General features: G+C 35.1%; 7 protein-coding genes across 12 annotated transcripts; 5 read left to right on the top strand and 2 right to left on the bottom strand.

The window, feature by feature from the left end:
• Positions 1-7,964: 7,964 nt before the first annotated feature.
• On the top strand, positions 7,965-16,594 carry LOC111044687 (egl nine homolog 1). The gene is made up of 3 exons (XM_039426634.1): positions 7,965-9,091; positions 12,439-12,558; positions 16,384-16,594. Exons 1-3 carry the CDS (start codon positions 8,249-8,251, stop codon positions 16,525-16,527), a joined length of 1,107 nt encoding a protein of 368 aa, XP_039282568.1. The 5' UTR covers positions 7,965-8,248; the 3' UTR covers positions 16,528-16,594.
• Positions 16,595-27,590: 10,996 nt separating this feature from the next.
• LOC111044679 (thymidylate kinase) lies at positions 27,591-37,959 on the top strand. Of its 2 annotated transcripts, none has more exons than XM_022329891.2 (6): positions 27,591-27,725; positions 30,547-30,685; positions 32,234-32,342; positions 33,583-33,673; positions 34,836-35,027; positions 37,199-37,959. In XM_022329891.2, exons 2-6 carry the CDS (start codon positions 30,565-30,567, stop codon positions 37,304-37,306), a joined length of 621 nt encoding a protein of 206 aa, XP_022185583.2. In that variant the 5' UTR covers positions 27,591-27,725; positions 30,547-30,564; the 3' UTR covers positions 37,307-37,959. The 2 variants fall into 2 exon arrangements, with proteins under 2 accessions (XP_022185583.2, XP_039282567.1); XM_039426633.1 differs by lacking the exon at positions 27,591-27,725 and adding an exon at positions 27,784-27,918.
• Positions 37,960-40,111: 2,152 nt separating this feature from the next.
• Positions 40,112-68,203, top strand: LOC111044688 (major facilitator superfamily domain-containing protein 6-like). The gene is made up of 10 exons (XM_039426632.1): positions 40,112-40,480; positions 44,125-44,210; positions 48,245-48,519; positions 50,867-51,128; positions 53,659-53,849; positions 55,360-55,496; positions 58,394-58,509; positions 62,575-62,820; positions 65,727-65,891; positions 67,732-68,203. The coding sequence occupies exons 2-10, from the start codon at positions 44,153-44,155 to the stop codon at positions 67,791-67,793; spliced, it is 1,512 nt and encodes a 503-aa protein (XP_039282566.1). The 5' UTR covers positions 40,112-40,480; positions 44,125-44,152; the 3' UTR covers positions 67,794-68,203.
• A 7,801-nt stretch (positions 68,204-76,004) lies between these two features.
• LOC111063907 (proteasome subunit beta type-4) lies at positions 76,005-77,156 on the top strand. The gene has a single exon (XM_022351580.2). The coding sequence runs from the start codon at positions 76,317-76,319 to the stop codon at positions 77,061-77,063; it is 747 nt and encodes a 248-aa protein (XP_022207272.2). The 5' UTR covers positions 76,005-76,316; the 3' UTR covers positions 77,064-77,156.
• Positions 77,157-80,452: 3,296 nt separating this feature from the next.
• On the bottom strand, positions 80,453-83,751 carry LOC111044689 (testis-specific serine/threonine-protein kinase 3). The gene is made up of 2 exons (XM_022329900.2): positions 83,627-83,751; positions 80,453-82,580 (listed from the first exon to the last, which is right to left on the bottom strand). Exon 2 carries the CDS (start codon positions 81,697-81,699, stop codon positions 80,581-80,583), a length of 1,119 nt encoding a protein of 372 aa, XP_022185592.2. The 5' UTR covers positions 81,700-82,580; positions 83,627-83,751; the 3' UTR covers positions 80,453-80,580.
• Positions 83,752-89,057: 5,306 nt separating this feature from the next.
• On the bottom strand, positions 89,058-135,490 carry LOC111044690 (poly(U)-binding-splicing factor half pint). Of its 4 annotated transcripts, XM_039426629.1 has the most exons (15): positions 135,238-135,485; positions 126,161-126,458; positions 122,695-122,798; positions 120,619-120,684; positions 119,269-119,426; positions 116,926-116,972; positions 112,876-113,079; positions 111,399-111,539; positions 108,061-108,259; positions 104,039-104,168; positions 100,322-100,489; positions 96,697-96,974; positions 93,942-94,027; positions 92,131-92,237; positions 89,145-89,633 (listed from the first exon to the last, which is right to left on the bottom strand). In XM_039426629.1, the coding sequence occupies exons 4-15, from the start codon at positions 120,623-120,625 to the stop codon at positions 89,524-89,526; spliced, it is 1,635 nt and encodes a 544-aa protein (XP_039282563.1). In that variant the 5' UTR covers positions 120,626-120,684; positions 122,695-122,798; positions 126,161-126,458; positions 135,238-135,485; the 3' UTR covers positions 89,145-89,523. The 4 variants fall into 4 exon arrangements, with proteins under 4 accessions (XP_039282562.1, XP_039282563.1, XP_039282561.1 ...); XM_039426628.1 differs by lacking the exon at positions 122,695-122,798 and having other exon boundaries at positions 89,058-89,633; positions 104,039-104,150; positions 135,238-135,490; XM_039426627.1 differs by lacking the exon at positions 122,695-122,798 and having other exon boundaries at positions 135,238-135,490.
• On the top strand, positions 129,258-136,733 carry LOC111044691 (60S ribosomal protein L23). 2 transcript variants are annotated; one of them, XM_039426626.1, is made up of 2 exons: positions 129,258-129,461; positions 136,117-136,733. In XM_039426626.1, exon 2 carries the CDS (start codon positions 136,216-136,218, stop codon positions 136,636-136,638), a length of 423 nt encoding a protein of 140 aa, XP_039282560.1. In that variant the 5' UTR covers positions 129,258-129,461; positions 136,117-136,215; the 3' UTR covers positions 136,639-136,733. The 2 variants fall into 2 exon arrangements, 1 of the variants encoding a protein (XP_039282560.1); XR_005571148.1 differs by lacking the exon at positions 129,258-129,461 and adding an exon at positions 129,505-134,087 and having other exon boundaries at positions 136,117-136,249.
• Positions 136,734-143,689: the final 6,956 nt, after the last annotated feature.

Genomic DNA, 143,689 nt, shown 5'->3' with positions numbered 1-143,689 from the left:
GGTTTTGCACTAGCGGCGGATGAGTCGGCGAGGCAGGAAGCTCTCCAATTAGCTGATTGGGTTGGCGTTCAGGAATCAGCAGTATGCATATATACTGTTTGTGCAAGTGCACGCATGGTCATGCAGGAAGCTCTCCGATAGGCTGATTATCAGCTGATTGGGTTGGTGTTCAGGAATCAGCTGATAATCAGCCAATGGGAGAGCTTCCTGCCCTGCCGACACGTCAGCTGATTCCCGTACGCCAACAAACCAATCAGCTGTTAATCAGCCAATCGCAGAGCTTCCTGCCCTGCTGGCTCGTCCGCCACCAGTGGACTCTTCATGTGGCTTTGGCCTTATTGTATTGACTTTTAAGAGGTTGCTATTCATATGATCTCTAGATTTCTGCATGGATATGCAAATGTGATATGTGTTAACGGAATAAAAAATGTTCTACAGTGAACGTTGAATTGCAAATCAATAGTAAGTAATATTGAGTCTCAGTGTTGCTGGCAACAAGCGAGCTCTACGAGTACTTCACTTATCTAATACAATGGATCATTGATACAGTATATTCCCCTTTATAGTACATTTTTTTTGAAATCCATTGAAACGTCCTTATACAGTGGAACCTCGTTAAAGCATACCCCGATTTAGTACAGACATCGTAATAGCTCATTTTTTGAGCGGTCCCTTGAGATGTACTTTATCAAGTTATTCCAATCTGGTCCAAAATGTGGGTTTCAAAATTTTTAGGGACACATCAAAACCTTCCAGCAGCAAAACAAATTCATAGCCAGTCAAAAATGATATAAGAAAATTGAAGCTGACCAATCTTAAACTCAAAAAGTACAAAAATTCAGTGTTTCACGTTATGAAGTCTGTGGAAATTATATGAAGACATTGTTACATTTCCTCTTCCATAGACTAGTAGTTCTCTTAGTAGACTAGATAGCTATGATTATAGTACCCCGGTAAATTTGATCTGATATTAGTTGTTGATTCCTGTTAGTATAATGACAAATTCAATCTAAGAATGATATTTTATTCGTCAAGAATTTTTTTTTCATAAGGAATTTGGCAATGGACAGGAGTTGGAAGAGGATAGAGATATCTGCTTTGTCGAGTGACAGATGAAAGTAGGAAACCAATTTTAATCAAGTGTTGATGACTTTATAACATGAATCTTACTATACAGTATAACATCGATGAAGTCCATCTCAAGAGACAGCTCAAAAAATGTACTTTAGAGGCCTATGCTAAATTAGGAGTTTTACTTTATTGAGGTTCTACTGTATAGGGATGTTCCAAGGGACTGTAAAAAAGCACTATAACGGGGTGTACTATATAGAGGTTCAACTCTAGTAGCTAGTTGTAGGGCCTGATGAGAGATGGTCCAAGTGTGACGGAGTCCTGTTTTGTCTTTGCTATGGTAGTCGCCCTCTGGTCTCAACAGAGTGTGAACTCCTACAAGCTCTTTCATCCTCTCACACAAAGAAGGAGCACAATAGAGGACAAGTTTACTAACACCACGAGGAAACTCGAGGCCCTCTTCTGAATACATTATTTTGTGTCTTACCTCAAAGAGTTATCTATTTGAACGAATAGACGTGTTTGACTGCTGGGTCAAACACAAGGATCCTATATGTCCTATATATTAACCTTGGGTCAAACACACCCCAACACTAGTGTGGTTCACTTGATAAAATCAATAAAAATAATAGGACGGCATAGTTGCCACTTCTCTTTTTCACTACATTCTAGAATAGATAACTGTGATTCAAGTTATTCCGGTGTATTTGATATAATATTGATTTTTGATTCTTATTTTATTATTATTATTATTATTAATTTGTCTAGTGAAACTGTATAATTTGAGCATAGCTCTAACAGTGTATGACACGTCAATTAATAATTAAACTACATCTAGTTTTCCCAGTCCTGAGATCACAGCAATTTCAAAAAAGAACGTAATACTTATTAATTATGATAAATTCTATCTAAAATATATATTCTATTCCTTGAGGAAATATATATTTCATGATCCATCAATAAATTTTTATAATAAATTGAGGTTAAATGCTCTGGTACGGTAGTCTATTAAATTTTTCCATAGCCAACAAACGATTCGGTAACGGTGCGGGGCTAGAAAAGGATGGAGCTATCTGCTTTGTCTGATGACATAAAAGGATAGCAAAACAATGTCAATCAGTTGCTGATTTCATAACGTGAATCTCACTATATTAAATAGTCTATTTTGAATTTTGGGTCTGATTTGATTATAAAAAGTTCGTGGGAAATTTGCACTGATTTTTTCTGAGGGTGAAGTCCAAGTTTGAGAGGCTTCTGCATGGTTAATAGAAGGACCATAATGAGTGGACCTACAGCTAAATTATGTAATCTCCTAACTACCGGGAAAATAATTTATTAAATAAAAATAATGCTATTAAGTGGAGTTGGCTCAATTCACTTAGTTACCTGTCCAATGGCAGTAGAAAGCATATAATGGTTAATAGAAGGACAATAATGAGTGGTCCCACAGCTATATTATGTAATCTCCTAACTACCGGGAAGATAATTTATTAAATAAAAATTATGCTATTAAGTGAAGTTGGATCAATTCACTTAGTTACCTGTCCAATGGCAGTAGAAAGCATATTATAAATCTTTGAAATCTTTGGGAGAAGAGCAGTTTCTGGCTGAGCTTCTGATCTCTCTTAGTCATAGCTGCATGATTTTTTATTATATTAATAAATACATATTGAATGAGTAACTTTTATAGCTATTATATTAATCTATAAAGATAACATCGCAACCATAGAGCCAACCGCTTCCCTAAAATACGTTGAGGGTCTCCTTACCAACCAGAGTGTAGACTAATTGAAATTATTCATAACAACAATTGTAGAATCAATACTAATATCATCAAACGACGTGGGTCTCCAATCAATGCTGCACAGATTAGCCCCACTTTTTAATGAATTTTAAAATTATTATTATTAAACGACAATCCAAATAAAATTCTGTAATTCACCCCGAAGACTTCTGATACTGTAAATATTAGCAACAAGGTAAACAGCTAGATTGCTGTTTAATCTAGCTGTTGTCAGTAGCAGAAGTCTTCGGGGGGAATTACAGCATTTAATTTGGATTTTCGTTTAATAATAATAATTAATTCATTAGCATTTGAATAATTGCAATATCTCATTGATTTCCATCTGTAGAATTTAAAAATATTATGCCATTATCACCTTATTCACCTTGTGGAATGAAATAAATAAATTACCGCTGTCTCGCTGTTGACTAGTTGATGCTGGATATGCTGTGTCATCTTGACTTGGCCGCTTGTCCTCTAGTCCTGAAGGAACTCCTCAACAGAGTACAGGGGCTTGGATGGACCCTCGCCCATTCTTCTCCTGAAGTCAGTGTCTCCCAATCTGTTCATCTCTTCTGGCAAAAGGTTAAAAATTTTCAGTGCCAACACTGGTAACCAGCCCTGGGTCCTGGATCTGGATTGATTGTGTCAGAAAGTGGACCTGACTTGGTCCTTGTCGTAGAGTTGACATATAAACTATGTCAATAATATGCACTTATTTACGTTTGTAAACTTAGTCAAACATATACAAATATAGAACATTTAAGAATAGTAATTTTTCAACTTTTTCAAGATGGCCTTGCCTGTAGGCATCACATTAATTATCACTCTATGTTAGCTGATGTTTTTAGTGTCCTCAAAGTATTCCTCCACTGAATAGAATGGAGACTATTAACCAGTTCTTGATTTTTGTTCTGAAGCTCCTGTCGTCCAAGTTCTTCACACTGTCTGGTAAGGCGTTGTAAATCCTCAGGGCTAGTATTGGAAAACAATCCTTCTTCTTACTCAACCTGCAGAAAGGGATGTCTATTTTCGCTTTTCCTCTGGTGTTTTGAATACAGCCTGAATCTTGGGATGTTCAAGTTATCCGCTATCATTGTATGATATTGATGGGCAGCATTTCTTTGCTCATACTTCTCTGTATTTCCCTTTACATGTGCCAGTGAATCCAATACATACAAGCAGAGATAAGAGACGATCCACACACCTGTTTGAGATCTTAAAAGGACCATCAAAAATGACCAATTCAATCTCTCATCTAGATTGTCGTGTAGAAACATGTATTAATAATGTTGTTGACCTAAATAGAATATTCTGCGATGATACTACTGGAATTTCATCCGATTGAGGTGAACACCAACTCAATGTGTGAGATTACGTTATTTGAGGTCACTCCTGGTTTCCAGGAGAAGTTAGAAACTTCTTTACTGATTACTAACTTCTCTATGATACTAGATAGTTTATAACATGTTCAAAGCTGAGAACAGTGGTATCCAGTGATTAATCTTTCCTCGCAGATGACTATATTCTTACAGCCTTTTTTTACAGCTGCTATATTTTCTTAGTCTCGGCTGCATGGCTCCATAGTAGAAGTCCATAGCTTATGTGGCTATGGTACAGTGAGTGGTAGACTGTTTTCTGCTAGGAAAGATGACCATTGTTTCTTATTTGAGTGTTTATGTGTTGGTAGACAGAAGAAATGAGTGATCACTTGCATTCGAATCATTGGTCGCGTTCGCATGAACTAAATGTATCTATACTTCGAGTAGTCCTCAGTGCTTTACCTAGAATTTTTTTCAAATTTGAAGTGTCACCTTATCTGTCATGAACATCTTTAGAGCATGTACCTGGTTGATGCAAACATCATGTAATTTGGTACATTATAACTTTTACAGTGACTGTAATTATTTCTGAAAAAATATTTGCTTACATATAAATTGTTACCGTATGGGCACGTTAAATAGTCGGAACTGGCTAAAATATGAGAGTTGTGAGGTCCATTGGAGGCTAGAATTATATATTGAGGTGGGTGGGGCCTTCCCGCAAGGTGTGGTAATTACCAGCATCAAAAATTTACAAATTTACTTTTTATTTAAATGTATAGGTTGGGCATAATCTGGTTCCTACATTATGGAGAAATATTACATCTTCAAACAAACCAATGTACAAATTAGGCACTAATAACCTTCGGGTTTGGTAAGACCCTTAATTGTTTGAATTGAGAATTTAAAAATGTTATTTGATTTGAATAAAAGTTACAATCCCCCCCCCATTACCTATAAGTAAAATCATTCAAGCCTTGTTTATCCACTAGTAATTGTCTCATATAATTAATGTACATTTAGGTCTTCTAAGAAACTCTTATTCAATAAAATGCATTATTAAAAAAACAATAATTTTAGATATTGTAAGACCCTTCATTGATCATTCAAGTTTCAAAATGTATTAATATATCCTTCTAAGGCCGGTTACAGAGCTCAACCGACCGTCAGTGCGTATGTACCATCCTGACCGTACGCATCGATGAATCAGTTTTACCAATACCTACTACTACATCTACTACTAGAAGTAATAGTAGGTATTGGTTTTACACATACTATATGACCATACGCATATGCATAAGTTTTTCTGACTTACAAAATGGACGCCTTTACAGATTGTTTAATTGCAGCTTATTATTTTCGTAATCGAAAGATTAAAAGACGTAGATATCAAGTTCACCCGATGGTCGCCCAAAGAATTATTATTATTTTTCAAAGGGGAATTTAGTACCATTATATATACATCATTGCTTGGGGTGAAGATACATTTTTCAACTACCTCAGAATCTCCATCAGAAGTTTTGATGAGTTATTTCGAGCTTGTATCACCATTTGGAATACTTGCAGTCACTTTAAGCTACGGATCAAATAAATGTAGATAATATAATAATAATATATGATTTTTTCAATAAAAAATTTAGAAATGCATAGAAAAATTCTGAATTCAAATATGACAGAATTAATTGAATTCATTCATTATGCTATTCAATTCAATATCAGCTGATTGTCGGGCAGAGGCAAAGACCTTAAAGAGATATAGACCCACAATGCCTTTGCCTTCCCAATGATAACTCTTACTTGACATCGACCGATGGTATTCGTACGCTGTATAAAACGCATGGTCCTGACCGTGCGCGTGCGTGCCGTCAGTCCTGCTCTGTACGGATACATGGAATCTCTATGGAAAAGACAAGCGCGACTGACGTACGCACTGACGGTCGGTCGAGCTCTGTAACCGGCCTAAGATTCATTTTTTTATGATAAACCATATTTCTAGGACTCTACAACTGATTCTATACAACTATATAAATTAATATAATAGTAGTAGTGAAAGAAAGAAAAAGTAGATCAACTCGATTAGTGGAGAGAATAAATGTAATAAATTCAAATTTACCCTTGAGGAGAGACTACATGAAATTCATAAAACATTCAATAATAATAATTATTATTTCATTAGCATTTGAATAATTGCATTATCTCAGTAATTTCCATCTGTAAACATTCAACTATCTTGCTGGAAATGCAGAGTCCTGCAAACTCGTCAAATACTATTTCCATTTTCAATACCTTCGCACTAAAAATGAATCACTTACTTGTTACTTGTCTTGTCTTCTCCGCAGTCTGGTGACCGCGGAATCGTCAGATATCTTCCCTTCGATGGGGTTTCGCGTCAGTCTTGGTCCCCAGTTCGTCCTGTATAGTGACTAGGTATGCCCCTGCACATATTCAGTTGTGGTGTATAGTGAGGTCCACGTTATAATGACAGTATTTGATCAACTTTGGTTTTGCTATCCTTGTCTATCATTCGACAAACCCGGTGGTACTATCCTTTTCTAGGTCCACAACGATGCCAAGTATGCTTTTGACAGTGTATAAATATAATTAAATTATGCAGAGAATCGGCATCGCTATTTTTCTATCTTTATTCACTGTCATTATAATGTGGACTTCACTATAGTACGGTCTCTCTTATCAGACAGCGCTTGAGTGCCTTGGCAAAGAGAGTGTCATCCTCAATAGTCTTCAGTGTATCCGGCAGTTTGTTGTAGAAGAAGATTCCTGCATAAGATAGAGAGTTTTTAAATTTAGTGAGACGGTGCATTGGAAGGTCCTATGTCCTTGTGACTATGTCTGTCACCTCTCAGTGTAGGTTTTGTCTTCTTTGCTAAGATTGTTGTCTCCAGAATGTGGAAATCACTGTGAGTAGTTTGTGTTGAACAGCAACTTACAGTCTTCCATTGTGCTCACTTTTAGTATTGTTCACAGCGTTTTTTTTTTGTGAATCATGAAAAAGTATATCCTCTTATATTACTGCTCCACAATTTCTCTTATGTCTACTTTTTAAATGAAGTTCCTTCTCTTTTATTCCCATAAACTTGGAGCATTCATTTTATTTTGCTTCATTTTTTTATTTGTGTCAGCTTTTTATCTCTCTATCTTGTTAACTTATCAATTCCTCTAAACTACTATAATTCTCATGACCATGCATTAGAAATTGGGGGAAGACAGTACTTTCTGAATTTTTCATAACAGCATAAAATTTCATCTGTGAACATACTTTGAATAATAAGTACTGGGATGCAAAACAAAGCTTGAGAATTGGAAATTGATTCTAAAAATTTAAATAGGTTCTGAACCCAATCTGGGAAAATTCATCAATGTGATAACGTACACATTTTGTTTTAAAAATAGGTGTTTTGAAGGGTTCTAAGCATCCAAGGTCCTTTATTGTTGTCTCAATAATATATATTTCAAAGTTAGAGATCACAAGTCAATTATAATGAAATTTTTTCGATTTTGTATCACGGCGCTCTGAAAGTCACTGCTTCACTTCTAAAACAATTTGTATTTCCCGGCTTAAGATGACGTACGGTCTAGTTTCTTCTTTCTCCGCCAGGTGCTAGAATCGTTTATCGATTTCTCAAACTGTGAGCTGATATATAAATTATAATAATTGAAATATTTCAATTAGAAGTTGTTATTTTTAAATCCCTATGTATATTTTATTGAAATTTTCATATAAAATTTATTTTCCAACTATATTTTATAACAAGGTCGTTTCCTGTTCTTGAGGTGACAAAACTTTGAGGTTATCTTTTCTAATCAAAGATGTACTTTGATGTTTTCAATTAGTATGTTTACGGTTTTAATAGCAACTATAATAGAAATCTACGTGACATTTGGAACATACTAGAAGTGTTGCATAATATTTTAGTATTTGGTGGCATACGTCCTGCATTTTCACAAAATTAGGTTGGCTGTGAGTTGAGTAGATTAATGTCTGCGGCCTTGCAGTTCCTTGTAGGCTAGCAAGCAATTCAGTAAATGGCATAGCTAATGTTTTTGCGTAAAAATGGACAATAGTGCAGTTTGTGAATGGTGTAGAAAACGTGAGAATCTCCTACGCTGTTCAAGATGTCGAAGTGTCCATTATTGTTCCAAGGACCATCAGTGTCAGGACTGGGAAAATCATAAAAGGTTATGTCGAAAACTGTCTAAGAATAAACCTAACGAAAATAGTAAAGGTGGCAGTATAGATATTGCAAATCAAAAATCATCGTTAAAAACGGATAATCAGAATGTATCTAAGGGAACAGGTAGTAAACGTTCAAACAAAAAGTCCCAACCAGACCGAACGACTAGTCCGATCACTTTTGAAGGCAGTTCTGAGAATGACATCAAGAATGCTTGTGTTGAAACCTTGAATCCATCGCTAGATTTTGGAGAAATGCCATCTAGCTCAAAAACAACAGATTCTGACACGTTACTAAAGTCTGAGTGGAAGGATTTCTCTGAAATTAGGTTAGACAACGGTGTTCCTTTTCAACATAGTTATGACAGTGTACAGCAGAACACGATTGATAAGGTGTACAAGCATGTGGTGAAAGATATGGACACATATGGTGTATGTGTCGTGGACGGGTTCTTGGGTGCCGAAAGAGGTTCGGCCGTGTTAGACGAAGTGTTGGACATGTATCGCAAAGGGCTGTTTAGGGACGGGCAATTAGTTAGCAATAGGGTGAATGCTGATTTGAAAACGATTAGAGGCGATCAAATCATGTGGGTCGACGGCAAAGAGGCGGCCTGCAAGAACATTGGCATTCTGATTGGTATTTTGGATGCAATTGTGATGAAGGCCAATCGGCTAGCCGATAATGGGAAAATGGGCGAGTTTAATATCAATGGACGAACTAAGGTTGGTTGCAATTCATTTGTTAGATTACCTTACTTTTGTTTACATAAATTTACTTTGGTCTAATTTTAGGTTAGTTTTTTGTTGATGTTCAACTTTCATATTATTGAGGTTAGTTTACTGTTTTTAGTTAGGCTTATTTCATTCATTATTATTGCTCAAATATGGGCCCTACTAGGCAAAAATTCAACATTTTTGCCGCAAAGTTTCTTAATCTTGAATACACAGGAGATAATCCTTATAAATCATGTTGACTCCTGCAGCCTCAGGACTTCTGCGAAGACAGATAAAGTAAAAAGTAGAGTAAGTAAAAAGTAAAAATAGTATTTATGTTGATGTTGGCGTATAGCTAGTTGTCGATTCTATGATTTTAAGGTTAGGTTATAACATACGGGGAACAGAGTGTCAGTCAGTGAAACGTTTAAATTTTTTATTAAGTGCCTAATTTTATATGATGATTATCTTTTATTATTCATTGGTCAAAAGTACCTAATCCCTTTTGTTCATACTACCTACACGTTTCGAAGTTGTGTCGAACAGAAGGCCTTCTATTGAAAATATGCTAAATGCTGGAAAGCCGAGTAGCTCGTAAAGTCGGTCGTGTTTATTCCGTCAAATCATAATACAAAGCAAAAACGAGAAGGAAAATTCAGCTCGTATTGTCGCAAAGTTTATCCTGGCCTCACTCGTCTCACTCGTCTATTCTGTATGATCCTTAGGGCCAAGCCATACGAAGCGTTTTTCAAGCGGCGTTTTTTAGACTAGGCAGGGCAAGAAGCTCTCTGATTTGGTTCTCTCCGATTATCAGCTGATTCGCTAGCCCCAACCTAATCAGCTGATAATTAGTCAATTGGAGAGCTTCCTGCCCTGCCGAATCTAAAAAGGCTTCTTAAGGCTCGGCTTTCAGGGCTCAACTAAGAGTCCTGAGGGCGTCTTAGACGCGCTGATTCTTTTCTCCGTTTCGGATGGGTTAAACTTCAGGTAAATTCTCTTATGGGATAAGCTATACGACCGTAATAAACCACTACCTCCGTAAACAAGGCCATAGTGCATTCTGGTGACATCAGCACAGGTAGGGCTCCTACACCAATGAAAATTTGTTGATTTCAGCTGATCTATAACAGCTAGTGTTTTTATTGGTATAGTAGCCCTACCTGTGCTGACGTTACCATCAACCACCTGTCATGCACTATGGCTTTGTTTACGGAGGTAGTGAATAAACGCTTCCCAAATGAGATAATGCATTCTAAAGACGCGCGAAGTGAATTCAGAGTGCGTCTAAGATGCCCATATAATTTATTTATTGATATTAAATACATTACATGAAAAAATACAACTCGAAGAAGTTTACAGCTAAACGCCAAAACAAACCTCATTTACATCAAAAGTTTGACAAAAATGTTTTATAAATAATATTGAGAACTTGATATTAGAAAGCAAAACAAAACTAGACAAAGAAAACAGAAAAAAGATGTTTAGAGTTGCTGTAATTGTGGTCTTATACTGCTTAATAAACCTATAATCTTGTTTGTAGAGTTTAATAACTTTCTCCTGTATTAGAAAACCCATTGTCATGAAGTAGCCTAGTTTTTAAATATAACAATATTAGTTTTAAAATTTTTCCAAAAAAATGAAAGCACTAGATCATTAGTCTTAATTTGTTTACAAGAAATTACGGAAGTTTACATTACTGATACGACCAATTTGTTTGCATGCCGGAAGTATTATCTAGATAATCATTTAAAGTCCAATAGAAATTCTCCTCTGTTGAGTAAAACCTTATTGACAAAACTGGCGGAAGAAACAACGGAACATTGAAGCGATAGATGAAATTCTCTGATTTCATAATGTTGTAAACAGTGACTGACTGATGAGTTATTGTATTGATAAAGCTGCAATATATCAATAATATTAAATAGTTGAGCTCTTCAGTTTGTTTTTATTGTTAGATGATGTCAACTTTTCTTTTGCTTTTTCTTATTATTGTTGTTATTCTCATTGAGAAATTAAATATCAACTCAATAATCATATCAGAGACTGATAGTAACTTCTCCGCTCTGGTGTAGAGATTGGGTCCGTGGTCGCGTTGATAAGCTATCGATGGAGAGTCAAGATACATGCGCCGAATACTCTCTTTGTAATGAAACTAAGATAATGTGATTCACAGTTCTCAGTATAATTGATGATATTATTTGTTTGTTTTTATCTGTAATCTCTGTCGAATTTCCTTTTCTAATAAGCTATCCACTTCAACTACTGTCTATATCTATAGTGAGTCCACGTTCTTATATGGCAGTGTTTGATTAGCAATACTATTGCTATCCTTGTCTATCTGCGCCTAATACTCTCTTTGTAACGAAACTTAGATCCTGTGATTCACAGTTATCAGTATAATATTGATAATATTATTTGTTTGTTTTTTTTTGTCTGTAGTCTCTGACGAATTTCCTTTTCCACTTCAAATACTGTCTATATCTATAGTGTGATCCACGTTATAATGGCAGTGTTTGATTAGCAATGGTATTGCTATCCTTGTCTATCATTCAACAAAGCGGATAGTGATCTCTCTTTCTCGCTTTGCTCTGTTGCCAGAACGTCTTTTAACAATGTAGAATTAATAATAAATTAACAAAATAATTCATTTTAATCATGAAAATTCATTATGAAATTATTGAAAAATATAATTTCTTGCTTAATGAAATATAATTGATTATTTTAAACGAGAATGAACCGTTAATATTACATCAATAAACTTGTATCAGCTACCGTCTATAGATTGCATTGACAAGAGAGAGGATCGGCAACGTTTTTCTCCTATCTTTCTCCACTGCCATTATAACGTGGACCTCACTATAAGTATAGAGAAACAATAGTAGTAGTAGATATCCCATGGTATAGGGCGTTTATGTCGCAACTTTTACTGTTATCTCAAGCCAATAGTCCACGTAGTTCTTTCCCGTGAAGCTTTATGACGCTGGTAGTCTCTCATATTGTGCCGTTCATACACTCTTACCCGGTTAAAACAGTAAAAATCGACAGTAATCGGCTTGAGATAACAGTAAAACTTACGACATAAACGCCCTTTACCATGGGATATTTACTTACGTTATTGTTTCTCTATGCTATAAGTTACATATATTCTACTACAATAATTTTTTCTGCTTCCTTCCCTATTGCAATTTTTACTGTATCACTTGTGCTCAATACCTTTACAAATTGTTCTAATTCCTTGCTTTATCTTCACTTTATCAGTGAAACTATGACACAATTTCAACCTCATGAATTGTAATATATTTTCATCCGTTTATCACACTTTATCTCCAATTTTAAAAATAAAAATTGTGTTTCAGGCAATGGTGGCATGTTACCCTGGCGATGGCTCACATTATGTGAAACACGTGGACAATCCAAACAAAGATGGCCGCTGCATTACAGCCATCTATTACCTAAACAGAGACTGGGATGTCGAGGTAAGACAAATAATGAAAGCATATATTCCAAAAGCTCAGTACTATCTATTGGATAATACTGGGTAAAGTTGCATCAAAATAATGAAATGAATAATATTTCCAAAGTTTAGTATTGTCGGATTATATTGTTCAAAGTGGAACCAAGCAAGAGAAAATTTGATCCAGAATCTAAGCTTTTTCTCTCCAATGAATTTCTGCTCTGCTGATGCTGAACAGAAGAATAATAATACCATTGCCTCAAATTGTATTTTTTCTTTAGGGTTACTTTTGAATATAAATTTATAGTGAGGTCCACGTTATAATGGCAGTGGAGAAAGATAGCAGAACAACGTTGCCGATCCTCTGTCTTGTCAATTCCTTCTATAGACGGTAGCTGATACAGGCTTATTGATTTAATATTAACTGATCATTCTCATTTTAAATAAATCAATTACATTTTATCAAGTAAGAAATTATATTTTTCAATAATTTCATAATGAATTTTCATGATTAAAATGAAATATTTTGTTAATTTATTATTAATTACTCTACATTGTTAAAAGACGTTCTGGCAACAGAGCAAAGCGAGAAAGAGATAGCGCTATCCGCTTTGTTGAATAATAGACAAGGATAGCAATACATTTGCTAATCAAAAACTGCCATTATAACGTGGACCTCACTATAGGGAACCCTTTCTAAAAATTCAGTTATCAAGTCTTGATTATGGTATCATTATAACCGAAACATGTTGTGACTAAATAGTTTTTAGAAAGGGTACTTAGATTTCCATTTTTATTTATACCATTGCCTCTTTTGGGAGTTTTCACACCTTGACAGATTCCAAATGTGTGGATACTATCATAAGAAATAATGGTATTCTCATTTTGCTAATATTTATTAGTCTATTATTAATCCATATGAATTCATATGTTCCGGATTCATGTAACATTATGTTGTCCTATTGTTTGAGAAAAAGCTTGCCCTTCAATTATAATACGTGAAGAGTGAAGTGTCTATAGTTCATCTTTGTCTGTGTCACAAATTAAAAACTTCATATTTTTTCAGCATAAGTACAAAAATTGAATCAATTACAAAATCAAATTATGTGTGAAGAAACATCTCGTGTGCGGGTTGGATTTTCTAATATCGAATCGTAATGAACTGTCAATGAAAAAAATTAGGAAAATTTTATTTGAAAACTTGGAAGAAAAAGAGAGATAGACATACTGCACCAGTGAGTTATAGGTGGAGAAAAAGGGAGATAGATATACTGCACCATTGAGTTATAGGTGGAGAAAAAGAGAGATAGATATACTGCACTATTGAGTTGTAGATGGAAGAGAGAGAATGTTGAACTTGATTTTATTGAAAAATGTGTTGATCTTGATTTTCTCTCCTATTCAACTATTGTGAGATCATGTTATGAAATCAGTGAAAATCATAGGACGGCATAGTTGCTCATTTTCTTTCTCCACCGCCTTCTATATTAGATAGCTGTCAAGTAGTACAACCAGCTATGCTTCTACAGCTGTGCTTCTAGAATTAAGTTTGTTTTTCTGTTCTTTTTCAAAATTATCTCTTTAATATATTAATCTTCTCTATTCAAGTGATAATAATGTGAAATATCTGTTCTATTTTTTGTTTTGAAGCATCTAAATTTGAAAATTTACTTTGTGAACATATTAGTGGTCTGAAAATTTTGTGAAGTGAAGAGCTACAAGACTTAACCTATTTCGGACAATGTGTAACCATATCTAAATTGGGGAGAGGAATAGCACAAGGTTACCTTATTTTTCCTCTCCCTATCATTTTTATGATGTATACTTATTATATCAATCAATAAAGAATAAAGAATAAAGTAGTAGAACTAGTATAGTATAGTAGATCAAGTAATCCCTAGTTTATTCTTGTTAATAATGAACAATTATACTTGTAATAATATTGCATTCACCAAGAAAATATATCGTTTTATGATTCAATAATTAATTTTCATAATTGAGATTGCGAATAAGTATCCTGTTTGTATTGTAATGGGGTAATTATTATTGGTAATTGGGGTATATTAGGTATGGTATTGAGCTGGTAATTTAGGGTTGTAAGAATGATCAACTAATTCAAAGTTGACTTGATAAAATTAGCTAGACAATATGGTAATGAGCTGGTATTATAATAACAATTTATAATGGGGAAATCGCTTGGCTTGCGAGAGGTTAAATTGATCTAACTCTATAACTCATGAGTAAAGGAACTATAATTTAAAAGAATAATAGATAATAATTATATTGAAGATAATATAAAACAGATAATATATTGGAGAACTAAATAATCGATTTAATTTAATTGAAAACTCAAAGTTAAAGTGGAAACTAAAATAAAATATTAATAATACCTTTTAAATAAACAATAGAATAATAATTACAGGATTTACCTTCAATAAAAAAACCTATGAATAATATATATCAATAAAATTGATGATATAAGTAACTTACTGAACCAGAAAAATGGTGTCTCGGAACAGAGGGGTAGAGCCGAGCCCGATTATCTGCTGTAGATAGTTTCAGGTCCCGTCCTCGTAACCGACTGCCAAGAGGCATACATTTTCAGTCCAATTTTACTTGTCATGAATTTTCACCGTCATCGACACTTTTAATTTTTAAACAATGGATGCTCTCGGATTGTAAAAATTCATGTCAAATAATCGGCTACATTACAGTATTTTTCATAGCCTATAAACGATTTAGCAACGATGCGGGGTTGGAAAAGGATTGTACTATAGTGAGGTCCACATTGAAACGGCAGTGGAGAAAGAAAGAAGAACAACGTTGCCGATCCTCGTGTCTTGTCAATGCCTTCTATGGAGGGTAACTGATACCGGTTTATTTATGTAATATTAACTGTTCATTCTCGTTTAAAATAATCAATTATATTTTATCAATCAAGAAATTATAATTTTCCTACAGTTACGTTGAAAAGTGGCCATTGCTGCACTGATTACAGAACGCAAAGAATCACTTTTCCGCTCTAGTGCGGGAAAAATTTTTCTGCACTCCAGATTTGCAACATGGCAACGCAAAATAGTTAGTAAGTTATATGGATCACCAGTGCAGCAAAATCAAAATGAAGTTGGTAACAGTGACTGCTGTGGCTGCTATAGTGAGCAGACGTGCAACGAAGCACAACGAGCAAATTATGACATTATATATTATAACCAAGGACAACATTTTTATTCAATTTGACAATAAATTAAGGTTTTTATCAATAATTAAATTACACAGAAAAACATTTGATGGATTCCAGGCAATTTTACCCATAATTACCCACTTCTCATATTCAATCTGTTGAATCTTGACAATTCCCCGGTCAATTGACTGTGGCGAAGAACTGAAACTGAACTGAACTGAACTGAAATGGTAACTGTATTAAAAACTTAATGTGAAATACGTGTGCAAAGTTTCGCCTACGGCTCGGGCGTAAACGTTTCTTTCGGTGCAGCAAACTGTCACTTTGCGCACTAGTTGCACAAATAACTATTTCAATGATTTCATAATCAAGATTAAATATTTTGTCAATTAATTATATTTCTACATTGTTGTAAAACAATCTGAAAAGAGAGTACTGTAAAGCGAGAAAGAGATAGCGCTATCCGCTCTGTTGAATGATAGACAAGGAAAGCAATACAATTGCTAATCAAACACTGCCATTATAACGTGGACCTCACTTTATCTGCTTTGTCTAATCACAGACAGCCGTAGCAAACCAATGTTAATCAGATGCTGACTTTATAACGTGAATCACGCCATTATAGTCGACTGTAATTTTACTCTTCCAATTTTGTTGTTGTAACAGGAAGATGGCGGCCTTTTGCGGATATTTCCTGACGGTTGGAAAGACCAGGTGGCCGACATTCAGCCGCTCTTCGACCGCATCCTGTTCTTCTGGTCCGACAGGAGAAATCCACACGAGGTGCAAGCTGCCTTCCGAACCAGGTAAACACTGTCATATTGCATTCATGTCGAATTTTTTTTCTCATACAGGACTGTGCAGCCTCAGCACAGCCGTCTCCAGCTTTTATATAAAGTAAGATTTACTTTCAACTGTCAGCATTGTGTGGGATAAATAGGAAGCATGCTAGTATGCTGACAATTCAAATAGAATTCCACCGGGTCGCCGCCAACCTATCCCCCCGACAACTAGTCTCCTCGCTATTTTGATCATAGGCGTCAGTAAATCCCCTGGCAAAATATACCATTGCCGTCAACTAGTCTCCCCGACAGTAAATCCCCTACTAGAACTAAGCTCACCGACAACTGATCCCCTATTGAACATTGAAGCAGCTTGAAGCTGACGAGGAAGTAGTACAATCACAGACACTGTTTCACACATTCTATGAATTCGATTATTAGAAGAAAAGCTCGTTGATGTTGTCACTTCTATCACTCCAAACATAAAAAATTAAAAATAAACTATTTCTCTTTCCGAATTCAACTTGTACATTATATCACTCAAAAGGGTATTTTGAACTTGCTTCACTCGCTTATTGTTTTGAAATGTGGCTCTCGTATAAGAACATAAAAATATGAAGCAATACCTAACCTGAACCTCATTATGAAGTTTGAACTATTGGTTCTTGGAAAATGTGATATAACTCTTAAAAAAACTATGAATGACTGGGAAAACCAGGCGCGATTTAAGGAAATCCATAGAGTAAGTGCATAAAATATTTATGTCAGTTTACTCGCGAAAACTCCGGCACTCAGAGCGTGTGAGGAGCTTGGTTGTCGGGTTCGTTGAGGACAACCAAACTCCTTGCACGCTAGCGTCAACTAGTCTCCCCGACAGTAAATCCCCTACTGGTTCAGAGGGAACTAGTTGTCGGGAACGTAGACGACAACTAAGCTCCTCGGACGCTGACGACAACCAAGCTCCCCGTCAGTAAAGCTCCTCTCTGAGGAGTTCAGTTGACGGCGTCAGTAAATCCCCTCAAAAGTGGTTTCAAAAGGAGCTTTACTGTCGGGGAGACTAGTTGGCGCGTTCCCATTCTACCTCAACCTGGATTCCCAGATATCAGAATCGGGGGAAGTGATCGATACAGTGGAAATATATTTTGGTTGGACTGCTCAGTATTCTCACTCAGTACGAGCGAGTATGAATAGACCCATTAGAACCTATGTGAATAATATTCTCACTGTACCAGTCACTTTCAGTGACGCTGATATGTGGAATAATGCTGCTTTAGATCGATACACTGGAAACAAAACCTCGGAAACGGAGTCTATGATCGTTGACTTGGGCTAGGCGCACACCAGTTGGTTAGTCAAGACAAGACATGATCAGTCATAATACTTCACATTGTTGCTTATGAAGCAACTCACACCGATTAGTCATTGCAATTAGAAATATCTTCATAAGCAACTATGTGAAGTATTGTGACTAATCGTGACTAGTCTTGTCTTGACTAATTGGTGTATGGCTACCCTTAAGCTAGGCGCACACCAGTTAGTCAAGATAAGACATGATCAGACACGTTAATCAGTGTGAGTTGCGTCATAAGCAACAATGTGAAGTATTGTGACTAAACGTGTCTGATCATGTTTTGTCTTGACTAACTGGTGTGCGCCTAGCCTTAGCGTTCTCGCTCAAGTAGAAAGTTTTGAGACAACACGATTCGGATTGCAGAAACAAAGTTCAGCCTTGGTTTAGGACGACAGTAGCTAAACTATGGGTAGCGCTGTACAACGGTCGGCAACACTGTGCCTACTGTTTATGAATTGATTCTATTGTTATTTCTTAGCTTATTGTTTATTGGTATTTTGTATTGATTAACTCAGCTATTAATATCATAGCCACCTCTAATACAAGGCCCTCGCCTACAATATTGCAACGTCGCAGTGTACGCCTGGAATCTAAACATGATTGGTGAAAAAGATTTAAAAAAATACTAGCTGTTCTTTTTCACCAATCATGTACTAGATCATTGTTTCTCTATGATCATAGTCACCTCTGTATTAGAGGTGGCTTTGATTAGATTCTATGCCTATACTGCGAGGTTGCAATATCGTAGGCCAGGGTCTTGTATTAGAGATGGCTATGTTTATATTAAGCTATTGTTGCAGATACACTTGTGGTGTATTATTATTTTTTCACTTTTTTGCTGAGGGTGATACCCACATGAGCTCTGGGCTTGTACTTGTGTGATGAGGCGGATGATAATGAAATATGAATGGACCTACAGTTTTAGGTGTGTTCCGAACCACCGGGAAGCGATTTTACAACATATAAATCATATTCAGAGGGCTTAGCTCAAGCGGTCACCCTTCCAACGGGAGTATCAGGCTCATGATTCTTAACTTATCTAAGCGATAGCTTATCAGCACGACCACTGAGTAAAACCGGTCCCCATTTATTATTGATTCATACAATTTAATATAAAGGGACTTTGATGGCAACTCCCAAATAGAATTTTTCTCGGAGTGTCTTCTCATAGAATAATTATTTCTTGTAGTAATGTTGTGTTTGTAATGAATGCTTATTGAGAAATAAAATTATTATTATTATAAAAATTATTATTATTATTATAAAATGGCGGATAATGACTAAAAATCCATGTTTTTCACCGTTTTCTCGAAAACGGCTCTAACGATTTTCTTCAAATTCATACCATGAATAGATAGATTCATAAGCACTATCAACTGGCATGAGTCTCATTTCTGGGAAAATTCCATGAGCTCCGTAATATTCTTGAGAAAAATGGCGGATAATGACTAAAAACCATGTTTTTCACGGTTTTCTCGAAAACGGCTCTAACGATTTTCTTCAAATTTATATCATAGATAGCTATCTATAAGCCTTATCAACTGGCATGAGTCTCATTTCTGGGAAAATTCCAGGAGCTCCGTAATATTCTTGAGAAAAATGGCGGATAATGACTAAAAACCATGTTTTTCACGATTTTCTCAAAAATAACTTGACCGATTTTTTTCAAATTCATACCCTGTATAGTTATTTATCAGCTCTATCAACTGGCATGAGTCTCCTTTCTGGGAAACCAATGGGGGTCCACCCCATCCTTGGGAAATGGACTTAGTAACCTCCTTCTCGTGCATGAGGTAGGTAGGTAGCGCAGCTCATAAAAAGAACACATAGTCGAGATATTTCATCTGTAGAACAGCTGTTTTGACGACTTTGAAGAAATGACGACTAAAAAAATCATCGAATTTCACAATTATTCTGACAAAGAAAAAGTACTTTGAAAACGATTTTATATACACATATACAGAAGTCTGATCGCAGTTTCAAATATGAGCAAGGAAAGTTGTGTGAGTGCGCCACACCAGATTTTTTTAAATGTGTTCAAATATATTACTTCCTTGCCCTATTACCATAGGTAAGGAAAGTATTGCTTTCCAAAAAAAATTAAGGTACCCTAATTTCATGTTTTCTATACGTTTCAAGGTCCCCTGAGTCCAAAAAATGATTTTTGGGTGTTGGTCTGTGTGTATGTATGTGTGTGTGTGTATGTGTGTGTGTGTGTGTGTATGTCTGTGAACACGATAACTCCATTCCTAATTAACCGATTGACTTGAAATTTTAAACTTAAGGTCCTTATACCATGAGGATCTGACAATAAGAAATTCAATAAAATCCTATTCAAGATGGCGGAAAAAAATGGCGGATAATTACTAAAAAACCATGTTTTTCACGTTTTTCTCGAAAACGGCTCTAACGATTTTCTTCAAATTTATACCATGGATAGCTATTTATAAGCCCTATCAACTGACATGAGTCTCATTTCTGGGGAAATTTCAGGAGCGCCGTAATATTCTTGAGAAAAATGGCGGATAATGACTAAAAATCCATGTTTTTCACGGTTTTCTCGAAAACGGCTCTAACGATTTTCTTCAAATCTATACCATGGATAGCTATTTATAAGCCTATCAACTGGCATGAGTCTCATTTCTGGGAAAATTTCAGGAGCTCCGTAATATTCTTGAGAAAAATGGCGGATAATGACTAAAAATCCATGTTTTTCACCGTTTTCTCGAAAACGGCTCTAACGATTTTCTTCAAATTCATACCATGAATAGATATTCATAAGCACTATCAACTGGCATGAGTCTCATTTCTGGGAAAATTCCATGAGCTCCGTAATATTCTTGAGAAAAATGGCGGATAATGACTAAAAATCCATGTTTTTCACGGTTTTCTCGAAAACGGCTCTAACGATTTTCTTCAAATCTATACCATGGATAGCTATTTATAAGCCCTATCAACTGGCATGAGTCTCATTTCTGGGAAAATTTCAGGAGCTCCGTAATATTCTTGAGAAAAATGGCGGATAATGACTAAAAATCCATGTTTTTCACCGTTTTCTCGAAAACGGCTCTAACGATTTTCTTCAAATTCATACCATGAATAGATAGATTCATAAGCACTATCAACTGGAATGAGTCTCATTTCTGGGAAAATTCCATGAGCTCCGTAATATTCTTGAGAAAAATGGCGGATAATGACTAAAAAACCATGTTTTTCACGGTTTTCTCGAAAACGGCTCCAACGATTTTCTTCAAATTTATATCATAGATAGCTATCTATAAGCCTTATCAACTGGCATGAGTCTCATTTCTGGGAAAATTTCAGGAGCTCCGTAATATTATTGAGAAAAATGGCGGATGATTACTAAAAAACCATGTTTTTCACGATTTTCTCAAAAATGACTTGACTGATTTATTTCAAATTCATACCCAGCATGCATAGTTATTTATCAGCTCTATCAACTGGGATGAGTCTTTTTCCTTGGAAACTAATGGGGTCCACCCCATCCTTGAGAAATGGACTTTGTAAACTCCTCGTGCATGAGGTAGGTAGGTAGAGCAGTTTATAAAAAGAACACATAGTCGAGATATTATTTTCATCTGTAAAACAGCTGTTTTGACGACAAAGGAAAAAGTATTCTGAAAACAATTATATATACACATATACAGTAGTCTGATCGTAGTTTCAAATATGTTGCCGCCAATCGTCATTGTGTTATTCCTCTCGTTTAAGAATGAGGCTCACAGTTTAATGAGCAAGGAAAGTTGTGTGAGTGTACCACACCAGATTTTTTGTAATGTACAACTATAACATTGAATCATCAAATAGCAGAAGTTAGCAATTAGCTTGTCTTGAGCTGGGTTTACACTAAAGTTATGAACAAAATGTTTATTACTTATTCCTTATAGATTTTATCAGATTGAACCTAACTTATCATTCACGTGTTGAACATATGTTCTTGTCAAGTTCCGTTCAATCTAATAGAATCTATAAGGATTAAGTTATTAACATTTTGTTAATAACTTTGGTGTAAACCTAGCTTAAATCCAATATCGTGAATACCCTTCAAGTTGCTTGATTCGCTGTAAAGTAGTAAAAGAGCAAAGTAGTCACCTTGCTACTAAAATAAGAGACTAAAGTGAGACTAAAATCAACTGAATTTAAACAATATGAGAAGCAACTCCAAGTCCTTTACTCTACGGTCGTCTGAGTCGCACGTCGACAACGTACTGAATTTGTTCAGCTTGTTAGCCGATTGTATTTATTCCATTATTTACGATACAGTAACACTAATTTAATAACATTGGTAAATAAAATAATAAGGTAGTCCCTGTGCTATTGTCTCTTATGAGGTAAACCATACGAGCGAAATAGATGCTCCCCATTAGAGGCCATGAATTCTGAAGACGCATGCGAAATAAATTCAGCTTGTCAGACGCCCTTATGCCATATAGTTGGGACCTAAGCGCCTGTATTGGAGATAGATAGGAAACTTCGACTATCTATATTTTCTGTACTATAGACATGTTCATGCCTCCTTTAAACCTTCTTAAATTGTAGGTTGAAGCAAACATCATACTTCTCTGATGTCAGAGCCTAGTGACTGAACAAAAATGTTGAATTTTGTGAAAATGTATAGACAACGTTGTAAACATGCTACGAGCCTTATGATTTTATTAAATAATAAATATCTTGAAATAATTCTTGAAGGAATTAAAGTTTTCTAATTAGAATAATACAACAGCTCAAAATATTATGGTTGAGAAGCGATCATCTAGCATGACGTGTAATATGCAAGTCTGTCTTGTGACTGTAACTACGTTTTTGACGTTGTCTATTGCTCATTTATGTTGGTGACAGTTGAATATTTATATATTTATGATGTCTCTTCTGACGTAATACATCCATTCATGTTTACTTTATTGGATAGTCTCATGTCATGTCTGTATCGATAGATGGTCAAAGGTACGAACCTACTAGATACATTACTACTTGGTAATGTTTGAACTTGCTTGGGAACGAAAAAGCCGGGGAACATGAAAAGTAAATTTTCTCAATATTTAAAATTAACATTTTCTTTCTCAGGGAGAAAATTCTATTTTTTCCTTGAATGTACAAATAACTATTGCATAATTATCTATTTACCTGAATGCATTCCTAAAATAAAACAATAATATGCATAATATGAAGTACCCACAAAGATGTTGAACACATAAATCTTACAGTAAATTGAATTATTTTCTTTTGTTACAGGAAAAATGAACATCCAATCGAGTGAAAATGGATTGTAAACGGAAGTGAGAGAAAGAGTGTGTGTGTGAGAGAGAGGATGTGAGCGTGTGTGAGTGGTAAAAGCGACGATAAAATAAATGAGCTGTGGTTTCAATGAATCGCAATAATTTCTATATATTTCAATCAATTATTTATGATTGAATGTTGTCTTGATCTGTTCTTTGCATTATATATTATGTAAATAAGAATCATGTTAATATAATATTTGTTATTATTGAATAATTGTGTAAATTCCTAATCTAGTATTATTTTATGTAAATCGAGAAGAAATTATAAATGTTCTATTCTTTATTCATGTTTTTCATTTAGTTGGCTCCCAAAATTATTCACAAAAATTATTTTGAATGTAATTGATTGCCCATCTATGAAAATTACACTATATAACTACGAATATGTATACATATTGAGTTGAATAATATTCTTGAAATTAATAATAACTGAAATACTTCAAATTACGCAACCGGCCTTGCCGTTATTGGTGAAGAGGAAGGTAATTTAGTCTGATTGCTAGCAATGAGCTGAGATTCTATGTAGTCACGGTCTCACGAGTTGATCCCTGGACCGATTACTCTTCCTCAGCATCAAGACGCTAATATGCATAGCAATAACATTTAGTCAACCAGCTGAGCTGCTGCCAGCTATTTGAGTCAACCCGCCTAGCAGGCCGTATTTTATAACTAGGAATACAATCAGGCTTGCGCAGTTGGCTTATTTCAATTTCCGCCCGTCCCTGCATCGAAAAATTAGAGATCAATTTATACTTACTTGATGTCTTCGTCCTTGACTGGAGGTACCAGACAGACTGTGTCAAAGGTTTTAAAATAGTGGCTCCTCAGTCAATGAATAAATTGGTTTGTTTATTAATGCCTGTCTGATGAGAGAGCAGAATCTTGTGCGAGGTTCATTTCTTACTTCAGTCTGTTGTAAAATCTTAGTGCAGCTGATGGAGAACTTCTCTGCGTGCTGGCCAACCGGCTGCGAGGAACTTCCAGATTGGTAGCATGGCGAGTGTTGTGGCTGTGAATTTCGTTTCTTCTCACCAACTTGCTGATTGTCCCTGATATAGATCAAGGAGGACAGGACATACTGACTGTATATGGTGAGAATTTTCAGTTCCTTGAAAAGTGGCCTTCAATGATCTCTTTGTCCTGCAAAAGAGATGATTCTGGTTGCCTTCTTTTGTAGTAGTAGCACATCGTGACAAGAAGGTGCGTGTCCCCACAGCAGTAGTTCATATCCAATGTGACTGTGAAACAGGGAATGGTAAGCTGATAACAGGTAGTCTCTGCAGACAATATGTCTCAGCTTCCTAAGCAGGTATATATCACCCTGGACAATCTCTTGCAGACCTCTGTCACATTGTGTGACCGTGATGATGTTCATGCTAGGCAAAGAGTGCATTCATTTAGACTGGTCTGTTTGGTGGTGCTGATACCTAAGAAATGAAGAGGATATGTTACGATAGTTATCTCTAGTGAACTGTGATATATTTGTGAGTTGAGCTCAGACTGTGAAACTGGTGAATGCTGCGGCAATTGAATATATTCTAAGCAGACATTTAAATCCCCTTCTTACCTCTGCTTGCACTCCTCCTCCTTTCTGATCGCCCTTCACTCAACTTCATTCGAATTCAGATCTTCAAAACATGTCCCAATCAAATGAATTACCCAATCCATCACAATCTTTTATCCATCCTGAATCATCTCCCAGCCATTTTCAATTGTAATCATTGTAGTTGAAAGCATTGTAATGACAAGGAAGTGTAATAGAATTGAATGTAGAACACACCCTTGACACAAAACTTGTAAGTTGAGAACTACGGTCTACTCAACCCATCACTATCAAGCTCAGAACTATGTAAAATAAACTCCTTAGCAAGATGTTGCTATTAATCAAAATAAAACCCATTTGTATTTCGACATGTAGAATTTGAATGTTGAAGAACATTATTATATGGTATATTATTGTATGCATATATTAATCATAATACATTTTTGTATGACTTGTAACTGGTATTAGTAATCACAAGTTTGATATTAGTTCTCAATGATATTTTTGGGCATTTTACGTTCTCTGTTGGTTTTAATGTAATTTAAGTTGTTTTGATTATCATATACACACGCCTATTACTGCAAGTATCTTATTGGTTTCGGTGAAAGTCTTCTCTTGTTCACACCAGCTTAAGCAAGTGTAAACCAAACCAAACAGAATCGAATCAGAAACAAACATGATAAATTTGAGCATCACCGACTCCAGTCTATTATTTTCCATGCACAATTATTCAAGAATAAATTGAAATAATGAGTACAGTGTTGAATAAAATTCAAACATCAATCTGACTTCAGCTAAATTATATGGTGACAGTTGAAAAGCTAGTGAATGGGGTGAAATTCCAGATAGCATTTTTGAAGTGAACCAACATTATGCAATACATTAGTCTTCTATTATGTTCAAAAATTCTGTTACAGCTACATTTTTGATAAAATACCCAGCAGCGATTTTTAAATAATGTTTTAATGATATTTCATAGGATAGTTATTCTCATGTTGATTTTTTGTAAAAAATATTATTTCAAAATATACATTACATACAAAACTGCCCTTCCACTTGAATTTAGCACTTTCGTTGCTGACTTGTTAGTCGGTGTTAATTGTTATTTACTTATCATCGAGCTGTTATATATAAAAATTATATCATTCCCATGGTAGCTCCATCGTAACCTGCTGTCTATTCAGAAGCCCAGGAACTTTACAGGCTCTGCTTCCACTGTTCCTCAGGGAAGAGACCAGAAAGTTTGTTCTATTGTCATTTAGCATCAGCTTGTTTGCTGCAAACCAGGTCCTGGCGACATTTAATTGGAGAACTGATCTTTCCGTCGCTTCTTCCACAGTTTTACCTCTAGCTATCAATGTGGTATCATCTGCAAAGAGTATAGAGCTCTCGTTGTTTGGAAAGTCATTCATAAGCAGGATGAAAAACAGGGCCATAAGTGCACTAGCAGTTGTACGACCACTTCTAAAACCATGTTGGGCCTGGTTGAGGAGGTTGTTTCTTACAAAGAAGTTTGTGATTTGCCGCTTCATCTAGGTTTCAATAACTTTGGACAATGTAGGTACTATGGAAATAGGTCTGAAGTTTGATGGAAGTTCTGTATTTCCCTTTTTATGAATTGGCAAGAGTCCTTGCTAGTTTCAATGTGTCAGGGAAAACTCCCAAACTGAAGCAATGATTGACTGCTGTAGTCATTTGCTCTGCGATGGGATCAATGGTGTATTTCAATAGAAATGTTGATAGGCCAATAATATGTCCTGAGTTTTTGAGATTTTCAGGCCCCTGACAATACATTTGACTCTATCTGTGGCTATTTCCTCCCATACATCCATCCTGTGCACCGTGTTAGTAACATTCTCCACTGGGTCAGTCCCTGCCACAGCCATACAGTATTAGTCAATACTTCCTTGACAGAACTCACAAAAAAGTTATTGAAAATGTCTGGACTAATATTAGATCTCACTCTTGGCTTTTTTGGACGATGCCTGTTAATGACCTCCCATTTTCAATGGTGCATGTATTAGGTATACACTCTTTTTGCTTGTCTCACCATTTGCCTGTACAGTTTGTTTTGTCTCAAATATTGTCCATAATGTACTTTTCCACTTTCTCCTCAGGGATCACTGCTGACTTGTAACAATGGTGTAGTAGAGTCACCAAGTTTTTTTGTTCAGCTAGATCTTTAGTAAACCATGATTTATCTCTTGGATAAGAATGAGAGCTACTTGTACCTCTTGGGTTTTTTCTTTTGGTTTTTGGAAAAACTGAACCATCTTGTTCTGACCAAATTTCTGTAGACACAGTAGCATCATATGGGCAGAAAATATCTGTAGATCTTTGCAGCGGTAGGCATAAACCGTTATTATAAATAGAAGGACGGCTATTTGCAGTCTTCCCACTCGGTCGGAGCCCGACCGACATAAAGTCCCTTTATGCAACTGCGGCCGACGACCGAGAAAGGATAACATTAATGCTTCTGAAAGTGATCACATATTGGCTGGCTGCAATTGTGGGAACACTCCTTTAAGAGCCAATGGTATTTTTCCTCAATCGTTGGCCGCATAATATTCTATTATGTTTTATGTAGTTAATTTGAGCTAATTCAACAAGAAGGAACCGGTGTTTCTTGCTGTGCTTGTCTGCAGTCACACTTGAACCAGTTATCGAGGAACTAGACTTTGCCACATTAAATTCGAGCAATTTTTAATGTGTATAGTAAAAACGAGACAGTAGTAAGATTTTTTATTGTTTTATGAAATTAATCCTATTATAAATACTGTTTAATCATGTTTGATACAATAAATTAGAGATATAAATCCAAACCACATTTTGATCATTTGTTTTAAAATTTAATTAAGCTTGGCCAGCTGTTTTCAGCTATAGCTGATTCGCGATTCCCGCCATAACCTTAAAATTATTGTAAAATCAATTTTTGCAATTTTGCGTCGTGTTGTGTTTTTGTGTAAAAGTAAAAAATTTGGTTTCAAGTTTTAACAAAGAAATAAATAGCTATTATAAAAATTTGAACAAAGGTATTTATGCTGTTACTCTCTAAAAAACAATAAAATTGCTCACGTCAATTCCTATGTTTCAGAATGTGAATTTAAAATAGATAATTGCTTATTCCACAATTCGGTACTGTACTTTTTTATTATGATTGATAATTTCCATTTTGATCTTTTAATATTTTAGATTTATTCCTTGATCTATCATACCTTAGATAATGTGAATATAGACCAAATATTCATTACCTATTTACATTATTTGCCTGCAGAGTCTAGTGTAGTGTAGTCTACAAATGAGATCACCATAATTTCAGTTAAATTATTCAATTAGTTTCTAGAAAGAAATCAATTAAGATGGATTTTTAAATATCAGTACACCTGTCCAATTCAGAAAATGTATGTAAAAACTTAGAAAGCTAAGTTTTTATGTTCTAGGGACCCAGCCTTTTCCGTATTGGGCATATACCTTCCTGCAAGTAGGCCTAATCAACTTGTCTTCCTGGAAAGCGCAAACTTCCATACTCTTCCAGTGACTTTTGGTGCTCCTCAGGAATCGGTGCTGGGGCCAACACTACACTTTTTTTCTTTCTAGACCTGTTATATGACCTTGACAGCCACGGTTCCTCGTTTGAGGATAAAGAGCTTGAGCGGTTTCTGGCTAATCGATTCCAGCTGAATGATGACAAGACCCAAAGGATCATCCGCAGCTTGTCACAAGATCTGCGTGATCCTCTGGATTTATTAAAGTTTTGTCTTGAACTGCAAACCCAGCTGGAGCAGTCATATACAGCAGGTAACCAGCAACTCTCCAGCATTTACTTTCTGCTACTCAAGATGAGGGATCTGATGACTGAGAGGTATCTTGTGTTGATTCAATTCAACTCTCCATCAATCCAAGACCATCTTGTGCTGGATAATTTCGTGATTAAAAACACTCAAGTCCACACTAATTACATATTATACTTAATCGAGATGGCATGCCAAATAGGTGGATAAAACTTCTGATCTCCTCATCACCCAATGAGTAGAGGGGAGGCTAAGCAGTTTATCTCGCAGTACTTCCTGAATGGTTCTCTTCCAATTCACGAATACTCTGGGGAAGTCTATCTGATATCTTTAGTGATGTATCACGCTCTCTTCCATTGCCACATCACCTTTCATTGTCCCTGTGGTATCACTCATCAGGGGCTGCTGATATCCTGAAGTTGCAAAAGAGGGCTCTGAGAGTTATAAAAGGCAGCGAGCATCTTCAATTTAATTCAATTTTTCTTCCGTCTGTGACCAGTGTATATACCGGATAGACATTGTCATTTAATAAAACCACCAAATTTAAAATACTTCAAATATTTAATTTTAAATAATTTCAAATATACTAGATGGCCGATCAAAAAGACTGACAAAGCTTACAATCTCCTCCTCATTCTCTCTGAGCACTTCTCATCCAGCTCCCGTACCTGAAGTGGAAGTCTATTGTAGATTTTTAATGCATGCATTGGGTAGCAAGTGTGCAACTTAGCCAATCTAGAGTAGGGAAGGTCAATGTTGTCTCGCCCTCCAGTTGAGTAGTTGTGAATCTGGCCTCTTGCTAGGAGTTTGTGAAGTTGGCCTTTCAGAAGCACAAGGGAACTCAGCACATAATGACTGAAGACAGTAAGAAGTAAGTATTCCCAGCTTACTGAACAGCGGGCGACAATACTCCAAGTAAGGTCATGATTTTATTATACGAACCACTTTATTTTCTAGAAGAATACTCAGACATCCACTTGCATGACCCCAAAGTGCAATCCCGTAGTTGATGTGGCTATGAAACTGACCATGGTAATGCAGTAACCAGGAAATTCTTTGGAAAATGACTTATTAATTTCCGTAACAGATATGGTACTTCGGAGAGTCGGTTACATATCAAATCGTTGTGTTGGTCCCATGTCAGTGATGAGTCTACCATGAATGCAAGGAGCTTAACTTCATGCCTTACTACCAAAAGGAGGCACCCAATGCCTCAGGGTGCACAAAACATTCTGTGTCTTCTCTCCATTCATACACATCAGTCTGCTGTAAATCATATGCTCGCCTCCTCCAATACAGACAACTGTGGATCTTTATCCTGTGCAATGAGAGTTGTGTCGTCAGCAAACAGCAGGGCTTTTCCATCCATAAAGGTCATTTATGTAAATGAGGAACAGCAGAGGGCCAAGAATTGATCCCTGTGGCACTCCATACTTGACCTATAGCTCCTGTGATTTGGCACCGTTTACTGTCACAACCTGCCTACGCCGCAAAAAGTATTCCTCCATTGTTATCATGGCTACTCCATATATCATGAGCTTCCCCAGCAAAATCTCATCAGATACGCAGTGAATCTTGCCCATTGCAAGCCCATTTATGCTCGCCTTGGTGTACTGACGGTCATGCCATTACATCCACCTATGTTTGGTGTATGTCAAGAGGATACTGTGTATTCTGGCTGCCCGTAGTGACACAATAACAGGCACCGTGTGCTGTTGGATGTCCCCAGGAGACGGCGCCATCAACTATGACGTCATCGATCTCACAAATGTGGGTAATTGATAAAGCAGAATGTATTGAAGGTACAGGGAATATAATTTCCAATTTAATTAGAACAATATAAAAACTTGTTTTTATATTGTTAATTTCCAATTTGTATTTTTAAATCTATTATTTCAATAATTTCAAAAAAAGGGTACTCTAATTATATTTCATAAATATTATACAGCCTTATTAGAACCTATTGAATGAATAACAAAAAAATGTAATGCTGTTTGTACAAAATTCATGGTCTTGGTTGTATCAGTTTTTTATGTTATTGTCATCACAAATTTTGTTTCAGTTTTTGTTTGCTTCAAAGATGAGGGGTGCGTTCATTGTATTTGAAGGAGGAGACAGATGCGGAAAGACTACCCAGTGCAAGAGAATTGTCGAGTATTTAAAAAGTACTGGAATATCTTGCGAATACATGAACTTTCCTGGTAAGCTTTCTACTTGAATAACCAACCGCTTTAGAAACCAGTTAATGTAATTTAATGAAGAATACTAGCACTCAAATGAAAGCTGCTCTGTTAAAAATCTAAGGTCCTTTGCACACTGGGCCACCATAGAAGCGCTTCCATGGAAGCGGCCACCATCAAAATTTGATAGCATTGCACACTACAGCCACCACTTGACTCATTACTCCAGTTCACTAGTTAACTCATGATCAGTTGAAGAATGGACGTGGAAGAAGCACTCTACCAACATCATAAAATATAATTGTCCTATGATTCATAAAGTTACTACCAATATGAATATTGGAAAAGTTTTTATTCAAAGTTACCAACGTTCCCAAAATGGGACATGCTTGATTATTAACTAATAAACACAAAGATGCCAACATCCCTAAAATGGGACAAGCAGAAATATCACCTTTAAACTCAAATTTGAAAAATGTATGATATGGATATTTTATGTTAAAAGACTGATGTTTTTTCGTTTGATTACACACGAAAATAGTGAAAAATGGTTATAATGAATAATGCTCGAGAAAAATGGTTATATAACTTGCCAAATAAATTTTGTTCATTTTACATAAGGCTATATTTTTCAATTTTATATTGGTCAGAGATTTACCAGCTCTCTCCAAGAATTTTTCTTTACATCCTAATCCGCATATAATTTTGAAGACATGTCCCATATAGCTGATCTGCTTTCAACTTCAAGAATGAACCTTTCTGTATCAAATTATCACGACGACTTCAACAGACAATTGTACTGAACTTGGTTTGAATTGAAACTGAACTTGAGATGATTTTGTGGTGGCTGGTAGCTGGTGGCTCTAGTGTGCAATGACAGATAATACTCAATGGTATGACGTGGTGGCGCGACAGTCTGGTGGCGACACAAAATCGGCGGCTCGAGCCACCACATTCCTGGAAGCTCGGCTGGTGGCTGGTGGCTCTAGTGTGCAGTGACAGATAAGAGACAATGCTACCACGTGGTGGCGCTTCCATGGTGGCCCAGTGTGCAAAGGGCCTAAGAGTTAGCACTGTACGTTTGAACCAATTTACATAGTTTCTCAAAACACTAATGAAACCTGCTTAAACAGGGATGTTAATTATTGTTCAGATACAAACTCGAGTACTTTGAGTGCTCCATATAAATGCTACAATTCCTGTTGTATCCACTCAATACTGTGCTCTGTATTATGTGCACTGTATTGTTATGTTTTGTGACAAGTTTATATATTGTGAATGTCATTGGAATGTAATTTGGTCGTTCAGGATGTTTTCAGTGACTATTCTATCTATTCCTCTTTCAAGGAGGGCAACAGCATTTTAATATGTAGGGAAGTCATAATTTTAGATAGCTAATGCCAATCTAAACGTCTGTAAAACCTATTTATTTATTTACCTACCTACTTAATTACCTACTTATTTACCTAATGATCGATTTAAAATCAATATTGAGATATTGATGATTGGCGTTTACCCCTAAACAAAGACAAAATCAGCTATGATTGTTTTTTGTTTCCATTTTCGCAGACAGAAGTTTGATAACTGGAAAAGCGATAAATGATTACCTGCTCAAGAAAACAGAACTACCGGACAAGGCAGTACACATGCTGTTTTCCGCAAATAGATGGGAGCTGGAGTAAGTGTCATTTTTTCACAATTTAAAAATATATTTTGATACTTTATGGACCGGTTTCTAGGACACATCCATTGCATCATTAGATTTATATGTTTAATGGTTCATTAGATTTAGGTGTCCTAGAAACCTGAAGCATCTAAATTTAAAAATCTACTTTGTGAAAATAATTGAGGACTGGAAATTTTGTGAAGTGAGTATCTACGAGACTTAACTTATTTCAGACTATGTGTAACCTTATCTAAATTTTGAAGAGAAATAGCACAAGGTTACCGTATTTTTTCTCTCCCTATCATTTTGATGATGTACTTATTGTATGAATCAATAATAATAATAAACCGGGCCGAAGATAACGTTTGTTACGAATCATAGCACCGCAGCGGATCTTTGATTCGTTAAAAATTTATCTCAAGTCTTCAAAATCTAAAATAAAAATACTAATACTTAATTAAATCCTCCAATAGAATTAAGGATTAAGAGGAGGTGATGTTGTAGTAAAATTATAAAAATTTGGGTTACAGTGTAGGTGATATTAGAAAATGTGGTAAATTGATATTGTGGTACATCAAGTCATTTAAAAACGACAATACCTTAAATTAAATAAAACGACTTGGGATCTGTCACAACTTCTTATTAAATAATTGATATATTAGTTTCGGTAGCTACTAACTAACATACTACTTGGGAACACAATAAGCTTCGGTTGACGTGTGGGGTTCTTTGAATCTTTGGATCCTTGAATCCTCCGTCCCTTCAAAAACAATAAACAATTCGGTAGCTACACAATTCTATCAATATTGACAGATAGGATATAGATAGAGATAGTTTCTGGTGTAACAAACGGACATAGTTTTTATAATTCTTATTATGTCTATATAATTAAATCATCTCGGTGACACACACTTCTTTTAAAGTGAAATTATAATGAATTATATCAGTCAAATAAATGAGACAATTTCAAGTCCTTTAATGCAAGTTCATTCATTCATTCATTCATTCATTCATTCATTGTATAAAAACACTATAATCATAATACAATTATGACATTGGAGGAAAAACTAGGCTGAGCCTGTACTATTTCTCTCCAAAAATTTTGATAAAATGTTAATGTTGTCCAAAAGTTAAGGTTATGTAATCACACACTGCTTTGTCACTAGATTTTGAAGTTACTCTTTCTATTTATCTGAAGATAATCAATTTCAATTTTATAAACTCAGTATTCTAAGGCTTATTTTTGTTTCAGGCCGAAAATAAGAAACCTAATCTACAATGGTACCAGTCTCATTGTTGACAGGTACTCATTCTCCGGTGTAGCTTTCTCGGCTGCTAAAAAGGTAAACAGTTGATAAATCAAAACAGATAATTAAATGAATTATTAATTAGTTACTCAATTAATGAATTAGTTACTTGAGCTTAGGCCCCAACTATTCGGGTGGAGTAGATGCGAAGGAATTGTTTCGGCAACAGGATTTTGACAATTTTGTCAACAGGATTCATAGTCTCTAATGGTGAACACTATGAACAAAAAGAACGGAGTTCCGCTTTTATAGTTTTTCCTACGAGGCTATGCTTTCTGTAACGAGAAAAAAGCGCAACAGAAACGCGACTGAAATTCCGTCGCGTCTATTCCATTCGTATAGTTGGGGCTTTATAGTAATTTTTAAATACTTTCCAAGGGCCGTTTGCACAGTCAAATCTTAAACTAAATTTAATCAGCTGGTGGCTTAAACTCAAAATGTAACACATTATCACAAACGAGACTTGATACGGATTTAATCCAGGTTAAAATGAAATTTAGTTTAAAATGTCACTGGGCAAACGGCCCTTAGTAGTTTACTGTTACTGGATGCCCTTATTGAAGTATTGAGAGAATCATTTTAGGTGAATTTGTCAAATACATTTTCAAAGGGCTTGTAATATTATTTCATGACTTCATGGTAAAGTTTAATAAATCTATCAAGTTTTCATTAGCTGCATCATAAAAATGTTACTTATGTACATTTATTTTAAACATTACAATAAGTTGTGTATTTGTTCATCGGAAAGTAGCAACGGACATGTGAAACATTACGTTAGTGGCCAGCCTAAGGTTGAAACCTGTTTCAGATAAACCATCACAATAAAAAATCATGAGAAAAGTTATTTCAAGTAATTTGGTAATTTGATTAACCTCGTAAATCAGAATAATTACTTATTCTGAAAAATAAGCAACCTAAAAACACCTCGTTCAATCAATATAATATGCATTTTTAAAAAGTTTTTTCATTTCCTGAAAAGTTCACTTTTGCTGGATTACGAGGCTTCACTTCTAAGCCATCGCGAGATGTTGAAAGGGCATGGTTGTTGATGTTGAAAGGTCAGATCGTGGAACATTGTAGTTGAAATATTTATAACAATAATTCATATAATAATGATCATCCATGATTCACTTTTTGATTCAAGATACACAATTATTCATTAATATAATATGAAGAGCATGTTTGTTGATGTTGAAAGGGCATGGACTTGGAATGGTGTAAACTGCCCGAGGTGGGTCTGCCGAAACCCGATCTGGTGTGTCTGTTCAAATCGCGAGTCGATTTGGCGAGTCAGCGTAACGGGTGGGGGGAGGAACGCTACGAGGTCACAGACTTCCAGGAGAGGGTCAGCGACAACTTCCAACTACTCCACGATTCCTCCTATTGGCAGGTAACTTGACGCTTCTTTTATAGATCCTATAGTAAAAGTGGCACCTGTTTAACATTGTTTTGCTATCCTTGTCTGTCATTAAGGCCAGTCCAGGCGCTCAAGTTTACGGTCAGTCTTCCACTCAAGCAAAAGACGGATCGTTCGGTACAAGCAAAAGAAGGATGTAAAATTGCGTCCGCACGCATCCATCTTTTGTCGGTCCGTTTTCCTATTTTTGCACTCACAAGCTCAGTTATCCCATATATACGGTTGATAAGTAATAATTATATCGTATTTTTTGCTGATTCAACTGGATAATGCTATATTTCTTTTCTAATCATGTTATTTTAAGTATTAACAACATAATGACAGATAATAATATTACTGCTATTACGGCTTTGTTTACATGCCATATCTTGAGACAGTGATTGTAAACGGATTGAAATTTTGTAGATAGTATTATTAATATCAATAATATAGTAGGCTACATCTTATTATTTTATTTATTTATATTTTTTACAAAGAAACACTGATTGGGAGAGAAAAACTAAGGATACTCCTTGTACTATTTCTCTCCCAAATTTAGATAACATTTTAAAAGTCCAAAATAGGGTTATGATTTCACTTCACTAAAATTTAGTCCATTTTCACTCAAAAACAACGAAAACTAAGATTTTTAAATTTTGACGGTTGAAAACAGAATAAAAAACAAAAATATCACACTCAAATCACCATTAATTGGAAAATTTTTGAGTAATTTTACAAAATTTAGAGCCAGAAAAAACACAACATCATGGTAGTATAATCAAGATTATGAAGATATTATTATCATGATAGTACATCATAATATCAACATCAAATTCTGGGAGTATCATGAGAGTCAAGAAATAAAAAAGGGTCAAGTGACGTTATATCCAATCGAGTAAAAACTTGCTTATTTTCAAGTATTCGCTAAGCATTTTATTGATTTGAGGGCGCTGAATCCCATTCTGAAATCATATAATTTCTCTATCTCCATTTTTACGCGATTTAGGTTTTGGTGGAAGGCAAAAGACGGACGGTCGGCTGGAAAACGTTTCCCGGCCGATACATTTTAAGCTTGATGACTTAAGTTTGATGACCCATCCGTTTTACCGTCCACACGCAATGACTTCCATGTTCCGACTATTGCTTGAGCAAAAGACTGATGGTAAACTTGAGCGTCTGCACCGGCCTTTAGACAAAGCACACAGCTCCATCACAACTTATTATTAAGTCATAAATCTGCACCTGATTTACACTGGTCTGATAACATTGTCTGTATTAATGTTCATGAAATAATTAGTCATCTTACGATTATTACTGTAATATTATACTGAGATCCTCGCTATAAAATAGCAGTGGAGAAAGTACAGCGTTGCCGATTCTCTGCCTTGCCACTGCCTTCTGTAGATGACAGCTGATACAGGTATATCTGATATGATATTAAGTGTTCATTCTTGTTTAAAATGATCAATTTTATGTTATTCGCCAAGAAAATTAATTTTTTAATGATAGAATAATAAATTTTTGTAATTGAGATTAAATTTTGTTAATTATATTTCTACATTGTAAAAAACCGATTTGGAAACGTTGCAGAGCTAGATAAGGATAGCGCTATCTGCTTTGTCGAATGATAGACAAGGATAGCAATACCAATGTTGATCAAATACTGCCATTATAACGTGGACCTTACTCTATAGTGAGGTCCACGTTATAATGGTAGTGGAGAAAGATAGGAGAAAAACGATGCCGATCCTCTGTCTTGTCAATGCCTTCTATAGACGGTAGCTGATACAGGTTTATTGATGTAATATTAACTGTCCATTCTCGTTTAGAAAGTATATTTTTCAATAATTTCATAATGAATTTTCATAATAAAGATGGAATATTTTTCAATTAATCATTAATTCTACATTGTTGGAAGACGATCTGGCAACAGAACAAATCGAGAAAGAGATAGCGCTATCCGCTTTGTTGAATGATAGACAAGGACCGCAATAACATTGCTAATCAAACACTGCCATTATAACGTGAACCTCACTAAAGTCACGTATTTGTGATTATTGTGTAGTATTTCATTTATTTGTAGTATTTGAATCATTAGTTTTTGTGTAGTTTTTGAATCGATTCAGTTTTGTCATTATTAATATTCTATTTATTGACTTTTCAAGGAGATCGATGCAGTTGGAAGCATAGAAGAAGTGACTGAATCTTTGAAGCCGCTAATACTGCAAACCCTGGAAAAAGCCAAAACCCAAGAATTGAAGAATCTCTGGTGAATTTCAAAATGCAGCATTACCATTGGTGCAGATAAACTATCAACAATCTTCTAAAGTGCAATTATTGACAATTTTACTAACATTAGTTTAAGAAAACCTTTCGACTAGAATAGTATCCTTTTTTCTATTGCTTATTGATTATATATTTGAGGCTAGTAAATATCCATTTTGTAAGAATGTTGAATAATTGAACTCAGCCAATTAAATTGGTAAAAATTGAGTTTCTATTTAATATTAAAGTATATTATTATTTAAATATTTTTAATTTTAATTATTCGTTAAGACTTGGAATATTACTACTTTTTGCAGAAGCTTGTAACTTTTTCAATTCATTTTCAATGTCGTAACTTAGAATGTTTTTCTATAGTCTCACAATATTTGAAATGGATTGTTTTCAATTGAATAGTGTCAATTTCAATTGAAAAATCAGTCTACGAATGAATTGGAACTCTATTTTTTACCTTTTATTTGAAGAACTTGCAAAAAACTAACCACTATTATTATTCAAGAATGAGATATAATGAAAACTATTATGGTACAGTATTATTAATAATAGTGGGTTCAATAGGGTTTTAAACTGTTCTATTGTTGACATTTTTATAATATGTTGGTGTAACGTTGGGAAAGAATCATTAAACTTATTATATTCAAATCATTTTCAGTCATTTTTCTGAAAAACAAATAATCACCCACAGTGAAGTCAACGTTATAATTACAGTGGTGAAATATAGGAAAGCAACGTTGCCGATCTTCTGTCTTTTCAATACCTTCTATGAAGGGTAACTGATACCGGTTTATTGATGTAATGTTAACTGTTCATTCTCGTTTAAATTAATCAATTATGTTTTATCAAGCAAGAAATTATATTTTTCAATGATTAAATATAAATTATCATAATTGAGATCAAATATTTTGTTAATTAATTATATTTCTACATTGTTAAAAAACAATTTGGCAACAGAGCAAAGCGAGAAAGAGAAAGCTCTATCCGCTTTGTTGAATGATGGACAAGGATAGCAATACAATTTCTAATCAAACACTGCCATTATAACGTAGACCTCACTATAGTTTTAATTTTTAATTACTTATAGTGAAGTTCACTTTATAATAGAATAATTTGATTACCGTAACATTGGTGTTGTTGATCAATATCCTTGTTTATCATTTGACAAAGCAGATGCTAGTGCTATCCCTTTCTAGTTCCGCAATGTTGCCAAATCGTATTTTAACAACGTGCGAATATAATTAATTATAGAATATTCAATCTCTATTAAAAAAAATATCATTTAATCATTAAAAATATATTTTCTTAGAAAGTAGAATATAATATTAACACATTTTAACAAGAAAGGACAATGTTAATGATAATATTACCGTAGGGTAAACCAGCCCATGTTGGGACACTTCAAATTGTGGGAAATTAGTGAGTGTTAGGTTGGCAACAACTGCGATGTTTTATCAGCTGTTTATAGCCTTAATTTCAGATGTAGCACCGGTCGTTACAAAGACCTTAAAAATGACCTTATCTCTTTAAGGTCTTTGGGTCGTTATTAATAAAAAATTAAAAACATGTTTTTGTAACCTCAACGTTTTTTTTTTGAGAAGAGGAATTTTAATTTTTACTTTAAACATTTACCATTTAATGTAAGTCTTACAGCTAATATGCATTCTGTATTATTTTATGAATATTTTGACATATAGAACATTATTGTACTCTTATTTTTAATCCAGTTATTCCGTCTAAAACAAAGCCATGACCATCTGCCCACCTTGGGACAGCCCACATTGGGACACTGAACACATGATATATGCTCATATTATAACAATGAGCATTGCATCTGAATCTCATTTTACTCAATGTAGGCTACATATAAATAAAATAAATTATAAATAAATATGATATATGATTATAGCCTGTAATGTAGCTTCAGAGGTAGCCATTACAAACACACTTTGTGCAAATGACTTTTGGTAATACTGTAGTTTTTACTAAAAAAAAATCAAATAATGTATTTATACTATCAATAATTATAATAAAATGTTATAAATTAACAAAAATAATGAATTGCTTATTTTCAATTCAATATCCCAACCTGGGCAAGGGATGTCCCATCGTGGGCCGATCTTAAGCCCAGGTTGGGACACTCCCCAAAAAATTGTTTTTGCAATAAAAATCAATTGACAATCAATGCAGTTGCCATCCTCAAGGATGAAAGTGTAAGCAAATACAATAAATATAAAATTAAAAAATGAAGATTTTTTTATTTTTGTCCAAGTTATAGCTGTTTGAATTTTGGTGTCCCAACGTGGGCTGGTTTACCCTACATCAGATGGTACTGGAATCAGCCTTCCTCTAGAAGGCAGTGGCAGGGCAGAAAATCGGCAACACTATCTCCTATCTTTCTCCACTGCCATTATAACTTAAGGCCTTTCTATAGATAGAAAGCGTAGAGATAAAAAACACCTCCACGACTTGAGGTGACAGAGCACAACAGTGCATTGTATCAAATTTCCTTGTAAAAATTTGATACTGTATCATTAGTGCAGCTCTCTCTGTATTCGTGTTTCTATCAGTATCGACCATCGATGCTTTGACATCGATGACATGAAAATTTGTAAATTTTTTATCAGTGTCAAAACTTGAAAATATTAAATATATTTTTCAAATGAATAGTGTTGTATATACAGTATTCATATTATACCTACTATTTGATAGGCAATATAATATCCATTAATAATATCAATTTGTTTTTTGTAAACATCGATTTCAAAATATCGATGTTAACTTCACATTATTTTGGGTGCTTCCTTCTTGGATTGTCAACTGACAGATAAATCAAAGAACATAAAAAGTGAGGTTATTTATGTTTTCGTAATGTAACTAAACATCTTATCATATTCAGTTTTTTTGTTACTCATTCTATTCTATAATCTTGTTTTCTCATAAATGACAATTAATTACAAAACTGTATACTTGACAGTTTCATTTTATGTCATGCGTAGGCTATTCATTTCTTCAATTCTCAGCTCTTGTTTTTTGTCTATCATTTCAATGTTTATAACTTTGTGCCAAAAATAGATTGGATCCAATGACAAATAATACAATTTTGAAGAGAATGACTGTTTTTACAAACGTCTTTCTTTCTCATTGAGCGAATTTGATTTGTATTTTTGGTAAGTCCACATTATTTAAATTTATTTTCAAAGTAAAATAAGTTTATGCTAAGAACTTGTTTTCGTATGAACTAGTTATTAGACACTTTTACTTTTTTTGTCTTATTTTTTAAATCATGTCCAGTTTTCAAATAAGATGATATTGCAGCTGAATAGGCCTACTAACTCATTTCCATGTTTCAATCTATCTCGTTATTCTATATATTCTTGGACTTTGAATATTTTTAGAATATGTAATTTCAAAGTTTTTACTTATAAATTTATTTTTAAATGCCAAGCAATATCATAATCAACCTATAATCAACAGGTTTAATTGAATCTATACTACGCGGTGTAGCTCTTATTATTAAACCATGATTAAGAATGATGAACTATAACTTGATGACCGGCTGAATGCACATAGTTTACTGCTGTATCGTAAATCTTTTTCATTGACTTTACCCATTTTAAATTTACCAATCTAGAAAACTAAAAAGCTGGCTCATTTTTATTTAGAATTATTTTTATTAGGCTCTTCATTAAAAAGTAATCATAATTATACTGTAAAGCAAAATTTTACCGGTAGCTTTTTGTTGATGGGAAGTCCCTTACAAGATACACATAACACATAGCTGGAATATCATTTAAGCCATCACAGAGGGACTTATTCGGACTTGTTTCAACTATTTTTAGCCAAGACAGACAGTCCAACGTGTTTATCCAATAACACGGGAGTGCCTGGTTAAAAACTTTTTATTACAATGAGTTAAAACTCACTAGCCCTTGGGTCAGGTCTACCGTAAAATACAACCAGCCCACACTCAAGATCGTGCCATCTACAAACAGCAAGACCCTCCCATTGAACCACCCCATTCAAAGGTATCATTTTGTTGTTTCTCGCATATAACTCAAAAACTATGCATCTTACAAAAATGACTATTCTATACAAAATTGAAGCTTACATAAGGCTTGCACAGGTTTTTTCTAAACCTATATCTTTCATAGATTTCAAGGTATCCGTTCTTGAAGGTGTGACATTTTTGAAAAAAAAACTCGTTTGCCTCTAATTCTCTTATATCTTTTTAAAAATTGATGAAAAAAATCTGGACTGATATTAAGCTTATAGAGAATTGAATTCTCTCCAATTTTATGTATAATTTTACATTTCTACGCATTTCCCTAAGACTGTTGCAGCAGCTTTAGTGTTGAGTGTGAAATTTTCAGTTTTGCAACAATAGACCAATCATTGACAAAGGAATTAGGAGGGAATGTTTTAAACTTAATTTTCCATGTTATATTATGCTGTTTTATGTTATCTGACATTGTTTTTTATTGTACCGTAGCCTATCTGAGTTACTTCATCTATGTAAATGTATATCACTTTCCTTTGTACCTGACCGACGTGACGAGATCCATGTATATGTTATATATTTGTTGATCTATAAAATGTATTCTATTCTATTCGACTCTGCAGCTTTGTTTGGACCAGATTTGTGGTAAACATATAAAAAGTCTCAATCCCTACCCCTTGTGCTTAAGGGATGAGGGTGGTTTGAGAGTTGCATTTTTTGTTAAACGCTTATATCTTGGTTCAATAGCTTCTTGATTATATTCTTATAGCTTCAATGTGGGGTGCGAAATTGTTAAGTCTGCAACAAGTGTCAACTTGCAATTCCATACCTTTAACAGACAATCTAGACATTTTTTCTATGTTCACCTCCTTACTAATCCCAATAATTGAGCTAAAACGTTCGTGACATTCCCCTCTAATTTCATCTTCAATTGAACAATTTTTGCAAAATTGAAAATTTCAACCCCCCCCCCCCCCAAATTGAAGCTGCTATAACAATGAGAGGAAAACATGGGAAAGTGAAATAATAAATCAGTTTAAAGAGAATATCACGCTCTTCAAACCCACGAAAGCATTAATTTAATTTTACGATGCATTCTTGGAGAGTTATAAGCCCCTCGAAAGAGCAAAAATTTGATGAAAACCAGCTTTTTCACAATTTCACACTCAAAATCTTGTGGGGGAGGGGCAAAATAATTCAAATGACTACTAACGGACGAAATATTCCTAAATTTCGGGGGGGGGGTGCGTCCCTGTTATTAAGGGAGCCTGCTTATATGGAAATATACAGAGTGATTCATAATTATGGTAAAATATTTCAATACGTGATAGTAGAGGTAAAAATAAGAAAAAAGTTCATATAAACATATATCCATAAACGCTTCATTAGCGAGCTATACAGGGTGAAAGATTTCGCCCGGATTTCAGTTCCTCTGGTGAAATACACCGATGCTGAATTGTTTGGCGACTAGTTTTTGAGAAACTTATGCTGGATTCATATGGAAAATATCTGAAAAATTGAATAAATCTAGTCTGGAAGCTGTAGTGTGAGTAGTTTTTGAGAAAAAAGTTGAAATATGCAAAAAATCAAAGTAGAAAAACACAGACTTCTACGTTTGATGCCCAATAACTTTCTTTAATGGCCAGTAAACAAATAATTCCTCTCAATAAAAATTGTAGAGAATTAATTCTGGAAAGAATGATGTAAGCTGTGTAAACTAAATTCAAATAAAAGTTGGATAAAATGTATTCTTATGTAGTACATTACACCACAAAAATTTGCTGTTTTATGAGGAGAGAACTAATAACTCATAAGTTGTAGCTGATTGCAAATAAAATATTCGGTTTTTATGAAAAGTTTTTCTTTATATGAAAGTAGCATATCTAAATGACATTAAACTTATACCAAAAGACTAGTAGGTCATGCCATTAAGCCTGGGAGGAAGCTCGAACAGAAGTAGATGATCTCCTACGATTCCTGCCCAAATGTTTAGGTACTGAAAACTGATGTTGTGGAAGATTAGGATTGATGGCATGAGGATTCTCAGCTGCCCAAATATGTTGGTTGTGGACGTTAACGATAGCTGTTTTTATTGATTACTATTCAATAGTATATAGAACTATAGAAATATTATATAAATATAGAACTACATTTCATGCAGATTAGATAGTAAGCCTGCAGTAAAATACTGATAGTGAAGTCATGTTTGATTAGACTAATTGGTTTTAATTATCAATGTGAAATTCATGCTGCCTTAGCTTCATTGTTGGTTGAACAATAGAAATAAATCCATTGTTCAGTTATATTTTCATCCATTTCAACTTGATGTTTCAGCAGTTAACTTATTTGACAGTAAGTTACTACAATTGAAAGTAATTTGATTATATAATCTACACAGTTATCATTGTGCAAATTGAATAATTTGGGTCAGAATAAAGGTCAGTGCAAAGATAAATGGGTTCAGTTATATGATGACTGAAGATTTAAAGCTGCTCTGAATTTAGATAAGATTGGCTATTTATGAATACATTGTTATCATCGATTACCGCTATATTATAACTATATTTTCAGTTTACTTATATGATGCTTGAAAAATTTGCTCTGAATATAGATAAGATTGTCTATGAATACAGTGTAGAACGATAAATGTTATCATTGATCACTGGTGTCTATAGCTTCAGTTTAAGTCTATAGATTACCATGTGAGAGAAGAGTGGCTCTATGTGTTGTGAATTTTTTTTATTGAGTGACAATCAGTGAGTTGTTGCTTGAAGGACAAGTTGAAAATTGTAGGCTCGCTTTTCTCTGTTTCAGTGTTGATTAGGAAAAGCTCGCGTTGAAAATGGCGATCAATTATAAATTGCTGCCTGTCAAGGCACATTTTTTCTTCTTTATGGCTGGTGAGTGATAAAATGAACATAAACAATAAATAAATAGAAAGATTATACTGTTGCAATTGAGTGAAACAACTACTTATTTGTTGAAAAAAATTAGAAACTAGATCGGTGGCTCCCATTTTATCAATCTCTAGTAACTTTGAACTAAAAAAAATTGAGAAACTGGTTTCGGCTTTTAAATCATCAATCAACAATCTCTTGTAAATATAAATCTAAGACATCATGAATATAAATGTATATGTAGTAATAAGCCGTATGATTGGTAATTGGACCAATTATTATTCTTGCCCTTTTATTCGATATGTATGCCATCTCTATAGTGAGGTCCACGTTATAATGGCAGTGTTTGATTGGTAATGGTATTGCTATCCTTGTCTATCATTCAACAAAGCGGATAGCGCTATATCTTTCTCGCTTTGCTCTGTTGCCAGATCGTCTATCAACAATGTAGAATTAATGATTAATTGACAAAATATTTCATCTTAAATATGAAAATTCAAAAATTCATCTTAATTATGAAATTATTGAAAAATATAATTTCTTGCTCAATAAATAATATAATTGATTATTTTAAATGAGAATGAACAGTTAATATTACATCAATAAACCTGTATCAGCTATCGTCCATAGAAGGCATTGACAAGAGAGAGGATCGGCAACGTTGATCTCCTATCTTTCTCCTCTGCCATTATAACGTGGATCTCACTATAGTACGACACGGAAAGTAGATTATTATGTATAGCAATCAGCTTCTCAAATTATTATCAACTCCGAGTGTCGGTTGCACAAAAGCCGGTTAATTTTTTATTAACTCCACAAAAACCAATCAGAGAAGCAGCCTTTTCAAAAAAGCCTTCTCTGATTGGTTCACGTGAAATTAATCAGGGTTTAAATTTAACCGGCTTTTGTGCAACCGGGCCTGAACCATTAACGTTGGAGAATAAACAAAACGTCTGAATATTATAGAAAAATAATATGATAAGTATTATTATGATAGTAATATATAAACTCAGTAGTAAGCATTACATTAATAAAGTCAATCTTCAATGTTGTTTTCCATCACGAACTGCTTATTATTAAATCACTTTTTGCTATTAGAAAAAACTACTAACAGTCAGATTTGACTGATAGTGGTTTTTACTTTCCTTGCCCTATTACCATAGGTAAGGAAAGTATTGCTTTCCCAAAAATTAGGGTACCCTTATTTCAAGTTTTCTATACGTTTCAAGGTCCCCTGAGTCCAAAAACATGATTTTGGGTATTGGTCTGTGTGTGTATGTCTGTGAACACGATAACTCCATTCCTAATTGACCGATTGACTTGAAATTTTGAACTTAAGGTCCTTAAACGATGAGGATCTGACAATAAGAAATTCAATAAAATTCAATTCAAGATGGCGGAAAAAATGGCGGATAATTACGATTTTCTTTAAATTTATACCATGAAGTTATTTATGAGCCCTATCAACTGACATGAGTCTCATTTCTGGGAAAATTGCAGGAGCTCCGTAATATTCTTGAGAAAAATGGCGGATATGGACTAAAAAACCATGTTTTCCAAGGTTTTCTCGAAAACGGCTCTAACGATTTTCTTCAAATTTATACCATGGATAGCTATTTATAAGCCCTATCAACTGACATGAGTCTCATTTCTGGGAAAATTGCAGGAGCTCCGTAATATTCTTAAGAAAAATGGCGGATAATTACTAAAAAAAATATGTTTTTTACGGTTTTCTCAAAAATGAGTTGACCGATTTTTTTTAAATTCATACTCTGTATATTTATCTGCTCTATTAACTGGCATGAGTCTTTTTCCTGGGAAACTGATGGGGGTTCCACCCCATCCTTGAGAAATGGACTGTGTAACCTCCTTCTCGTGCATGAGGTAGGTAGGTGAGCAGTTTATAAAAAAACACATAGTCGAGATATTTCATGTGTAGAACAGCTGTTTTGACGACTTTTTAAAAAATCATCGAATATCACAATAATTTACATAAAGGAAAAGTATACTCTGCAAACAATATTATAATATACACATAATATGTGTATTATACAGTATATAACTGTATATTATACAGAAGTCTGATCGTAGTTTCAAATATGTTGCCGCCAATCGTCATTATGTTATTCCCCTAAATTATTCTCGTTTAAGAATGATGCTTATAGTTCAATGAGCAAGGAAAGTTGTGTGAGTGTACCACACCAGATTTTATTTCTAATAGCAAAAAGTGATTTATTAAGTTAGTAGCACTGATAGGAAAACATTGTTGGCACTTTTCCGTTTCCACCGCCTTCTATAGTATAATTATAGCTTTGATTCCGTTCTTACCTGTGTATCTTATCTAATGTGATCAAACAACGATTACAACAATCGTTGGAACTTGAACAAATATAGGCTATTTTGTATTCATCTAAAAAATATATTGATATTTCATCATTTATCAACAAATTTACATAACTGTGTATCTTATCTAATATGAATTGTTGATTCTCTCAAACAACTAATACAACAATATTGTTGGAACTCAAAGAAATACATTATACTTTTTTATTCATCATGAAAATATATTGTTTCATTTCATCATTATTAAAAAAATTACATAAGTGGGATTAGTATTTTGGTAGTTCATTATGCATCTTCATAGCCTAAAACAATTTGGCAACTTTGCGGAGTTTGAAAAGTACAGAGCTATCTGCTTTGTCTAAAGTTAGACAAAGCATAATCATTCGGACATCATTTTGAAAGGAGATTTAAAAGATCATTTTGTCTAATGATGACAAGGATAGCATACTAATTTTAATTAAATGCTGACCTTATAACGTGAATAGATAGATAGATAGATAATTTAGCAGCCACTGACCTTCTCTCAAAGGGGTCAATCCCCCTGACACTGACCTTCTCTCATAATGACTTGTCAATCATATAAATTATACAACTTAAATTTTACATTTATAAAACTGATTGTTAAATATATACTCTCGGAAGTCTACGAAAAATCACCTTGAACTAAAGCAACTGAAAAACTCCTGAATCGAATAAAAAAGTCCTTCCAGTTCTGTCTTCAAACTGAACTCTCAGTTTTTCAAGTGTTCAACAGGTTAAATGTGTTGGCAATGCATTGAATAGATGAATTCCTACGCTGGTTACCTCTTTCGCATAAAAAGCTGTACGATGTGATTCATCCCTGAGTACATGTGTGTGTATTGTCTCATAGGAGTGTATCATAAAACCCTTCTTAAACATCGATTCATTTATTTTTTTAATAAGACAAAAAATCTTAAGCTGCGTTTACACCAAAGTTATTAACAAAATGTTAATTTTCCCGTCCTTATAGATTCTATTAGATTGAACGGAACTTGACAAACACATATGTGCATCATGTGTATGATAAGTTATGTTCAATCTAATAGAATCTATAAGGACAAATAAATAAACATTTTGTTAATAACTTTGGTGTAAGCGCAGCTTCACTACTGTAATCGTATTCAATATCGGGGCACCGAGCTTCGCTCGTTATTTTTATTCATTGATAAACAAAACACAATTCTCTAAAATGATACTGTTTATATTTTACAGCTGGCTATACGTTAGCTTATGAATTTCGGGGATGCGATATTTTGATTTTTCCACATACTCACTCGCTCACTCACTTTTTTACTATCCACAGCTGTTTCAGCCAAGGATGAATTATCCTTTTAATGTCATTCAGCGAGTTTTCCCAAGGATAAGATCTAGTGCAATCGAATCTTTATATCATAAACTACTATGTTCCAAATTTCGTGAAAATCGTTAGAGCCGTTTTCGAGATCCGTTAAACATAAATAACCAGATATAACTTATAAATACAGAAATTACTCGCTTAATATAATAGGATATTCATACTAAACTTGAAATACTGTATTTATTTTAAAATGAACTACTGTATTTAGATTAAAGTTAAACATGAAAACAAATTTATTGATCCTTAATGATAGTTACAAAGTTTGAAACTTGGAGTATAAAATACATAAAGTGGATCCGAATGTGATATTTTGCAGGCATGGGTCCTGTCCTGCCATTTCTTCCAGTTTTCGGCAAACAGCTGGGCATTTCTGAAGTGGTGATGGGCATAATCACGTCGATTCTGCCGATCATGTTTCTGCTTGCGAAACCGGTGTTCGGCTATGCGTTCGACCTGTTTCGCGGCGCGCGCAAGGCGCTCTTTCTCGCCTTGCTCATGAGCACTACTGTCTTCTTTGTCCTGCTCACTAGTCTGCCGCTGCCAGCCGAAAGTGAAACCAGGTGCAACGGATATCTCGTCTGCCAGAATCAGGTGAGTGAGAATCGGATGAAGTTAAAACTGATTTGAAAGTATCTGAAAGTAGTTGAAAGTATCAACTGAGTTGATGATTCACTTCCAACTTGAGTTGGAAGTATTAGGCTCAACTCACACTTACGCGACTCTAGTCGAGAAGAGACTGCGACTCTAGTCTCTTCTCGACACAGCATGTGTTTTCAAATGGTGATACTCAGACCAGTCGACTCTAGTTTCCGCGACTTCGCGACTGTGAGACTGAGTCGAGCGTCGACTTGACATGTTGGTCGAGCCTCCATGTGAGTTGCATAGTACCATGCATTTTTAATGAAAATGAGGTTATGTTTGATGAAAATGATGTTTCATTATTTTAGATAAGACAATAATAAGAATTATATAAGACAATATACTCATACGATAATAATTATTATAAAATTTGTTATATGCCAAGTAGTGACGAATTAGATGTTATATTAATTTTTAATAAAGTAAGCTTAGAAAATGGTGTTGAATGAAATTTTGAAATTTTCAAAAACCACAAATTTATTGATACTTAGAAAGACCGGTTTCGGTTATTACACCATTGTCAATCTCTGATAAACTCAGTTCTAAGTATCAATAAATATGTGGTTTTTGAAAATTTCTTAGTCTTTTTCATTCAATATGAATAATTACCACAATATCAACTTCTCAACTACCCAAAAACACTTAGAAAATGGAGTAGCATGGAACTGAAGTAGCGACAATGAGCAAGAAAATCGTAAGGTCGAGAGACTAGAGTCTCCTACGATTTTTGTCGAGCCAGTGTGAGTTGAGCCTTAATGTTATTTATAAAGAAAACTTACAGCTGACAGGGTTTTTTTGTTCGACGATAACTTTCGAATGATTTTATCCATCATCTTCAACACATATGCCCGGGTTCACCTAGCTCGGTCAAGACATTTGAACATGGTCAAATCAGAAACAGTTTACAACCAGTGCACTGGAACATATGATTTCTATGGCGATAGTAATGTTTCAAAGGATAATGTCTGATTATCGTTTCTAATGGGTGATTTTTTTGAGGTTAGGATTTTCATGCATTAGTATTTGCTCAGATTTTTTTGAGGTTATGATTTTCATGCATTAGTATTTGCTCAGTATGCTTTGACATTTCATCATGAATAGACTTACTAACGAGCAACGCTTGCAAATCATTGAATTTTATTACCAAAATCAGTGTTCGGTTCGAAATGTGTTTCGCGCTTTACGCCCGATTTATGGTCTACATAATCGACCAAGTGAGCAAACAATTAATGCGATTGTGACCAAGTTTCGCACTCAGTTTACTTTATTGGACATTAAACCAACCACACGAATGCGTACAGTGCGTACAGAAGAGAATATTGCGTCTGTTTCTGAGAGTGTTGCTGAAGACCGTGAAATGTCTATTCGTCGCCGTTCGCAGCAATTGGGTTTGTGCTATTCGACCACATGGAAGATTTTACGTAAAGATCTTGGTGTAAAACCGTATAAAATACAGCTCCTGCAAGAACTGAAGCCGAACGATCTGCCACAACGTCGAATTTTCAGTGAATGGGCCCTAGAAAAGTTGGCAGAAAATCCGCTTTTTTATCGACAAATTTTGTTCAGCGATGAGGCTCATTTCTGGTTGAATGGCTACGTAAATAAGCAAAATTGCCGCATTTGGAGTGAAGAGCAACCAGAAGCCGTTCAAGAACTGCCCATGCATCAGGAAAAAGGCACTGTTTGGTGTGGTTTGTACGCTGGTGGAATCATTGGACCGTATATTTTTCAAAGATGCTGTTGGACGCAACGTTACAGTGAATGGCGATCGCTATCGTTCGATGCTAACAAACTTTTTGTTGCCAAAAATGAACTTGGTTGACATGTGGTTTCAACAAGATGGCGCTACATGCCACACAGCTCGCGATTCTATGGCCATTTTGAGGGAAAACTTCGGAGAACAATTCATCTCAAGAAATGGACCGGTAAGTTGGCCACCAAGATCATGCGATTTGACGCCTTTAGACTATTTTTTGTGGGGCTACGTCAAGTCTAAAGTCTACAGAAATAAGCCAGTAACTATTCCAGCTTTGGAAGACAACATTTCCGAAGAAATTCGGGCTATTCCGGCCGAAATGCTCGAAAAAGTTGCCCAAAATTGGACTTTCCGAATGGACCACCTAAGACGCAGCCGCGGTCAACATTTAAATGAAATTATCTTCAAAAAGTAAATGTCATGTACCAATCTAACGTTTCAAATAAAGAACCGATGAGATTTTGCAAATTTTATGCGTTTTATTGTTTAAAAAAGTTCTCAAGCTCTTAAAAAATCACCCGTTATTTGCTTGGATTGTTTCAGACTTCCCTTTTGAACTTGACCACATGCCAGGATGTTTGCTCAGGTTCTGAGAACAGTTCGACTTGTGAGAACCTGTTCCCAGAATGCAAGCAATCGTGCAACTTCACCTGTTTACCAGTCTCACCGTCGGTGGATCATGGAGACAACACACAGTTCTACAAAGGCATGATATTCTGGTTGTACGTGATATTCATGAGTCTCGGGTCGATTGGCTTCAATGTAATTAACAGTATATCGGACACCATATGCTTTGACGTTCTCGGTAAGTAGGGTACAAATTCAGATTGAAAATTATTGTGAAGATTCGATTAATGAAGATTTATGATTCTTCTAACGTTTCCATATATCTAATATAAAAGTATTGTTTCAAGGTTTGATTAGGGATCCTATTTGAATCAAAGCTACTTTTCTGTGGTTTCAGAATTTTGATCCGCCATCTTGGATCCGACATTTTGAATTCAACGTCATTATTTTTTGACCGAATGCAGTTTTAACTCGGATTTTCTTTCGTCTGTCTGTATGTATGTATGTATGTAACGCATTTACGGCCAAACGCGTTGATAGAATTCTTTGAGATTTGACAGAAATATTCCTTTTTTAACAGCGCGTCGAAATTTTGCATTTTAAGGATAATATGAAAGGAAAAGGAATTTCCTCCATACTCCGATATCACTATTATATATCATCTACTCTGAAGATAGGATTAATCAGACTATAGAATCATTCATAATCAATCAGTTGACAAGTGGATTATTCATTGCATGCATTGCACAGATGTCTGGAGAAGCCGGTGAACAGGTGACACCAGTTACTTGTGGGTGAGAAAACTGTGTGAGGTCTACTGTTCACAGAACTACTAGCTATTGGAAGCTGGTTATGAGGATACATTATTTCGATACAGAATTTCAAGAGAAAATTAATGGTGAAACCCGCACATATCTCAAACCTTTCCAAATATATTCACATTATTTAAAGATACTAATAAATCAAACAAATATTAAATAAATTGGTCAATTGAAAATCTAAAAATAATCTAGACTACACTAATTGAACAAAACTTTAAACAGTAATTAATGATATGTCAGGCTGTTTATATACTCATTTATTGAATTTTTGTATGATTTATTGATATATTCAAATGTGAATTTCTTTGGGCCGGTTTGAGATGTCGATGTGCAGTTTTCACCATTAATTTTCTCTTGAGACTCTGTAACGAAATCATGTACCACATGACCACCTTCCTATTTGAAAAAATGACATTGGATTCAAAAAGTCTGTTCCAAGATGAAGCAAAATTTTGAAGCCACAGAAATTTAGTTTTTTTATTCCCCCAATCAAACCAATTTTCAAATTATCCTTGTAACAGAAATATCAAGCTGTTTCCTCACTCAGTATACTATCAGGTATAGTGATAGTAGAAAATATGCTAATAGTGGACATGTTAATAAAGAATTAGACCTAGTATTTTTCTATGGCAAGCCGTTTACTATTTCTTTACGGATTTATTATATCAGTATTTACAATAATTCTTATACTTGAGGAAAGGTCTGAAACTATTCCTCTTCAAATTTATTATACTCCAAATGTAGGCCATGTCATATGACTATATGACACTCTTTAAATCAACGATTTAAACATAGAAGAAAAACTATGTACAGGAGTGAGTTTCAAATATGTATTCCCAGATTTTTCACATTTAATCTCATCATCCAACCAGTACATTGTATAATGATAGTAGAAGAGGTCTTAATAATGAATGTTTCAAAAAGGAAAATGACTTATTATTCGTTGTACTATTCCTTCATTATTTCGTGCTGTACAACCTACAACTATTATATTTATGATATTATGTGCCTAGAAAAGCACAACAGCGTCATACCTAACACTGTTTCTATTTCAATTTATTATACTATAGTTCAAATGTAGGTTGTCATGTGTCACTCCTATCAACATTCAAAGCCGCGTTTAGACCCATCCTTATAGATTCTATTAGATTGAACATAACTTATCATACACATGATGAACATATGTGTTTGATAAGTTCCGTTCAATCAAATAGAATCTATAAGTATTGAGTGATTAACATTTTTCTATAATTTTGGTATAAACCCAGCTTTACACTTTAAAAGCAGAAACACATTTTTGTACTCTGTACAAAGGTGGTTTGAAATGTTTATTGTCATATAGTTGCTGTGTTATATAAGAAGGCATATTACGTCTGAATTACAGATGTCATGGATCTATCACCCCAAACTCGCTTAATAGGCTGGGTCGAAGGTGGCCGGGCGCCCTGTAGGCCGACTTGGCCTACAAAGAAGGCCAGGAGTGGGACTCACGTAGGTCACGAGGACTAATCAGTCTGAAGAGACTGCCAAGCATATCACACTGGATTGCGACAAGGATTACAACCAGGTGATGAATGGAATGTTAGTATAGGGAAAAACTCCTGGCTCTTGTAAAGGACTTAGGTATTGGTTTGCCTAACTAACATACTACTTGGGAACACAATAAGCTTCGGTTGACGTGTGGGGTTCTATGAACCTTTGGATCCTTGAATCCGTCCCTTCAAAAACAATAAACAATGGAGATGTTTCTTGAAGTGGCCATGTTCAGTTATCAGAGCAATTAACTGCTTGACCTGACTTCTACCCAACCTCACCAGCCAGCTAGTGAAGTAAGAGCTTGCGTCTGCTAGCAGCCTTTTGCCAAGTGCTTGGCCAGGGTGACCTTGCTATTGCTGGTGATGTATAGAGATTGTATAAATAAAGCCTTAAATTTTGTTTTGTTGTCAGGCGATGGCCAGGAAAAGAAGTACGGCAAACAGCGTGTGTGGGGCACAATCGGGTTCGGCATATTCGCTCTTCTGGGTGGTTATGCGGTCGATGTGTATTCTGGTGACAGCGGAATCAAGGACTACACTCCCGCCTTCTCCATTGCTCTTGTCTGCATGATCTGTGACGTCATCTGCTGTTTCACTTTGAAGGTAATTAACTTCCTATCTATTATTTCAATACACTTATCTGGCAGTATTTGAAAATGATTCACGTTTAATTTCAGTTATTTGTTTACATTCATAATAATTGACCGAGCGAAGTGAGGTCTAAGATACAAGTCGTCGATTTTACATTCCTCTTTATGTTTCGCATTTAGTTTCGGCGAAACGCGTTAATAGATTTTCATGAAATTTGACAGGTATGTTCCTTTTTAAATCGTGCGTCGATGTATATACATGGTTTTTGGAAATTTTGCATTTCAAGGATAATATGAAAGGAAAAGGAGCCTCCTTCATACGCCAATATTAGAGTAAAAATCAGACTATAGAATTATTCATCATAAATCAGCTGTCGAGTGGATTATAAATTGCATGAAATGACGCATGCGATTCAATATTTCAATGTAACTTGGTGAAAAAACAGCTGTATGAAATTATTAAAAAATATAATTTCTCGCTTGATAAAATATATTCGATTATTTTAAACAAGAATGAACAGTTGATATTGCATCAATAAACCTGTATCAGCTACCGTCTATAGAAGACATTGACAAGACATAGGATCGGCAACGTTGTTCCCCTTTCTTTCTCCACTGCCATTATAACGTGGACCTTACTATAGCAACTTTGCGATTTATCACAAACTATTCCAATGTAATTCATTTATTTATTCATTCAAATTATAATTTAGGTGTCTTTTATTACTGGAGCTACAGCAGCTGATATTCTGATTCAATATCACAAGGTAAGAGATGAATGTTTAAAAAATATCAGTAAGGAGTTCATGTCTCTCGAGGAATGGAAAAAACATCAATTAGGGTGGCCACTAATGATAGGACAAGTGTGTACATACACATGTCGTCATATATTGATTGATTCATACAATAAGTACATCATAAAAATGAGAGGGAGAAAAAAAATTAGGTAACTTTGCGCTATTGCTCACTCAAATTTAGAAAAGATTACACATAGTCCGAAATAGGTTAAGTCTTGTAGTTGATCACTTCACACAATTCTCAGTCCTTAATTATTTTCACAAAGTAGATTTTTAAATTTAGATGCTTCAAAACCAAACATAGAAGAAATATTTCACATTATTAAATTGTGTCATCACCGCGAAAGGCATCGAACAAAAGTTTTTGAGGTTAGGTTTTTGTAGCTTCGATATCTTTTCTCATTTGCTGCTCTATTTGAGGTTAAATTATTTTTATATAATTGTAAATTGTAATTTTTCATTCATTGTTACTGTTTGGAAGCTGCTTATTTTATGTTGGAAGCTGTTGTCAAACAGCTGTTGTTTGTTCGAAGCCTCTCGCTGATGACACAACATGCATGGCGAGCATGCGTGTACACACATGTTCAAGACAAATTCTCCTGGCCACCCTAAGGAGTACATATTCGTCTTTTACCCAATGGCACTGGAAACCAAATTTCAGCTTCAGTGGCAGTAGATACTTGTTACAAAGCTAGTGTTTAGTTGTGTTTTTTTTTTTAATTTCAGCTGCCGCCCCTGCCGCGATCAGAGAACATAGTGAAGGATATGGTGGAGTTATCCAAGCATCCTCACATAGCCGTCTTTCTCGCCTTCACTGTCCTCGTTGGTATCTGTGACAGCTTCATTATTTATTATCTATTTTGGTAACTTTATTCATTTAGTGTTGTATGGCTTTAGCATGCTTATTGCAACATCATCTTTGATTATTAACAACTGCTAACTAAAGTAGAAACTTATGTAGCTACTTAATGTGTTGTCATTTTAGAAATGAAAAAATATTCATGCATCACGTCCTTGAATTGGTGATAGTTTTCTCATTAGCCAGACCCATATAACATATTTTGGACTATGTTCAACCTAATCTAAATTTAGGAGAGGAATGGCACAAGGTTAACTTATTTTTCATCTCCCAATCATTTTAATGGTGTACTTTATATGATAAAGTACTACATTTTAATCATTACATGTACTTTAATTATATTGTAAGAATAAGTGAAGAAGAATAAAGAATAGTCCCTTAACATGGAACTGATAGTCATAATTTGTCATCATTCTTTATTACAATTAATAAATTAGCTAGTCTGGTCTTGTCTTTTATGATTATATTTAACAAATTAAATTATTAATTACTATTAATTGATTATTATTTTACTATTATTTAAGCATTTGAATAAATGCATTCTCTATTTAATTCCATTTGTATTTTATGCTTGGGTAATGGAAGAGGGATGATTATTTAGATTGAAATCTATTAACTAGTACAGATTTACAACTAACTATACGAGCAAACTAGTTCAGCATCTCTTAGAATTTTGACCAAAAAATAATAATTTGCAAGAAACTGAATTAACAAGTCATTATGCATGTTACAAACTAATTGTCTAACTGTAAGATCCCTTAGAACAAAAATAAAATAAGGAATACGGATCAAAATAGATTAGAAGAGGGCTTTAAAATTGTGAATTGCTAGAATAAAATATGGCTTTTTGTCTCGAGGAGGTTGATTATTTATTTATTTGAAAAGCATACATAAAAGACTCACATAAACTCCGTAAAGTCGTGCCTTATCTAGATACAATTTTATTAATTCTTACTATATATATAATTATATTTATATATATATATATATTATATATATATATATATATATATATATATATATAAAACTTGAAATATGAAGTATTGACAGCCATTTCTTCCGTTAAGGCTACGCCCAGTCCGTGGGCGGTCAGGCATTCCGAGCTTCATCCTAGTTGGAGACAAATTGTAGAAAAACAAGGTACTATCATAGAGAAACAATAGCGTAAGTAGATATCCCATGATATAGGGCGTTTATGTCGCAACTTTTACTGTTATCTTAAGCCGATTACTGTCGATTATTATTGATTTTTACTGTTTTGACCGGGTAAGAGTGTATGAACGGCACAATATGAGAGACTACCAGCGTCATAAAGCTTCACGGGAAAGAACTTCGTGGTCTATATGATAACAGTAAAAGTTGCAACATAAACGCCCTATACCATAGGATATCTACTTATGCTATTGTTTCTCTATGGTACTATCTAACAGACAGAAAGCTAGAGCCCATATTCTCAGTTCGTTTTTATTTATTCAATTATTCAGAATTACACAACTTACAGAAAAGTACCACAGACTTAAGCCCAAAACGGTTCCAATTCTAATTTATACAACAGTCCAAATGTAGCTAGGTTATGTGTTACTTCAACATTCTTCAAAATTCTTCGTTGTGTCGGATTTTAAATTTGTTGGTTTCAACTGAAAACATGCTTTTATAATATTTGTAGATTGTAGTATAACATTGAAATAAATATGTTCGATTATTAAACATTAATAATAATTATTAGTAAATAAATAGTAACTCATGACTTGGTCTTGTCCTCAGACCAATTAACGACCAATGCACAGGTACATTCACATTTTACCAGAAACAGGAACAACTTTATCGTTCAGCCTCACAGGCTAACTCTTTTTGAGAGAATATAAAATATAAATTTAAGAACATGACTTTCAAAAACGATCTTTATAAGTTCCTTGTTGAAAGAAATTTTTATAGTGTAAATGAATTTTTATGTAGGATAACAACATATATAGGCTATATCAATATTTTTATTATGTTAAATATTGAAGAGATTTTTTTTTGAACATAACAATGTTCAGTTGTATAGTAGTCCAGTCACTATATACATTGGTGCATGCAATTTATATTATTGTAGTTTTTTATATATAAATGATTTTTTAATATATTATTTGGGTACATAAGAGATGATGGTTGAAGCTGAAAATTTGGTGTTTTTCACAATACAAGGAGCATTGTTGTCAGGTGTACATGGAAATCTATATGAGATAGAGCGCTCTACCTGAACTCAGATTGTAGAGCACAAAAATACGCCCAGAGGGATTTTGAATTATGCATCTAAATGGTAACAATCGGAAGATATTGTTGATCAAAATCTACAATTCATCAAAAATTGATTTTCTCTTCAAATTTCACTCATTTTTGAAAAATCATAACTCAGTACCTATTGGAGATAGAGAGTTCCGAAGGATCTCATTTTATTCAGAATTTCATATTCTAAGAAAAAGGCGAGAGCAAATTTTTCTGTCCGATTACGAGATTTGGCAGAAATAGCTGAAAACTGGAAAATGAGCTGAAAATACGAGGTTTTTGGGCCACCCTGTATCTAGCACAAGGAAATTTTGCATGAAGAAATTGGTTCTGGACTTCTCTTATGTACCCAAATAATATATTAAAAAATCGGAACTACAATATGAATTGCAAGCACACCCCCTTTTTTATGTCTATATTGACTGGACTATAGTTGTGTTTCATATGTCTGTAGTGTATTGAACAAATAAAAAATATTCTATTCTATTCAGATATTGTTTAAAGCATAACATTTGATCAAGTCCAGTTCAAAATAATTATGTACAGTATTATTTTAGTAATTATTTAAATTTCTATTAGAATGGTCTTTAAATTACCATTTTCAAATTGAAATTTCCCAATTTGCTGTTTCAGGTTCCTTGAAGATTTGGCCATAGAGCACAACTACACGGAGAACATAAAACTGCTTGAAGGCATCACTATTGCCGCTGAGACATTGGGCGCCGAGGTCATATTCTTCATTTTCTCTGGTAATTTTAATGTTTGTTCAATTTTAACGTTGGAATATTTTATTTTTAAATCTATGAAGTTATCCTAACGTTACCGCTTCGTCTACTGTTCTATTATTCATAAAATATTACGCATAGGCCTGGTTTTCAGGACACTTGTTAGAAATAATAGATCATTAAATCTGCAGGTTGAATCGTCCATTTAATAGGTGTCTTAAGGTGCTTACAGATATACGCGCCTCGAACACACTCCGCACTCGCTCCGATCATGAACCTCACGCGAGGGTTCGCTTGAGGTCCGAAATATGTTCGAAGGATGATCGCTCAGCTCTTTTCTTATTGTTGACTTTGCTACAACCTAACCTCACAAATGTGAAACGTCCAATCCAGCTGATGGGGTCACAAAACTAAATAAAATATTCTTACCAGCGGATTGCTGGATAGCCTAATCATACATTATGTTTATATAATACATTTATAGTAAATATAATGATTATTGCATTTATTTTAATGTTTTATTATAAAAGGTAATGTCTGTCAATGTGTCGAAAGGTGAAAGGCTTGATTGGAGTTCAGCTTCTTTCTTCTAAATGCTAATATGCCGGTACCTATTATTATAAATGCTTTTATAACTGCTGTTATTATAATGCTGTTACATGAAAATTTTTAAAAAAAATCGAAAAAAAATTAATTCAGGCATATCTGGGTTTAATTTAATGATTAGTTATTAATTTTGATAATTCTATTTGCTAACACAAAGATCGTAACTATTAACAAACATTACAAACAAAAACGTTGACCGCGCATGCGCAACTATTGGTTAGTTCGCCCTATAGTGACGTCCAAGTTATAATGGCAATGTAGGAAGATAGGAGAAAAAGGTTGCCAGATCTCAGCCTTGCCACCCAAACAGCTGATACTGGTATATCTGATGAATTTAACTGTTCAGTATTGTTGAAAATAGTTAATCATATTTTATTTGTCAAGAAAATATATTTTTTAAATATGTAATAATAAATTTTCATGATTGAGATTAAATATGTTGTGAATTAGTTGAATTTCTACATTGTTGATAAACGATGTGGCAACATCGCAAAGCGTGAAAGAGATAGCGCCATCTGCTCTGTTGAATGATAGACAAGGATAGCAACACCATTGCAAATCACACGCTGCCATTATAACGTGGACATCACTATAGGAACTTGCCAAGCTCGAACTCTGTTACACGCTCTTCTCGCGTTCCACTCTTGCTCCACCTGCGATCTTCAATCGATCTGCTCGAGTGACGTTCGATTGCGGAGCAGAGCGAAAGTCTGTACGCACCTTTAGAAATCGGGCCTTATATGCTTACAATCTCTCAGCTTAATATTGAGTGCATATCACGAAGGAAAGGGGAAATTGTATTTTTTTTCTTTAGGGCTACTTTTGAATATAAATAAAAATATAAATCTGAGTACCCTTTTTAGAATATTTCGTCACGACATGTTTCGGCTTGAAAGGAGAAATATATGGCATATTTCTGCGGGTAATACATTATAGTTTTTGCTTGTGCTTAGGTGATTGATGAGATAATCAAACTTCCATGCCACCTTCGGGATTCGAACCTACGATCAGGCAGTGCTAGCAGACAGAACCAGGTCTGTCTAGCAGATTGTGATAGAACCTTCTAGCAGGTTGTGATATCTCAGGCCACTAGTGCAACCTGGCAAGGTTATTATAATAAGACCCAAGTGTAGATGTTGTTCTCATACCAGAGATACATGTGGCTTGGTAAAGAATTCTATTTAATTTATTCACAAATTATAAAAAATGGTGCAGAATTGATTGATTGATTGATTGATTGAGTACTTTATTTATGTAGATTACAATATATACTGGCTTATACACTTATATACAATAGCTTACAATACAGCAAAGTTATAGATGAATGGAGATAACATTCTATAATTTCAATAATTTTGCCCCATGAATACTCATTAATAAAATAAAAAGTGTATAAGCAGTGTAAAGGTTGATGAAAATTATGGAAACAGCTTAATATTTCTTTCACAAGGATAATTTGACAGTAGGTTTCATTGGGGAAACTATTCCAGTTGAAGAAAACTACTCAAAATTGTTGGTATGTCATTTTGAATCTAACTTCATTTTTTTTAATGAGAAGCTGGTCATATTATACATGATTTCGATACAGATTTTGAAGACAAAATGAATGGCGAAAACCGCACATCGATATCTCAAACCGTTTCGCCACTATTGTCTCTTTGTGCAAGGGGCTTAAGAATAGTATATCGATTATCACGATGTTCGAATGAGTTATTGTTTGGTTGTTGCAGGAAAAATTCTAGCACGCATAGGAATTTTTATGATTCATGAAACACCATGAAACACAATTTATCACTTTTCGCTATTAGAAAAAACGACTAGCAGTCAATTTTTTGCAATAAATGAATTAATCACTCACTGTGACAACGAGATCTTCCGGCAGGTCTGCCATCTTCATGGTTCCAAGAACCAATACATTTATTGTGAAAAAAATTGACTTACTCCTCAGCTCTACAGGTCTCTTCAACCCTCTCCCTCACATAGCCTCTCCATCTGTCTCGATCCTCGGCCTGCCTCCTCCAGTTACGAACTCCAAGCGTTCTTAGATCGCGTTCCACATCATCCGTCCACCTATTTCTTGGTCGACCTTTTCTTCTTCTGTTATATATTTTCTCCTTCCATATACATTTCACCACTCTTCCATCTCCCATTCTCAACATGTGTCCCATCCATCTTATTCTGCCAGCTTTTATCGACCGCACAATGTCTTCATTATTTAAGAACTCCTCTATTTCAAAATTTTTCTTCCACTCCAGAGACCATTCTCAAAAACAGGGCCCAAGATTCTTCTCATCACCTTTCTTTCAAAAACTCTCAGTCTTTGCATATCTCCAGCAGTAAGCACCCATGTTTCCGATCCACACCACAGGCTTCACCAATGCTTTGTATAGATGTAATTTTGTAGCTCTTGACAGCATTCGAGATTTGAATAACTTGATACTAGCATAGTATGCTCTGTTTCCTGCCATGATCCTGTTGTTAATCTCTGCTGAGACTTTCCCACTACTTGTCACAAGTGTTCCCAGATAGACGAATTCGTCTACCTGTTGAAATGTGTAGGGACCAATCTTCATGTATCTAGCATCTCTCCTACCTACTGCTGGTGACACTCAAAAAAATTGGCTCTATTCGTTTTTTCTAATAACAAAAATCTGGTGTGGCGCACTCACACAACTTTCCTTGCCGTTATGAAAATGTATCACGTGACGCTAGTGTTCCCGCGCATCTCAAGTCTACTATTCAAAGATTTGAGCCAGCTGGTGACAGGGCAATAACTCTGGATACACACGAGGTCTGCTATCTCTTCATAGTGAATCATTTAATAGAATCAACAGTTGCCAACAGTTTGCAATTGGATAATCACATTTTCTCGAATTTCGAGCTCATTTTTTATTTTAGGTGAAAATGTTACTGAACATTAATTGTAGAGATTCTCATGCTATTGGACTTGTGGCAGTTGATAGAGTTTATCGATGACTATTTTAGGTATGAATTTGATCAAAATCGTTGGAGGCGTTTTCGAGAAAATCACGAAAAACCCTGTTTTTGACAACATTTTCACAATTTTAGCCGCCATCTTGAATTGCATTTGATCGAAATTGTTCGTGTCGGATCCTTATAGTAAAAGGACCTTAAGTTCCAAATTTCAAGTCATTCCGTTAATTGGGAGATGAGATATCGTGTACACAGACGCACATACACTCATACACACACACACACACACACACACACACCACACACACACACACACACACACCACACACACACACACACCACACACACACACACATACAGACCAATACCCAAAAACCACTTTTTTGGACTCAGGGGACCTTGAAACGTATAGAAATTTAGAAATTGGGGTACCTTAATTTTTTCGGAAAGCAATACTTTCCTTACAAGTAAAAATGTGATTTAATAATAAGCAGTTCGTGATGGAAAACAACATTGAAGAACACAATAATTATTTTACTTTGTTTGCAGGCAAAATCCTGGCACGCATCGGCTATGGCTACTGCTTGAGCCTGTGCTTCTTCGCATACGGCATGCGTCTGGGTCTGCTGTCGTTGCTTAGCAACCCATGGTGGGTGATCCCCATCGAGCTGGCGATGCAGGGCCCCACCTACGCACTCACCTACACCACCATTGTCGCCTATGCCAGCGCCATTTCGCCGCCTGGCACGTCCGCCACCACACAGGGCATTGTTGCCGGTCTCGATGATGGCCTCGGTCAGTCACTCACTAGTATATTTCGCACCTTTGGTGAGGTCCACGTTATAATGACAGTATTTGATCAACTTTGATTTTGCTATTCTTGTCTATCATTCGACAAAGCCGGTGGTACTATCCTTTTCTAGGTCCACAACGATGCCAATTATGTTTTTGACAGTGTAGAAATATAATTAATTAATGAAAGAATCGGCATCGCTGTTCTTCTATCTTTATCCACTGCCATTATAACGTGGACCTCACTAAAGGGCGGGAAATGTGTGTTTGCCGGCTGGAGGCACTACATCCGTAAACAACTCCATAGTGCATTCTGGTGACGTCAGCACAGGTAGGGCCACTCACCACCTCCTACCTACACCAATAAAAACACTAATGCCCGGTTTAAGAGTCGTCACATAAAAACAGCCAGTTAACTCATTTACGAAGCCATAAATCCACTTTTCGTTTCACAGATGTCAAAGTAAACTATAGCTCCCATAAAACTAAAAACGCCCAATTACATGATTTTGTTGCATAGTCGTCAGATGCCCGGTTGCAGAGTCGTCACATAAAGTTAAAAACAGGCAGTTAACTCATTTACGAAGCCGTAAATCCACTTTCCGTTGCACAGATGTCAAAGTAAACTATAGCTCCCATAAAACTAAAAACGCCCAATTACATGATTTTGTTGCATAGTCGTCAGATGCCCGGTTGCAGAGTCGTCACACAAAGTTAAAAACAGGCAGTTAACTCATTTACGAAGCCGTAAATCCACTTTCCGTTGCACAGATGTCAAAGTAAACTATAGCTCCCATAAAACTAAAAACGCCCACATGATTTCGTTGCATAATGAGCTTATTTATGTCTCAATAGCTAAAAACGGTCAGTTAAGTTATGGGCCCGAAGTCGTGCTGTTAAATCCAATATCTACTCCCGCCAAATGCATTTTAGAGGTTGTGATAGCTTTTTTTGAAAGATGTTTACGAAAAACCATCTGCATTATAAGTGAATTATTTTTTTCTTTCCCTATGTTTTTCAAGTTGTTTATAACCTCCAAATCGCTAAATATGGTGAGAAATCTCGCCAAAAGCCAATAGTCACCATATTGTTTATCAATTTTATGTGAGGTCTGTTCACAGTGATGTTGATTGAAACTTTCCCCGACGCCAAGACATTGGTTAGATATAAGCATGTACGGAAAGAAGTGAATAGAGCTGCAGTGTGACTTATGTGTGATGCTAATTCGAGATATAGCTAAAAGGGCTTCGGCAAATGACTGTGCAACGACCTACCATTTATGTCAGTGATTTTAAACTATGTCTCACATAGCTATGTTTGATTTTATGTAACGACTCTGCAACCGGGCATAACTCACATTTGTTGATTTCAGCTGATCTATATCAGCTAGTGTTTTTGTTGGTGCAGGAGGTGGTGAGTAGCCCTACCTGTGCTGACGTCACCAGAATGCACTAAGGCTTTGTTTACGGAGGTAGTGCTCGAGGTAGCAGTTTTCAAGTTTGAGGTCAAATCAAATCGAGTCAAGACAAATTTGTAGAGTTTGAGAGTCCGAGTTGCAAACGCTATCTTTCGCCAAGCCACAAAAAAAAACAAAATGAAAATTGGATTAACTTATAACTATAGACAGACTGAACAAAATTACGAACTGGAAACTCAAATAAGAACTCGAACTGAAAACTTGACTTATTTTGACAAATAATTGGATACTTGAATTATTTTGACACATTGAAAACCTGTATTGAAAACTGGATTTTTTTGACACATTGATTCTAGTCTCCGCGACGTCATCATTTGAAAACACATGCTCTCGACTAGAGTCGAGTCTCTTCTCGACCTGAGTCTCGTAAGTGTCAGTTGATCCCAATGTACCACTATAGCATTGACTTGGCAAATAGCAGGTGTTAACTAATAGATCGTCTAAATCCAGCATCGTGAATAATATCTTAATGATTTATGATCTTCAGTGTTCATAATCATTATGATCTTAATGATTTTTGATCTTCAGTGTTCATAATCATTATGATCTTAATGATTTTTGATCTTCAGTGTTCATAATGATTATGATCTTAATGATTTATGATCTTCAGTGTTCATAATCATTATGATCTTAATGATTTTTGATCTTCAGTGTTCATAATCATTATGATCTTAATGATGTATGATCTTCAGTGTTTATAATCATTATGATCTTAATGATTTATGATCTTCAGTGTTTATAATCATTATGATCTTTATTCTTTATTGATTCATTCATACAATAAGTACATCATCGAAATGATAGGGACAGAAAATATAAGGTAACCTTGTGCTATTCCTCTCCTAAATTTAGATAAGGCTACACATAGTCTGAAATAGGTTAATTCTTATAGTTGTTCACTTCACAAAATTTTCAGTCCTCAAGTATTTTCACAAAGTAGATTTTCAAATTTAGATGCTTCAAAACTAAACATAGAAGAAATATTTCACATTTTTATAAGTGAAATAGGAAATATTCACATATTAAAAATATATTATGTTCTATTATTCTTAAAGTATTACGCTTGGACCTGGTTTCCAGGACACTTATTAGAAATAATGGATTATCAAATCTTCAGGTTTAATTGTCCATTTAGTAAGTGTCCTAGAAATTGGTCTTTATATGCTTGCAATCGCCCAACTCAATATTGAGGGCATATGACGAAGGAAAGGGGAAATATATTGCATATTTTGCGGGTTGCAGTGCAACTTGATAAGGTTATTATCATAAGACCTAAGTCTTGTAGCTGTTCACTTCACAAAATTTTCAGTCCTCAATTATTTTTACAAAATAGTATTTTTATAAATCTTAATGATTCTTAATTATTCCTGTAATATCTTGATGATTGTCTAGTGATATTTTGACACTTTTAACCTATTTTTGTCGGTTATAGGTTATGCGCTGGGCAGTCTAAGCGGTGGTTTCCTGTACAGGTGGCTAAAGGGCAACAACACTCTTCGTGTATACAGTGCACTGGCCTTCGTTTGCAGCCTGGCACACACTGTGCTCTACCTCATGTTCAGGCATCCTTCACAGGCGGCTACAACCAAACCTAAAGGTAGGCTAATCCCAGTTCAAACCATAGAGAAAAGATAGCATTAGATATCCCATGGTATACAGTGAGGTCCACGTTATAATGGCAGTGTACGATTGAAAATGGTTGCGTTCAAAGCCAGAGTAGAATCCCCGATCACACCCACCTTGGAATCTCATTTTTTCATGAGATACTACGCCGTTCTCATACTTTTTTCTCTCTTTTCTGCTTTGAATAGTATTGAATCATAATGTCAATATCTTTGAAACGGTTTGAGATATCGATATGCGGTTTCCGCCATTCATTTTTTCTTGAAATTCCTTATCGAAATCATGTATTTCATGACCACCTTCCCATTTAAAAATATTAAGTTGCATTCAATATGGCGGATCCAAGATGGTGGACCATATTTTCAAGTCATGGTAAAGTAGTATTTTCAATTTGAGTAGGATCCCCAATCACACACACCGTCAAATTACCTTTGTGTATGAGATATTAAGCCGTTCTCGGACTCTTCACCCACTCTGTATAGTAATCGACTTGAGTTAACAAAAATTCGTCTTAAAATTTGGAACATATACTACCTATACCATGGGATATCTTCTTTTGCCATCTTTTCATATATTTCATACCCACAGAAAGTTTTCAACCAGGTCGCTCCTGCATTCCTACTTAAAATGTAGTGAAAGTGATCGCTACAGTGAGAATATGATTCCCTTAAGCTCTAATGGGACCATTCATACCGTGTGTGTGTGGGAATAGACCAATCAGAACTCATGGAAATCACGGTATAGTTTCACTGTGCTAGTCACTTTTACTAATATATGGGAATTCAGCTTTATCGGATTGGCAGGTTATTGTTGGTCCCGACTGAAGTATGTAACCGTCGTAAAGTCCATTGAAGGATTAAAATATATATTATTCAAGCAAGGTGGGACCTTCCCGCACGGGGCTTCTCACTAACTAAAAGCGTAGAGAAAGAATAGCGTAAGTAGATATCCCATGGTATAAGGCGTTTATGTTGCAACTTTTACTGTTATCTCAAGACGATTACTGTCGATTTTTACTATTTTGACCAGGTCAGAGTGTATGAACGGCGCAATATGAGAGACTACCAGCGTCTTAAAGCATCATGGGAAAGAACTACGTGGACTATCGGCTTGAGATAACAATAAAAGTTGCGACATAAACGCCCTACACCATGGGATATCTACTTATGCTATTGTTTCTCTATGCTAAAAGGCATACGAATTTATTTTTTTAGGTTAGCCTTGCATTGTGTATCCATAGGAGGTCAAAGTTATAATGGCAGTGGAGTAAGATAGGAAAACAGCGTTGCCGATTCTCTGTTTTGCCACTGCCTTCTATAGAGGATAGCTGATACCGGTATATCTTATGTAATATTAACTGTTCATTCAACCCGGTATATGTGATTTATTCTGTAAAATAAATTGTTGATAATTATCAATTGTTGATATAGTAAACAATTTATATTATACAAGTCTTGAAACTTCATATTAGATCAGTTTTTCCATGTTTAATAAATACCAATGACATGGGTTACATGACATAGAAATAAATAAAATAAATACTGGATAACTTGAAGCACAGTTATGTACTATAGAAGGCAGTGGAAACAGAAAAACGGCAAAAATGCGTTTCTAGAATTTCTACTGACTTTATAACGTGATTCTCAATATAGTGTTAAATTATTCATTTATTGGGTAGAGCAAACAATACAATAGTCAGAAAAGAAAAACTGGCTATTGCCCAAAACTTCTTCTATTTCTCAATTTTGTCTCAAATCTTCCAATTGATTATCTAAATATTAACTGATATATTAATGTTGTTTTTCGTTTTACAGGGGTAGAAGTCGAGTATAAGAGTCCCGAGCTAGCCAAAGAAACTACTGTATCTGCATCTTGACAACTTATTTCGAAAATTAATCTGAATATAACGAACAACGGCGTGAGACTATATCCAACTTCCTTAGCTGGTTTACAAATCATTATTACATCTACATTATTATAGCTGCTTGATAAAGCAGCTCAATATCAGAGATGATATTTTACTGACAAATTATTAGATGGTATATTAAGGAATTATTCTTTCTATACAATTTTCGTGCAATATAACAGCTATTCCTATTCCTCCACCTTCCCTTACCACACATAACCTTGACATTAGAGTAAATTCCTACAGTCTAATGATGACATGATGACTTACAACAGGTCGAAACGATCGTCACTACCAATGTAAGTGCATTTTCACTCCATAAGTGTATTTATAATTCAAGTTTAATTTTAACAGTGGAAAAGTATGGATATGCAACCAGGGCCGGCTTGAGCAATCGCGGGCCCCAGGGCTGGACCTAATCCGGGCCCCTAGGTATGGTATGCATGAAGGCGTTTTGTTTGTGTGGGGTACTGGGGGTCTAGGGATACTCCCCAGTCCCTGAGAACAATGTTGAATTACAGATAAAATAACTCATTTTGGTGTAATCTAGACCTGTTTTCACTTATTAATTCATAAATTATCTTTTCAGGCTGTTTCATATTTAAGTGAACCACAAATTTAGGCACTCATTGAAGAAATACAAAATGGTTTTAATTGAAACCTTTTCGAAAAAAATTATACAATAGAAAATTCAAATTAAAGCATCACAGATACCGTATGTAAATGTTGAATTAATTGAATAGACAATGGTATTTAAAAAAGAAAAATACAACATGTTTTGATTGGAGAAATTGATTTATTAATCCATATACATAATTATTACATATAATTCACGTAGAGAAATTATGATTATACATAATTGATTTTTTTTACATTTTTCAAAGTAAACAACACTTTCCGTCAATTAAAGTCTTTAATCTCACCATGATTACAACAAAACTCCTCTTCTGGCTTTTCTTGACACAAATTTGTCAATTATTCTATCTACATTTGCTCATTTTACTAGGTCCATTTCCACTGCCAAAACACCTAGGCTTGACAACCTGTTTTGGCACATTGTTGAGCATAGAACGTTGTTTAATACTGAAAATGAACGTTCTGCACTGGCGACTGTGGCTGGAATTGTGGAAAAAATTCTCAAGGCAACAGTAAGATTTGGGAATAAAGATTCTAAATTGAAGAGTTTAATTTTAGTGAGAAGTTCAAAGGGTAAAAGTTTTTTTCCACCAAAGTTTGCTTCATATATTTGCTTCAGACTCACCAGTTCCTCAAGAAGATCGGTTCCCAGATCCTTTTGGTGTCATTGTACTAGTTCAGCAGATTTAGTTTCGATCAGGTCATCTGGCATTTCTTTGAATGACCACAAAACAGAAAAGTTACTACACAAATCGCTGACTGACTTGAAACACACTGTCATGTCCCCAATGACACTGTCCAAAATGACATTAAAAACTTTGTTCTTAAAAGTGGTCTTTGCATAAAGTTCATGTTCCGTATTGTCATCACACACCTCGTCATCCTCGTCAGCTGCTCTTTTTTGTTTCCTACTTCTTTTCTCTTCCTCTTCAAGTTGCTGCAGCCACCCTATGTTTTCAGCAACGACCAAAACTTCATTGAAGATTTTATCCCAACCATCATTCTGCAAAACTTTCAAATCTTCTATCAATTGACTTAGATTCTTTGACGCTACATCTAAGGTTTCACCACGGTTCTGTAAAACTCTGTTGACTGTGTCAATGGGTTTCAATATTTTGTACCAAACCGATGCAAGAAGAAGGCAGTTGAAGCTCTTGAAGTATTTCTTCAGTCCCCCTACGTCTCGACGACATTCTGCTGTCAAATTTAGTTTGATCACTTCCTCAAGTGCTTCTACTATTCCAGAAAGATGAGGTGCAACAGGTCTTACACTATCCACTCTTGCTGACCATCGTGTTTTTGACATGGAGTGAAGAGATCCGGGTATTCTATTTTTCAAAATATCCCACCTCTGGGGGCTTGAACTGAAAATGTTGAATAACTTTTGGACAGCCCCAAAAAAGTTATAGCCGCTGGACAGCACTCCGCTGCTTGTTCACCACAAAGGTTTAAGGAGTGACAAGTGCACACAGAGTAAACAGCTTTGCTGTTGGCTGATAATATGAAAGCCTGAGCTACTTTATAGGCACCTTTCAAGTTACTTCCATTGTCGTACCCTTGGCCTTTACAGTCTTCTATAGGGATTTCATAGCGTTTCAAAGTACTCAAGATAAGCTCAGCAATATCTTTGCCACTCTTTTTTGTGCAATCAGCAAAACATAGAGGTCGTTCTTGCACTTTGTAGGGTTCACTTTCTTCTTCGGTTTCATGCACGTATCTCAAAATAAATGCTGTCTGTTCAATGTAAGCTGAATCAGGTGATTCAAATGGAACAGAAACGGAACGATAGAACTATCCACGAAACCGCACAGAAAATTGACAGCGTGCAACAGACATAAGTAAACAAAGAAGCTAGACAGATACACTGCCGCTGGCCGCGATGACGGCTAGTGCAGTGTTGCCAATGCTGCATGCTGCTACCTCGCAGACTTGATAATACCCACCAGGCGGCCGGGCCGGACCTGCGGGCCACCACAGTACTAAAACCCCTCACCTTCAAATTTACCGTTTCTTTTCTTCTATTCTACAATAGAAGAAAAACTCAAGTTTTGCCCTACTGATTAATGCATTACACCCAACTTTATTTTTAGATAAGAAGTCTGTTAAAGGAAATATTGCCCAATCAAAAAGACCACTGATTTGTATTTTAAACCAGACCTAGGGCCCCGGATCGGGCCCCCTCCGGGGGCCCGGGCCCCGGGGCTGTGGCCCCCCCTACCCCTCCCTGTCACCGGCCCTGTATGCAACTGAGTAATAACAGCTATGTTATGATATAATTCTGTTATATGATTTGCAACTAAATACATTATAAAAATCATGTTTTTGGTCTCAGGGGACCTTGAAACGTATAGAAAACTTGTAATTAGGGTACCTTAATTTTTTTGGAAAGCAATAATTTCCTTACCTATGGTAATAGGACAAGGAAAGCATTGAAATCAGAATAGGCTATACAGGTATTTTACAGATAAATTACCGAATCTAATTATTGAGTATTTATTATATACTGGGTAAAATTTGGACTTCAGATTCTGATTGCAAATGCTATTGAATTATTAATAAGTTACATATTTCAGAATAGATTAAGTTTCATTAATCGCGAAATTGTTTTTCATTCACATTTTTGTATGAAAATGAAATAATACATTTTATTTGACTCTGAGTGAGTGATTCATGATATCTAAATATTGATAAGTCTAATATATTGTATGGATAAAGAACATTGGAAAAACAATGTCATATTTTTGTAATTTTTAGCAATTGATATTTAAGTCTCCATCATTATTAATATAAAGATGTGTATATCCTTTATAATGAGAAGATTAAAAAGTAATCTTCATTTAATAGTAGAAGTAAATTTAGAGGTTAAGCTTTGAGAATATATTTATTATTCCCAATTTTTTAAATTACTATTGATTAATATTATGTTTCATTTTGTAAAATATTGGTGTTCGGAAAAGTAGCTAAGTGTAAGATTTATATCAGCTATTAACGGTTTTTGTTCTTATGTTTGAAAGGAAAGAATTTATTGGGAACTTTGGAAAAACATCAATAACTAAGTGATTATTTTTACAAAACTAGAGGTGATAAAGAATAAGACTAAAACATAAATATAATAAAGAAAATATATAATTATTGTACATTTTATACATTATTTGTCTTATGAACTGTATGAAAATTGGAATATTCAGTTGTTAGTTAACCACTATTCCGTGATCCATATTTTTACATGTATTAAGCTCAACTATATACTTCACCCAGTAACTATAAAAGTTGTTAAAAATTGTGTAGGCTTATGAATGTTTATAAGACTTTTAATATAATACATAAGGTTTTTGGTAGCAGTTAGATTTAGTTATAAGTTTCTTTAGTTTGTTTAAGCTGGTTTTTTAAAAATATTATTCTATTTAATGTTATTCTGTTTGTTTTGTCCGCTTATTGAGAAATTCTAATCTAAAAATCTCTTGACCTCATGTCTGCAATTTTTTTGTCAGGATATTTGAATCGTATATTTTTATCATTGCAATAGTCATTCAACATACTAGTCAAACGTTTACAATATTTCTGAGACCACTGAATTATGCCATATTGTAGATTAAATTCATTTATAGCCTTCACTTCATAGAATAAAAATCTTTAAATATATCAATTAATTTACAGCTCTGCATGCTATCTTTCAAAATTAGTTTAGATAATTATTATAATGAAAAAAGTTACTTTTAAATATACAAAGTGTCCCAAAAAATGTGTGATAACCGAAGACCATAGATATTTGCAGTTTTCATTACTTTGATATTAACATTTTCCTAACAAGTTCATGCTCATTCAAAAGCTTATAAAATGGCGAAGTCTTTCCATATTGAAAATATATTGTTACCCTGAAAAAATCGTTTGAAATTTGGATATGAACTCGACGAATGTAGCATGTTGTGGAACTTTTTCATAATTGAAGCTGAAATATTAACTTTTATTAAAATAAAGTGGATTTTTTATAACATTTTCAAGTCTCTTCAATTATCGACGAATTTACTTTTCTCAAATGTGAGAACTCATAAAAGTCAAAGAAAGGAACAAATTATATGAATATTATTGGAAATTTCTTTCTCAAAGAATTAGATTTTCACTGATAGATTTTTAGTTATCATACTGAATTAAAATTGGAATATTCAGTTGTTAGTTAACCACTATTCCGTGATCCATATTTTTACATGTATTAAGCTCAACTATATACTTCACCCAGTAACTATAAAAGTTGTTAAAAATTGTGTAGGCTTATGAATGTTTATAAGACTTTTAATATTATACATAAGGTTTTTGGTAGCAGTTAGATTTAGTTATAAGTTTCTTTAGTTTGTTTAAGCTGGTTTTTTAAAAATATTATTCTATTTAATGTTATTCTGTTTGTTTTGTCCGCTTATTGAGAAATTCTAATCTAAAAATCTCTTGACCTCATGTCTGCAATTTTTTTGTCAGGATATTTGAATCGTATATGTTTATCATTGCAATAGTCATTCAACATACTAGTCAAACGTTTACAATATTTCTGAGACCACTGAATTATGCCATATTGTAGATTAAATTCATTTATAGCCTACACTTAATAGAATAAAAATCTTTAAATATATCAATTAATTTACAGCTCTGCATGCTATCTTTCAGAATTAGTTAAGATATTATTATAATGAAAAAAGTTACTTTTAATATACAAAGTGTCCCAAAAAATGTGTGATAACCGAAGACCATAGATATTTGCAGTTTTCATTACTTTGATATTAACATTTTCCTAACAAGTTCATGCTCATTCAAAAGCTTATAAAATGGCGAAGTCTTTCCATATTGAAAATATATTGTTACCCTGAAAAATCGATAAAAACTGTTTGAAATTTGGGTATGAACTCGACGAATGTAGCATGTTGTAGAACTTTTTCATAATTGAAGCTGAAATATTAATTTTTAATAAAATAAGGTGGATTTTTTATAACATTTTAAGTCTCTTCAATTATCGACGAATGTACTTTTCTCAAAGAATTAGATTTTTACTGATAGATTTTTAGTTATCATACTGAATTAAAATCGATAGATCTCGAAAACTAAGGTCGATATAAAAAAAAATTCTGGACATTTTTTAATGCAAATTTCATAATCTATAATCTTCGACAGTTACACCTTTCGTGAGGACACTTTGAATAATAGTATATTGATGAATGCATTGGACTGTAATTGTATCAAGACTTACACTGTGAAATAATTAGTCAAGAATGATAGTCATTGAAAGTTCTCATTTATTAGAACCAATTAATTCTGTAGTTAATGAAGATATTACGTTTTTAATAAAAAAACCCATCACATTGTTAGTCAATATCATATTTTGAATCGATCTCTTGATTTTCCAATTACATCATATATTTTGATTTATGTTTAATATATCTCTTAAATTTATTCAATTTATATACATTTATAAAGTTACGTTTGTATGATTAACTTATAAGATCAAATCGATGGAATGAAATATTTATTAATTTTCAAGGTTCGTTATTAGTCTGATAATAGTTTTAAATATTTTATCAGAAATTAAACATGATGTAGTATTATTCTGATTGAATTATCTTAATTAGAACTTAACAATAGTTAGTGTTATTTTAATTAAATATTATATAGTTTATCTGATTTATTATAAGTGTTCAACTAATATAGTTCTTGTTTTTGTTAATATTTAAATTTCTCTATTTCATTTTAAAGAAATGTTTCACTGATTCTCTCATCATTTACTATAATTCATCTCAATATCCTTGTTTTTATATTTCTATCAAATTTATTATCACTCCTTTTCTTGGTAAGGTAGGTAGAAAAATACTTAAATGTAGTATTAGAAATTTGTTATTATCTGTAGTATGGAATGTTTCATGACATTACCTCACAAGATTAATCAAATATACTTTTAGCTACTAACATTCAACTTTAAATATGACACAACTGTTACATCAACTGTTAAATTTCAAATAATTTTCAAAGTTGATCTGCCTTTGAAATAATTATCTTAATGTACCACAAGCACCCTCTGGTATTAATCACTATACCTCCGTAAACAAAGCAATAGTGCATTCTGGTGACGTCAGCACAGGTAGGGCTCCTACACCAAGGAGGATCCTCCTTGTCCTACACCAATAAAAATTTGTTGATTTCAGCTGATCTATATCAGCTAGTGTTTTCATTGGTGTAGGAGCCCTACCTGTGCTGACGTTACCATCAACCACCTGCCATGCACTATGGCTTTGATTACGGAGGTAGTGTATTAATACACATACTTGGCATCTTGTTTCTTTGTGGCAAAAATCCCTGGAAATCGATTTACCTTTCCATGACGAAATAAACGGTATGGCCCAAAAATCATCATTATCCATGTTAATGTCATAAATAACTATTTCATGGGCCATTTTTTATATTACAATCTTTCAACCAATCTTACATTTTCAATATAAATCTGTTATTTTGGACAAAAATGTTTAAGACACGTTAAATCAAGGATTGAGATTGATTTCATAAAATGTGTTGGATCAAGTGAATATTTATATACAGGTCTACATTATTGCCTCAGTTTTATCTTCCTCTAATATTTAATTTAATCGATGATGTAGCATAGGCCTATATATAATCAAAACATTAAACTGATAATGCTGTACCTTTAATGATATCCTAAGCCTAGTTAGTTTATATGAAGTTTGAAAATCTGATTGATTCCATCCTTCATATTTTGATGAAAAAAAACAAAGCTCTAGGAATCAGTAAGATCGAATTCAATTTTCCAGCAATGCTTTAATCCAACCATAATTCAATGTCCAATACTGTTAAATACTCGCATCAGGAGGTCTTTGAAATGGAATGAACGGACGGAATAATACATTTTACTCTGACTAATGGTCCCTGTTGCAAAAAGGCCTGTTAAATTTTAATCATGATGAAATGCCACCAAAACCAATCAGAGAAGCCTTCTCTTCAAGAAAGTCTTCTCTAATTGATTCTCGTGGCTTTTGTTCATGATTATATTAGAATTTTGCAGGCTTTAATGTGCAACCAGGCCATAAAGTCTTGAAGTTGAATATTATAATATTATTTACTCCATTATTATTCATATCAATAACCTACTATAGTGTGGTCCACGTGATAATGGCAGTGGATAAAGATAGGAGAATGGCGATGCATTAATAAATTATATTTCTACACTGTCAAAAACATAATTGGCATCGTTGTGGGCCTAAAAAAGGATAGTACCACCGGCTTTGTCGAATGATAGACAAGGATAGAAAAACCAAAGTTAAACAAATACTGTCATTATAACGTGGACCTCTCAATATTAGTATACAATGCTTAGTTCCACTTAATTCAAAAAGTAATGCAATGAAAGTAGTAATAATAATTATTGTATTATTATAATAATTATAGTTGTAGTTGATACTCCCACCCTTCAAATAACTGTTACGTCGTCTACACTCAAATCGAACAATTCTACTTTCAACTGAGTTATGCTACCAGACAGTTTGTGTTTAGATACTATTGGAATAATAACGTACATAGTAGTTGAATTATTTGAGACAAGATTTGGAAAAAGAAGAACTTTTGATATATAGTCTGTATTTCTTTTTTGAATATTGTATTATCTGCTCTATCCAATAAATAAATGTCATGAACGATTTATGTCTGTAAGGTTGGTAGTAGTGAGTTGTGTTTGCTCGAGTCATTCTGGAAGTTTGGTTATGTTGGTTTGGTGAATAATCAAGTATTTGTGTTCACTAACTCTTTTGTTCACTAATCTACAGTGATTAATCTTATTTGAATTACTATTGTATTTTTGTCAATTACAACATGGATTTGGGAACAGAAATGAAGATACCACTCCACTTCCCTTTCGGAAAGCCTTCCACCGATGCACCCAAAGATCACAGACAGGTAGCTCATACACCGATCACAACAGGTACGTCAGTAATTGGTATTAAATTTGACAAAGGAGTGATTCTGGCATCAGATATGCTGGGCTCCTATGGAAGTTTGGCAAAATTCCGTATGATTGAGCGGTTGGTCGAGGTGAACAAACAGATAGTAATTGGTGCTGGCGGTGATTACGCCGACTTCCAGTTCTTGAGAGACATCATCAAGCAGAAAGTCACAGACGAGTCTTGCTTGGACGACGGTTTTCTTCTGAAACCTCGTTCTCTTCATTCGTGGGTCACTAGATTCCTGTACAACCGCCGAAACCGGTTCGACCCCTTGTGGACGAACTTTGTCGTCGCCGGAATGCAAGATGGCGAACCATTCCTGGGAGTAGTCGACAAACTGGGAAAGGCGTATGAGAGTGACTGCGTGGGAACTGGTTTGGGGTCCCATATTGCCATCCCGTACATGAGAAACGAGCTGGAGAAGAAAGCCAACCTAACCGAGCAGGAAGCCCGTGAAGCTGTCGTGAAAAGTTTGCATTCTTTGTTCTATCGTGATGCCCGCGCCTTCGATAAATACCAGCTGGCAACTATAACTGCAGAAGGAGTTAAGATTGAGACCGGACTCACTCTTGAAACTGATTGGAGCATGGCTGATATCAGTTGCGGAACTGATTAATTTAAAAACTTAAAAAGATAACTACAATTCATGTTATGATGATTAACATTTTCTTACATTTTGTTCATTAAATAACTTAATATTCTATAAAAATTGCAAATTCATTTACCAATTTGTTTTATCTAATACGTATAGTTGAGTAAGGAATTTTATTAATTACAAATTTATCAATAAGATAAGTTGGGTTCAACAAGATTCCAGTTTCTACACAAAGCATAGAAAGAGAAGACTAATTCAAGAAAGCCCTGCTACCTTGTAACCAGACCATCTCCTCTGCGGAGGAGTTTCTACTAAGCGACGACCACGAGGCAGCAACGTTTCCAGTGGGATGAAATCAAGTAAGGACCTAGACACATGAGGCGTTTTTTCAGACGAGTCGGCATAGTACAACAGGAAAGGAAGCTCTCCGATTAGCTGATTCTCAATAAGTCAATCGGAGATATTCCTGTCCTATCATGCAGTGCCAGATCGTCTGAAAAACGTCTTGTGTGTCCCTAAGTAAGTAATATTAAGTAGGCTACCGTAGACGAAATCACTCTGCATGTCATTTCAAACACTGATAACCAGGGGCGGGTCTATCTCGTTATGCGGTACCTTTTGCCATAGTAATTTGAGAGCCAGACTATATTAAGCGTTTAGACCAAGCGTTTAAAGCTTGAATGCTATTCCAAAGTCTTGCTTCTTAGAAATATGGAATTTCTGTTATTCAGGAAAAACTGATCACATACTGGACATTCATTTATTAAGAAATCACCTTATTTCTTAAATTACTTAGGAAAGTATTGCTTTCCAAAAAAATTAAGGTACCCAAATTTCTAAATTTCTATACGTTTCAAGGTCCCCTGAGTCCAAAAAGTGGTTTTTGGGGATTGGTATGTATGTGTGTGTATGAGTGTATGTGCGTCTGTGTACACGATATCTCATCTCCCAATTAACGAAATGACTTGAAATTTTGAACTTAAGGTCCTTACACTATAAAGGGCACGCCACACCAAGCTCGCTACCGCGGCGGTAGCGAAGTTTTAAAAATCGCTAGCCATGTATTCAGGTTGATCGCGCCACACCGAGTTCGCTACCGCGGCGGTAGTACGGCGCACTACCACCTACGACCGCCTGCTAGGCGATTCAACAAAAGTTCGCTGAGAGGTAGTACGGCGGACAAAGCGAGCTCAGTGTGGCGCGCTCAACCTGAATACATGGCAGGCGATTCGAAGAGGTAGCGCATGCGCACAGAGTGCGCATGCGCTACTAGACTCACTACTCTGAGACTACCGCTAGCGGACGTTTTTCGGTGTGGCGTGCTCAGCCGAGAAAACTACCACCAGCGGTACTACCTCGGCGGTACTGGCGAGCTTGGTGTGGCGAGGCCTTAAGGATCCGACACGAACAATTTCGATCAAATGCAATTCAAGATGGCGGCTGAAATGGCAAAATGTTGTTAAAAACAGGGTTTTTCGCTATTTTCTCAAAAATGGCTCCAACGATTTTGATCAAATTTATACATGAAATAGTCATTGATAAGCTCTATCAACTGCCACAAGTCACATATCTGTAAAAATTTCAGGACCTCCGCCCCATCTATGCAAAGTTTGATTTTAGATTTCCAATTATCAGGTCTCAGATATAATTTAAACGGAAAATTTCGAGTGGAAAAGATTGAGCATTAAAATCTCTACAATTAATGTCTAGTAACATTTTCACCTAAAATTGAGAATAAGCTTGAAATTTGAGAAAATGTGATTATTCAATTGCTAACTGTTGGCAACTGTTGATTCTATTAAATCATTCACTATGAAGAGGTAGCAGATCTCGTGTGTATCCAGCGTTATTGTCCCGTCACCAGCTGGCTCAGATCTTTGAATAGTAGACTTGAGATGCGCGGGAACACTAGCGTCAGGTGATCAATTTTCATAACGGCAAGGAAAGTTGTGTGAGTGCACCACACCAGTTTTTTATTCTTGTGTAGTGTGTGGACAACTTATTCCTTACCAGAGAACAGAGATCTATACATTTATGATGCATCCCCAGTACTAGGAAAAAAATCTATCATTATTAACTGGGTTATTCTTTAGATGGGATGAATAATATTGAAAGGATGAATATTGAATAATACAACAGCGATTGATCAAATTGGTTGATAATTGCTAGTAACCAAGGGCATATTCTCCAGAAATAGAGAATTCTTGTAAATCAGTGAACAATGAAAATTATAGTGCCGGTTGCACAACAGCCGGTTAAATTTTAACCGTGATTGTCTGTTCAAACAGCATCTCTGATTGGTTCTCGTGGAATTAATCACGGTTAAAATTTAACCGGCTGTTGTGCAACCGGGCCTAAGAGTCTCTTGAAACGGGAACAGCTGACAATAATTTTGCACATTTTATGCAAGGGCTATTATTATCACATACATGCAATTCTATACTTGCCTATTATAAGGTCCACGTTATAATGGCAGTGTTTGATTAGCAATTGTAATGCTATCCTTGTCTATCATTCAACAAAGAGGATAGCGCTATCTCTTTCTCGCTTTCCTATGTTGCCAGATGGTTGTATAACAATGTAGAATTGTAATTAATCAACAAAATATTCAATCTTGATTATGAAATTATTGGAAAATATAATTTCTTGCTTGATAAAATGTAATTGATTATTTTAAACGAGAATGAACAGTTAATATTACATCAATAAACCGGTATCAGTTACCCTCCATAGAAGGCATTGACAAGTCGGAGAACGTTGTTCTCCTATCTTTCTCTACTGCCATTATAACGTGGACCTTACTATAGTGTAAATATCTAGATATTTGTCTAATAAATAGACAATCCACTCTTTTCACTGAAGGAATTTCCAGTGAAGAGTGTGATTGAGAAGTAGTGACCTCCTTGACGTGCCCCTCATCCTTGTGATGTAGGGGGTGAAATAAAATGAAATGTTTGCCAATCTTATTATCAGGTTTTTCCGTTTTACAAGACTACAGTAAGTTCCAAATCACTATGATTGATTGCATCAACCAAAATACGATTCAATCAACTGTAGTCATTCAAACATAGTTTATGCAACTTTGCAAAATGTTCAACATGAATAAAACCATAGAGAAAAAATAGCATAATAAGATATTCCATGGTATAGGGTGTTTATGTTCCAAATTTCACAGTTAAAAGCTAATAGTCCAATTGCTCCTTTTGGATGCTGGTAGTCTCTCATACTGTGCCGTTCTTACCCGGCCAAAAATTAATAATAATATATAGACAGTAGTCGGTTTGAGATAACAAGAGATCAGCTTGAAATTTGAAACATCATATCATGGGATATCTTCTTATTCTAGAGAAAATGGGATATTCATAGAGAAAATCTATGATAAAAATAAATACAGGTTTCCATAGACATGATTTTTTTGTTACAGGAGTATGTTTATTACTGTTTGGCACAAATGTAGCTCATTGATTTTAATGCTTAATTTTCCTATACTGGTTTCAACCATTTTTGTAAATATTACACTTTTCTTACTTGTTTCCCTCTATTCTTTAACAAACCTTTCTCCTCTACTCTCTCCCTTTTCACCCCTACTTTCCACCAAATTCTTTTTCGACTTGTTCTTGTTGAGCAACCGTGACACCCTCCTAGCAGCTGCTCTCGACTCTGTCTCCCTCTCTCTTCTGCTCGCCGTATCTCCATCCTCGTTGCTGGCTATACTGGTTTCTCTCTCCAACATCCTACAGGGCGTAGTAGGTCTGTGTTGACTGTGGTGATGGTGCCCTCTCAGCCAATCGTGAGCGGCTATTCGGTCCAGTGTGTACCGCAACATTATATCAGGCTCGAGGATGTGTTTAAGAATCGATTTACACTGAGCGGTGACAATGTTCTTCACACGATTGCGGAACGCCCAGTTACGGTTCAACTGGTCTTTCAATAGTTTCTTCAAGTTTTCATCGTTAAACGGCATGGTACCGTTGAGCATAATGTAGAGAATTATCCCCACAGACCAGATGTCAGCCAGTTTGGGGTTGTACGCTCTACCCATGACTATCTCAGGCGCGGCGTAGGCGGCAGAACCACAGTATGTTTCACTTAGAACCCGCCTCCCCAATTTATTCGTGCAATACCGAGCGAACCCAAAATCGGCGATCCTAACTTGATAGTCTCTAGTCAACAGGATATTCTCGCACTTCATGTCTCGGTGAGCGATGTTTTTGGAATGCAAGTAGCGCAGGCCCGATGTTATCTGTCGGAACCAATGTTTGGCACTGCTCTCCGATACGATGCCGTTACGTTTGATGTGATCCAACAAGTCACCGTTTTCGGCGTACATCATGAATATGAAGACCTTGGGGCCTCGCTGCAGTATGCTGTGCACTCTCACCACAAACTCATGCTCTATGTTGCATAGAACGTCGATTTCCCGCGGGAAAAACTTTTCGAGGAAGTCGTTAGGTGCCTTGCTGCGGTCGAATATCTTGCAGGCGAGTCGTTCTTTCCTGAGTGACCGGTCGATGTAGTCGGCAATGTGCACCGATGCGTACGATCCTTGTCCGATTTTGCGACCAATCGTGTAGCCCCGTTGCCGCAAAGCGTTAAGCTCCGAAGTCCGAGGACTTAGCTGCTTGCTTTCTGATGATTTTTGACTAGTGCTTGCCATGTTCCAATTCTCTCCACTTCTGTATCACAATTCTATGATAATTACTTGTATGCTCCTTGAGATTTATATCGTATTTTGCTCATTTGAATTCTTCAAGGATATATCACAATTTTATTTAATCGATGATAATTACTTGTATGCTCCTTGAGATTTGTTCCGTATATTGCTCATTTGTATTCTATAAGGGATCACTTAGTATGAAGTCTTCTATTCCTTATTCCAAAAATCTGATCATTAATGGAATTGCTATTTCTAAATTGAGAATTTATTTGAAAATGCTTCAACTCCATCAATTGTTTTATTGAATGGTTGTTTACTTGTACCTCTCATGAAGTATACTTAGTAAGTTAATTTAGTTAAGTATACTCCTCATACCAAAATTTCCGTTAATAATTGATCAATTTTACCAATTCAAATTCCATCTGAAAATAGATGATTCACTTGAGAGTAATCCAGATTTTATGCTATGATCTTTTTTGGAGATGTTTTGACTGCACTTGTTTAGTTCTACGCCTTGTTCCAAAATTAATTCATTCAAGGAATTCGTGATTCACTACATGCGTAGCCCCGGATGAATATCTCATTTACTTTCAGATATTCCAGTTGCAATTTCAGCAATTCTTTTAAAAAATTTTCTCGTTTATTGGTGTTACTTGATTTACCTATATTTCTCCACTTGAATCGGAGTTGAACTTCTAGGTTTCACTCCTATTTATTTGATATTTGACGATTTACTTGAAATTTCTGTTAAAATTGTTGGATCTACTGGTTTATTGTCACGTTAATTCCAATTTGTTTTTAAGGATTTGTTGATTATAACTACTGACTATCCTAAATGATGATCTTCCCACATTGGATTTTGTATGGAGGGACGTCCTTGCCTGAATAAGAATAAATAAATTAAATTTTATTTTTCATCATATAGCCTAAGTACACAAATGTAGAATCAGTTGAAAATGGTTCTTATTGAGTTAAATCTATTCTACTGCATATTTTGTAATGGGTTCACAGTTTCTAAGAACCCTATTATAGAATTTATAATATTTATCAGCTATTGTCTGATTCTATAAAAACACTATGTAAGAACATAACTACAGTAGTAGAAATAAATACTCTTTTTTCGGTATTTAGTCTACTATGAAACTATTGTTATAAGTTCAACTTGCAATCAAGTTTTAGGCTTTTCTTGTTGCTCAGTGTTGGAACATTTTTTTATTCAGATTACAAACTAATAAACCATAAAAAAAGTTAAAGCAAAATGCATTATTTGTTCACTTACTAACTTGCTTGCTTGAATAGCATATTTCCAACATAAATTCAATAATAATATTCATAATTTACTTATAGTATAAGATAGAATTATCTGAAAAGACTATAATATGACTTGGATTTAATTTGTTTTATAGACATTTATTGAAGAAAACTGGTAGATGAGGAACAGAATTTTACAAATTTAGTTACAGTTTTTTTTGTCACATCCACTTTTTTGTACACAGAATTTTGTTGAAACCAACACATCTTCAGTTGCAGTGTTCTGGTTTCAACAAGAAACTGAAGTTCTGTGTACAAGTCTAATAAATGTGGATGCAACAAAAATAAAACTGCGTTTTTTCAATTATGGAAAACACAATATTAATTCTTATTCAACAAATTTTAATAATTTAGTTTCAATTTGTGTTTGTGTCAACTGTAACTTATACTGACACATTCTGATCTACTTTGTACAATCTAACATCTGATCTAATGTTTACAAAATGGTTCAAATCATCACAAATATTCTAACCAATATATATTGTTTTTATTAATATTATATTCAACCCATAATGAAAACTACAATAAATTGTTAATATCTATAAGCAAGTAAAACCAATTGGATTGCAAATTATAGATAACAACAATTTTATGAAGATAAATTAGTTGTACTCACCTAGAAATCGGAACTTAAATAGAATTTTCTACATCTGCCTATTCTAACTGACAAAATTTACTTGGAAAAATACCAAAATATTAATCACCCGAATACTATGACGGTTGCCTGGTTACAAGCAAGTTGTTTTTGTAAAAAAATTATAATTGAATGTATTCAGGGCTACTAAATTTGACCATCCGTTCAGAATAGGCTATAATTAAAAATCCATGGACTGCAATGCCAAATTTGGCTCTACTAGCTGCTATACATAGTTAACCTGAGTTGTTTTGCCCCTTACTATTTTTGCAAAAAAGTGTATTTTAGGGAAAAACCAAAAGTTATCAGATATGTATGCAACTGCAAACATTAAAATTGCAAATTTTGAAGACACCATAATTATCTCCTGAACAGTAGCAAATTTTGCAGATCCGTATAGTATCATAGAGAAACGATATTGTTTCTCTATGATAGTATCAAGAAGCATAAGTAGCCTATACCAAGTTTTTTATTTTTTGATTTTATACATTTTTACGAAATTGTCCATATCTCCTGAATCCTATTTAGCATTTAGAAACGCATTATTCTCAATTTTATTAGGTGTCTAAACATGTCTTTTCAAGATCATTTGGAACCAAATCTGACCATCCGTTCAAATTTCTTGGAAATTCATGATGTGCAGTTCATGAATTTGAGTAAAACCAAAAGTATCTCAGATTTGGCTAAAATTTGCATCTATCATGGAGCTCAACCTGAGAAATACAGAGTGAGGTAGTCAGATGCAAACATAAAATTTTCAAAAGGCTATATATCTCCTGAACCTATATGAGTATATTTTCAATTTTATCATATGCCTGAGTTTGTCTCTTCAGGATCTATCATTTGGTACCAAAATCAACCAAATCCGACCATTCGTTCAGAATTCTTGAAAATTCAAGCAGTATAGTCCATGAAATGGTTGTAATTGTTACCATAGATAGAGAATGACCACAAAAATATCGGAGCCAAATTTAGCACCCCTAGCTAGTATACAGAATGAGTGATGTAGCTGCAAACATTAAGAGCAAGTTTCCGAGCTTGGGATTTAGCTAAGTCCTAGACTTTAAACAGCTGGAGTCAGAAAATTGGCTTTCCAAAACGGGGCGTAGTCGCAGCTTTTATAACAGTACGGTAGTCGTAGTTTTTATTTTCTCATTTCTATAATTGGAAACGTTTTCCCTTGACGAAATTAGACGTTCCTAAATAATTCAAAACAGCTGGAGTCAGAAAATTGGCTTTCCATAACGGGGCGTAGTCCCAGCTTTTATAACAGTACGTTAGTCGTAGTTTTTATTTTCTCATTTCTATAATTGGAAACGTTTTTCCTTGACGAAGTTAGACATTCCTAAATAATTCAAAATAGCTGAAAATTTACACTATTTTCTCTTCATTATATTTTGTGTTCAATTTTCTAGTTTTTCGAATTTTATTTCAAACGTTACTATGACAATGACTGCGACTACGCCCCGTTTTGGAAAACCAATTTTCTGACTCCAGCTGTTTAAAATCTAGGACTTGGCTAAATCCCGAGCTCGGAAACCGGCCCTAAATTTGCAAATTTTCAAAAGGCCATCTATTGAACGGTAGCGAATTTTTCAAATTCAATTGCAGGTCCGTTTCCTCGCATCAAGGAGCACCATGGATTTTTGCAAAAATGGTCAAAAATTAAAATCGCTCATACTATCAAAACTTAAAATTGCTCGAACTCTCAGGAATGATAGTACTTGACGAGAGGAACAAGTATATGTCATCACATTGGCGAAATTCACTCCCATTCTTGAGTTATAAGCATTTGAATATTAGTGATTTCTTTGATCTGAATGTTGAGTGAAGATTTTATGTTTCAGTATAAATAATTCACTTTTTATTGTAGTGAAACGTCTCATATTATAGCAAGTGATAGGGCAACCTCTATCCATAGCCCGAATATCAGCCAAATCTGGGAGATTTGCATTTTTCATGAAATCCATGGAGTAAAACATAATGGATTTTCGCAAAAATGGTCAAAGGTTAAAATCGCTGAAACTCTTAGGAATTATAAGTACCTACTTGACCAGAGGAACAATAATATGTTATCACATTGGCGAAATTTACTCCTATTCTTATGTTATAAGCAATTGAAGATGAGTGATTTTTCTGATCTGAGAGGAGGAAATATTTTTTTCCTACAGTTACGTTGAAAAGTGGCCATTGCTGCACTGATTACAGAACGCAAAGAATCACTTTTCCGCTCTAGTGCGGGAAAAATTTTTCTGCACTCCAGATTTGCAACATGGCAACGCAAAATACTTAGTAGGTTATATGGAGCAACAGTGCAGCAAAATCATAATGAAGTTGGTAACAGTGACTGGGCTGCTATAGTGAGCAGACGTGCAACGAAGCACAACGCGCTAATTATTATTCATTATATATTATAACCAAGGACAACGAGGACTTTAGGATTTTAGGATTAAGGTTTTTATCAATAATAAAATTACACAGAAAAACATGTGATGGATTTCAGGCAATTTTACCCATAATTACCCACTTTTCATATTCAATGGTAACTGTAGGAAAAACTTAATGTGAAATACGTGCGCAAAGTTCCTCTGCTGCACTCAAGAAACCATTCCGCCCTCGCCTACGGCTCGGGCGTAAACGTTTTTTTCGGTGCAGCAAACTGTCACTTTGCGCAATAGTTGCACAAATAACTATATCCTACAGATACCCTGAAAAGTGACCATTTCTGCACTGATTGCAGGCTGCAAAGAATCACTTTTCCGCACTAGTGCGCAAAGTGAGTACTTTGCGTACTCCAGATTTGCAGCATGACAACGCAAAATAGTTAGTAGGTTATATGGAGCACCAGTGCAGCAAAATCAAAATTAAGTTGGTAATACTCATAGTGAGGCCCACGTTATAATGGCAGTGGAGAACAACGTTCTATTTTTATTATGTGCCTTGATTATAGTCATTTCAATGCTTACATAACATAAACCCCCTTCAAGCAGTCACATGAATTTTCAATTGAATTACTAATCATTATAATTCAATTTTAAATAAATTGAGGTTTTTATTAATAATAAAGTTACACAGAAAAACATTTGATGGATTTCAGGGAATTTTACCCATAATTACCCACTTTTCATATTCAATGGTAACTGTAGGAAAAATTTAATGTGAAATACGTGCGCAAAGTTCGTTTGCTGCACTCAAGAAACCATTCCGCCCTCGCCTACGGCTCGGGCGTAAACGTTTCTTTCGATGCAGCAAACTGTCACTTTGCGCACTAGTTGCACAAATAACTAGGCTAATAGTTTTGTTTAATACATTTTAATTTTTTTGTTTCAGTAAATAACTCACCCTGTATTGTAGCGAATCGTCTCATACTATAGCACACTATACATAGCCCGAATATCAACAGAATTTGGAAAGTTAGTTATGCAGCTTCAAACTTAAAATTGAGAAATTTAAAATGGCCATATCTAATGAACGGTAAAGAATTTTGCAAATCGGATTCCAGATTCGTGTTCCTCGCTTCAAAGAGCATAAGGTCACGAAGTTAAAGCAATTTTTATTTTTGACAAAAAAATGAGAAAAATCATCGACTACTGTAACATAATGTGCCGGTTGCACAAAAGCCGGTTAAATTTTGATCTTGATTAATTCCACGAGAACCAATCGGAGAAGTCGTCTTATCAAAAAGGCCTTCTCTGATTGGTTCTCGTGAAATTAATCACGGTTAAAATTTTACCGGCTTTTGTGCAACCGGGTCAATGTGTTTTGAAACAGTTAACAAAAAGTATCTCAGATTTGGCTTTAATTATTGTCATCATAGATGAAGCACAACCTGGGAAATGTCTGAGCCAAATTTGGCAACCCCAGCTTCTATACAGGGTGAGTTATGCAGCTTCAAACATGAAATTTTCAAACGGCCATATCTAATGAAACGGTAGAGAATTTTGAAAATCAAATCCCAGATTCGTGTTCCTCGCTTCAAAGAGCATAAGGTCACGAAGTTTTTCACAAAAATATGAGAAAAATCATGGACAATCTCTCCATCGTGCGTTTTGAAATAGTTAAAGAAAAGTATCTCAGATTTGTCTGAAATTGTCATCATAGATGAAGCTACCTGAGAAATGTCAGAGCCAAATTTTCATATGGCTATATCTAATGAACGGTAAGGAATTTTGGGAATCGGATTCCAGATTCGTGTTCCTCGCTTCAAAGAGCATAAGGTCACGAAGTTTGAGCGATTTTTATTTTTCACAAAAAAATGAGAAACATCTACTGAACGATAAGAAATTTTGCAAATATAATTCCAGATTCGTGTTTCTCGCATCAATAAGGTCACAAAGTAAGAGCTATTATAATTTTTCACAAAAAAATTATGAAATTTGAATTTCCCGCTAATCATGAGAAATTTGAATTTCCCGCTCAAATGGTATAAATTATGTGAAATTTGAATTTCCCGCTCAAATACTATAAAAAATCATGAGAAATTTGTTTTTCCCGCTAATCATAAGAAATTTGAATTTCCCGCTCAAATAGTAGCTCATTTGCATATTAGAAATGACCAGATTTCTACCAGGGCATCAGAAACATGCAAGAGGTACACAAACTAGATCAGTGTTGCGGGTTGCCTATGCTTGCATTGGAAGGCGTTGAAAACCCTGCCATCTCTTCATGTGTTCTGAATCCCTGGTACAGAATTAAAACCAACTGAAATACTACCAGAGCAACAGAAACATGCAAGAGGTACTGACTGATTTGAGCGGGAAATTCAAATTTCTCAGGATTTTTGTGACTACTGAGCTCATTTGTATTGGATGAGAATTAGAACAGCACAGCAGAAAAAAGCAACAAAAATTAATTAAAATCGCTAAAACTCTCAGCAATGATATAATTAATATTTGACGAGAGAAACAATATAATGTCATCACATTGGCGAAATTCCTTACCGTTCATTAGATATGGCCGTTTGAAAATTTGCAAATTTCATGTTTGAAGCCGCATCCTGTATAGTAGCTGGGAATGCCAAATTTGGCTCCGACATTTCTCTTTTACTGTTATCCGAAGCCGAAAGTTCACATAGTTCTTTCCTATGCAGCTGTGTGACGTTCACCCTGTGTTCATAAACTATCACCCCAACAAAACAGTGAAAATTGACAATAATCGACAGTAATCGGCTTGAGATAACAGTAAAAGTTGCGACATAAATTCCCTATACCATGGGATATCTACTTACGCTATTGTTTCTCTATGGTTTCAGTGAATAAATTACTCTGTAATATATCACAGGTTGGACACTAATAGAACTTACTGTCAAATAACTGAAAATTTTCAACCAATAATTTGTATTATTCAAAATGTGTTCACTCTAATTTTTCAGTTGCCTATTCATGTTGGAATGGACATATTAAAACACACAACATATTTGTACAAATTTATTTCAAACTAAACCTAAATATTCGTAAAAATACAAAGGAACATTAATTTAACAAAGAAATAATATACAATCTATTTAACACTGGTCTATTTATAAGTACTGACTAAAATACTCGGCTTCTGTTAGTAGTACACGTCTTAGAAAATATATATTTAATATCAAATTTTCATCAAGAAATCGTAACTCAACAAACTCAACTAAGCAAAAAATAGAAGTAAACACAATTAATATCAATATTTGTACATCAATTTCGTTGACTGTTTTGAATAATGTCCTATAATTACATGTCTTTTCAACTATATAATATTCTTATTGATAACATTCACTGGAGAAATGCTACATCTGGGATGAAATGAAATTTGGATAGAATGGAATCACTGGTCAATGGTCAGTCAATGGTGGTAATAGCGAAGTGTGAGGTACACAGAGAAAAGCGTGGAAAATACGTGGTTCAATTGGAAAAGTCGCTATGATCGAATAAAGCCTGGTCATAGAGCTCAGCTCTCACGAGGCGACCTCCGAAGAACCTTCCGTTTAACGCGTCTCTGGCTGCTTCTGCCTCTGTAATGAACAAACAAACATTCAAATTAATTTATTAGTAATTATTGACCGAACGAAGTGAGGTGTAAGATTCATGTCGACGGTTTGGCATTTCTCTTGTTTAAATGTTTATATGTTGCGCATTTACGGCGAAACACGGTAATAGATTTTCATGAAATTTGACAGGTATGTTCCTTTTTAAATTGCGCGTCGACGTATATACAAGGTTTTTGGAAATTTTGTATTTCAAGGATAATATAAGAGGAAAAAGGAGCCTCCTTCATACGCCAATATTAGAGTAAAAATCAGACTATAGAATTATTCATCATAAATCAGCTGACAAGTGATTAAACAGATGTGTGGAGAAGCCAGTCTATTACTGTATTTGTATAAGGTCTATAGTTTCAATCGAAGACCTTGAAGATGTATGAATCTTTAAGCTGGGTTTACACCAAAGTTATTAACAAAATGTTGATAACTTGCTTATAGTTTCTATTAGATTTAACGCAAGTTGACAAACACACATGTTCATCATGTGTATGATAAGTTATGTCCAATCTAATATAATCTATAAGGATTGAGTTATTAACATTTTGTTAATAAATTTGGTATAATCGCAGCTTTAAGGTCTTTGGTTTCAATATTTTGTTTTGCAGTCATGGTATTATTATGCGAGTCCAGTATCAATATTCTCACATTCGAAAAAAATAATTTAATAGGTGATTAAAAATAATCAAATGAACTAAATAATGCTGAAGAAATTTTAATATTTTTGATTGAAAAAAATTAATTTTCATTACATGGAAAGATTATCACGGAACTGGATGAATAATATATAAATTCTGGAACAGAAATATATTCTATTCATTGTTTAAATTAACATAAATATTAATAAATTATGGAATACAAATTCAAACGTGAACTGATTTTGTTAACATTTAAAACAGTTGACATCAGGTAGTTGTGGATGAGAATACTGCGTGAGGTCTACTGTTCACAGAACTACTAGTAAATATGGCATTACATAATCTATCTATACTTATAGAATTATGATATAACTTATTGATCACGATTTATGGATAACATGGGTGATGACACCCATGATCTCCAAACTTGTGCGTGGGTCATCATCAGATGATGAGAGATGAGATGAGACTACTGTATGAATAGCAATAATACTTGAAATATACTATAGTTTTCCTATAAAAGATGCTCATTGAGTCCTGCCTTCCAATCAAATTCTGCTCTGCTAGATAGAAAAAAAATGGTGTGTGAATAGTCCAATGTAAGCCAATTGTATTATTTTTCTGCCCAGCGTAGTAGAAATCCATAAAAATGCAGACCTTGAGATAATATTTTGATCAAATTAAAACGTTAACCTTCCGGTAGTCGCGCCCTACTCAATCACACGAGCAGTCGCGTGTTGTATATTTACAAAATCCAATTTCCCAAGTGTTATGAAGTCTGTTTACTGTCAAAATTTATTAATTAATTGTATAATTACTACTCCTATCTTCTTGGATTATTTTACGCCTATGAACATTTGGATGATTACCATTTCATAGCCCAATAAGGTACATCAAGCAAAGCCATTAATTCTGTGTTATTGGTTCGTCTTTTCCTTTCTTATGCACAGTGCGACTAAATGGCACCTAACCACTGAACCATTGCTCGGTTGATACTGCAACTCAGTGGAGTGATGGAGGAAATGTTTTGGAATGCATAGGTGACTCATTCACTGACACCACCCCATACAATAGTATTGTGCATAAAAAAACGGACACTGTTGTACTTTTTACAACAGCGCGACTGCCGGAAGGTTAAGATAGATTTGAAGGGTTCGATTCGACGTTTTGCTCCAAGAATTGTAAAAATAACATTGATATCAACAATCCATTGAAAGTTATACTTCAATAATTATCCATTTTCACACTTTTATCGGCGAAACTCGGAATCGCCCTCTGATTGGCTGAATAAGCTGTTCGTGAGAGTTAACCAATCAGAGGACAGTTCTATACAAGCTGTGAGTGTGAAAATGACAAATCTCAAACTAGGTTTGTGATGAGACCATCTACACTTAAAGTTTGTGAAAGGATAAATGGATAGGTATCCATGTATGAAAAGCATGCCACAAGTGTGTTTCAAGTTTTATAGCAGCAACCGTTAACTGATAAGGACAGAAAAGATAGGAATTGATACCAGGCATAAATGGTTGCTGCTAGAAAATTCACAGATTGTCGTAATCAACCTTCAATCTAATGACTAATTATGTCTAGTCGATTCTACAACTCTACAAAATCATAATAATCATCTAGTTATAATGCAATTTATCAAATATCAATTTTTTGCAACAGTAACAATGATAACAATAACTATGCTATTCCATCAGAAAAATGATAAATCAGATAAATAGCTCGATATTCGCTTTTTTCTCTCCCAATAATTTCAATGATACGAGTTTCAACAAATAATTAATTGATTTTAGGTAACTTGGTAAAATCTGTAAGTGAAAACTAACCTCTCATTTGTGAGAATTCCACAAAAATTTTTACAATGATTTCAGCATCGTCGTCGTCTTCAGACTGTTTTTCGTTGTAGATAATTACCCTGTCGACAGCTCCAAACCTGTAAAAACAACCGTGTTAATAATTATTCAAAGTAGAAATTAATGTTAAATACGTGAAAAATATTCATTAATTGGATAAGCAGAAGAACTGGAAGAAGGCAGACGACCAAACCTATTCTTTTCCTAAATTTGTTCTATAATTAAAAAATTATATGGAGTAACCTGGCTGGCTTAGGTCTGATGTCAGAGGTTTTTGGACGCAAATGATCAATTTCAGAGCCTTTGACATGACCTGACGACTGCTTCTTAGGCAGCCGGGACCGATGGCTTAACTTGTCCACCCGAAACAAGGAAGTGGCCCAAGATAAATAAATATCTTGCCCGGGCCGGGGTTTCAACCCGAGCCTCTGAATTATGAAGCCAGCATCTAATCCACTCGACTACGGCCACTCCTTGTTCTATGAAATGTCCAAATATTGTCCAGTTGCCAAATATAAAAATGAAGAAAGGTATCGGTAAAAAGAAATCGTATACCTTGCAAATTTTGACAAAAATCTAGGTACAGTATTTTATCAATAGAACACATTATTTTTATTCCATGTTTGGAAGCTGCTTGGCAATAAGCGAACAATTGATTGATTGATTGATTGATGAGCTGCCTTTATTTTGACCTAGGAGGGCTAAGTTAGGGCGCAGCCGGCCCTCTCTTACACTTGACCCTCTAATACAATTCCAAGTAGAACTAAAACACTGTACAACAAGATTATAATTGACGGTGGTTTTACAAGGTAACGTAGTAAATATATAATATTAAAATGAGAATTGGTTTGATTAGTTTTTGAACTATTTGTGACAACACTACAGTCAAGTTGGCTGTGTCGTCAAGAATAATTCAACAACGAATTATTCACTAGCAGCTTCAATTTCAATTTATTCACAACACACAAAATACAATGAGAAAAAGCAATATACAATAAAACCATTACAATAACAGTAACAATGATATTAGGCCTATCACATAAAAATACAATAATGCTAAAATAATGTGTACTGGAAGAAAGAGGGAAAAAAAACCTTGCCAACTATGGTTTCCCATGTAATAGGCAGGTAGAAAGTTCGTCATGGATAGTGAAACAAATTACAACAGAATTACGATAACAGTTACAATGATATTAGGCCTTCACATAAAAATACAATATTGCTAAAATGATGTGTGCTGAAAGAAAGAGGGGGAAAATACCTTGCCAACTATGGTTTCCCATGTAATAGGCAGGTAAAAAGTTCGGCAAATAATGAGAATCGGTTTGAAGTGAAAATATTAAGTTTCAATAGTCCCAATAATCCCCTATGCTTTGGTTCACTATGTTCCCACAGATATCGGTTTATAAAATGAGAATTGGTTTGATTAGTTTTTGAACTATTTGTGACAACGGAAGTTTCATTATCAATCTATCTAAATTTGAAATTCTTTGTTTTATTCTGATTCATAGTTTCAGATTGAAGATTTGGTGTTGAAATTGAAGTGAACATAACCTACATAATATTTGGACGATTTGTGACAAAATCAGGAAATTGAAGACGTTTTGGGCAATAGCCTGTTTTTTCTTTTCCGACTATTATATATTATTGTTCGCTCTATCTAATAAATGAATAAATAAGAGGAGAAGAAAGTACAGTCAAGTTTCTCCACCAATGAAAGGGCATAACCTACGATAATGAATAAATACAATAATAATTCAGATTTTCAAATATTATTGACTTACTTGCTGCACTCATCCTGAATTTCTTCCTGTAACGATTCGTCGACATCCTCGGGAGCGACCATGTTCCTCAAAATCACAACTCGACTCTGCAAAAAAATATGGATATACATTTAGTTCTACATTGAAAAATAGAAAACTGTTTCTAATACAAACGGTTTTAAATTAAAAAAGTTTGAGTAAAAATCCCAGTACACTATAAATGTATATCTTAAAGGCAAGATACAAGTATAACAACAATCCAACATTAACTACAGGAGAACCCGGGCTGGCAAATAATTTTGGGATAGTAGCTCTCATCGAATTTCCATTAAGCTGTTAACCCTGATGTCAATATTTGCAGTAGCATAAGTTTTCGGGTTGATTTACAGAATTTAATTTGGATTTTCGTTTATTAATAACTAGTAGTTCTGTGAACAGTAGACCTCACGCAGTATTCTCATTCGCAAGTACCTGATTGAAACTATAGACCTTATAGAAATACAGCAATAGACTGGCTTCTCCACACATCTGTGTAATCACTTGTCAGCTGATTTATGATGAATATTATTCTATAGTCTGATTTTTACTCTAATATTGGCGTTTGAATGAGGCTCCTTTTTCCTTTTATATTATCCTTGAAATGCAAAATTTCCCAAAACCTTGTATATACGTCGATGCGCTATTAAAAAAGGAACATAAAGTTGCATCATTAAGCTGACAGTCAAGGAAGAAATGTTAGAAACGAGTTTATAAAGAAATGTAAGTACGATATCACTTCTTTCGTCAAATCAGGTGCCAAATTTACCGACGTCCTGCCAGAAAAAATTGCAGAATTTGATCGAAACGACTTTTTGGTGATCCAAGCTGGCTCTAATGATGTGAGTAAAAATGAAGCGAAAACATACCAGTCAAATTTCATGAAAATCTAGTACCGCGGTTCGCCGTAAATGCACAACATATAAACATTTAAACATTAAGAGAAATGCCAAACCGTCGATTTGAATCTTAGACCTCACTTCGCTCGATGAATTATTCATCACTTAGCATTTGAATAATTGCAATATCTCAGTAATTTCAAACTGTAGACTGGCTTTGTAAGCCGCTATGGCTTTGTATAAAATGAGCGCTGCTATCCACAGATTGTCAGTTTGGTGTACGCGTAAGCATTCCTGACCGGCAATTAGGAGGTACCGGATTCGATTCCCGGGCTGCCAAATAATTTTGGGATAGTGGCTCTCATCGATGTTTGGGATGCAATTATAAATTTAATTCAAATTGAATTGTGGCTCTCATCGAATTTCCATTAAGCTGTTAACCCTGATGTCAATATTTGCAGTACGGTAGTAGGAGTCTTCCGGGTGATTAATAACATTTTTACACCATAATTTGGATTTACTTTTAATTATAATTATTCATTAATTAGCATTTGAATAGATGCAATTTCGCATTAATTTCCTTATGTGTATTCTTCATACTAACTTCACTCGGCCGGAATGATAGTCTAATTAGAATTCGTGAGAATTATATTTCAACTTTTCACTATAACTGTTGTGTGCGAATCCAGCTTTAGGGCCAAGCCACATGAAGAGTTTTATCCAGGCGGTTTTGCACTCGCGGCGAACGAGTGGACAGGGCAGGTAGCTCTCCGATTGGCTGATCATCAGCCAATCGGAGAGCTTCCTACCCTGTCGACTTGGCCACCGCCAGTGCAAAAACGACTGAAAAACGCTTCATGTGGCTTGACCCTTACTTCTATCATTCAATGAATATTTAACTTGATGACTGCACTTAAAGCTATAGTGAGGTCCACGTTATAATGGAAGTGGAGAAAGATAGCAGAACATCGTTGCCAATCCTCTGTCTTGTCATTCTCGTATCGATTGAAAACCTTTATTCATAAGACTGGGAACTATGAATTTGCCATGTATTTCTATATACCAATGCTTGTTGTTTGTGAAGTCTAACTTAAATTTATTTTCTAGTCTTAATAATGTACACTCTCATTACACACGGAATCGATTAAACATCCGAAATGAATTTCACTATTATAGATCTAGTCATACTAGTTTTAAGGCCTGGGCAATCAGATTTTATAACTACCTACCATTACATATAAGAGAACTACAAGAGAAGGAATACAAACAGAAAATTAAAAAAGTTCCTATTGAAGAAATGTTTTTATAGTTTAGAACAGTACTTTGGTATTAGGTTGGACAGCATAAAATGATGTGATACTTTTTTATGTTTAGTGTTAAGTTGTATGATTTTTATGTATATTGACAGTGCCTGTACAATATTTTATATAATGTGTCTTTGGCAATGAATGAAATTTAAATTTGATTATTATCAATTATATTTTATTAAACAAGAAATTATATTTTTCAATTATTTCATAATGAATTTACATAATTAAGATTAAATATTTTATTGATTATTAATCCTACATTGTTAAAAGACGATCTGGCAACAGAACAAAGCGAGAAAGAGATATCCGCTTTGTTGAATGATAAACAAGGACAGCAATTACCATTGCTAATCAAACACTGCCATTATAACGTGCACCTCACTATAGATTTCACTCAATCACTGCTCCTCTAATGTACAATCCTATCAACACTGATAATGCGAATAGAGAAAGAGAATTTGAACTAATAATTAAGCTATTCTTTAACGAAAAACCAAAGCTAAATGCTGTAAACTCAGATTTAGTTTTAACTAATATTTAGTTCAATAATAATAATTTATGCATCAATCTGCATCTGTAATTGGAACTAACCTCAACTTTGCGCATCAACTTCTGCATAACAAGATGGCGCGCACTCTGGCCCTTGATGCTCATGTTCTCCTGCTGTTGTAGCGTCTGCGGTTCGCTCTCCTCCAATAGCTTCTTCTGGAGCTCCTCCTGTTGCTGCTTCTGCGCATGCGCACGCCTCAGCGCCTCCTGCTGGTTGGCCACTCCCCCTGCTAGCCCCACCCCGCCACCGACGCTCATTGGCTGAGACATCAGTGTGGGCGTCACCACAGCCGGCGCTGGCAGCACGGCTGCTATTTCACCTGAAAACCACACATTTATCAAATTTACATTCCTTGCATATTACACTTTACAAAACGCACTGTCTACTTTATTTAAACTTAAATTTCTACTTTAAATTTATTAGTGAATATTACTATAGTGAGGTCCACCTTATAATGGCAGTGTTTGATTAGCAATCAAATCAAATAAAATTTATTCAACAACAACAATAATTACATTACAAATTTGAGTACTATAACAATTAATACAATTAAAACAATGAAGTTTTATGCATTGAATAATTTCTTAATAGGCAAAGATAATTCAATGAATAAATATACACCCAACTATAAATGATATGTGTTGGGGTATAACGACCCCAAGCAATGGTATTGCTATCCTTGTCTATCATTCAACAAAGTTATATATTTTAAATTGAAAATTTCAGTTAGTATATTTCTGGACTCGGAATTTGATTCAAAGTGAAGCAACATAACCTACCTTTCAGACAATCACTTACTACATAGCCACCTCTAATAAAAGGCCCTGGCCTACGATATTGCAACGTCGCAATGTAGGCCTAGAATCTAAACATGATTGGTGAAAAAGATTTACAAAAATACCAGCTGATCTTTTTACAAAAAAGATCTTTCTATAATTTTTTGTAAAAAGATCAGCTGGTATTTTTTAAATCTTTTTCACCAATCATGTTTAGATTCTAGGCCTACACTGCGACGTTGCAATATCGTTGGCCAGGGCCTTTTATTAGAGGTGGCTATGCTTACTATCAAAATTAGGAAAGGGAGCAGTTATGGGCTAGGCCTGTTGATCCTTTTCTAATCATGAATTTGATGCGTGTATTGTTAAAAGTAAAAAATAATAAATAAATAAACAAAGCGTAAAACGCTATCTCTTTCTCGCTTTGCTCTGTTGCCAGATCGTCTTTCAACAATGTAGAATTAATGATTAATTAACAAAATATTTCATCTTAATTAAGAAAATTCATTATGAAATTATTGAAAAAATATAATTTCTTGCTTGATAAAATATAATTTATTATTTTAAACGAGAATAAACAGTTAATATTACATCAATAGACTGTACAGCTACCGTCTATAGAAGGCATTGACAAGACTGAGGATCAGCAACGTTGTTCTCCTATCTTTCTCCACTGCCATTAAAACGTGTACCTCACTATAGTTCAATATTATCAAGGGTTTCAGTTGGAGGATAGTTGTTTATATTTTAGTGGCCCGGTTGCACAAAAGACGGTTAAATTTTAACCGTGATTAATTTCACGAGAACCAAATCAGGCCTTTTAGAAAATAAGGCTTCTCTGACTGATTCTCGTGAAATTGATCACGGTTAAAATTTAACCGGCTGTTGTGCAACCGGCACTGTGTCACACTCTAGTAACAAAACTTCTGGTTCAACTACTCTATCGTTATTCAATTGAAGAATCACTTGGGAAGCAGTGATATCTTATTAGCAAAAACATCAATGATTTGAGTAGGAGTCAACTTCAGTTGATAGTATCATCAACCAGCTCTCGACTACTCAATTCAATGTATCAATCAGTATAATCATTCTGCAGTATTCAACGTTCAACATTTTTGTTATGAAAGCCAATAGCACGCCATTTAACATTGGTTATAAGCAGCTCACCTAGAAAGACCATTATAATTAATTATGAGCCAACACAAATGTTGGCATTTGAAATAAATTTTATGTGTGATTATTATTTTTAAATATTTGAAAATAATATTGTTACTGATTTTGCAGATCATATTCTTTGAACACAAGGGCCGGTTTCCGAGATCGAGATTTAGCTAAGTTCTAGACTTTAAACAGCTGGAGTCAGAAAGATGGCTTTCCAAAACGGGGCGTAGTCGCAGTTTTTATGATAATCTTCATTTTCTTATTTCTATAATTGGAAACGTTTTTCCTTGACGAAATTAAACATTCCTAAATAATTCAAAATAGCTGAAACTTTACACTATTTTCTCTTTATTTTATTTTGTGTTCAATTTTCTAGTTTTTCGAAATCAATTTGAAAATCGTTAGTCGTTTTACTGCCACTACGCCCCGTTTCGGAAAGCCAATTTTCTGACTCTAGCTGTTTAAAGTCTATAACTTAGACTTAACTTGTTAAAGTCTATGATTTAACTTAGCTAAACCCCGATCTTGGAAACCGGCCCTAAAATTTCCTACAATTCAAAGATAATTAATTTTTTATCCAATTCTTTTCGTAAACGTAAAAGTTTAGTTAACTGGTCAATAATTCCTTCAACGAAAAGAAAGTCTCAACTCCGCCAAATATGGAGTATTTTAATTTCAAAATTCAGCCTGCAATTATTCTCACAATCTGATAAAAATGGCAATCAAATGCCAAAATACAAATTACTATGGTGAGTAGGATTCAAGTTATAAAAGCAGCATCTGATTAACGTTGGTGTGATATCCTTGTCTGTCTACAAAGCAGATATCTCTATCCTTTTCCAACTTAGCACCGTTGTCAGATTTAATACACCGTTTAGAAATATTATGAACTAACAGAATAATTAATCTCAATCATGAAAATTCATTATTAAATCCTCTTTTTCATGGGTATTTTGACAAGTATATGGACATTGTCAGGTACATAAAAACAATAAATAAAAAAATATGAAAACAATACTTCAGTAATACAGATATATTCAAATGAAAAGATATATTTTGTGATTTAATACATTAGGGATATAATTGATCATTATTAACGATAATCAATAAGTAATATCAGATATACAGGGATGATAGGTAACCACTACTATAGTGAGGTCCACGTTAAAATGGCAGTGGAGAAAGATAGCAGTACAACGTTGCCGATCCTCTGTCTTGTCAATGCCTTCTATTGACGGTAGCTGATACAGGTTTATTGATGCAATATCAACTGTTTCATGTCACGTTTTTAGATTCTTGAAAAATTTCAACTTCATTTTATTCATACAAGTTGAATGAACTTAAAATATTTAATAACATAATTAGAATCAATGATTCATTCGCTATAAGTACGGAGAATTTAAAAGTTCTAGGGGATTAAATCTTTAGGGGATTAAACGACGATGTATTTGAAGATACAGTGAATAAACTGTATGCTCAATGTGGTTACTCTTTCACTTTTTTACTACACGTGACGTCACGCTGGCGTTCCCCCCACCACTTTGATTCTCACGCCTGTGAGTGATCAACCTTCTGTCTACTAACGTTGGTTAGGAGGTGGCTATGCTACTACAGGTAACTACTATAGAAGGCGGTTAGAAAAGAAAAGTGGCAACTATGCCGCCCTATCATTTCCACTGCCATTCTAACGTGACTCTCACAATAGATGACTACATAACCTGACTCTCACCTGGTATGATAGGGGCAGGCGCTCTGAAGGTTTGCGGTATGGCAATGCCAGGTGGGGGCACCAAACCCACCCCCAGTTGGGGTTGAATCGCCCCCACCCCTAACCCACCCACCACTGCGCCCGGAGTCAGGGCTGGCAGAACGGTCGGCGGTCCTAGGCCGGATAGACCTACAAAAACCACATCAATAAATTATAAAAACAACTCAATAATACCATAGAGAAAACATAGCATGTCGTTTATGTTGCAAATCTTACTGTTTACTCAAGCCGATAGTCCTAGTAGTTATTTCTCGTGAAGCTATGTGACGTTGGTAGTCTATCATACTATGCCGTTCTTACACTCTCACCCGGCCAAAACAGTAATAATAGACAGTAGTCGACAGCAATCGGCTTGAAATTTGGAAAATAAATGACTTATACCATGGGATACTGTCTTAATTATTATACTATTTTTACCATTTATTTATACAATCCATGCATTCTTAAACTATCTTTTCTCTATGATAATATAAAGTGAAGTATCTAAAGTATCTATTATTATAACATATTTATCATTACGAATAACATAATTAGCCGGAAGTAGTTGTTTCAAACAAACATAATAAAGAAGAATGTAGTACCTATAAGAATGACAAACATCGATAATTCTTCAAGGCGTAAAGCTGATAGTCTTCATAGTTTATTTTATTAACGTCCGAAAAACATACATGGGTCTTGTCAGTAATGATTATTAAAAACTATTGTTAAAATCAAATTTATTGAAATTAAAAGAGTAATACAAAATTTCAACATAACAGCAGTAATACTCGTGTGAGAAAGGAGAAAAAGGAAGGGAAATATAAAAAAGAAAAAATGAAAGCAGTATTAGATTGTATAAAAAAATAAAAAGTAGAAAGCAATGGAAAATATCAGGGTAAATAAAAAAGCATGAAGAGTATTCAGTCATTTTGATCTGTTTTAAAAGGTCACAATTTGTCAACGCCGATATTTTATCCAAGTTGAAGAGGGGGCTCTTATTGCCTCAACTTCGCCACATCTCTTGAAATGTTATAAAGTGCAAGTAAAGAGACATTTATCTACGAGGGCTATTTTTTTTCAACTTCCGATGTGGTATAAAAAAGAAACTAGTGAGAGTAATTGAATGAATTTATTATCAAAAGTTATTTACATTATTAGTTACTTCTCAACATAGTGACCATTCAGATTGAGGCATTTTTCATACCTGGGTACAAGCTTCTTAATACCTTGTTCATAGAAGTTAGCCGCCAGTGATTTGAGATGGTTTTTGACAGCATCTTGCAGCGCATCGTCTGTTCGGAAGCTCTGATCTCCTAGCATTTTCTTCAGTTCCGGGAAAAGGTGATAGTCGCTTGGTGCTAAGTCTGGGCTATACGCCGGATGGTCAAAAACGTCCCATTTAAACCCGTCAAGAAGACGCTTCGTCACAGCAGAACTGTGAGGACGGGCGTTGTCACCCTTGGCCCCCTTCATCATGAATGTCAACTCGTCCATCTTTAAATTTCCTACACCAGTCACGCACTGCACTGTCACTCATAAAGCTTTCACCATATACTAGTTTCATTCTACGGTGAATTTCTGCTGTGGATAACCCTTCAGCTTGCAAAAAACAAATTACACTTCGCAACTCATACTTGGCGGGAGATTCTATCATATTAGCCATGTTTATGTGTCGCTAGATGAACTGGTAATGACGACAGATGGCCGAAAACGAGTGAGGTTATAGTGTGAGATGTGCATAGTCAGCTGCCGTGCATTGTTGGCCAATGCCGCTCGCATTGCCATCTAGCGGCACGATCGGAAGTTGAAAAAAAAATAGCCCTCATATCTATCTATCGGGCTCTTAGTGCTTCAAATTTACTCACATCACTTGTTATATGTTATAGAGTGCAAGTAAAGAGGCATTTATCTATCTGTCTATCTCTACTTGTTTTATGGGTTAGGCTAGCTTCACACACATTCGGTTTCATCCATTTCGGTTCGTTGCCGAAAACGAATGAGACTTTCATACATATATCAGGTTCTAAATAGGTATTTTCTTCTCAAACACAGCTGTGATTGGATTTTCACAATTCATGCTGGTATTAAAATATAACAGCTGGTGTTCAAATAGTAAGATGTGATTTCTTGAACTACAACATTTTCAAGCTAATTCAAAATTGTGAACTCTTTGAATAGTTTCTTTTCAATATGTTACTTTTGGACGTTCAGAGTGATTATTTTTTTTAATTGAAAATTTGTTTCTTGTTTTGACTTATGGTACATAACCTTCATCTCTTCCCTCCATTAATGAAATCATTTTATTTGGAGAAAAAATTCTCCCTGAGTCTTAATTAATCTTCATATTGTTTTAGAAAACTATTCATTGAGAAAAAAATACTCCAGTGAACCAACTGAAATGAATTGACCTTTTGATTTTGACTTAATTTATCTTAATATTGTTTTAGCAAAATATTAATTGAGAAAAAAATACTCTAGTGAACTAACTGGAATGAATTGACCATATGATCTTGACATAGAAGAGTTTGAAACAGATAATGGTTGAGTTCAAAGCCACTGATCAATTCCATCGGGGTTTTTTTACGTTCAGATTAGTGATCACAGATGAACCACAGAATGAAAAGTCGGCTAGTATCTTGACGCCATAATCCGTCATCTTGAAAGAAAGTGTAGCATTGTAATAAAGCAGTAGTTTTAATTTCTAACAAGATGATGCAGTCATGTGTCGTGGTCTTGGTGCACTCAAATCTTGGTTAGATTGATACCTTCCATTTTGTATGTATTCTGTGGCTGAACGGTTGCTCATGAGTCGTAACTGACAGATGTTTCCCCTGTTGATCATATTTTGTAAACAAAACTAGAACTTAACCTATTTCATTGTAATAAATTAAAATGGAAAACCATCAGGTGATTGGAGTAGTTTTAAATGCTTTGTAAAATATTTTAAATGTTATTGAATTTATGTAATCATGCATTTCTCTGCTCCCAAATACATTATAATGGAGTCCATCATTTATAAACAACCTCATATTGAGCCATGTCTGTTTACGTGAACGAACCGGATATGACGTATATTTTTTCTTATCAGTTAGACCAAAGACCTTGAAGAGGTATAAACGCACAATACCTATGCCTTCCCAATGCTAGCTCTTATTTGAAATTAAAGGTTCCATTGAGGTATTTTAGCACTAGATATTATATAATATATATTTTTTGTAATATTATAGATCACAAAAATCTTCAAGATCTTTAGTATGTAATAATCTTCCAGGCTGTCCCCTTAATGGCCGATTTCTATTCCAAATAATCTAGTGCTGCATGTGAGTCTATGCATCGTTCAATGACAAAACAGTACTTCGTTCAGAGCCACGTTCACTCACCGATCTCATCGTTCACTCACCGATTAGTGGCTTTGAACTCAACCAATCACGATATCAGGTTAAAATAAAAACAAAAAACCGAGCGTGTGTTAAATACTTTGTTTCTGTTTCCGGTTTCCTAGCAACGAATTCGAATATGATAAAACCTATTCGTGTAGAGGGGGCGTTCGGTGCTGTGCGGTTTCTATTCGGTACCGAATTCAAACCGAATTACCGTTTCACACTTATCGGAATTGGCAGAAAACGAACAGAAAGCAAACCAAACCGATGTGTGTGAAACTAGCCTTAGGGTGTGGGTAAGGTTGGGTGTTAATCTTACCGAGTACAGCATTGGATGCGACGGCGTCCATGGCCTGTATCTTGGCGGTGGCGGCTGCAGCTGCGACGGCGGCAGCCGTTGGCATCTGGCTTCCTGTCGCCGAGGGTCCCGTCTTCACGCGCGAATTCGACTGCAACAGTCAGTACAAATCAATTCACTACAACATGCCGATGGCATCATCTCATAATTTCATTTGTTCAAAGTATTTATTTATTTGAATAAAGAATTAAATATAAGCAATCAAGATAAAAGAGGATATGAAATGCAACAAATAAATCAAAGTAAGAATTGCTATGGCAAAAACAGCATTCAATAAGAAAAAGAGAATTCTTTGTAGCTAACTGGACAAGACACTAAGGAAAAGGCTAATAAAGTGCTATGTTTGGAGTGTGGCACTGTATGGTGCAGAAACTTGGACGCTGAGAAATGAGAATAAGAGGAGGCTTGAGGCATTGGAAATGTGGATATGGAGAAGGATGGAGGGGATCAGTTGGAGGGATAAAGTTACAAACGAGGAGGTGTTGAGGAGGGTTGGTGAAAGAAGGAGTCTGCTGGATGTGATAAAGGGAAGAAAGAGGAGATGGCTGGGACATTGGATGAGACGGCAATGCTTGTTGATGGATGCCATGGAGGGGACCATTCAGGGAAGAAGAGGAAGAGGGAGAAGAAGATACAAAATGTTGGACGACATCAAGGAGGGGATGAGCTACTATGCAACGAAGCGACTGGCGGAGAATAGAAGAGAGTGGAGGGCTGCTGCCATATAGAAGGACCTGCTTACGAGCAGAAAACTACAGACAGACAAGATAAAACATAATAATAAATAGTCCTGTATACCATCATTCATTATAATTTTTGATTAGTCGGCCAGGGTAGCCATGACGACTAAGGCGTTGCACCCTTCAGTCTGTTAGCGCTACCTGGTCGTGGGTTCGAATCCCGCCGGAAGACATGAATGTTTGAGGATCTCATCAACGCACTTTCCATTACCCACGCACAAGCAAAATGCTAATGTGGACACCATCCGAATTAAAAAAAAAAAACATATTCAAACACACATAACTAGTGAGGTCCACGTTATAAAGGCGGTGGATAAAGATAGGAGAACAGCGTTGCCGTTTGTCTGCCTTAATTAATTATATTTCAACACTGTTAAAAACGGATTTGGCAACGTTGCGGAGCTACAAAAGTGTAGTGCTATTTTTTGTCGACTAATAGACAAGAATAACAACACCAATGTTAATAAAATACTGCCATTATAACGTGGATCTTACATTAGTGGAATAGAATAGGTTTGTTTGATCAACAAATTTATACAGTGTCTCACAGAAGGTGTAGGTTAACAGCCGATAACCAATTCATTCTACATGAAATTTGCAACAAAAAATGTTCAGTAAAATTTTCCTATATCGACATTAGTTTTCGAGATATATCAATTTTTCAATATTTTTGAAAAACGTCAATACTAGAAAACTAATGTCGATATAGGAAAATTTTACTGAACATTTTTATATTGAACATATCAGTCAACAATTGAATTCTAAGGATATGGTTAGAAAGAGGAAGAAATTTCCAATAAGATTCATATAATTTGCACATTTGATTGACGTTTTTGAGCTTTTTATAAGCGTTCAAACTGGTTATAATTTGGCATTGAACTCGACAAACGTACTTTTATCAACTTTTAGTACCTCAAATCTTTACAGAGCAATCAGTGTGACATGAAGTCAAACGCTCGGCTCCGGCTCAGGTCCAATAGGCTGCAAGCAATCATACTTAGTTTTTCAAGTACGAAGTCAGGACTGCCATACTTCTGTATCACTATCGAAATTGTACCCGTATGCAAAGTGTAATTCAACTTTGTGTGAACTACGAGGGTAGGCTGAGTAATTCACACATGCTTGTAGAGGATAAACCAAATGAAATTCAGAAGCATGCTTGGTGGCATGTGGAAGTAATATTTCTCCTCTACACGGCTGCGCAGTTTGAAGGGGTTGCGTTCATCCTGTTTGGTTTGGTGAGTGATAGTATGGCGTCATGTTATAGTGTTATGTCAACGCAAATTAAACAACGCATTGTTATCAAATTTTCAACCGCTGAGAAGTTTTTGATTCTTCTGAAAAATTATCCAAGAGTCGTCTCCTTCGAAACGGTACCACTTCAAAAGTTGTTCACAGCATCCCGGTCGTGTGTTGATGGGAAGGATATTATGTTATATTCTTCTTAGAGAATCGACAATTATTTGTTGAAACACCGCCGATTTATGAAGTTACATCACAATGTTATATTATCGTTATTCTAATTGCATTCAATCTTTATTCTCATTGATTAATTATTTATACTTTGTGAAATTCGTTGAATAACTAGCATTACCGTCATTTAATGTGAATTAGTGTATCAGTCAGTAAATATTGTAACATACATAAAGAAATCTAATCTAATCCAATCGACGCTGTTTATTCTCATCTGTCAGGCGGCGTGGTAGACATCGTGCACAGATTTCACAGTATCCCAACCGCTCGATAATGAAGAAGACACATTCCTTACAACGTGGTTTGTAATACGCTGTTGAGTGATTCGCTGGTCATTTGATTCAAGTCTTCGACGACTAGACGATGATGATCGTCTGTAGCAGTAATTTGACGTCCCCTGTGTGTTTCGTCGTTAATTGAGGCTTTTCCAGGTTGGCGATCTTAAAATTTAATAACTAATCAATCGGTTAACAATAGACCTATGAACAGTATCGCAACAATAAACAGGGACGAATCTCACTAGGATTCACATTCTCAGCAGTTTTCACATTTTCCAGGTTGGCAATCTTGAAATTTTATAACTCATCGATTCACAATAGATTCACACTCATCGATTCACAATAGATTCACACTCATCGATTCACAATAGATTCACACTCATCGATTCACAATAGACCTGTAAACAGTATCGTAACAATAAACAGCGACGAATCTCACTAGGATTGACATTCTCAGCAGTTTTCACATTTTCCAGGTTGGCAATCTTGAATTTTTATAACGCATCGATTCACAATAGACCTGTAAACAGTATCGTAACAATAAACAGCGATGAATGTCACTAGTTCTCACATTCTCAGCAATTCGATACAGCGAGTTTCCATAACACCAGAACACGAAGCCATACTTTCACTAACCAAACCAAACGATGAACACAGCGCCTTCAAACTATGCAGCCGTGTAGAGGATGAATAGAACTTGCACATGCCACCAAGCGTGCTTCAGAAGTATATTTGGTTTATGCTCTACAATCATGTGAGTATTACTTATCAGCCTACCCTTGTATTTGAGAACTGAGCTTTGCAAACGGATGATGTGAAAGAATGAATGAAATTTATTCTCAATAAGCTTAATACAAGAAAATGTAAAATACATGCATATCAAAAACAAATAAACAAGTTTATAATATACAGAACTTCATAGTAACGAATCACAAACCAAATTTAATATTAATTATTGAGAAAAATACAATCCAGCACGTAAGATGAAACTTACGGACCGCTGGAGGGAGTCTAACACACTATTTTACTAAAGCAATAGAATGGACTGAAAAAAGAGAAATGAATAAATAAAAGAAAAAAAAGAGAGATAAAAAATATAAACACATTTTTGGGCTGTAATCAAAATAGGAAATTAGTATTTAATTATTAAAGAGATGATGCAAATTAGAAAAATAAAAAAAATCATTAAAAAACAAAATAAGAGATTCAAAATTGTTATTGATTTATGTTGACCAAAAAACGGTAAGAAAAGCAGGGAAAATAAAAAAATAAAGAGGAGAAAAAAGTAAACAAGATAACAGAATGGAAAGAAAAATAGACGGATCAAAGTATAATTAGGAACAAAAACTCTAGACCTTCGGGAGTGAGCGACAAAAGCCAAATTTTAATTAATCTCTTAATCTTATTTCCTAAATTACATGCAGTAATGTCATTCTTGACCTCAAGCGGCAAAGCATTATAAAATCTGAAGAGAATGCACAAATCTACTCACATGTAGTGCATTGGGCGGAGTGATGGCTCTGCCGACTCTCAGGTACTGGCCGCCGAGGTCGAACAGGTTCATGCTGGCAATGGCCTCCTGCGACGCCTGCCTTGTCTCGTACTCAATGAAGCCGTAGCCCTTGTGGCGGTGCGGAGAGCTGCCCTGCTGCAGGCGACACGACTTGATCGGACCAAATGCCTCGAACACACTACAACACACACACACACATCAAACCATATTATTATCTATTAGTAACATTCATTATTAGTATAAATTGACTATGTGTATTCATTATTAGTATAAATTGACTATGTGTATGAGATAAATTTGAATTTGAAATTCCGAGTAACTTGGCTGGCTCAGGCCTGGTATAATAATAATAATAATAATAATAATGTAGAACTCCAATTATCCGAATCGCCGATTATCCAAATCACTTTCAGAAAAAAAATTGTCAAAAAAAAGTTCAAGTGCGCTATAATTCTTCCCCCTGCGATGCCAGTGTTTGCGCGTTCGCTCACTATTGTCTTCCCTTGTACATAAGTACATTTTATTTATATTTGAAACATGTGAAAATATCATGTTTCTTTCATTTAATTCAATAAAAATTAGTACAATATCGAAACGTAGCTTTTTTCTCTCCAATGGCAATTTAAAAAAAAACTCCGATTATCCGAATATTTGATTATCCGAATGGGTCCCGGTCCCCATTAATTCGGATAATTGGAGTTCTACTGTAATAATAATATGAGGGTGATGCCCACATAAGCTCTTAGGCTTGTGCTTGGGTAATGAGTGAGAGGAATGATGATGAGAGATGACGCCTAATTTTTAGGTGGTCGGTACCGACGACTTATCGTCTCCTACGAAAGACCGTATCGATGTGATTGTGCTGTGGTCAAAAACTTTTGGCCCTGGTCGAGATTCGAACTCGGGTTTTCTTGATTATTGGACCGGCGCGTTATCACTGGTTGAGTTCAAAGCCACTGATCGGTGAGTGAACGATGAGATCGGTGAGTGAACGTGGCTCTGAACGATGGTTTTGTCGTTGAACGATGCATAGACTTACATGCAGCGCTAGATTATTTGGAATTGAAATCGGCCATTAAGGGGGACTGCCTGGAAGATTATTACATACTAAAGATCTTAAAGATTTTTGTGTTCTATAATATTACAAAAAAATATATATTATATAATATCTCGCGCTAAAATACCTCAATGGAACCTTTAATTTCAAGCATTGGGAAGGCATGGGTATTGTGCGTTTATACCTCTTCAAGGTCGTCTTTGGTCTAACTAATAAGAAAAAAAAATACGTCATATCCGGTTCGTTCACTGATCAGTTAATCGTACTTTTCCACCGATGGAAAAGAACGTAAATAGAGTAGCTGAACGTAAGCAGACATGACTGAATATGAGGTTGTTTACAAATAATGGACTCCATTATAATGTATTTGGGCGCAGAGAAATGCATGATTACATAAATTCAATAACATTTAAAATATTTTAAAAAGCATTTAAAACTACTCCAATCACCTGATGGTTTTCCATTTTAATTGATTACAATGAAATAGGTCAAGTTATAGTTTTGTTTACAAAATATGATCAACAGGGGAAACATCTGTCAGTTATGACTCATGAGCAACCGTTCAGCCACAGAATACACACAAAATGGAAGGTATCAATCTAACCAAGATTTGAATGCACTTACTCCAACGAACCACCCAGAACAGAATTGTTTAGCTCTCATCTGATTAATTTCAGGGTTCAGATTAATTTTAATCTTATAAGGGCCGTTTGCACTGTCGAAGCTAAACTCGATTTAATCAGCTGGTGGCTTAGACTCAATATGAAACACATTATAACAAACTAGACTTGATACGGATTTAATCCAGTTTAAAATGATATTTAGTTTAAACTGTCACTGTGCAAACGGCCCTAAATGTTACACAGGACTTGTGCTGAACGTAAACATCCGAAACACGAGAGTGGCACGATGAAAATATCTGACCACGCCTAGATTTGAACCCTGGGCCACTAGTTTACAAAGCCAGCTACATGAACGAGCACACATTTTCAATTACGATCAAATTTGTAGGAAAATTGTTAAAATTTCCCATATGTTCAAGATTCAAGATTCAAGATTCTTTATTGCCAGAACAACTTTACATTGTATGAGCACGTCAAAAAATAATAACAATAATATAACACTTGTGAAATAAAAGAGAAATTATGATATAAAATTAAGCATTAAGATATAGAAATCGTATAATATATGAAAAAATTACAATAGCAATATTTGTCTTAGAAACAAACTACAATATTCATATTAATAATAATTAATAAGTTATTCAGTTTTACCAAAAATTAAAAGGTACATGTTGCGTAATGAGCATTGATTATATTGAACACTGAAGATACTCATCCACCGAATGGTAGGCACTCTCTATCAATTTATTTTTTAAAATCTGTTTGAATTTATAAATTGGCAGCTCTCTAATTTCTAAAGAAAGATTGTTATAAATTTTGGCTTGTTGAAAAATATGGCTATCTCTTCTTTTGGAGAGTCTTATTTGAGGCAGTGATAGATCATTGCCACGTCGTATCAATTAACGTTTATCAATTTTGATTGAAGTCTTGGGTTTGGATTCGCATTTGAAAATTATTTGATCTGATCATTCAAAATTGAAGTAGATAAATTTTTCTTGGACTCAAAATTATGTGTGAATTAAGTGATCATCTTTACAAAACCTCTAGTCTCTGTATTCTAAATTAAGGCTTGGAGCAGTTTTAAGCGAATGTCTGTTGTTTTCACCTGAATTGTATATTTATACATTGATAGATACGATATAATTATCAACTGTGAATGATTGGGGAAGGAACAACAGGCTTAAAGCCCAAAACTGTTCCTTTCCCAAATTTAGATAGAAATTGTACAAAAATAGGTCAATACCTACAAATTTTATAATAATCATTATGAATAGCCTATATTGTCTTATATGATTCTTATTATTGCCTTATATAAAATGATAAAACTTCACATTCATAAAACATAACCTCACTTTCATTAAAAATGCACGGTACTACGCAACTGAAGTCGACGCTCGACTCAGTCTCACAGTCGTGAGGTCGCGGAGAATAGAATCGACTGGTCTGAGTGTCACCATTTGAAAACACACGCTGAGTCGAGAAGAGACTAGATTCGCAGTCTCTTCTCGACTTGAGTCGTGTAAGTGTGAGTTGAGCCTAAAACTGGCCTTTGTGAGATCAGGATGCTAGGCTGAATACATGTGAATACTATATAAACAACTCTATTATAAATAAGTTGGATAAAAGTGGAAACTGACCTCTTGATATCATCTTCGGTGAGGTCGGGATGGATGCTGGCCACATAGATGCGGTTGTACTGCTTGGCCTCCTCTGTGATCTCGTCTATCACCGACTGCGCCTGCGGCATATTGCTCGGTCGGCCCACTACTTTTATGTTCCTAATAATTAAAGGAATAAATAAGTTAATTAATATCTAATGATCTATGTAAATTTGTCACCTGGTCATATGGGACATTATATACAATAATATATTTATCTCATATTGATCAGGATTTTAGAGTTATAAATTTAAATTCATTGAACAAGTCATCTGTCATTGACAGAAAGATTGTTTCTTTGTTGTTACGTGATATTGACTGTAGCTTCTATCTATTTTTAATAACAAACGTGTACTCGTGAGATAGATATAAAAATATTATCATGTACTCAAAGAGATGACTTTCATGTTTGGCATTGACTGATAGTTTATTTATACCCCAAAATTATATTTTTACCTAACCTATTACATATAGTTTTCTTTCCCCCGTTACATATTTGGTATAGTTTCCTTTCCGCTAGCTTACATATTTGGTGGAGGCGACTAGCTTACATATTTGGTGGAGGCGACTAGCTTACATATTTGATGGAGGCGTCCTATCTACCTTACAAATTACAATAGGATGCTAAGAGTGGGATGAGCATCTCAATATAATAATGTATAGGGTGACTAGAGATCGTTTGGTGATAAGAAATATAGTAAAATTTCTACCAATATCTGTCTTTAGACTGGTATACTTTGCTCCGTTTTACTACCATGTTGCTTATGGGATGGATTTGTGGGAAAACACTGCAGATTTGTACTTTCAAAAAATGTTGAAACTACAAAAGAGAGGGATTTGTTAATTGGCGGAGCTTGAGAGACTTTTTTTCATTGAATATTCTAACTCTATCCTCAATTTTTATGTAAAAGTTATAAATAACCACAATCACACACAACCATATATCTCAGAATTGGCACACAAACGCTGACATTCAAAATCACAATACTAGAGGTAGGAAGAAATTAGCTTTGAAACAGTATAAAGGATGTCTTCTTACATTGGTACAAAACTTTGTAATCGAGCTGCAGTCCCTATCTAATGAGAACATAGATAGATAGATAGATAATTTAGCAGCCACTGACCTCCTCGCAAAGGGGTATATGGACTTGTCAATCATGTAAATTATATAATTTAAATTTTGCAAGACTTATTCCTTACATATTCAAGACTTATTCCTTACATATTCAAGACTTATTCCTTACATATTCAAGACTTATTCCTTACATATTCAAGACTTATTCCTTACATATTCAAGACTTATTCCTTACATATTCAAGACTTATTCCTTACATATTCAAGACTTATTCCTTACATATTCAAGACTTATTCCTTACATATTCAAGACTTATTCCTTATTCCCATTTTTCTGTATGACACAGCTCCAATGATTTTGAAAGAGGAAAGAGATATTTACCTGCCACCGAGCATGACCCCGTTCATCTGCTCGAGCGAGAGTTGCGCCGCCTCGGGAATGTCGTACTCGACAAACGCAAAGCCCTTGTGCTTCTGGGTGACCGGATCCCACGACATGTTGATCGACTTGATCGGCCCGAATGGCAGGAATGCCTGCCTAATTGTGTCCTCCTTCAGCTCGAAGCTTATCGAACCCACGTATACCCTGCAACCGAGAGAGACAGAGAATAAAAAACAACGATTAGTTGAATAGTGAGGAAGAAAACGAAACATTCAACACCTTATACTTGGGTTATACAAATTCCCTCATACAGGATTGGTGAAAAGTCCGAGAATGGCTTAATATCTCATACACAAAGGTAATTTGATGGTGGGTGTGATTGGGGATCCTACTTAAATTGAAAATACTACTTTACTATGTCTTCAGAAATCTGGTCCGCCATATTGAATGCAACTTTATTTTTTTCAAATAGGAAGGTGATCATGCGGTACATGATTTCAATACGGAATTTCAAGAAAAAATGAATGGCTAAGACCGCATATCGATATCTCAAACCGTTTCGAAGATATTCACATTATTAATTAAAAATTAATACTAATCAAAGCAGAAAGGGAAGAAAAAAGTAAGAACGGTTTAGTATCTCATGGAAAAATGTTATTCCAAGGTAAGTGTCGTTGGGATCATTCTCAAATCAAAAGTATAATCGACTATGACTTCAAAAATCTGGTGTGCCATCTTGGATCCGCCAGTTTGAATGCAACTTTATTTTTTTAAATAGGAAGGTGATCATGCGATACATGATTTCAATACGGGATTTCAAGACAAAATGAACGACGAAAATCGCACATCGATATCTTAAACCGCTTTGAAGATATTCACATTATTAATAAATACCACTTATCTATTTCTGATTTGATGGTATTTATTAATAATGTGAATATCTTGGAAACGGTTTGAGATATCGATGTGCGGTTTTCGTCGTTCATTTTGTCTTGAAATTCCGTATTGAAATCATGTATCGCATGACCACCTTCCTATTTAAAAAAATAAAGTTGCATTCAAAATGGCGGATCCAAGATGGCAGACCAGATTTTTGAAGTCATAGTAAAGTAGTATTCTCAATTTTAGTAGGATCCCCCAATCACACCCACCATCAAATTACCTTTGTGTATGATATATTAAGCCGTTCTCGGACTTTTCACCTATTCTATATAACAGAATTAAATAATTACAAAGAACATATTTATTACGCAACAGGAACACATGTATATGAATACACCTGAGAGTTTTTGAAAATACAGGAAAGAGCCTGCAGAGTATAATAATATGTAATATATGTGTAATTATTATAGAACCAGTACCCTCTTTATACTTTTGATATAAACACAACCAGAAACATAATAAAATTATCAACAAGAACCCATTATTTCATTATAACACATCTAAGCTTAGTTTTAAAAAGTTTCGCTTGTGATTTACACTTGGAAATGGCTCTTGGAAGAGTTGAAACTAATTGTTATAATAAAATGAAGGGTACTTAATAATGATTTTTATTTCAATAATAATTTACAATATTAATAATCACAATGATTGTATTTCAATAATCAGTAGCCCTAAAAAGAAAAGTGGACACGACTAGTTCCGAGCACTAATGCCATTTCAAGTTAGTGAAAAAATAATTAATTTTCAAAAATGCATGAGTGAATCATTCTATAGTGAGATTCATGTTATTACGTCAGCAGCACCTGATTAACATTGGTTTGCTATCCTTGTGTGTTATTTGACAAAACAGGTAGCTCCATCCTTTTCTAGCTCCGCAACTTTACCAAATTGTTTGCAAACTATGTGGAGATATAATGAACTACAGTAACAACAAACTGAAATACAAAACAAAATTAACTACATGAAATACAGAATGATCTACTTTTTGTAATGAACTACAGTAACAGAATATAAAAATGTATACAAATTCGTAACAGAATATAAAACTATACATAGAATGAAAATGACTATGAGAATGTAGTATTAAATTAAAGAAAGGAATACTGTATTTCCTTGATGATTATTTGAGAGATATTTGATAATTATTAACAATTATCAACAATATTGATATATCAGATTTACCAGGATAACTTGAATCACATCTATCAACTATAGAAGGTGATGGAGAACTGCCAACTATGCCGTGTATAATATCAATAATAATAATAATGTTGATAGTATTATAATATTATAATAATGTTATAATAATCCTATTATATTAAGCGAGCAATTTCTGTATATCTGTTTATATTTTTATATCTGGTTATTTATGTTCAACGGATCTCGAAAACGGCTCTTAACGATTTTCATGAAATTTGGAATATAGTAGGTTTATGATATAAAAATTCGATTGCACTAGGTCTCATCCCTGGGAAAACTCGCTGAAGGACATGAAAAGGATAATTCATCCTTGGAAAAACAGATGATAATTTCGTCGTCTGTCGATAACAGCCTGTGTGGGAGATCAGCTGTGTAATCAATTAGCTTACCGTATCTGGTGAGAAATCTAAAAATTTTAACTGACTCGATCAAAATAATCTGATTTGTTGACATGAGATGGTATATATCATACTATTCAAAGTTAATAATTATTTCACAGTTCTAAGTGAAAAGTTATTTCACAGTTCTATTCAAAGTTAATCATTATTTCACAGTTCTAAGTGATTAGTGAGTGTTATTTTGTTATTCAATTTGGTATGTAAACAATCTAAACTAGTAGTTCTGTGAATAGTAGACCTCACGCAGTATTCTCATCCACAAGTACCTGATTGAAACTATAGACCTTATGGAAATACAGCAATAGACTGGCTTCTCCACACATCTGTGTAATCATTTGTCAGCTGATTTATGATGAATAATTCTATAGTCTGATTTTTACTCTAATAATGGCGTATGAAGGAGGCTCCTTTTTCCTTTTATATTATCATTGAATATCCTTATACGTCGACGCGCAATTAAAAAAGAACATACCTGTCAAATTTCATGAAAATCTATTACCGCGTTTCGCCGTAAATGCGCAACATATAAGCATTTAAACATTAAGAGAAATGACAAACCGTCGACTTGAATCTTAGACCTCACTTCGCTTGGTCAATTAAAACTTTTATGTTTTCAAATATTTGGACTGAAAATTTGACCTGAATTCAAGTGTATGGAACATAGCCTACTTTTTGGAATATTTATAAAGTATTAATCAAAATTCGGGGAAGAAACAGTTTTGGGCTGTACCTGTTTGTCCTTCCCCAATCATTTTAAAGAATTGAGTTCTGTTTATCAATAAAAAAATAAATAACGATCGAAGCTCGGTGCCCCGATATTGTTAATAATGTGAATCTAACTATAGTAGACTTACAATGAAAAATAGAAGGACACTATTTTATTAATGAAAAAGAATAAACAATAATATACAAATGGAATATTAAATGTATTTTTAAATTAATTTCAGACACTAGAGCTTAGCCTTCAAATTGTGTGCCTTCTTGAAGTAAAATAGTTTAAGATTTCATCAAAATGAAAGAAGCATCATTAAAACACTTGTCCACGTTCTATTATATTGATTGTGGAAGGAGCAGTCAGATCTTATCAGCACAAACATCAATGATTTGAGTAGGAGTAAACTACAGTTGATAATATATCAACCAGCTCTCAACTACTCAATTCAATGTATCAATCAGTATAATCATTCTGCATTTTTCAACGTTTGTTGTTTCAAGTCTCATATTCAACTCACGTGAACATTGTGGCCATTTTCAAATTTTGATTTGAATGCGAGAAATATCTCAACTATTCATATTATATTTATTGCTTTTGATTCAAGATTGAAGTTTGTAGAGAAATACTAAAAAAGCTTCAACTGTATTCAGAAGAGGTTACTTCCAACAGAAATGAATGATTATTGAGAGTCAATATTAAAGTTAAGGGAACTAAGTAGGCCTCATACGAAACAAATAAAAAGTTATAAATATGGCGGTGGAAAAGTGGCAGCAATGTGTGTCAATATAATCTTACCTGCACATCAATATGAGAGCCTGATGTCTATGGAATGATTTCGCTTGCTGGAAAAAGAAAGAGAATAATTAGTCAAAATGTGATTGAGAATGCACACAACATATTATTCTACATACCATGATATAGGATTTTAATAACACCTCAAAAAGGATGACATATTATTCAGCAGTTCATTTCTATAAGCTCAATGATTCAACACAATGGAGGCAGCTTGAGTTACTTCTGCTTCATGAAAACCGAGTTTTTCAACAGGCTTAAAAAACAGAATTGTGTGTGTGTGTGTGTGTGTAGGATGAATAAGATCATTAAATTTAATTAAGATAAGTATTTTCATTTGAGTTTATAGATAAGCATTTTTTAGTTGAGTTCTGAATGTATTTCACTCATGTTTGCAGAAAAGATTTTTCTTAAGCAAACAGTATTGTATTTAATGATCTGTAATATCATTTGTATAATGGAATTTGTCATGTGATATCATTGAATAAAACTTGATTTGATTGATTTTAAGCATACTACCTAACTTTGTCAAAAACTCGAATCTCCACAGGGACCTGCAGATGGAAGCAGTGGATTTCATGATCACAAAGGCTGCCAGAATCCATGAAGATACTATATTATAATCACCAGAACATTCAAGTTCTACACCCCATTAACAACTCTACTACAGTAAGGAGACTGAAAAGGAAGAAGCCTACAGATCTTGTATAGATGTGATGGCAGAGTCAAAATGTCAAGGTGAAACTGAAAGTAACTTAGCGCATGGGCATTGATCAATTAGAGCTGTGACGGAGTGATGAGCCCCTGAAGTGTAAAACTTCCTATTAAATAAATAAATGTTTATTTCCCAAAAAAACTAAAACTACAACATCAATCACACAAAATATTAGATAAATTACAATATTACTGTTAAGAATACTCGAGAGATAAGAAAGACAGAATTGTTCATGCAGTTCCCCTTCCCCCGCTTCACCCTCATTGCTGTTGGAGAAGAAGGCTTCTCCCTCCACAACCTCAGTCTTCAGCACTCGGCTGACCCATAAACAACCATCTCTCGTAAGTAAAGCTGAAAAGCTCTCGTTTTTGTTACCTTCACACAACTCATATATCTTACATGTTAACCAGTTCTAAATTTCGCGGTCCTCCTAGCTCTCATAGAATTAACCAATTACATACAATAGTTAGTTAGATTTATTACTTTAAGCTAGAATTGAACTGTTGATTAACCGAAGAGTTTGATTGCAGTCCAATTACATTAAAAAAGCTTACACACCCGTGTATTTTTCAGCCTCAAATATTTTTTAATGAAGATTCCAAGTTAAGGGAACTAAGTAGGCCTCATACAAAACGAATAAAGCTCGGGACACATATAACCGCACCGAGCCCGTGCCGAGGTACGGCAGAGCTACGTCCGCGACACGGTGATGATGGTAGGAGAACACACATATCCGTGCGACAGCCGAGCGGCAGCAGTGTCTCAGTTCTGTAGTGCTACTGTCGTCTGATTTCTGAATGTGTTGAACTATTGCTATTAATATAACACTATTAAAGCTTGTTACATCCGATTTTAATTTATATTTTTCAGTTTTAAACTAATTACCTGTAGACGATGAGAATCATAGTGCTGGTATATATTTCGGTGCAAAGCAATACAGCAATCAGTCATGTATCGAGAATATATATCAGCAATAAAATTGTTATCTTCTGCCTTATGTATCTAAACGTAATTAGTTTTAAATTTAAAATTCACGACACAGTCAAGGGTTTCTTATTTTATACTTTTTGCTGTTAATTTTATTATTTATTATATTATGTCTATTATAACTTTGACTCAACTTAGTATTTGGTTATACTTTCACTTTTGGTTCAACTTGTTTTTCCGTTCAACCATATTTCTCTTTGATCGTACAAAACTGGAAAATTCCGTTTTTCCGTTCAACCATATTTCTCTTTGATCGTAAAAAACTGAAAAATCTCTTCAATTAGTTTTTCACTCTCCATGTTACACGAGCCCGCACCGTCTCCGTCAAAAAGTAAACTGAACTAGTCGGTGACGGCGAGGGCACGGCTCGGGCAACAAACACGGTGACGGTGCTGACGTGGTGCGGTGGTATGTGTCCCTACACGTTTGTTTTCTCACTCGCCGTATTACGTCCGTCACTCGGCCGTGCCGCGGTGCGGATATGTGTGTCCCGGCCATAACAAGTGATGAAAGATGGCGGTGGAAAAGTGGCAGCAATGCCTTACTATAATATACACTAAGTTTTTAGCATGAATTCCGTTAAACAGGCATTACCCGTGGCAAAGCAAACCGTACATAGTGGAGATGAGAATGAGCATACACACCTGTTGCTGATGGGCGAGCGTCTGCTTCATAAGGACCATTTTGATGCTCTGCTCCATGGCGTACTTCTTGGCGCGGGTCACCGCCTCCTGTTGCTCGCTGTTCAGCTTGGGCAGCGGCGATCCCAGAATGCCCATGATGCCCTGCCGCGAGCCTGGCCCTATAAACACACACACAACACAAAATTGCTTTCATTTTCATCTCAACTCATTTTTACACAAGTATTTTGAATGTATGAATACAAATATAAATCTGTCGTGACGAAATAATTTAAAAAGGGTACTCAGATTTATATTTGTATTTATATTAAAAAGTAGCCCTAAAGAAAAAAATACAATTTTGAATGTAGTATGAACTGGATGATGAATAATTTATGATGGTGATTTAAATCTACTCCAATTTTGAAAAATAAATAAATAACTTAAATTTAGTAATAATTTGAAATATTTCTCTAGAAATAATATTCTGAAAAATTGAATATGTCATGAGATAAAAAATATCTTGCAGGATCTATCCTCAAATTTTCATGAATTTATTTGCTACCAATTCGGGCAATGGATCTTCCCAAAGATTTCAGCTTTTTATGCGCTCATATTTCATTGCGCCCTAACTTCGCTCTCTAGGAAAAATAAAGGCAGTCATTCTATCTCAAAAGTAAACATGATGAAAAATGTTTTCCTTGGAAATTTGTTTCACTCCACTGCTACTTGCATGAATGCGACGAGAGAAACATAGTTTTTCAGTCGTAATTGAATGGTTGAAATCATCGCCGTCATGCGAATCGCAGTGCTATGCGCAAGGCTTCAAGGAAGTAATGCGAGGGTGCTTTTATGTGGTTCAAAAAATTCTAATCAAGTTCTATGAACTGTAGAATTCTACTTTCACCTATCATTCAAGCTTTCTAAATTCTACTGATGGAAATAAATTGGAAGTTGCATTTGTTCAAATGCTAATTAATGAATATATTATTAAACGTAAATCCCAATTAAATGCTGTAAATCACCCCGAAGACTTCTGCTACTGCAAATATTGACAACAGGGTAAAAAGCTAGATGGAAATCCGATGAGCGCTACTATACAAAAATTATTTGTCAGCCCGGGATTATTTGTAGCAGAAGTTCGGGGTGATTTACAGCATTTAATTGGGATTTACGTTTATTAATAATCTTTTTAAATTCTTTGTATAACTTTTTTAAAGCTCAAAATAACCCAAGATATCGATCTATGGATTGCAAAAAAGTAGCGACTCCGAACAAAATCAGAAATTTAAAAATATCATCGACTATATTTCAATCTAAACTTGAAAAATAATCAATTAATGTTCGAGGAAAATAGTTATTTAGTGTACTCACCAGGCATAAGTTGGCCAGTCTGGTTGAAATCGTAAATTGGAGCAGTGAGAAAGGGAAATGAGGGCCCTGCAACCAAACAACAAACATTACAACAATATTCAAAAATGCCTTCGCAACTGTACCAATCGATTGAACGGCTGCAATCAACCTAATAAAAAACCTAAAATCCCTAAAAATGTCATGTTTGAGTAAACATTAACACAATAAAAAATGATGAGATAAGTCTCATCTATCTGTGTCCGATAATTACATTAAAGTTCAAGATAATTACATAAATTTATAATCATATTTAATATGATTGAGTTGGTTCAAGTATACTCCTCCCTACACAGAGACGTACAGTCTTGTAGGGAGATTACTCATGTCTTTTTAATACATGTATCATCATCGATTTTACTTGTAAATATTAGAAAGTAAATTGATTTTAAATAGGATAGGGGGAAAGAAATGGGACATGAATTCCCTGAGGAGGATTGGGTAGTAAGGAGTGACAAAGTATGACAATGATTCTAGACTATGATTACGGTAATTAATAAAACCGGTGAAGTAAAAATTAGCAAGTAATTGGATGAAAGAGTTAGTGGGAGATAATAATATGAATGATCAAGTGTTTTGTCAAAATATTAGTGTAAATACAATTAGTGGAATGAAAGGAGAGTATTGAAGGGAAGGCCGTTTGCATTTGGTTTGTCATTAATAAATTATTGGAAATCAAATAAGTAAATTTGAGTAGGCTATTAGATTCTGAGTTGTATAACAGAGGGGAAAAACAATAAAGTTGAAGAAATGAATTATTTTTGAAAATAAAAAGATAAATGATCAGTTGATTGACCAGCCTATGGTACAGTTGTCAAAGGTGTATAAAAAACCAACAATCGTCATCAAATATATGGAAACAACACAAATGCAGCTTACTAAAAAAATCAATTCATCAAACATAGTTCAGATCATAATCCTTTGGTGGTGACTGACTGAAAAATGGCACAAAATTGAAGTGAATAATGCGCTTGACTAATTTCTAGATTAAGAGCCTTCGTATTGATAGAACAACGAAAAATAATGTAGCTTTGACCGCAAAATCAGTATTCAAAATGACAAGAGATATATATTCCTTCAAGTTAGTTTGCTTGGCTGGACATTCCCCAGCCTGGATGCGATTGTGTCTAAAGATCCAGTATTCAACAATAGGATAGCCTAAATCGATTATTTTTTAGTAATATCCACCAGGAAAGGTGATTTTAGGATTTAGCCTAAATCGATTATTTTTTAGTAATATCCACCAGAAAAGATGATATTTCCTTTAGTATCAATATAATCAAGTCACAAAAATTGACAGTATTGTTAAGTAGTGAGCTACCGTCACTGGGAGACTACCCTCCATATTTTCAAAACTAACGACAATGTCTGTGGCCCGTTATATTGGACCAATTTACATGCGGTTTGTATGAAAAGGTTAGATGACCTATTTGTGAAAGTCTTAAGCTGCGTTTAAACCAAAGTTATAAACAAATGTTTATTTTTCCGTCCTTATAGATTCTATTAGATTGAACGCAACTTGACAAACACCTATGTTCATCATGTGCATGATAAGTTATGTTTAATCTAATAGAATATATAATGACGGAAAAATAATCATTTTGTTAATAACGTTGGTGTAAACGCAGCTTTAGTGCCGGTTGCACAAAAGCCGGTTGAATTTTAATTGTGATTAATTCCATGAGAAACAATAAGAGAAGCCGTCTTTTCAAAATCACACTTTCTAATTAGTTCTAGTGAAATTAATCACGATTAAAATTTAACCGGCTTTTGTGCAACCGATCCTTATTCGTTAAAAAACATGTTAATTAGTTGAGATATTAAACATAAAAAGGTACACCTAGCGCTATGTTGTTGTTTTTTAGGACTACTCGGAGTGTCCTAATTGGAGTAAGCAAGCGGCCCTATGCACTGAACGCAACTAGTCAAAAACCCGCATCGGATTATTGTAAGTTTGGATTATGATCCGAGGCATGTTGTGACAATCAGTTAAATTTTTGAATTGATGTGGCGGTTGTAGGACTAGTCTTTGACCTTTACCGCAAAGGGTAGCAGGTCTGTCTGCTGTGTGTGTGCCCCCTGCTCACTCACGCACGCGTACGCACGCTCTTTGCATTGCATCATCATCATCATAATCATCATCGCTGCACCATGGAACATCACGAAAACAGCAGAAACAGAAAAACAATCAACATCTGTCCAGACTGAGACATTAGTACTGAGTGAGAGAGGAAGAGGTTCCAATAACGTACTAATCAATTATCACTAGCTAGGTAATAAAGCTAAAACTACCAACAGATTCAAAAATTAATTGAAATTTATCTAGTTAAAAAATTATAACAAATACTAGCTCCACTATTTTGGCTCTACTTGATAATTACTGTCTCAATTACAATCATTTACATCTGAAGCCTTGTTTTCCAATGAATTTCTGTACATCTGATCAGAAAAATATCAGTGAAAAAGCCATTAGTTCTTATGAGAGCATTCACACATACACATTGCCAATATATTAACACTAAACGAGTAAATTAAGAATATAGTATGATAAAATCTGTGATGTTGCCCAAGAAAAATACTTGACAAGCTACTAGTGTAATAGAGCTTCAAAAATTTCCGACATAAAAACGAAAAATGATCAAAAAACAAGAATCAAATTTACCTTACAATAGAAAATACAAACCTCAATCAATTTGTAAATCTGAGATATACTCAAAATGTGTTTGTTTAATTACATGGATAAGAATTATATTCAACAGCGAGAAAATGAATATTGATACTAATAGCTTCAAGTAGACTGAAACCAGAAAAAATCATGAAACAAGGATAAATACAGTACTATCAATTTAACTGATAAACATGCTTGATTTTGTCAAGTCTCTCATTAGATTTTAATAGAATAAAGCAGCATAGTTGGTCTCAGAATAAGGAATCTACTCAAGAGTATGTCCTCAATTTCAGGTAGATTTTGATGGGTGTATAAAAAATAAGGAATTAATATTTTTTTATAAAATTAAATCAGATTTACAAATTGATTAATGCCGAATGTTTTTAGATGAAAAGCATTCGTCAAGTGCGTTCCTGGAAAGCGTATCATTAGATATGACAAGAGAACTACAACAAAAAAAGAACGATTAAAATCACAATCGCCCTGCGAAATCATTAAGAGAGGGAGAGATTATTAGATAGGGACCCCGATCTCATTGCTTTGACTCTTCAGCTTATGACATTCTTAAGGAAATCTGTAAGCATAACCAGACAAAAATTCCCAATGAATATAGTTTAGTGCTGTAGAAAAAAATCCATCCATTCATCATCAAATCTTACAATATTTTCTGAATATTAATTCACTCATATTTTTCAATCAATATTTTGTTATTTTGATGCTCTTCATGAATAAAAGAGAATATTCAACTTTGAAACTAATACTTTGATTTATGCATCTTGCAATATCTGTAGACTTACTTCAAAACTACTAATCGAACTAAACCCTAACCAAATTTGAAAATGAATAAAAAATCAGTAATGAATAACTAGCATAATAAATAAGTTTAAATTAAATTGAATCAAGGCACAAAGCCTTGGTCTCCGAGAGAGGTGTAAGAAATCTCAAAAAGATCACTATAATGATCTCTATTTTTTTGTAGTTTAATTGGTGTCCATGATATTCGACACAAATTTAAAAAACTTAGTAAAATTTCACAACAAAATAAACAAAATAATCCCAAGTTTTTGGTAGACGCCACTTATAGAGTGGAGAGTGTGAACGGCACATGGAAAGATATCCTGTAACATCTCAGAAACAGACGAAAAAGCTATATTAGTGGTTTTCTCCTTTCAAACAGATTTTAATTTCAATTATATTGATGATTCACTCCACTAATAACTGTTTTTACTCAGTCTTTTCTCAACATTCCACCACGTATTCAATTTATCACAGGTGAGTCTCAAATTGTCCATAGCAAGCGGATGGTACAGTATTACCAACTTTACGGTTATGCGAGTATTTTAGAAGCGGGTAGAGCTGAACTGGTAGTTTTATTCCAATTGTGAGCCGGCAAATCAATTATTCTAATTCGAACCAGACTTCAAAGCTCCCAAAATCAGGAATCTATTTTTGTCTGAGAATCTAGTTTTGATCAGCATACAATCGAAGGGTTGATTGAAGTTCTCATAAGTGTTGCATTTCAAAAGAAACTGACCCTCAAAATGATATTTCTGTTTGTAAATTTGAATATTTCATTCTACACTTATCGTACATAAATGATGATCCTGAAAATAATTATTGAGAGATGTCTATACTCTATTCATGAATAGAAGAGACTAATAAAAACATATTTTGCAAAGGTGATTGTTGATGGATCAGGGCGGAAATAAGCTAAAATAAAGTTTATCAGAGATTGACAATGGTGTAATAACCGAAACCGGTCTTTCTAAGTATCAATAAATCTGTGTTTTTTGACAATTTCTTAGTCTTTTTCATTCAAAGCTAAAACACTAGGAATGAGAAACAACACTCGTAATATTTATCTCAGCAGTATTTCTCATCCACCAAGAAATGACAAAAAAGTATAGACCCTCAACATAAAGGCTTTCTTTCTTCCTTGTCCGATCCAATTATTGGCCACTACTGTGTGATTCGATCTTATGCGATAATGGTTTAATGTTGTTTACATCAATCAAAATGTTTATTGATATGCTTTTTATTGTAATAGTTTTATCTATGTTATAGGTTATTTCTGTTAACATCAATCTCCTACCACTAAACAGCCATCCTCACCTACATATCACGAGACAAAATCGTTGCTAACATTAGCCTCTCCTTTCACTGAATAGACTCGACACAATTCTTACAATTCGAGAGAGATAGGATGATCTGTGAAATGCGTCAGGAGAAGGTGATGAAGGGAAATGACTATCATTTCACTCGTTCAATATTTCTACTCTAGTTGTAGTCTACCAGAGGTTGATAATTTATTTATAGCATAAACACAACCAAAAACGTTGACTTGATATTTCGATAATGTGGTTGTGAAAGCGCTGGTTCTTTCCGATCTGTATTGAGAATGTTCTTTTGGCAGCTGTAGTCTATGTGAAAATCTAAAGATCAATAATTCATTCATTTACAAGTCAATAATTTTGAGTCAACCTCCTCGTGTACATCTCAAGGTCAGAGTTCATCCTATTCCTCACGAAAAGTAGGAAACTCTCAAAAACAAACAGATCTTAAACCCATCTTAAAACTATTCATTCAAAACAACAGCCCAATCACAATATTTGTTTAAAAGTTCTGTAGAATCTTAAAAATTAAAAGTTCTGCATCTCAAAGGTGATCTCCTCCTACTCCTTACCAACAGTTCAAACTTGATACTCCCAAAAATTCAAAAAAGCTTATAATTTGCTATATTAACAATCGAATATTGACATTCATGTAAAACTGAAAAAAATAATAAATCTACAACTTAAACTAACCTACAAATTGAAGGGGAAAATGACCGACACCTACCTTCGTCAATTTTAGCCATTTTCGGTTGCGGCTCGCCACTGCTATCTTGATCGGGTGGAAGGGGCGGGGCCACAACGCCGTTGACTCCGCTCACTTCGGTGATGGTGGGAGGAGCTACCGCTGCGGGAGGGGGGATCGGCTGAGCGACGACGCCGATTGGTGGGAGGACAACGCCCATCGGCTGAGGAATCATGCCGATTGGTTGAGGGATGACTCCGAGTGGTTGCTGGAGAGAGGGGGGCGCTGGGACTAGAGATGATGGTGGTGGTGGAGGGGGTAGAAGGGAGCTGGATGCGTGCTGAAAAAGAAAATATAACAAGTTAATATATTGATTCTATAGAATGAGATTAATAGGCCTACAAAAAGCTCATACAAAAGAATAGTTATGTGAATCATTATAAAATTGTATACATATTTATATTCTTTGCAAATCATGATAAAGGCTTATTTATTTTAATAAAAAAATTGTCAAGCTTACTGACCAATAAAAGAAAATGTGTAATGGATGTTGGTCAGATTCACTACACTACCCATCATAAATTTTAGGTTGAGATCACATTGAATACGTATAGGCTATGTACAAGTGCACGTCAGTCATGCATGAGCCGAAAAACAAAATCTGGAGAGTGCAATTGGAACAAGTTGTGACTTGCAGGTAGCTGCTCACACTGAACGCAACAGTAAGTGCACGCGTTCAGTGTGAATGTTCCTATTGCTCTTTACAGATTTAGTTTCTCTTCTGCACGCTTGATCATGCATAAACCAATCGTACACATGCACATCCTTAGTTTACATGATCTCATGAGTTATGTTTTCATACGTGGAGTTACACTCTCTTGCCACTCTGAGTACAAAATTGTGGCAGAATAAATCAAATAAGTTGTGTTGGTGTAAAAACTTGAAGATTGTTCTAAGTGTATGATCAGATTGGATGCACTTATGTGCAAGTCAATTATTATTATTATTTCATTCACTGACCACCTGTAAAAGGGGTATAAGGATTTGTCAATTTGTCATTAATCAAACAGTAACATGTTTTCTATCTTCTCAAACCTCCATCTTGAGGTTTGTAAAAATCTTTGTATTCCTCCACTGAGTAGGCACATATGGATAGCGAAACAATCAATGTGCAAGACTATGCATGACTAAGAGTACAAACACACTGAAAGCGGAGCGTAGTCATAGCGTTCATGATACACACAGGAAGCGTCTGAGCGTCAAGCGTCAAGGGCCTAGAAAATGGTGTTGTCTAGTTTGCACGGACATTACTTTGTGAGAATAATAAATACTTGAAGTGTATTGGATATTAGCTAAGCCTGCTAGGACACAGTGGGTGAATGAAATTAACTGAAGAAGTTAACTGAATATCACCATCAGTTAGAAAGCATGAGTCCCGATTTTTTGAGTACATGAGAATGTCAACTTCAACCTTTGATTATATTTTGACGAGAGTGAAGCCTGATTGGAAAAACAAGTCACTAATTGGAGGAATCCAATATCTGCTGAAGAAAGACTTGTAATAACACTAAGTTAAACCAAGGTCAATTTCATAGAAATATTAATGAAATGGATTAGAATAGCCTTACTTTTGATTTCAAAGTACAATAGATGAATGTTCTCTTTTGAATAATCAAATAATACACATTACAGGGGAATTTGGGCAAAAATTAAATTTATATACTGGTGTACTAGATGTGGGAGAATGTAGTAGTGGAGCGTCAAGCGTCAACGTGCGAGTGCCCTACTAATGTACATACTAGTGGTCTACTCTTGTACATAGAAATGCACTTAACAAGTTTAACAAGTGCACGTAACATTATAACTTGACAAGTGCATTTGCCCTAACAAACTTGTTAAGTGCATTATTATGTACAAGAGTAGACCACTAGACTACATTAGTAGAGCACTCCCACGTTGACGCTTTGACGCTCCGCTTGTAGACGCTCTATAAAACAAACCAGCTTGTTCCAAAGTTTGACGCCACGCTTCGCTCCGCTCCGCGAGTAGACGCTTCCAGTGAGTTTTAGCTCATTACATTATATTGTTCACGACGCTCCGCTTTCAGTGTGGTTGCGTGCAAATTATAAAAAAAGTCTGGAAAGATGAGAGCCATGGGATATGTAAATAATCACACAGAACGCGTGCCTTGCTGCTGGCGTTAAGTGTGAGCAGTTACAGGCACGTCACCATGTGTTCATATGACTCTTTCCAGATTTTTTTTCTCATCTGCGCTCTTGATGTAGTTGATGCCCATACTTGCACCCAGTAGCGGTTCGTAATCTTTTAGCTTGTGGGTTCAATCTATAATATTCAACAATAGATTTTTTGATATTGGGGAGAAAGGTCAAGAGGATGTAGAGTATTGAGCATAATAAAGTGTAAAGGTAATCAATAATAATTTTAAGGAATTACCCTTCAAAGATTAACCATATTTTCTACAAATATAGATTTTTTGTCCTGTTCATATTAAATTTTTCCTGTTTGATTTTTACTTCGGGAGTTGGTCTACCATCATGTTTTATTTTATATATATCCTCAATATTAATAATTTTTGTCTTTAACAAATGAATAACCTTATCATATTATTTCTTCATCAAAATGCTGTTACGGTACCTAACAAAATAAATTATATTCACACTCTCACTAAAAGAAAATGGACATACTAGAAATACTCACGAATACACGAAACACACTAGAAATGACTATATTCTTCAACACGCAAACAAAATTTATATAACGAAAAATGCAGTGAAATCTATCACAACTGTATACAGTGTATACCCGACACCGTACCGTATAACCTCAAAACTGTCACACTTAGACTACTTCTTGTTTACCGCTTTTTCAATGTTTACTGCCACCAAATTTGAATTTATTGGTTATGTTCAAGATGGCTGATACTAAATCCGTAACACGAATTCTCACGATTCATTGCCTCGGCTAGGTTCGGCTACTCTCGGATGAGCTCGTGAAACTTGGTTCAGACAGGATTGTGAACCAAATTCGTGCTAGCAAACCGATTCCCCTCCTCCGTTCCACTACCTCTCACAAATCAATCAATCGAAAGCGATTGCGCATGCGCCGGATTCGTCAGCCGAACAATTACAACACATTACAACACTCCTTTTCAGTTTATATAATGTAAATCATTTTCGTGTTCTAAACAAATTATCTCATAACTAATTGATACAACACAGTGTATAAATAATTCTCAAAATATAAGTCTCAGTTAGAAAGTGCGCGGAAATTGGAAATCAAGTGTATATTATAACGTTCATATTTAACCTCAATCTTATGCTTGGTGAGGCCGCTTCTCGATTTGATATCCAAACAAAATTGAAAAGCACTAATTCTGCGACTTTAAGCTTTATTACCAAAAACATCTGTGATAAATTTTAAACTATACTAAACTTTTAAAACTGTATAACTGTTGCGAAATTTCACTGACTCAGGCTTCTTCTCGATTTGATATCCAAACAAAATTGAAAAATATGTCTCCCCCAAAAAATAAAACTACTCCTGGGAAAAACTCAAATGGACAAAAAAACAACTACAGGTCCCCATATGCCCAGACATCTCATGTAAAACAAAATAACTCTCAAGACAAGAACAAGAAAAATACTAAAGAAAAACATGATATTATAAAAAATGGTACTGAAGTTGATGCTATTAAATTCCATTGTCCCATTTGTGAAATACCTGTATTAGATGATCAAAAGGGGGTTGCATGTGATTGTGATAAAGATAAGTGGTATCATATCGAATGTGTTGATATCACAGATGAAAAATATGAGGAAATGATGAAGATACCAAAGGATAATATACAGACATGGCAATGTGAATTATGTACAACACCAAAAAATCAAGGTGGCTTAAATCAAACAAATACAACAATAAATGAAGACAGAAACGACCCTTCTAAGGCGACATTAGAAATGACAGATGGTGGAATGACAAACACCAAACTGATGGCAACAGGACAAAGCACAGACATGGATAGTATAGTTAAAATATTGATGGAGGACATATCTGATCTAAAGAATGAGTTACTTGCAACAAAGACAGAAAATAATAGGCTCCAAGACGCACTTGCACGAAAGACTGATGTCATATACAAGCTAGAAAATTTGATCCATGATTTCACACAGGGAATTTTCCCGGAGCCCTCATGTCAAAAAAGAGAAATAGTTCACAAACGTACTGAGGCGCTGATGAAGGAGTCTGAATGCGGCCTGACAGTGAGTAAAGAGGACTGCCCACAAGATCACAGTGTAACAATTGTCAAAGATCATAAACGGAGAACTAGCGTACCGATAAATAAAAGCCAGAACAACAAACCTGAACCTTCTATCGCGAAAATTGAGGAGCAGGAGAATAATGAAAACAAGAGGGCAGCTCTCCTGGTCGCAGATTCAGCGGCGAGGCAGGCTGGAGACATAATTCAGGGTATGTGTAAGAAAGACTTAGATGTAGAAATCATTGCAGATGCCAAAATACAGGACATTAGTCGAGTTCTAAAAAGTAAAACCACTATGCCACAAAAAGTCCTACTGCACGTTGGATCAAGAAATCTTCTGGGATCTAAAACACCTAACCAAGTCATGAGGCCACTATGGTACACAATAGAAGCTAACATAAAACGTTTTCCTAAAACTAAATGGTATGTCGCATCCATTCCGCCAAGAGAGGACATTAATAAAAGATTTCTTCAGGAGACAAATAATGCATTAAAATTCATGTGTTGGCAGCTGAATGCCACATTCGTCGATAACACTGACCATCTTAAGGAACACCACTTAAACTGGAATGGTAGGCAACTAAACTGGGAGGGGTCAAGAATATTGGCTGAAAGACTGATTGATGCTCTTCAACTACCTCACCAAATCCTAGGGAATGATACAGTGAGCCCAAACGGAAATATAGCCTCACCAAAAAACCAAACTTAGACAGCAAAAACAAGAAATCAAGTCTATTAACTGTTTTCCATCTTAATATTCAAAGAGGCCTGCAGGTAAAAATAGATAGATTGTTAATAGATCTTCACAAATACAGCCCTGATATCCTGATACTATCTGAACATGGTTTGCGAAAGGAGGAGCTCCTCTGCACTTCAATTCCGGGTTATTCCCTTGTTTCCTGTTTCTGCCGGACCCTTTACCTCTGGGGGGGAATAGCAATATACATTAAAGAAGACATGCTATCCAACACAACAGAAATAAAGCTGGAAGAGCCATACGAACCAACTGAAAAAGAATTTGAAACAGTGGGCTTAAATATTCAAACAAAGAAGACAAACCTGATTTTGATTGGAACCTATAGATCACCTGACCCAGGTAATATAAAGGAATTCCTCACTAAACTTGGAGGCCTGTTGCAGAATTTCTCAGCAAAGCATCACAAAATAGTGATCCTGGGTGACACAAACATTGACACTCACAAGACATCTGAGCAGAACTTCAAAGACCTAAAAAATATGTTGACTCAAAATGGCTGCCAAATCCATTATATGCCTCCTACCAGAGTGACTCCAAACTCAGCCACAAGCCTTGATGGATGTTATCATAACCTGTCACTTTCAGATGTCGAAGCCACAGTCTACCCGAGCCATTTCTCAGATCACCATGCTGTTTTGTGCAATATAAAATACAAATACAACCCGGAACTGCCGACATACAGGTATGCAAGAAGCTATTCAAAAGGAAACATTCAAGAGTTAAAATCAAAATTACAGGATTCCAACTGGTCACCAGTGATTGAGACACACGCTGTCGATGAAAAATACAATATTTTTGCCACAAAAATGCGACAGAAAATGGATGAAACAATGCCAAGAGGACCAAGGAAGATCACTACAGCAAAGGGGTACAAGTTTTGGGACGAAAAAACTACTCTTCTGAAACACAGAATGCAACTAGCTAGAGAGAAATTCATCTCAACTGCATCAGAGGACCATAGGCAGCAATACAAAGAACTAAAAAATCTATATGACCATGATGTGAAACACAAAAAAAAGATACATGTCAAGAGTAGGATCATGGAATCAGACAACAGAACCAAGACCCTATGGAAAATGATCAATGATGAACGGAACAGAAGTAATCTTAACAGGCAGGAAAACCTCTGTTTGGAAATAGAGGGCCAGAAGATCACTGATCCTTTTCTCACTAGCAACATCCTAAATGAAGCCTTTACACAGCCAGCAACAACAACAGGATTTGACCCTCCTCTAAGACGTATGGCCAAGCTGACAGGCATCAAAGCATTGAGTGAATTTCAGATGATAAATACAGCACAACTCCACCATCTCATAGACAAACTAAAATCGAACAACTCTGCTGGGCATGATGACATCACTGGAAAAATATTCAAAAGTTGTAAAGAAGAACTAACAAAGCCTCTACTGGAAATAGTAAATTCTTCCCTAAAGCAAGCTGTATTCCCACAGGCTCTCAAGATCTCTAAGATTTTTCCAAAATTCAAAGGAGGAGATAAAATGGATCACAAGAACTATAGGCCCATAGCAAACCTACCTATAACCTCAAAAATTATCGAACGAGCAGTATATGACCAGCTTATCCTGCATCTGGAGAGCAACAAACTCATAACAGCACAACAGCATGGATTTAGAAAACGTCTAGGCACTACAACTGCAATATCTGAATTGTGTGACAACATAAACCAACTTTGGGAGGAGAAAAATACTGTTATGGGACTGTTTATAGATCTTCAAAAGGCCTTCGACACACTAGACTGGAACATCCTAACTCTGAAATTGAGAGAATTGAAAATAGAGGGAAGAGCATTGGAGTGGATAGAGGACTACCTCACCAACAGAAAGCAGTATGTGGAAATAGTGCAGCACAAGAAAACTGCTCTTATAAACTACAAATCCTCACTCAGAGCAGTGTCCCAGGGTGTGCCCCAGGGATCCATCCTTGGGCCACTGCTGTTCCTTGTCTACATCAATGACTTTCCCAAGGAAATTGACAACAGAAACAGCTGCATATTGTTTGCCGATGATACCACTATCTTGATACCATCGCAGAAGCTTCAAGACCCACACAAAATTGTCGAGACAGCACTGGAAGAGGCCACAGATACATGCAATAGACTGAAGTTGACCATTAATAGGAAGAAGACAGTCCACATCAGATTCACTCCAATCAAAAACAACCCGGATGAGAGACAAACAAATGATGACTCAATGATGACAGACTGTACAAGATTCCTGGGGATAACAATTGACTGTCACTTAACATGGAGAAAACATATAGAGCTGTTATGCAAGAGGTTAGCATCTGCCGTGTATGTTATACGAAGAATCAGAAACATATCAGAGAAAAGTACATCATTCATAGCATACCACTCACTCTTTGCCTCACATTTAAGGTACGGTATTGTTGCCTGGGGATCGGCATCCCAGACACACCTTGACAGAGTCCTGAGAATACAAAAGTGGGCCTTGAGGACGATATTGGAGAAAAACATGATGGAGCACTGTAAACCATTATTTGTGGAGAGTAAAATACTCACAGTAGTCTCATTGTACCTGCTCGAAACAATAAATCTGGTTAAGAGGAAAGGCCTTACCACAAGACAGGAAAAACACTGCTATGACCTTCGAAACAACAAGAATCTTGACTTGCCACAACATAGACTGAAGAAATACAGCTGCTCACCAACATATGCAGGATCATACTTTTTCAATTTACTGCCGCGTGACCTGAAGGATATGGATGACGAGGCAGCATTTGCCAGAGGCCTGAAGTCATACCTATTGGCCCGACCCTACTATGCAGTATCAGAGTATGTTGAAGAGCATACATTTCAACATATACGACATGCTCATGGAGGAAATCACCTGCCGTGAAAAATAATGACGACTCCCCAGCCTTCAGACTGTCAGGAGGACAAATACAAGTAACAAGTAAGTAACAAGTAAGTAAGTCTCCCAGCCTTGTTTTCGGGTTCAGATTGGGGAATGAACACTGCTTTCCACACCACCCGTCTCGTCAAGCCATTCGGTGCTGTTTCAAGCAAGCCACTCCGGCACCGGCCGCAAAACATCGACGTCAAGTTTACGTAGATGAAAAATGTTTTGATATAATTTCATGAGTATAAAATAAAAATATAGTTATATGAGTTGCAAATTTATCATTCTATAAGAGTTGGTTTAATCCTGGGGGTTCAATGAACCATTGAACACATAGGACGAGCCGCCACTGCTTGCACCCAATGTAATCATACCAATACTTGCCCTACAAGCGAACAGTTCAAATGTTCAAAAATATTAGGCTTGAGAGCAAAACAATCAAACTCTATACTACCACATCTGACCACATCACCCAATGAATTTCCATCAAAGGAATGAATTCCCTTTTACAAGTTTTGGTTATCCTGGATGTGAGAGAGTAGTGGCCTAATTGAATAAAGTAGTTTAATTTTAGAATTGACCTCTTGCCATTATTTTTAATCTTTTACACATAGTGTCAAAAGCTTATTCTTGGGCTATTCAATAAAATTACCCATTACAAAATGACTGAAATGAATTATCATTTTCCATAAATTTTGAGACCGTTGATGATGAGTGAAATATTTTCAAGTTGCAATATTTTTAATATAAAACTATTTTCAATGAGACTTATCAATATTTTACAAATAAGTGAGTGCTAGAAAAATATTAAAAGACAACGTATTCTTTACGTCATCCTAAATGTAAAGGTGAGTAATGGTAAGGTAGATTCCCAAACAACAGTGATAGTAAAATCTAAATTTCTTATAGTACTAATCGGACTCTTTTCATTCAAACAGACCGAGCAAGTATAAATAGTCCCAATAGAACTATTTGTAATTATATTTTCACAGACATTGGTGTGTGGGAATTTAGCTAATATTACCTAACGAGTGGGTTTGGAGCATTTTTGACATTTGACAGCAGCCAGATAACAACAATATTGCATGACAGCAACAACAATAGGAATAGATTTAGAATTAACACAGGAATTTTGCGTTAATAAGTTGGATAATATGAATTTTGATAGTAAAGAAGAGAATGAAATAAAAACTAAAATACTCACGACCAAGCCAACCCCGCCATTGATCATAGCATAGTTTTGAGTAGCAGCCATTGCGAAGATCAAAAAGAAAGCTTCGGTTCACTAGAACAGTTATTCAGAAACGATAGATATTGGGAGATTTACAAACAGTATTAACACGATTTTTCGCTGCTTTCAATTATAAAATTGGAAAGAAATTGATATTTAGGTAGACAACGAAGAGTTCTGTGTATGAGTGTGTTTCTGCTTTCTGTGTTGATGATTCATGTTAACCAACCTAAGTAATGATTTTTGTTTATTTTTCAATTACACGTTTTGTTTCAAAAATTATAGTTTAAGAATCAAAATTATTTTATTCTACTGAGAAAATTTATATCCACCATTAGAGTGGATATTTTTTGCATTATCACTCTCAGATATTAATATTACTCGAAACTCTAACAAGAGTATTATGTCTGTACACAACCAAGATAGAAAAATTGATTTGCTCCAATTCAGTGAATGTGCAAAATCAGTTGTACGAAGAATTTTTATGGATTATGATGTAGATTACAGTGCAACAACAATAAATCGGACATCTATCACTTAAGATTGCTTCAAGTATTCCTTTGGCAAAAATATTTGAACAAAAAATACATGATTTCCTAGATGTACTATTTCGAAAGCATTTGGGGACAGTCATACCCTACGACGTAGAATCAATCGATTCACTTTTGTTTCGTGCAGTCAAGGTACGTTGAGAAAGACTTATTGATGATACTGAATTGTAAAATAATCTATAAATCGACTAATAACTAATGATTTATACATTTTGAAATATTTATCCAATTTTTAAGCTTTTTTCAATGAATATCTGAGGAATATGATTAGATTTCATGAATAATTTTCATAATATTTCAGACGACGAGTATCATGTTGGCATTGAGGAAATAGGAAGCGAACTTCGCCATTTCTTGTTCTCGTCCATTTTTCGCCACATGTTGTAGAAGCTAGACCAAAATGTCGAAGCGAGGTCGTGGTGGATCTGCGGGAGCGAAATTCCGTATTTCGCTCGGTTTACCAGTTGGTGCAGTTATTAATTGTGCAGATAACACTGGAGCCAAAAATTTGTACGTGATTGCAGTCCAGGGAGTGAAAGGCAGACTCAACCGACTTCCAGCAGCAGGGTCCGGAGACATGATCGTCGCCACCGTGAAGAAGGGAAAGCCAGAACTCAGGAAAAAGGTAATGCCTGCAGTCGTTATTAGGCAGAGAAAACCATTCAGGAGGAAGGACGGTGTTTTTATTTACTTTGAGGACAATGCTGGGGTAATTGTCAACAATAAAGGGGAGATGAAAGGCAGTGCCATCACTGGTCCTGTTGCAAAAGAATGTGCAGATCTTTGGCCGAGGATAGCATCCAACGCAAGCAGTATCGCCTGAAATTCTTTTATTTAAACGTTAAAAAAACTGTCTTGTTTCATTTTGAAGAAATTCTAAAAATAATTTGTCAAATAAATGTAAATTGGCACAGAAAAGTTGTTTTGTCATCACGTGTTCCATCTTGGCCCAAAAGATTCTCTTATTTTTAGTATTTTTATCCATGTCAATATCTTGCATTTAATCAATAGTATATTCTCGACTATTGATAAGGTAGATAATGTATCTATAATGTTTCAGAATGAATAATATAATGTAGGGCATGTTACTTGTTTTCAGTATGAATATTTGAGTTACTTTGTTTTTATCTGGAATGTTCTTGATAATGTACAAGGATTATTCATACTTGAAAACGATTAAATATTTGTTGCAGTTTGTAACTTACAAACAGACAGGCTCTTACTTCTAAATTTTTACAAAATAGAGTACAATTTTGGTAAATCCTACGTAATAATTTTGGTGAGGTTATCATCTAAACTTGCAAGTTGAATGTTACTGGAAATAGCCTAGGTACTCAATAATTTTGTTGAAGCTTCTATTTAGATTTTTAATTTATAGTCATACCAAGCCAGACCTAGGTGCTGAGTAATAGATCTGTTCCGTAAAATTATTGAAATTAATTTATGAAGATAGATTGTATTGTCATACTCTATTTCTGTTTGTTTTCGCTAGTAATGATATTATTCTCATAAGTTCTAATGAAATCATTTCCACTTGGCCCAAACGAGTATAAATATCCTGATTAGAACTTATAATAATATCAGATAAGCTACTGAAAGTTGAGAATCCTACTCAGTAAAGTGTAGAATTGACTTACAATCTGTGTTCAATTATAAAGAAATTCATTTTATTAACAAATTTTACTATCCGCCTAATAATTCAGATGGTTCATGCCCAGTTTCACCAAGCTCGGTCAAGACATTTGAAGATGGTCAAATAGCAGACAGTTTACAAGTGCACTCACACAAATTTCATGGCAATAATTACTATTGATAATTCCATTGTACTTTGTAAAGCGTTTCCAATTTGACTATGTTCAAATGTCTTGTCACAGCCTCTGAAGTTTTATTTCTTTCTATTGAACAAATCTGGTAAAGCTGAGGACTACAGAATCAGTCTCATCAAGGCCTCATGGTACCTACGTACAGACTTACTCGTCACAAACACGTGCATTTCTCTTTTCATCAGCTGATGTTCAGCTTTTAATATCTGCATTTGTACAAGATACAGATATAATAAGCATGCAATCAGCTGATGAAAAGAAATGCACGTTTTCATAGCGCATTCGTCTACACGCATCTCCAGATTGTCGAGATTTTTGTAGAGAAATCATTTCATAACTGTGGACAGTTTTGCGAAATATAGAAATGTCTAATACAGCTGACATTGGTGTCTTTCACACTCTGGAATAAGGTAACAAAGAGAGTGGAGCGGCGAAGGTAGCTTCAAGCTTGAGAGTGTTGCATTTGAAGCATGTAATTCTATGGTGGCGCACACCGGTCTCTGGTAGCGAATAGTAGAGCTTTGTTTTGAACAATTTCAATACATGCACTACATTCAACACTCCGAATATTGAAGCTACCTTCGCCGTTCCACCACGTTTCCACGCTTTCATCAAGTCGCTGGCCAAACTGGTAAGCTTGGCCACGTTGGTGACCATTTGTGGATAATCTGCTGGTCACTGGCCGTCGCTCGACAAGAATCTGAGCGATTACGAGTGAAGGCGAGCGCTGGAAATTAGCCATCCACACTCTCGCGCTCATCATTTGTACGCACTGGGCAATAGTGTGGATGCTGCATAAGGGCCAAGCCAAACGAGATTTATTTTCAGTCGGATTGACAGGAGAGTAAACTCTCTTTATATTTTAATCCAATCGGAGAGCTTCCTGCCCTGTCGTGCTGACTGAAAAACCGCCTCGTCTGGCTTGGTCCCAAACACGTATCTCGAACTATGTGTCAAGATCACTTATAATGAATACAGATGTACAAAGTTACTACAATAAAGGCAGTAACACTTCAAATTTGGGTAGAAATAGATGAGCAGTCTTGGTGAGGTGACAAAATGATGTATAGAAATATGGAAATGAATTATCTGGAGAAAACTCATTTTCATTTCTGTATTCATACTTACCGCCGACAAGTCTGTTTGTCTATAAAACCAGCAAAATTAATTGAGTTCTACTTGGAATGCGTCTAAACCATCATCATATAATATGAGTTTCGAACCATCGGGATGAGATTTTGGAGCAATACAGTGCTGGCCCAACAAGCGGTACACCTGTTGGATGGGTGTCCTTTAGTTGGTCAGCACCAAACTGACAGGAAAAACTAGAGTGGGTAAGTATGAAGTAAGTACTCTGAGTACCTAGGTTTTTGGGCTAGACCTAGACCATATTAGGCGTTTTTTCCGGCGTAAACCCAATCAGCCAATCGAAGAGCTTCCTGCCTTGTCGACTCTGAAAACGGCTAATATGGTCTCGCCCTTACCGATCATCATTCACCTCTTCTTGCACTCGCACAAGATTCATGTGGGCTTCTCCCTCCCTAGAAGCAGTTATTTCTATCTGTGATTCAACTCAGATACTCTGCTAGTACAGTAAACCTCTCTGATCCAATCCGTTCCCTATGGGACTGGGGGCTTGGTCGGATTATCAGTTGTACTCGTTTATTGACATGAAATCTATGGCCCGGTTGCACAACAGCCGTTTAAATTCTAACCGTGATTAATTCCACAAGAACCAATCAGAGAAGGCGTTTTTGAAAAGATAGCTTCTCTGATAGGCTCTCGTGGAATTAATCACGGTTAAAATTTAACCGGGCCATAGTTTTTATGTCAATAAACGAGTAGCCTACATCTGATAATCCGACCAAGCCCTCTGTCCCAGAGAGATATCTTCGCACTACTATAATTATGTAGGCCTTCAAACATCGACATGAACTGAACTGAATCACTGTCGGGTGGTAATGGCAATATTATTCCCACGAGTTCTAATGTGACTATTCACACTTAGCCTGACTGAGCAAGTATGAATAGTCCCATAAGAACTCATAGGAATAATATTTTCACTTTAACCGGACACGTACACTGATACTGATCTGTGGGAATCCAGTTCAAGCCGGATAATCGAGGTTTTACCATAGAGAAACAATAGCGTAAGTAGATATCCCATGGTTAAGGGCGTTTATGTAGCAGCTTTTACTGTTATCTCAAGCTGATTATTATCGATTTTTACTGTTTTGACCGGGTAAGAGTGTATGAACAGCATAATATGAGAGACTACCAGCGTCATAAAGCTTCACAGGAAAGAACTACGTGGACTTTCAGCTTGAGATAACAGTAAAAGTTGCGACATGAACGCCCTATACCTTGGGATATCTACTTATGCTATTGTTTCTATGGTTTTACTGAATTGTAACAATTGACGTTGTCACAAGCTCTTGCAGGTGCATATTAAAGAACACAGAACTAGGTAGGCCTACTCGTATGTAGTAATGTGAGCCTACTATAGAGGCTTAATTTGGAATAATTTAAGTGGTCCCTAGAAGGTCAATATTAGTGTACAATATACTTAGTAACTTACCTACCCAGGGTACAGTTTCTAGTTGTGTGGCCTATTCTGATGTCATAGCGTAACTACTTAGGCTAGGCGCACACCAGTAGTCAAGACATGATCAGACACAAAACTTCACATTGTTGCTTATGACGCAACTCACACTGATTATTCATTACAATTAGACATGTCTAATTGCAATGTTCAACTACTTGGTATGTGAAATATTGTGACTGAATGTGCCTGATCATGTCTTGTCTTGACTAACTTGTGTGCGCCTAGTCATTGCAATTAGACATGTATTCATAAGCTACTATGTGAAGTATTGTGACTGAATAGTTTTTCCTGCATGGTCATAATTATGTTATGATTATATAAATATATTGTACAATAATATTGAATGTCTATAGATCGCTTCAACTTGGAAATCTTAAAAAATAAAGATGTTAAAAGAAAATAATTTCATGTAGGTACCGTAGTAGACTGCAGTAGCCTACAGTTGAATCTACAAAAAAGCGGAATGGTAATAGGGATAGGAATACAGGTGAAAAATCAAAATTCTTGAAATTATATAACATATAAAATTTTTCAGAGTTAAACTTGACACCGACACTAAAATTTAAAAAATTGTGATTTGCAGCGAATTTGTCGCTAGAAACTGTGAATATGCCTATACTACTGCTTTATTACAGAAGCGTTCATAATTCAGCAATCTATACTATAAAAAATGAATTAAGTTGACACGTGTTGGCAAAAGATCAGCGTAGCCATTATGTGTGGAATAATGGATCGAATTACTACAACTTTCTCATGCAAGCACATGTGACTGAATATATTCAATGTGACAACGCTGTTTGCTGCATCAGCTTGCACAAACACCCTACACCTACTGTAAAAATTATTACGAAAGAAGAAATTATAATAACATTCATACAGAAGTGTTCTATCTAATCACAGTAAATTGAGATTAGGCCCAGAGGAATGCAAAAATTTCCCTCACAAAGGCCCGGTTGCACAAAAGCCGGTTAAATTTTAATCCTGATTAACTTCACGTGAACCAAATCAGAGGAGACCGTAGTAGACTGCAGTAGCCTACAGTTGAATCTATATAAAAAATCAGAATGGTGATAGGAATACAGGTAAGAAATCAAAAGTATTGAAAATATATAACACATAAAATTTTACAGAGTTGAACTTGACACCGACTCTAAAATTTAAAAAATTGTGATTTGCAGCGAATTTGTCGCTAGAAACTGTGAATAGGCCTATACTATCGCTTTATTATAGAAGCGTTCATAATTCAGCAATCTAAACTATAAATGAAATAAATTGACACGTGTTGGCTAAAGATCGGCGTAGCCATTAAGGTGCGTACAGAAATACGCGCCGCGAACATGAGCAATTCACTTTTAATCAGCTGACTATATCTGTATTTTTACAGAAACGGTAAGATACAGATATAAAAAGCTTGTCATCAGCCGATTAAAAGTGAATTGCTCATGTTCGCGGCGCGTATATCTGTACGCACATTAAATGTGTGGAATTACAACTTTCTCATGCAAGCACATGAGACAACGCTCTATGCTGTATTAGCTAACCAACACCTAGAGTGTTGTTACATTGAATATATTCACTCCTGTCGCAAAGTACAATTACCTATTGCATGAGAAAGTTCCAATTCCAAAATGGCTGCTACGCCAACATTTGGTCAGGTGGAAGCTCAAGTCTCAACTTATTTTTATGCAGACTATAACTTACAAAAAATACCTATAGAACCAATTTATAAAATATAGATGATGGTTCATATGGTTCATTTCTGCTCATCTGAACAGAATTTCATTGGAAACCAGGACTTAGAATAAACACATCAACTTTGCACCACTCCGGACTTTAGTGATTCTGAGAGAAAAAATAGTGTTAAAACTACCTAATAAAGACGACTATAGTAAGGTTCACGTTATAATGGCAGTGGAGAAAGATAGAACAACGTTGCCGATCCTCTGTCTTGCCAATGACTTATGGAGGGTAACTGATATCGGTTTATTGAAGTAATAATTAACTGTTAATTCTCGTTTAAAATGATCAATTATATTTTTCAATAATTTCATAATGAATTTCCATGATTGAGATGAAATATTTTGTTAATTAATTATTGATTCTACATTGTTAAAAGACGATCTGGCAACAGAGCAAAGCGAGAAAGAGGTAGTGCTATCTGCTTTGCTGAATGATAGACAAGGATAGCAATACCATTGCTAATCAAACACTGCCATTATAACGTGGACCTATGTAGGCCTATGATGACCATCATACCAATGATGCGCCAAGCTGGGTAAATTTTGATCCAGTCTGCACAATTCTGTAGCTACATACTCAACTGATTGATCGTTTTCACACTTAGGGCCAAGTCACAAAGTCTTTCTCAGACGAGTAGGTTGGGTTGACGTTCGGGAAGCTGGCTGACAGCCAATTGGAAAGCTTCCTGCCCTGCCGACTCGTCTGAAGAACGTCTCTTGTGGCTTAGCCCTTATTGTCTTCTGAGGACAATATTCGGAGTATTGGCCTACAATTTTAAATACAGTGTGAACACGGCCACAGAAGATAGATGATTTTTGTTAGAAACCGATCTAAACAGTAGTTTTGTTTTGACTAGATAATTTATAAGCCTCAGTTAACGTAACGTGGTACAGCATTGACACTAGGTTAACATTTACACGTCTTTGAAATTCCCCTCCCGAAAGAAATAGAGTGCCCAATTAGAAAAATGGCCAAATTATGTTTATATACTACACTGTGAATTTTTAGTTTTGTTACCCTAATGTATGTAAGTGGGTGATAATTATTTATTTCTACATTGGAGTTATCTTATATAGTATTGAAATCTGTTACTCTGGTCATGTCTCAATTTGGTGTAATTTCATTTTCTGATTAATTTCGATTTTTCAGAAATTGAAACTTGTTATAAAAGCAAATTCTTTGCAAAGTGATTGATTTTTCATTATTAAATCAACAAAATCATTAATACAAACAGTTGAGAGTGATCAACAAGATGTACGGTTAAAAAAATAATTTACTGAAAGACAAAAATTTATTTTTCAAAAAAATGTTGATTGATTTAAATAGCCCCTACACAATGTGTATTATTTACTTAACATCAATAAATCTTTCTCATAATTCATAAACATTAACTTGATGTTAATGTACTGCACTTATAACTGTGTGAAATTTTCTTAATTTTGACAAAAATGCCATACGCTAAATATAAATATTAACTTGATAATTTCATTAGTTATCTGCATGTCTACATAAAGGTGCGTACAGATTTACGTGCCGCGGACACAAGCAATTCACTTTTAATCAGCTGATGCCAAGCTTTTTATATCTGTATCTTACCGTTTCTGTAAAAATACAGATATAATCAGCTGATTAAAAGTGAATTGCTCATGTTCGCGGCGCGTAAATCTGTACGCACCTTAATATGTACTTTACACATATTGTACATT

The sequence above is a fragment of the Nilaparvata lugens genome, chromosome 4, assembly GCF_014356525.2.
Source record: "Nilaparvata lugens isolate BPH chromosome 4, ASM1435652v1, whole genome shotgun sequence".
Classification (NCBI taxonomy): domain Eukaryota; kingdom Metazoa; phylum Arthropoda; class Insecta; order Hemiptera; family Delphacidae; genus Nilaparvata; species Nilaparvata lugens.
Note: the sequence above shows the minus strand (reverse complement) of the source record. Positions and strands in the feature narration are given on the sequence as shown.

Coding starts and splice junctions, on each gene's coding strand:
- LOC111044690 (XM_039426627.1), bottom strand. CDS start 135,288: ATGGCTGCTACTCAAAACTATGCTATGATCAATGGCGGGGTTGGCTTG. Junction 116,973..119,268: donor CGCTCGCCCATCAGCAACAG/GTGTGTATGCTC, acceptor TTCTTTTTCCAG/CAAGCGAAATCATTCCATAG. Junction 94,028..96,696: donor AGTTGATGCGCAAAGTTGAG/GTTAGTTCCAAT, acceptor ATTTTTTTGCAG/AGTCGAGTTGTGATTTTGAG.
- LOC111044679 (XM_022329891.2), top strand. CDS start 30,565: ATGAGGGGTGCGTTCATTGTATTTGAAGGAGGAGACAGATGCGGAAAG. Junction 33,674..34,835: donor CTTTCTCGGCTGCTAAAAAG/GTAAACAGTTGA, acceptor TGATGTTGAAAG/GGCATGGACTTGGAATGGTG. Junction 35,028..37,198: donor ACGATTCCTCCTATTGGCAG/GTAACTTGACGC, acceptor TGACTTTTCAAG/GAGATCGATGCAGTTGGAAG.
- LOC111044689 (XM_022329900.2), bottom strand. CDS start 81,699: ATGGCAAGCACTAGTCAAAAATCATCAGAAAGCAAGCAGCTAAGTCCT.
- LOC111044688 (XM_039426632.1), top strand. CDS start 44,153: ATGGCGATCAATTATAAATTGCTGCCTGTCAAGGCACATTTTTTCTTC. Junction 62,821..65,726: donor CGGTCTCGATGATGGCCTCG/GTCAGTCACTCA, acceptor TGTCGGTTATAG/GTTATGCGCTGGGCAGTCTA. Junction 65,892..67,731: donor GGCTACAACCAAACCTAAAG/GTAGGCTAATCC, acceptor TTCGTTTTACAG/GGGTAGAAGTCGAGTATAAG.
- LOC111044687 (XM_039426634.1), top strand. CDS start 8,249: ATGGACAATAGTGCAGTTTGTGAATGGTGTAGAAAACGTGAGAATCTC. Junction 9,092..12,438: donor ATATCAATGGACGAACTAAG/GTTGGTTGCAAT, acceptor ATTGTGTTTCAG/GCAATGGTGGCATGTTACCC. Junction 12,559..16,383: donor ACAGAGACTGGGATGTCGAG/GTAAGACAAATA, acceptor TTGTTGTAACAG/GAAGATGGCGGCCTTTTGCG.
- LOC111063907 (XM_022351580.2), top strand. CDS start 76,317: ATGGATTTGGGAACAGAAATGAAGATACCACTCCACTTCCCTTTCGGA.
- LOC111044691 (XM_039426626.1), top strand. CDS start 136,216: ATGTCGAAGCGAGGTCGTGGTGGATCTGCGGGAGCGAAATTCCGTATT.